General features: G+C 40.5%; 6 protein-coding genes across 41 annotated transcripts; 3 read left to right on the top strand and 3 right to left on the bottom strand.

Annotated features, from left to right (window-relative positions):
• Window positions 1-309: 309 nt before the first annotated feature.
• Window positions 310-34337, bottom strand: TEAD2 (TEA domain transcription factor 2). 8 transcript variants are annotated; one of them, XM_034423289.3, is made up of 13 exons: window positions 33959-34337; window positions 29447-29705; window positions 18713-18911; window positions 17592-17656; window positions 17401-17463; window positions 16157-16285; window positions 14468-14529; window positions 14303-14367; window positions 13610-13746; window positions 11091-11261; window positions 8922-9077; window positions 4076-4231; window positions 310-1151 (listed from the first exon to the last, which is right to left on the bottom strand). In XM_034423289.3, exons 3-13 carry the CDS (start codon window positions 18858-18860, stop codon window positions 1038-1040), a joined length of 1266 nt encoding a protein of 421 aa, XP_034279180.1. In that variant the 5' UTR covers window positions 18861-18911; window positions 29447-29705; window positions 33959-34337; the 3' UTR covers window positions 310-1037. The 8 variants fall into 8 exon arrangements, with proteins under 8 accessions (XP_034279180.1, XP_034279181.1, XP_087748004.1 ...); XM_034423290.3 differs by having other exon boundaries at window positions 18713-18893; XM_087891878.1 differs by having other exon boundaries at window positions 9015-9077; window positions 18713-18893.
• Window positions 34338-41553: 7216 nt separating this feature from the next.
• On the top strand, window positions 41554-46074 carry DKKL1 (dickkopf like acrosomal protein 1). Its single transcript, XM_034423288.3, has 5 exons — window positions 41554-41767; window positions 41977-42151; window positions 42560-42691; window positions 43790-43876; window positions 45572-46074. Exons 2-5 carry the CDS (start codon window positions 42017-42019, stop codon window positions 45899-45901), a joined length of 684 nt encoding a protein of 227 aa, XP_034279179.1. The 5' UTR covers window positions 41554-41767; window positions 41977-42016; the 3' UTR covers window positions 45902-46074.
• Window positions 46075-48329: 2255 nt separating this feature from the next.
• KASH5 (KASH domain containing 5) lies at window positions 48330-80975 on the top strand. Of its 25 annotated transcripts, none has more exons than XM_087891865.1 (19): window positions 48494-48630; window positions 50287-50396; window positions 51153-51268; window positions 52842-52958; window positions 58675-58855; window positions 60329-60490; window positions 60929-61046; window positions 63658-63708; window positions 64993-65070; window positions 65204-65260; window positions 66326-66385; window positions 66750-66814; window positions 67307-67394; window positions 68787-68891; window positions 69617-69771; window positions 70557-70608; window positions 73277-73326; window positions 74204-74314; window positions 75998-76287. In XM_087891865.1, the coding sequence occupies exons 4-19, from the start codon at window positions 52844-52846 to the stop codon at window positions 76200-76202; spliced, it is 1653 nt and encodes a 550-aa protein (XP_087747991.1). In that variant the 5' UTR covers window positions 48494-48630; window positions 50287-50396; window positions 51153-51268; window positions 52842-52843; the 3' UTR covers window positions 76203-76287. The 25 variants fall into 25 exon arrangements, with proteins under 25 accessions (XP_087747998.1, XP_087747995.1, XP_087747985.1 ...); XM_087891863.1 differs by having other exon boundaries at window positions 48495-48630; window positions 65204-65269; window positions 68784-68891; XM_087891873.1 differs by lacking the exon at window positions 75998-76287 and adding an exon at window positions 77234-77818 and having other exon boundaries at window positions 48523-48630; window positions 50287-50393.
• Window positions 80976-82796: 1821 nt separating this feature from the next.
• Window positions 82797-89227, bottom strand: LOC117669116 (GTPase HRas). Of its 2 annotated transcripts, XM_034423275.3 has the most exons (5): window positions 88949-89227; window positions 86811-86943; window positions 85816-85994; window positions 84553-84712; window positions 82797-84106 (listed from the first exon to the last, which is right to left on the bottom strand). In XM_034423275.3, exons 2-5 carry the CDS (start codon window positions 86919-86921, stop codon window positions 83996-83998), a joined length of 561 nt encoding a protein of 186 aa, XP_034279166.1. In that variant the 5' UTR covers window positions 86922-86943; window positions 88949-89227; the 3' UTR covers window positions 82797-83995. The 2 variants fall into 2 exon arrangements, with proteins under 2 accessions (XP_034279166.1, XP_034279167.1); XM_034423276.3 differs by lacking the exon at window positions 84553-84712 and having other exon boundaries at window positions 88949-89109.
• Window positions 89228-95784: 6557 nt separating this feature from the next.
• Window positions 95785-106785, top strand: LOC117669074 (galanin peptides-like). 4 transcript variants are annotated; one of them, XM_034423197.2, is made up of 6 exons: window positions 95785-95819; window positions 96958-97038; window positions 99621-99675; window positions 103431-103520; window positions 103978-104052; window positions 106146-106785. In XM_034423197.2, the coding sequence occupies exons 1-6, from the start codon at window positions 95814-95816 to the stop codon at window positions 106202-106204; spliced, it is 366 nt and encodes a 121-aa protein (XP_034279088.2). In that variant the 5' UTR covers window positions 95785-95813; the 3' UTR covers window positions 106205-106785. The 4 variants fall into 4 exon arrangements, with proteins under 4 accessions (XP_034279088.2, XP_034279086.2, XP_034279085.2 ...); XM_034423195.2 differs by having other exon boundaries at window positions 103428-103520; XM_034423194.2 differs by having other exon boundaries at window positions 103392-103520.
• Window positions 106786-112491: 5706 nt separating this feature from the next.
• On the bottom strand, window positions 112492-117259 carry PTH2 (parathyroid hormone 2). Its single transcript, XM_087894497.1, has 3 exons — window positions 117135-117259; window positions 115903-115909; window positions 112492-113481 (listed from the first exon to the last, which is right to left on the bottom strand). Exons 1-3 carry the CDS (start codon window positions 117245-117247, stop codon window positions 113074-113076), a joined length of 528 nt encoding a protein of 175 aa, XP_087750623.1. The 5' UTR covers window positions 117248-117259; the 3' UTR covers window positions 112492-113073.
• Between the last annotated feature and the right edge of the window lie 4637 nt (window positions 117260-121896).

Genomic DNA, 121896 nt, shown 5'->3' with positions numbered 1-121896 from the left:
TGTCATGGCTGTTAAGTGAATCGTTAAGCGAATCTGTCTTCCCCCATTGACTGCTTGTTAGAAACCAGCTGGGAAGGTCGCAAATGGCAATCATATGACTCCCAAATGCTAAAGCCCTCATAAATATATGCTGGTTGCCAAGCACCCAAATTTGATCACATGATCATGTGGGTGCTGTGAAGTCATAAGTGGTTGTTAAGTCACTTTTGAGTGCTATTGTTAACTTCAAAAGGTCACTAAATGAGTAGTTTTAAGTCGAGGACTGTACTCCACAATGGAGATTAATTCAATACAGGACAAGAATTCAAATTTGATTTAAAACTTGTATTAAACAATATCATTACTGCCACTGTATATAACAATCTTCAACTTGAGTCACATTAAACCCTACCGTTTGTGGTGGGTTCTTAAAAGGATCTTAAAAGTGAATCGAGAGCCATCAGGTTATGCATTCCTGATATAAACCTTTCCCTAGAGTCTGACATGATAGTGTAGGAATGGGTTCACTCTTCAGCAGTTTGTGAGAATTAAGTTATAATGTACATCAAAGTCTGGCTGTCATACAAAACAGGAGTGCTAAGAAATACCGTTTCTTCTTACAATGGAGTGTTAAATCCCAAGAAGCAAAGACATGGGACAATGTTCTCCCAGGAGATTTAGAAAGATACCCATGGAGTTGAGATTAACTATTGTCCTCAACATGCCCGAGATGATTTGACCAAAAGAGTATTCTTCCAGAAGTACACCTGTTCAAAGGACCATCCCACCTGTAAGATGGTCTACTGAGCTATCCCACATTTAAGATGGTCTACTGAGCAATGGGTTCAAGCCTTTCAAAGGTTTAGGTCTAAAGCTTGGTTTTGTGAGAAAAACCAAGGCAGAAAAAAGAGAAAAGTATCTGTTAGTAAACTTAAAAGTTGGTATGAATGGGGTCAGCAGTTTTTCCGCCATCAGTTCTGCCATCTAGTATGATGTGGAGATAAGAGGAAGATGGCTTGCTGGCTGGGGTTGATTTGTAGAATATGGTGAACTATTTCTCAGTCCCGGCCCAGCCGATAGATGTGATGCTGTGATCCCCATTCCTTTGCAGAAACTTCAAACACAAAGGCCACACACAGTAGCAATTCCTGAGTTTCTTGATCCCGCAAAACCTGTTTGGAAATGAGAACAACAGTTTTTAATGGCAGAGTTTCCTACTTGGTTCATGAAACAAACCAACCCATCACACAGAACAGATGCATTTAACCTCTTAATGCACTTGAGGGTAGAACAAGAAGCAATGGGTGGAAACTAATCAAGGAGAGAAGCTCCTTTAGAACTAAGGAGAAATTTCCTGACAGAACAATTAATAAGTGGAACAACTTGCCTGCAGAATGCCCCAAACACTGGAAATTTTTAAGATGTTGGATAACCATTTGTCTGAAGTGGTGTAGGGTTTCCTGCCTGGACCGGGGGTAGGACTAGAAGACCTCCAAGGTCCCCTCCAACTCTATTCTATTCTATGTATTTGAGAGTTGTATTGTCCCGGGATCATGTGATCACCTTTTGTAACCTCCTTAAGATAGCTTCTGACAAGCAAAGTCAATGGGAGAAATCACATTTCCTTAGTGGCTACATGATTCTCTAAACTATGGTAAAACCGGTTGTCACTTACCAGCTGCCTTGCTTAACAACAAAAATGTTAGGCTTAGTTGTAGTTGCAAGTTGAGGACCACCTGTAATGTCAAGGCCTTCAGTGTCTCCCTAGTCAGCTCTTTTATGGTAAGGGAGTAGCCATTGAAACTCTATACTTGATTATGAGGCTGTTCTTGACATTATATTCCCTTATGTAACATGTCTTTCCTCATTGTTTGATGCACTGTAGCATTCCACTATAGGCAGTCCTCAATTTACGACCACAATTGAATCTAAAATTTATGTTGCTACGTGGGACATTTGTTAAGTGAGTATCATACCATTTTGTGACCTTTCTAGCAACAGGAGCTAAGTGAATCATTGCAGTTGTTAAGTTAGTAACACGGTTTTTAAGTGAATCTGGCTTCCCCATTGACTTTGCTTCTCAGAAGGTCACAAAAGGGGATCACATGATCCCAGGATATTGCAACCTTCACAAATATGAACCAGTTGCCAACTGGCCATATTTTGATCACATCACCCACAGGCAGTGGTAAAATGTAAAATTTGTTACTACCAGTTCTGTGGGCGTGGCTTGGTGATGGTGGGGTAACGTGACTGGGTGGGCGTGGCCATTTTTTTTTATGCTTTTAAAAGAAAAAAAAGCCTCTGACAATCAAGCAATTCTGCAATTCTGCTGGGATCGTCAGAGCCTTTTAAAAGCATTTTTTCTACAACCTCTCAAAGAGTTTGTAGAAAAAATGCTTTTAAAAGGCTCTGACGATCCCAGCTGAACCGCGCAATCATCAGAGGCTTTTTTTTTTTATTTTTAAAAGCATTTTTTCTTCTGCCGAAAAAATGCTTTTAAAAATAATTAAAAAAAGCCTCTGATGATTGCGCGGCTCAGCTGGGCATGGGGGTGGGGCAGGGATTTTTGCTACCGGTTCTCCGAACCATCCGTTGCCATCGCTACTGGATCGGGCGATCCGGTCTGAACCGGGAGCATTTCACCCCTGCCCACAGGGATGCTGCAATGGTCTTAAGTGTGAAAAATGGTCATAAGCCACTTTTTTCAATGCTGTTGTAATTTTGAATGGTCACTAAATGAACAGTTGTAAGTTGAGGACTACCTGTAGTACTACGTCGTACAGGACTACCTGTACAAGACAATTGAATCTAAGTGCATTACACATATCTATGACCATTCTAGAGGACAGACTTTGGGATCACGTACTGTCTCCTAGATGCTTTCAAGTAGTTCCTGGCGCACTCAACAACATCAAAATAATATATATTTAAAACGGACAATTTAACATCTCAACGTTTCCAAATCTCACTGAATCTAGGGCGTACAGAAGGTGTATCTTGCATGTTATTGATTTTGTGATTTCAATTTATAAAAGAATAACTATTAATATAAATTAATAGTCCTCCAGGCATCCCTAGGAGCATCATGTTGCTGAATTTATTTATTTATTTATTTTATTTGCAAGTATTTATATGCCGCCCTTCTCCCGAAAGGACTCAAGGTGGCGAACACAGGTAAAAACAAATAAACAGATAAAAACATACAATAAAAACCCAATTAAAACCAGTTAAGATCGAATGATAATAAATAATAACACCCAAGAATCTAAATCATGATGGCTTATGCTGAATGATGGCTTATGCGACAGTTGTCTCAGAAACACTTTCAGTGATGATGGAGAAAGTCATATAAAAAAAGGCTGGAAACCAATATTTTCAATGATGCATGTATGAATCACAGCAGGCTGCACAACCTTTAAAAAGGCACTACCTTCTTAACCCAGGATGGCTCTCTGTCAATAAATGGAACTGATAATTAGCGGTTGTTATATAAGCATATAAAGTATCTTTTTATCTGCTCAATTAAATCGGGGACATATTTAAAACAACAAAACATTTAGTAACTATTCTCACTATTTAATTGATTGAATGTTCCAGACATAGCCTTAATTGCATCTTACTCATTTTGGGATGCTGAGAAAGAAGGGATCAGATAATCTCCATAAAAACTAACAGGAGAAGAGTTCCTGGAACAGGTTTAACTTGCCTGGCATTCCCAGAGAAGCGACTAGCATAACTAACTTTTTGTTAATGAAAAACAAAACCTATCTAGCTCAAATATGCTCTCAAACAGGCAATTTTGTAAAAAAAATTACACTAAGTTGGTGTTTGTCAACCTTGGCAACTTTAAGACATTTGGAATTCAACTCCCAGAATTCCCCAGCCTTCATATGCTACCTAGGGAATTTTGGGAATCGAAGTCCAAATGTCAAAAATTTACGAAGTTTGAGAAACATTGAACTAAGCCCATTGAGAACTAGAAACTAAAGTAAAACTGAGGTTTGGGCAAAATTTTCTGTCTCCCCATTCCTTCCCTGTGGAAGTATAATTTTGACTTGTTTCTCACCCTCCCCATAATTCCTTTCCCAAATACCTGCAGGATGCTGAAATTTTCAAGCACACTATCCATCATTAGTTTTTCTGGTAGTGTTCGTAGTTTGCGAATAAAATTAATGAGATACTCGCAGAGTGGTGAACGTTGCAGACGGAAAACAAAGCGGCCATCTTCCCAGTGAGGAGGCTGGGCTGTCTGCAGAATCAAGGGGATGAAGTGGGACAGATATTAGAAAGTAAGACAGATCAGAGAGAAGCCCCAAACCTACAACCATACATGCATACTTTCAACGATCATTTTTTTAAAAAAATATTTTTTTTATTCCAACATTATTACTTTTATAAGTAATTCAAGCCAGCGAATATATATAATACTCTTTCGTCCTCCTATTTTCTCCACAACAACAACCCTGTGAAGTGCGTTGGGCTGAGAGGGAGTAACTGGTGCAAAGTCACCCAGCTGGTTTTTGGGCCTAAGGCAGGACTAGAACTCACAATCTCCTGGTTTCTAGGTCAACATCTTAACCACTACTTCCAAAATGGGGATACCTTACGAAAGTAACATGAGATTCATTATTCTAACTGAAAAACAAATAAAGTCATTTCATTGACAACAGGGACACCTTAAAAAAAATCCAACACCTCCCCCTGCCCCAATTCTCTTGCCTGTCTCCTTTCGGGTCTTGCTAGCATCCAGATCACTGGTAGGTTTCAATTTTTTTTACTACCGGCATGGCTTGTTTCGTGGGGATGCCTTGGTGGTCATGTGACTGGGTAGGTGTGGTTTGGTGGTCATGTGACTGGGTGGGGCTGCACCTTGCTGTGAGTGACATTGAGTTGGCCACACCCACTCATTCACATGACTGATGCTGAAGAGATAGGGCGATTTCCTAGTACCTCCCCTCCTGCTTGGGCTGACAAAATAAAAGCCTGCCTGCTGAGCAGCCTGGACTGGAAAACACATGGCTGGAACGGAGGAATGTTTAACAAGCTCCAAACTGTTGCTGCAAGCTTTGGTTTTGTTTTGGGGTGGTTTTTTGGTTTTTTGCCAGCAGACCCTCAGAGATGAACAATTTCTGTGCTACCAAATTTTACTGTACCTCGTTGTTGCCACGCTGCTTGTTGCTACTGTGGTCATCGGGGCTGCCCAAGTAAAGAACCGCACCAGCTCAGCTCAGGGCGACTGTGAGGAGCAAGAGGGGAAGCCAAGGCGCTCACCCCACAGTGGCCAACTTCGCGTGCTCTCGCTCCTGTGCGCGCTTTCCTGTTCCGGTTTGGCGCTCCTGGTGTGTGCAAGGAGTGTGAAGGGAGGCAGACACTGCGCTGAGAAGTTGAGAGCAAAAGTAATGGCAGCGAGGGCGACAGGGGCATGTGACGTGTTCCTCCGCGGTCCCCTCCCGAGTGATAGCCAGGGTTTCGTCAACTCTTTTTCTCAGGTGTGATGTCTGCCTCCAAGTCCTTGCAGAGGGAGACACACACACACATGCGCCTGTCGCCTCCGCCCCTGCTACTTTTGCTCTTGCCCCCGCTACTTTTGTTCTCGGCTTCTTGGCGCTCTTGTCGATTTTGAAGAGTGGAAGACGTTTCCTTAGATCGCTGCCAAATTCATCATTGGGAGAGTTGTAGGCCAGCCCTGAATATACGAGAAGTCTTGGGCAAAGGAGTGTGAAGGGAGGCAGACACCGCACCTTTGAAGAAAAGAGGAGGCTCAGAGGCACGTGTCTGCCTCCCTTCACACTCCTTGTGGAGGGGGACACACACACGCCCATCACCCCTGCTGCCGCTACTTTTGCTCTTGGCTTCTTCTCGGCGCTCTTAAAGTCGATCGCCAGAGTTTCCTCTTTTCCTTAAAGGCATGGTGTCAACCTCCCTTCACACTCCTTGCAGAGGGGGCCACACACACACAAGCCCCTGCCAGCCCCGTTGCCGCTTCTTTTGCTCTCGGCTTCTTCTCGGTGTTCTTAAAGTCTATCACCAGTGCTTCCTCTTTTCCTTAGAGGTGGGTGTCCGTCTCCAAGTTCTTGCGGAGGGACACACACCTGTCACCCCTGCTGCCACTACTTTTGCTCTCGGCTTCTTGGCGCTCTTAAAGTCGATCTTGAAGAGCTGGAAGACATTTCCTTAGATTGCTGCCAAACTCATTGTTGGGAGAGTTGTAGGCTAGCCCCTGAATATACGAGAAGTCTTGGGCAAAGCTCTTCCAAAGTTTGGCCAAGTCTTCTCCTCCTTCTCGGCCTTGTATCACAGAGCAAACACACACAGTCGCACACACCTCACGGCACACGCACGTCATGATGTGCGTGTTTGCTCACACACGTTAAGGCCGAGGAGGAGAAGACTCGGCTGAACTTTGGAAGAGCTTTTCCCAAGACTTCTTGTATAGTCAGGGGCTAGCCTACACCTCTCCCAACAATGAGTTTGGCGGCGATCTAAGGAAACGTCTTCCAGCTCTTCAAGATCGACTTTAAGAGCGCCAAGAAGCCGAGAGCAAAAGTAGTGGCAGCAGGGGTGATGGGTGTGTGTCCCTCCGCAAGAACTTGGAGACAGACACCGCACCTCTGAGGAAAAGAGGAGGCGCTGGTGATCGATTTTAAGAGCGCCGAGTAGCCAAGAGCAAAAGTAGCGGCAGTGGGGGCAACGGGCGTGTGTGTTTGTGTCCCTCCACAAGGGACTCAAAGAGGTGGTGTCTGGTGCAGGCCGCCAAAAAGTACTGCTGCCGTCTCCGCCATGTTTTGTGTGCATGTGCATCCATTGGACTTGCAAGGCAATGGGATGCACATGCTCAAAGAACTTGATGGCAACAAATATGGTGGGTGTGGCAAGCGAGCGGCAACTGGGGGACCGGTTTGGGGGCATGACTAGCCGGCTATCACTACCAATTCGGTGACCTTGGCCGAATTTCCGCCAATGGTTCACATGAACCGGTGCAAACTGGCTGAATACCACCTCTGATCCAGATCTTTCCATCACTGTCTTAAATCACTGCAGCTTTATTTCCCCAAGCCTAATTTTATGAATCCCAAACTTTTTGCAAACAAAACTAAACATCTGATTTCCTGTTATTGGGCAACTACCAGATGTGTGGATTTCAACTCCCAGATTCCCCCAGGCAGGAAGGCTGACTAGAGCATTCCGGGAATTGAAGCCCATACATACAAAAGTTGCCAAATTTGAGAAACACTGTAGATAAAATAGCACATCAAGGGGAAAGATTTTAGCCCATCCAGTTCTTGCTATGGCAGTTTTCTGCCAAAAAATAATCTAACATAAAGCCAATTTCAAACTTGTTCTGCATCATACCTTGGAGTTCAATATACCTGCATACATATATGGCCTAAAACTCTTAATAGTTAGTGGTTTTTGAGCTCAGTTTTTTAAAAACAATGCTTTTAATCTGAAAGCCTTTCCTGCCTAAGCCCAAAATGAATCAATTCCTGAGGTTTTGTTTACTTACGATGCAAAAAGAGACTATTATGTAGAAGTCATATTCAGTATGAGGGCTGGTTTAATTATGACACCCCCTGACACGATTGATCTGAGTTCTTAAAGTCAGCAACCAGAACAGATTATAGTCTTGCTGGCTGGGGGATTATGCGAATTCAACTCCAGTACAAGTAAAAAGCACAAGTGTTAGAAAGACTAGACTAGACCAAGACATCCACAGTGTAAAAAGTAGCCATAGTCTAGTTCTCTGTATTGAGAATCCTGAATTTTCTCTTGGAGAAGGACTGAGGAAACCAAAACGAATTACAAGGAGATCCCCCGAGGAATTCCTAGTGACTTTTTTCCTATTGATTATTTCCCTCACCCATTCTTTATCTTTTAAGATCAGCCAAGATGAACTTTGTGGTCCTTCCAGACTACAATTCTTTTGCCAACTCTGGAAGTCAGATTCCAAAACTGAACACAGAGAGAAAACCCACATATCTTTATGTCTATTTATTTTTATTTTATTTATTTGTCAAATGAAAATTACAAATCCAAATGAGCAAACTGAAAAAAAATAAAAATAAAATGTGACAGGGATGATAGGCACATTAGTGCACTTATGCACACCCCCTTAGGAATTAGTATTAGAATAACAGAGTTGGAAAGGACCTTGGAGATCTTCTAGTCCAACCCCCTGCTTAGGCAGGAAACCCTATAGTATTTCAGACAAATGGTTGTCCAATCTCTTCTTAAAAACTTTCAGTGTTTGAGCATCCACAGCTTTTGAAGGCAAGTTTTTCCACTGATTAATTGTTCTAACTATCAGGAATTTTCTGCCAGAAATTAGGTTGCTTCTCTCCTTGATGCTTCTTGTCCTGCCTTCAGGTGATTTGGTGAATAGCTTGACACTCTCTTCTTTGTGGCAACCCCTGAGATATTGGAACACTGCTATCTTGTCTCCCCTAGTCCTTCTCTTCATTAAACTAGACATACCCAGTTCCTGCAACCGTTCTTTATATGTTTTAGCCTCCAGTCCCCGAATCATCTTTGTTATTCTTCTCTGCACTCTTTCTAGTCTCAACAACATTTTTATGGTGACCTCCCTAGAAATTGATTACAATTAAGATGGTGAAAGTTCATAGCTGAGACAACTTAATCAGATAAGATATTCCAGGCTTTGACCAGACTGCCTGTCTCCTTCACTCTTTCTGCTGGAAAATGTCATTTTGCTTCAGCAAGCCAGGCCCAGATAATGCTGTGTGCAGGCCAAATACAGTAAACAGACTTGGAACAAGGCAGCTTTTTAGCATAGTTGCATGCAGCAAGCTTGGCATTCTAAGGCTGGGTTTCTTAGCACATATAAACACTCTGCTCCCCACATCCCACCCTGGCTCGTCCCAGCATGGCCACCCTCATCTCCGCCCTCAGTCTCAGAGCTCCACCCTCACCTCACCCACCTCCAATTTTTCCACCACCTGTTTGCCAAACGAGCAGACTTTGGAGGTGCAACTGAGAGTCAGAGCCCGTGGGCCCTCGTATCGACTGCTCACCCCATAGAAGGCCCCTCCTCTGCCTCCAAGTTCTTCTCCAGGGAGGGAAAAGCTTAGGTCAGCCTAGAGCAAGAGATTGGAAAACAGAATCAGAACTGTTTTTAACAACTGACGCAAGGTGGGACAAAGATTATTGAGTGTTAGTCTTTAAAGCAGCGGTCCCCAACCTTTGTGGCCCAGCTGGGGGGGGGAGGAGAGGGAAAGTGGTCTGTGCAAGCAGTGCACTGGCACATGAGTATGCAGCTTGATTTACACGAGTGGCAGGCTGGCATGTACGTATGCAGCTCAACTTGAGCAGATGCCAGGGCCTGGTAGTGGGCTGTACCCCTGCTCTAGAATAATGCAATGACATCCCCCGTTATTAAAGCGACATATCTATTTATTTCAGAAGCTGGGAGCAAACAGCAGGTAAAAAGGCATTGTTCATCATAACGGCCCAGTTTACCATTTTCTTAGAAAATACAGGTAATCCTCAACTGGGACCAGAATTTCTGCTGTTAAGCAAAGAGGTTATTCAGTGAGACTTGCCCAACTTTGCAATCATTTTAGCCATCTTTGTTAAATGAATCACTGCAGTTAAGTGACTCACACGATGGTTAAGCAAATCCAGCTCCTCCATTGATTTGCTTATTATCCCAGAACAATTGCATAAATGCCAGCTGCCAAGTGTCTGATTTTTGAGATCACATGACCACGGGGATGCTGCAACAATTGTAAGGGTGAAACCAGGTCATAAATAACTTTTTTTAAAGTGCTGTTGCAACTATGAACAGTCACTAAACAAATTGTTGTAAATCAAAGGCTGCCTTTATAGAATTCTGGATTAAGCGCAGCATATCCCCAGAGTCCAAGAAAAGCATAAATAAAAGCAGAAGCAAAAATTATTTCTGATTCGTACGTAGCACAAGGGATAAATATCTTAAATTACATTAATCTGTTGTTGATTTTAAAAATAATGATGTTATTTGATCATGAAGATGTGACTTGGAGCGCTGTATTGTGGAAGAGGGAATATGTGGCTGGGCAAGCAATATAAAGTTTTAATGCATTCAATAGTTCTAATATTTGTTCTTGATATAAAGCTGTCTAAGGTGACTTTTAATTATACCCAGGGTCAGAATCCAAATATCTCAGCAACAGTTTTATTGACAAAGCCTCCCTGTTTCTAATTTACTAACTGTGAGGAAGTAAGACTTGAGGATTGCCACTCTTCATAATCGAAAAGGGATTTGTACTGAGGTCAAACACCAACCAACAAGATGTTGTTTAATTCATTAGCTTAGTTTTAAATTCAGTCTTGAGAATGACTTGATTGCTGCTGTTAACCAACAAGCATATATGTGTTGCAGCAAGTCATTTTGAGGGGTGCGGGATGATTGTTTTCAGTTATATCCTTACAACAGTTCATTTAGTCACCATCAAAACTTACAACAGCACTGAAAAAAAGTGACTTATTACTGTTTTTCACTTACAAACATTCCCATCCTCATGTGATCAAAATTCAGACGCTTGGCAACTGATTCCTATTTATGACAGTTGCAGTGTCCTGAGGTTATGTGACCACATTTTACAAGCCTTCTCACAAGCCAAGTCAACGAGGAAGCTGGATTTACTTAACAACTGTGTTACTAATTTAACTACTGCACTGATTCACTTAACAATTGTGGCAAGAAAGATGGTAAAATGGGGCAAAATTCACTTAACAGTGGTCATGTTTAGCAACATAAATTTTGGGACCAACTGTAGTCATAAATCAAAGACTACCTGTGTAACCTAACTACCAGCTCAGAACGTCTAAAACATGGATAAGCAACATGCAAATGTCTGAACTACACCTCCTACAAGTCCTTGCCACTTGCCATACTAATTAGAGTAGGTAGGGTTCAAAGTCCCAAGCATCTGGAATACATCAGGTTGGTTGCCTTCCTCTGCTCCAAATCTATCTACTGATCCCTGCAATCTGGATACTAATACCAACAAGACACACTGATTCATGTGAGCACTGATCATAAGTCCCAGGGGAACCTGCTTGTATTCCTGATGATTTGGGAATTCAATGAGCAAAAGAGTTCTTACCCAGAATTTGACCAAGAAGAAAGCATGAGGAGGGCCTTGATCATATAGATCTCGCAGTCCACCTCCTTCCTCTGGAAATTTGTCACAGATTTGGCGTATGTCCACCATCTCCAAGGGTGACTCAGACATGGGTGCTAGGTCAATGTAAACAAAACGATGCTGCCGCTTAAACTATGGAGAAGAGAAAGGGAAGTCAGAGCTGTCAGATAAACATAGCTTGCCTTATCTCACAAACTGCTTTCTGGAGCTCAGGAACTTGCTGAGGGGTAGGAGAAGCATACCAGAAAGTGTGTCCCCTTTGAATGCAAAGATGCACCAGAAGGAAAGGATGCTGTTTACTGGGGGCAGCTGAGCATTACACTATTGCAAGGTTGGGACTCATTCAGCAATTTCAAAATTTGCATGCAATGGCATCTCTCTAACATACTGACATTAATAGGCATAGCCTTTCCAACTTGGAACCCCTCAGATATCCTGGATAGAACTTTCAGTGTAATTAAGTGGCCATGAGATAGGTTAAGGTTGTGTCAAACTCATGTTGTCACATCATTGTCACATGACGTGGGCTTCCCCCCACTTCGGTAAACCGGGGGTGGCCGTGGCCAGCGCGTAACGCATCCGGCCCGCGGGCCATGAGTTTGAAACCCCTGAGATAGGTGAAGGTTTTTTTCAGATAAACTTGCTAAACCAGCATAGTTTTCATACATGCAGAAAGGACCTGAGAGATAAGAAATTAACTAAAAAGCAGCATCTGCACATTGTATTTGTATTTGTATGAATCCAGCCTTTTTTGTTTGAAATTCATGCTTTTAGATTTTAATGCAAGGTTACTTAATCTTGGCAGCTTGACGATATGTGGACTTCAACTCCCAGAACTCCCTAGCCAATGTGGAATTCTGGGAGTTGAAATCCACATGTTTCCAAGTTGCCAAAATAGAGAAACATTGCCTTAATGTGTTGAGTGAAACCAATTATTTATGATGTATTCGATAAATCATGGTTAAGCAAATGATACTTAGTGTAACACATAAATACATTTACCTACTATTACTGAGACCTAAGCTAACATTTTCATCTCAAACTTTCTGCCAAAATCAGACGACTAGGTTTTTTACCATACAATTTTTCAGGTTTGACTTCTAGATGGTAAGGGACCTGCTGGCATCTTAAAGCTTAAATTCTATCTTTACTTCATCGGGTTCCTGTACCTTTATTCCCAATTCATTCTAATTCATGAGTCCTCAAACTATGGCCCATGGGCCGCATGCTGAAGCAGTTAATCCAGCCCATGGAGTACCACGAGGTTGCCCCACCCACATCGCCCCGCCCACCCTTCAAGCAGAAAGCAGGACTTGCCTTCGGGAGCCCTGCAAGTTGGAACCGAAAGGTAAGCTCAACAATTTTGGCCTGCAGAATGCTTCTGGAGGTGCGGAGTGGTGGTGGTGAAAGGAGGCCAAAAACTGGGCAAAAACAGCCCGTTTTTGGCCAAAAAACCGAGCCGTTTTTGTCTGGTTTTAGCCTGCAGAATGCTTCTGAAGGTTGGGGGTGAAAGGAGGTCAAAAAATGGGCAAAAATGGCCCATTTTTCACCTTTCCTGTCTTCAGAAGATAGAGAGAGAGACAGAGAGAGAGAGACAGAAAGAGAGGAAGAGAGAGAGAGAAAGAGGGAGAGGCAGAGAGAGAGAAAGAGGGAGGGAGGGAGAGAAGGAAAGGGGGAAAGAGAAAGAAAGAGAGGGAGAGAAAGAGAGAGGAGAGAGACAGAAAGAGAGAGAGAGAGACAAAGAGAGACAGACAGAGAGAAAGAAAGAGAGAGAGAAAAAAGAGAAAGAGAGGTAGAGAGAGAAGGAAAGAGAGAGAGATAAAGAGAGAGAGAAATAAAGAGAGATTTCTCAAGCTCTTTGGGGCTGAGAAGAATTGCTGCAAAACTGAGTTTCCTGAAGTGGACCACTAGACTCCTAAACAACCGAAAAAAACAATCTAGTAAAATAAAAAGGCAACCAAAAGAGCAACATGCAAACAAAAGCAAATAAAACACCCCCAAGAGCAAAACAAATTAAAGTTTAATTTGTGTGCATTGTTCAATGGACTGTTAAATTGGCAATGCCCACCTCGTCACATGACCACTTAGCCATGCCCACCCAGCCGATCCGGCCCCCCAACAGTCTGAGGGATCGTGAATTGGCCCCCTGTTTAAAAAGTTTGAGGACCCCTGTTCTAATTGATCGTGATAACCTATCTTTCCTCCAAGAACTTTATCCTGTTTATCCTGTTTTTCCTGGATGAAGTAAAGAACAGTTTTTCTTATTATTCTCTTAATAACTCTGGAGCATTAGGTACTATCTGTTACTATCCCAAATAGGTTACTGAATTTCACATACCAAGCAAGACTAAGCATCATTTCTCTAGCTTTAATCTTATTATAGTCAGTTTTACCATTCCTCAAATTTTTCAAGCCAAGTTTACTTTAGCAGATGGGAACAGCAAGGGAGCATTGAAGGGGCACATGTGCGCCGGTTTTACCAAATCTCCTTCGTTCTGCCACTCCATAAAAGCAGTAAACTCCACCAATCGAAGTGTTTCTGTACCAATATGACCCCTCGGCCAAGGGGTAGTTGTGTTGGGGAGACAACAGCCCATCCCTGGGGTGGTGGAATAACCTGAGAAGCCAAGAGAAAAAGACTTGTGGCTAATGGAACACATCCCCATGTTTAGTAGTATAGGCAGTCCTCACTTAATGATGGTCATTAATGATAGTAATTGGGACCAGCAACTCTATTGCCAAGCAATACAGTTACAAAGAGTGACATTTTATGACCGCATTGACTTATGATGGCAGTTGTGGCAGTCCCAGTTGCTATTGTTAGACCAATCCTGCATGGTCATAACTTCCCATGTTTATGGGATTGCCATTTGCAATCTCCTGCTGGCTTCCTCACTGACTTTGTTTATTGGAGAGCCAGCAGAGAAGGTCACAGATGGTGACCACATGATCACAGGAAGCTGCAGCGTCGTAATTGCGAGTTGTTTGCCAAGCATCTGAATTACAATCATGTGTCTATGTGGATGCTGCAACGATCACGATGACGAGGACCTGTTGTAAGTCCCCCTGGTTCAGTGCCATCGTAACTTGGAACAGTCGCTGAATGGCTAGTTGTTCTATGAGGACTATCTGTAAAGTAACAAATGGATGATGGAAGTAGGAGTAATGCTTACCTGAGGCAGCAAGTGATGCTGCAATTGGTGTGATGGGATATGGGGCCTGGAGGATGGGCTTGATACTGAAGAAAGGGAGGACACATAAAAGTAGCAATTCAGCAGAAAATGTTCCAGAGATAGACATAAACATGCTGGTTGCAAAAATATCAATCTAAAACTTACTCTGGAGTAGTTTGGCCTTGGTTTACATCCTCAGCCCAGAAATGGAAAAAGTCTGTGGATTGCTGAAACCAGAAAGAACATTTAAAATATTCCTACCATTTTTGTGTTATTTAATATAAACCAAATTTCTTTTGCAAATATGGAAATGTTCTTTAATTGACCCAAATAGTACCCATGATTAAATGTATTGACAATTTGTTTTTAAAGGCATGTAGGTTTTATAGATTGCAAACACCAAGTTAGAAAAAGCATTCTCTTATATTAATAAAGCAGAACACCTGCTATGATAGAGGCATAAATCACCAGAAAGCATGTGCTATTTGCTTAAAAATATTCTGATAAACTTGATGCCAATTTATCAAGTACAGGTAGTTCTCAATTTATGACTACACTTGAGTCTGGAATTACAGTCATAAATCATGCCAGTCGTTAAGTAGGTCATCATGTGACCAACCCAATTTAACAGCTTTTTTGTGGTGATCATTAAATGAAGTCATGTTTGTTAAGCAAATCCATTGTCCTTGCTGGGCATTTTGTGCTGGAAACTGGAAGCAAACACCAATTTCCGACAAAAAAATGTCATAAATCATGGTGATGTGATCACGGGATGCTGCAAACAGCTGTAAATATGGGCTCTCCAAGCTTCCAAAATACGATCACATAACTGCAGTTGGGGGACTGTGCATCAGTGACTCTAGGTCATAAGTATTTATTTTGGGGTCTGTTGTAAGTCAAAGACTACATGCAGAGGCAAATAACTAAAGTCAAGGACTACCTAAGGTAAAGGTAAAGGTTCCCCTCGCATATATGTGCTAGTCATTCCCGACTCTAGGGGGTGGTGCTCATCTGTTTCAAAGCCGAAGAGCCAGCGCTGTCCAAAGACGTCTCCGTGGTCATGTGGCCGGCATGACTAAATGCCAAAGGTGCATGGAACACTGTTACCTTCCCTCCAAAGGTGGTCCCTATTTTTCTACTTGCATTTTTTACATGCTTTCGAACTGCTAGGTTGGCAGAAGCTGGGACAAATAACGGGAGCTCACCCGAATCAGCAAATCAGCGGGATTCGAACTGCTGAACTGCCGACCTTTTGATCGACAAGCTCAGTGTCTTAGTCACTGAGCCACCACGTCCCAGTAAGGACTACCTATAGAGAGCCATCTAACTACCATATTTTTCAGAGTATAAGATGCACCTTATACGCTCTGTTTTGGAGGCTTTCAGAGGCAGAAAAAAAAAGTTTTTTCTGAAACAGAGTTTCAGAAGTTTCAAAGGCAGAAAAAAAAGCAAAAAAAAAAAAAAAAAAAAAGCAAGGCACAGAGCTCACAACCAAGGAACTTGTAGCTAAAATTCACCTCTGAGAACAGCTGATTGGGGGTATTCCAGGAGGTCAATCCACCCGCCAATCAGCTTTTTTCTTATTTTCCTCCCCAAAAACTAAGGTGCATCTTATACTCCGAAAAATATGGTAATCAACAGAGAGTTCTTTCACCAGACAAATGTCCTACCTAAGCAAGTCACTTAACAATGTGGTTTTCCCTCAGACAATGCTTTCAGAAAGAGCATGAGAGCATGAGAGAACTAAGTGTTAAATGCAACAAACTCCAATCTGAAATCTGCAGCATGAGAATTCCCCCAAAAGAGCTCCAGAGAAATCCCAGTTCACAGCCTTTCCCCCCACATAATGCTTACATTGGTGGTGCTGGATGGATAGTAGTGTTCCGACAGGTCTACTTTCTCCTGGAAGAGAGTGGCCGAAACAAGATGAGCAGAAGACATGACTGTCATACTCTGCAGTGCTTTGTCCTTTGCCACCTGATCCTGGGAGGCAGAGTGAGGCAGGAAAGAGAGACACATTCTGTATTTTAGGAGATCATTTCTTTTCCTTTATGAACTCATGTTGCCCTTTCCACATAGATTACTCTACCAAGGAAATCTTGCATGCATTGAAATTGTTGTGGGTTTCCTATGAGGAGTGTCATTCTGGGATATCCGGAATTTTGTCTTCCTTCCTTCCTTCCTTCCTTCCTTCCTTCCTTCCTTCCTTCCTTCCTTCCTTCCTTCCTTCCTTCTTTCCCTTCCCTTCCCTTCCCTCCCTCCCTCCATGTTCCTAGCACTCCTCTATTCATCACCACTTAACGTACATGTACCTGCCAACTTGCCACACTCGCAGGGCCCAGTTCCCTCTCTTTCCCCCCAGGCGGACCGCCAAGCAGCAAAGGTTGAAGACCACTGGTATTGGGTTTCTTGCCTGAATAGAGGGTTGAACTAGAAGACCTCTAAGCACCAAGCATACGCTCAGCGAACTGGTTGTTACACTGCTTGAATCCCACTACTGATGTTGGGAAGGTTTAAGATCACTAGCCTCAACCCCTTCATTAAAGCAAACAGTCAAGAACTGTATCTAGAATCTCTCCAGCCTAGACATTTAAAAAAAACCAAAAAAAACCCCAAAGCCTACACCACTTCATAAAAATTTAAACAAAGTTAAAAGATCCCATGATCTCAAGAAATCTAGGATTCCAGATTTGCAATAAACTTTTTCTCCCAATTACTATGCCTCCCACTAAATTCCATTCCCTGCTAGCTGAGAACTGTAATTGTAATAGCTGAGAATTGTAATTCAAATTTCTAATACTTCATCCTATCCTACCCAGGTTTTATATTTTTACTGGAATGCAATCAAACTCATATACCTGAAACTATCTCTTTTCTTATCTGCTGTGACCCTTTCAACCTGCTCTAGAATGGATGGGTACAGAAGATTAGCAAAAGATGACATTTTGCATACATACCGACTTTAGATACTTTATCAGATGCAGAACCAATAAAATATTAATACACTGTGTGCACCCAGTTGCATGAGTAATTCTTTCAGCAGGATAGGCATATGAGCTTAACATGAATTAGTCAAAAGTGATAGGAAAATCTCTCACTTTGAACTTGGTTTGAATTTCTCGTGTTTTTCGCCGGGCCAACACCTGGATGTGACTGGAGACCTGAGAAAGGATTCAAAGAGAGAAAAAAATATAAAACTGTTTGAAGGAGAAAGAAGCAGATTTCATTCCAGCTCCCTCAAACTTAATTCTTATGGCTTACAGCTCCCTGCCCAAACTTTCTTGTTTACCTGTTTCCTTGTCCGTATTTTCCCAGTCTTCAACTTGATGTAACGGGCAATGAGCTCATTACGACCTGCAAGACAAGAAAAGAATTGGGAAAAGAGAAAATGAGAAAAACATTTGGAAAATAAAAAATATTATGTGCCATTATCAGGTCATGTGGGAAAGAACACTTTTGCAGGTCATTCGGTCTGGACATGCCATTATTGGTAAACCAAATGGCTACATTAGCAGAGGGAAAGCTTGGATATCAGATGTCTCAAATTCCAGATCATTTGGATAAGTAGGTACCCAGATTTTATATTTTACAGATAGCTAGCTAGCTGGCTGGCTGGCTGATGGATGGGTGGATGAGGAGTGAATGGATGGATGGATGGATGAGGGGGTGAATGGATGGATGGATAGCTGGATAGATAGATAGATAGATAGATAGATAGATAGATAGATAGATAGAAAGATAGATCTGTCCATGTCATATAACATAAATCTGTGTGGACACAGAACAATAAAGTCATAAAAAACACAACAAAACCCCCAGCACCCAAAGATAACACATTTCAACACACACCGATTCAAATGTACTGGGCTCTTAACTTCACTCATCACTCTGACTGGAGAATTTTGGGAATTGAAGTCCACATCTTAAGGCTGACAAGATTGAGAAACATCGTTCTAACTCTAAAATGCTGGTGATTCCCTCTGCTTTGTTTTTATGAGAGCCTCGAGAAGATTCACTGTACGCAGCATTCAGGACTATGCCATCTGAACATGATTAACAGCTGACTTTGCATTTATTTTTATGTCTGGAGAGATTAGAACCATGTTCATTGTTTTTAATTTGAACCTAATCCTATGTATTTTTTAAAAATTGTATTCTCTAGTATCCACAATCATTACCATACGGAATCATAGGGTTGGAAGGGATTTTAGAGGTCCCTTCTAGCTTTTTATATTTTTAAATTTAGTTCAATTTATATGCCGCCTTTCTCCGGAGACTCAGGGGGGCTTACAGTGCATTTAAAAAACCATTATAAAAACATTTAAAATAAAAATATTAAAAAGTTCACCCCTACTCAGTGCAAGAATGGAAATTTGGGATAGGGAAGCAGAGGCTCAAATGTCTACCTACCATACATCTTTCCTTCATCTGAAAGAATGATTTTGCGCCTCCCACAGGGTGGGTAAATTGTCAGCGCCTCCTGGAAACACTTCTCGATGTCCAAGCTCCACACTCCTTCTGCATCATTATCCAGACCATTTTCCCCAGCATCCCCCATCTCTCTGGAGGGGCTGGCCTCCTTTGTCCAGCTCTAAAATGCGAGAGATACCTAGGAGCAGAGAAGCAGAAGAAATGTTGAATGTGAGTTAAGGCTTCGCAAAGCCAATTCAACATCAGCAAAAGGGAAACTGATCTATTCAAGGAACTGTTTCTAATCTAATCTTTTCTAGATACAGGTAGTCCTAGACGTACAACCATTCATTTAGTGACCATTTAAAATTATAACAGCACTGAAAAAAAGTGACTTAAGATCATTTTTGCATCCCCATGGTCATGTGATCAAAATTCAGATGTATGACAATTGGTAATTGCAGCATCCTGGGGGTCATGTAATCACCTTTTGTAATCTTCTGATAAGAAAATCAATGGGGAAGCAAGATTCACTTAGCAACTGTGCTACTAACTTAACAACGGCAGCGATTCACCGAATAACTGTGGCAAGAAAGGTTGCAAAATGGGGCAAAATTCACTTAACAACTGTCTTGCTTAGTAACAGAAATTTTGGGCTCAGTTGTGGTTGTAAATCGAGGATTCCAATGGATTACCACTGGATTACAGATCCTATCACTTTTAGCCAGCATAGTCAAAACAGAGGCGTTGAAGTAGAAAAAACTAAAAACCAGCTCTCCACACATCCTCAACTTGGGTCTCCCAGTTTTACTGCTTTGATCATATGTTTGGAGCTGGTTGAGGAGAAAAGAACTGTACTCCACCATCATTTGAGGGCCCAAAGCCAAGAACATCAGAGATAAATGATTTTGTGTGGCAGCTCTGAAAAGACAGAATATTTGCAAAACTGTTATAAGTGAAGAAGGAAAGCACCGGCTTATAGATGGGCTAAGAACCAGACCTTCATAAGAGTTGGCATCATTTATTCTAGACCAGTCAGGCTTGAAAAACAAGGTTCAGTTCTCCTGTTTTAGAAAGACAACAAAGAATTTGGTTGCTGACAACCCACCACGATGCACACTTTGTTTTCGCCATTTTTGTTTAATTAGGAAGATATCTGTTGGTATAAAACAAATTCCCTCCCTCCCTCCCTCCCTCCCTTTCCTTCCTTCCTTCCCTCCCTCCCTCTCTCCCTCCCTCCCTCCTTCCTTCCACTGTATTTACAATCCACCTTAATCCCAAAATACTCAGGGCAGTCCACAAAATCACCCAAGAGAAAACCAGAATCATCGTCATCATAAGTAAACTTGAACATCAACAAAAATAACCAAGAAAAGCAAAGCAAAGTTTAAACTCCAGATAAAAATTAACCTACGCTAAGCTGGGACTGAAGATTGAAACAAAACCATTTTAATCTTTTTTTAAAAAAAATTGTGGTAAAATGGGGATTGCATTTAATTTGTATATATGTGTGGGGGAAGTATACTATAAGAAGGTGTTGGCTGACATATCCTGATGCTGTGGAGTTGTTTTAAAGAATGCCCAAGTTGTTGCATTGAGCATGGAAGCCTAACAGCAAGTGAAAACTAACTTTAATATACATGTTATACTGCCAATAATCTTGCTGCTATATTTTATACTAGCTGCAGTTATAGATTATCTTCAAAGTCAGCTGCAGGTCAAGCCCATTATGATGACTACCTCAGTAGTGATTAAGGCATGAGCAATATATAAATGAACAATAGTTCATTTATATTGAAATGACTAAATAACCAGTTCTAAAATCAGCAACAAAAAAGGATCTTTAGACATATCTTTACATCCATAGAGTTGAAATTAGAGGTAACTATAAATTCAGAGCAGTTAAAGTTTTTTTTACCAGGCAAATTTAAATTCTCATGTGTAATCCAATATAATTATTTGGATTCTGCCCTACATACTGTGTCTCTTAGACAGTCAAACTGCCACGTAAAAAAACCAAACTGAATAATTTCAAAACAACCATGTAAGAGAGGTTAGCTTGCAAGGCTAGCCTTTTTCAGTCTAGCTCAGAAGAAGCCCATAACTACATTGACCTCTACTGTTAGATATTTGTATAATTCTCAGGACATTGTAATAGTTTCTGATATCTAGTTATTCTAAAAAAGAGAAGTTACTGTTGAATATAATAATATTTGTTGGAAAACCAGGGATGGACTTAGTGTCAATGGTGGAACAGTTCAGTGCTGGTTCTGAAAATGTATTCTTATTTTTAATTGCTGATTCAGTTCTACAGAGGAATTGAGTCTGTCATCTGCACCTCCGTAACTGTCTGGTTTGGATCTTCAACCTAACTATACAGACACAGACTTCAGAGGATAATTAGAACTGCAGAAAAAACTCTGGCTACCAACCTGCCTTCCATTGGATTGCATTCTACTGCACGAGTCAAAAAGAGGGCTGTGAAAATATCTACAGACCCCTCACATCCTGGACACAAATTGTTTCAACTTCTACCTTCAAAATGATGCTATAGGGCCCTGATGGCAAACCTATGGCACGTGTGCCACAGGTGGCACGTGGAGCCATATCTTCGGGCACGCGAGCCGTTGCCCTAGCTCAGCTCTAGCACGCATGCGCATGCCAGCCAACTAATTTTCGGCTGGCCCTTCCCATGCCACCCCTCCAGTGATGGGATTCAAGTAATTTAACAACCGGTTTTCTGCTCTAATGATTTCTTCCAACAATCAGTTTGCCAAACTGTTCAGAAAGTTAACAACCGGTTGTCCCAAAGTGGTGCGAACTGGCTGAATCCCACCACTGCACCCCTCCCAGGAGTCTCCACGCGGCCTGTTTTGGATGCCAGGTAAGTACAGGGCTCACACGGAGGCTCTGCGATGGCGTTTTCGGCCTCCGGAGGGCCTCCGAGGGGATGGGGAAGCCCATTTTCGCCCTCCCAGTCTCCAGGAAAGCTTCTGGAACCTGGGGAGGGTGAAAAACAGGCCTACCGGGCCCACTGGAAGTTGGGAAATGGGTCGTTTCTGGCATCTAGAGGGCCTCCAGAGGGGGCGGGGGAGGCTGTTTTCTCTCTTTCCAGCCTCCAGGAAAGCTTCTGGAACTTGGGGAGGGCAAAAAAAGGGCCTACTGGGTACACTGGAAGTTGGGAAATGGGCTGTTTCCAGGCTCCAGAGGGCCTCTGGGGTGTGTGTGGGGAAGGCCGTTTTCGCCCTCTGGAGGCTTCAGGTAGGCCTGCTAAGCCCAAAACAGGGTGTGGGGTGGTTGTGTGCGCATGTGCGGGGTGGTTGCACACGCATGCACGGGGGGCATTGAATTATGGGTGTGGGCACGCACACGCATGACCCTCCCCCCACTCCCCCCGATTTTGACACGTGATGACAAAAAGGTTAGCCATCACTGTAGGGCACTGCACACCAGAACTAGACACAAGGACAGTTTTTTCCTGAATCCTATCACTCTGCTAAACAACTAATTCCCACAACACTGTCAAACTATTTACTAAGACTGTATTACTATTCTTCTCATCCTTCCTATTACCTATCTCCTCCCACTTATAAGTATAACCTTGTTGCTTGTATCTCTATGATTTATATTGTTTGTTTCCTAATATGATTGATTGCTTATTTAGTAACCTATGACTATCACTAAGTGTTGTATCTTATGATTCTTGATGAATGTATTTTTTTTCTTTTTATGTACACTGAGAGCATATGCACCAAAGACAAATTCCTTGTGTGTCCAATCACACTTGGCCAGAATTCTATTCTGTCCTGTCTTATCCTGTCCTATTCTATTCTGCCAAACATAGGCTTGGAGGCTTAACATTATTCCAAGTATGTGAGCATTACTCAAATCATTAGCTACAGTTGGTAGATTCTTGACTCAGAAAAGCCAAGAAACATATAAACAAGCCTTACAAGCCTGAGGTTTTGCACTAGGGTAGTCTGGAATTACACTTATTACAAAGATGTTTTGTAGGAAATAAGGCCTCTAACGCAGTGTTTCTCAACCTTGGCCACTTGATGATGTGTGGACTTCCTTAGCCAGAATTGGTTGAAGCTCATACATCTTCATGGGGCCTAGATTGAGAAATACTGCTCTAATGGATGAGTAGGGTGATTGGATTGGAAACCCAAATAAATTTGTCCATTTGGTTTCTCTGTCACTTTCCCATTTTCTCAGGTCAGGTTTCCCGTTGCGAACCAGTAGTAAAGGTAAGTAGAACCCACCCCTGGAGTCAGCATATTACCCCCTCAATTTTGGGTCCTCATTTTACCCACCACGAAAGGCTGAAAAGCTGAGTCAACCTTCAGCCTGATGAGATTTGTACTGCCAAATTGCAGGCAGCCAATACCGCACTCTAACCACTGCACCACGTAAATCTTTTTAAAACATAAACATTAAAAACCTGGCACCAAAGTAAGCCTTCTAACATACTGGTTAAATCCTCTCATCTGCCTCAACTTATTTATTTATTTATTTATTTATTAAATTTATATACCGCCCTATTCCTAAGGGACTCAGGGCGGTGAACAGCGAACGATAAAAATACATGTAATACAAACGTTAATAAAAAACTAATTAAAATATGCTAAACACTCTGGACCTAGATAATTCAAGACATCCCAGTTTAAAATAAAATCAAAAAGCAATATAAAGGGAAAGTTAGGCCAGGCCGGCCTGCTGAAACAGGAATGTTTTGAGGGCACGGCGGAAATTGCGCAGATCCGGAATCTTCTGTATCTCTGGGGGGAGCTCGTTCCAGATGGTGGGTGCCCTCACAGAAAAGGCTCTCCCCCTGGGGGCCGCCAGTCGACACTGTTTGGCTGACGGCACCCTGAGAAGCCCCTCTCTATGGGAGCGTACTGGGCGGTGAGAGGCAATTGGTGGCAGAAGGCAGTCTCGTAAGTACTTATGAAAGCACTTGGAGGAAAAGCCAAGTTTTAAATGCTATTCAGAAGGCTGGAGGGGGCGGGGTGGGTTTGAAGCTTCCTGAACCTCAAGGGGAAGGGGGTTCCATAGGGCAGGGACTGCCATGGAAATGGCATGTTTCCTTAACCCCATAAGAAGGTAATGTTGAAGGGAAGAGACTAGGAGTGTTCCCATCTATCTGACCTTGTAGGAAGGGTAGACATCCTTAGGGAGAGGTTGTCCTGTAGATCAGGGGTCACCAACCTTTCGGACCCTGGGGACCACTAAATTCATAATTTTAAATCCTGCGGACCACTAATATGATCTACCTAATGAATAGCTGGGTGGGCGTGCAAGATGGTCATGTGACTAGGTGGGCATCGCCAACTCAATGTTACTCACATTGAGGGGCACCTTGCCAGCCTCTACTCGCCACTCCATGCCTGCCCATCTGGGCTCCTTAGGGCCCCAACAGGAAGCAGTTGCTGGAGCTAAGCAGCCACCATGAGAAAGAGTTGGCAAACAGCTGACTCAGTTCAAATTGGACGTGACCAAGAAGGAGGCTCAGCAGAAGCACCTCACTGAGGACTACAAGCATAGGCTTTCCAAGCAGAGGAAAGACCTGCGGGAGTACAAGGCCAGGTACAGGTGCCTGGAGGCTCAGCGGGCTGAGATGGTCAGCCAGTTCCAGGCCATGATACAGTCCCACTGGAACAAGCCCCTCCAGCTCTTCACCACCAGCGGCACTTCCCTCCAGCCTTCGCCCAAAGCCTGCACTAGGAGGCCGAAGCAGACCCCAAGTCAGAATTTCTGCCCCCTCCAACCCACACAAAAAGACCCAGAAAGGGGAGACTCTCTGCAGCAACACAAATATTCATTGTATGTATCCATCCCAGGGGCCATAGTTTGAGGACCCCTGATTTAGTGCAATATAAAAAATGCAAATAATTTTTCTACCAACCACCAAAATTTTCTCACAGACCACCAGTGGTCCACGGACCACCTGTTGGTGACCACTGTTCTAGACCAATCCCCTGCTGAAGCAGGAAACTCTGTACCATTTCAGACAAATGGTTGTCCAATTTGTTCTTAAAAACCTCCAATAATGGAGCACCCACATAAAGCCCTCCAATTTACAGATACTGCTTGGAGTGATCCATTGTGCCAAGAGTTTTGCTTACCTAGGAATTAAGCATTGATTTGTGTTTATGAACCACAGCTAATGGCTTAACATTACATAAACCCAACCAATTGTGGTTTATTCAATAAATAATGGTCAAACCTAACTCAGATTACTACAAGGAAGTAAGCTGTAACTAGCTTTCAGTGCCTCTTTGATAATCCCTGAGACTGGCACTCAGAAAGTATCCCCCCTCTTTCCATCTCTCCCCTCTTGGAACACGCCCTTCTCGAACTTGCGCCCTCTTTTGGCTTCACCTCTCCGACACAAATAGCTCGCTCATTCCACCTGAGCCCTTCCCCTACTTGTGTGGAGAACTAATATCATCTGAACATGAGCTGGTATATGATTCCATCCCACCAGCTGAGAGGACCAGCCAAGAGCCTAACCACCGTGAGAGGGTGGCTTGGGCTCTGGGCCCCACGGGCTGAGCTGGGATGGCATTAGCTATTTTGCACTTTGCACTTTGTACCTGCTGGCAGGGGAATGACCATCGGACAAACCGCCGTGAGAGGGCGGATTGGGGATTTATATCCTGGGTGCTGCACTGTTTCTGTTGTATCATCATTCAGCACCTGCACTTTATACTTTGCTGGCAGAGGGACGGATCATCAAATCCGCCGTGAGAGGGCAGATTTTGGACCTATATTATGGGTGCCGAGTGCGCAAGTTGGACCATTACTTCCATCTCACCAGTAGAGGGGGCAGACCATCGGGCCAAGCCGCTGTGAGAGGGCGGTATGACTTATCCCTCCCCCCCTTGGACTGTGGAGATGGACTTGGCCTCTGTTGTGAGAGAACAGCGGACTGGGTCTTGAATCTTTTTGTGGCTCCTGTCTTCTTATGTTCTCCCTCAGACTTTTCTGTATGGACCCTTTAGGGGACGGTCAACCCATCCCTGCGGCAAGATGTACGCAGCAGCGGAGCTTCTTGGTCTGCGAGATTCCCCCCTCTCGCAGGCTTGGCCCTCCACGTTATCGAGGGCCTACCTCGATGACAGATTTTGGAATCCCGAGAGGTGGCATGCCACAAAGAGGGGGCTGAGGGGTTTTTTAAAATTGTCTTTGTGTAAATTTTTAAGGGGTTTGGGGAGGGAGGGTGATAGGTCAGGCTTGGCACAGGGGCACGAACTGGGAGGTGTGTAGCCGGGTGTGGAGGGGCTTAGTGTAAGTATGGAAGAGGGCGATTCCATCAGGATCATGGTTGGGAGGGGCAGATACGGCGGGAGCAGGGGACCATATTGTGTTAGGGGGGCACGCACCCGCTGTCTTCAAGCGGTGGCATGCCTCAGCCCCCAAGGCTCGTCTCGTTTCCTGGGTTGTCCAGAGCTTCAGAGCCCAGGCCTTAGGCTGATGCTGTGCAACGCCAGGTCCGTGGTTAATAAGGCCCCTCTCATCTGCGAGTTAATTCAGGAGGGGGGAGTGGACCTGGCGGGTATTACAGACATCTGGCTGGACCAAGAGGAGGGGGGTCCCCCTCGTAGAAATTTGCCACCAGGTTTCCGAGCCTTTCATCAGCCAAGGGCCCAGGGCAGGGGTGGGGGGGTGGCGGTTGTCATTAAGGAAAGTCTTGATCCGAGGAAGACCACTGTACTACAGATAGCCGGATGTGAGTCTCTCCTGGTGAAGTGGGGCCATGGGATGCAGGTGGGCCTGTTGATCACGTACCTGGCTCCCTGCCATGTGACAGCGGCCCTGCCCGAGCTTCTCAACGTTATTGCCGGAGTGGTGGTTGATACCCCCAGACTGGTGGTCATGGGGGATTTCAACCTGCCATCGGCCGGTGAGGCGTCTGAGGTGGCCCGGGAGTTCATGGCTTCCATGACGGCCTTGGACCTGACACAACTAATTCATGGCCCCACTCACACGGGAGGACACACTCTGGACTTAGTTTTTGTCTCTGGTCAGTGGTTGAATGGCCAGGTTATAGGGGATATAACTATTTAGCCCCTGTCATGGTCTGACCATTCTCTCCTGAGGCTGGACTTTCTGACTGCTGCACCCCACCGCAGGGAGGTGGAACCGATTAGGTGGTTCCGCCCCAGGCGCCTGATGGATCTGGAGAGATTCCAGAGGGAGCTTGGGCCATTTCCTGAGGCTTTGGCTCACGACTCGACTGAAGATCTGGTGGCTGCCTGGGATAGGACGGTCGCTGGGGCTTTGGATCGTGTCGTGCCTTTGCGGCCTCTGGCCCGGTGTCGCACCTGCCCAGCTCCTTGGTTCACCGAGGAGCTGAGGGGGATGAAACGCCGGAAAAGATGCCTAGAGAGTGGTTGGAGGGCCAGTCGCTCTGAATCCGATTGAACACTAATTAGGTCTCATATTAAGACCTATTTAGTGGCGATAAAAGCGGTAAAGTGTGATTACTTTTCCACTCTTATTGCATCAGCAGATAACCGCCCAGCCGCCTTGTTTAGAGTGACCCTCTCCCTCCTACATCAGGGAGCGCGGGAGGACCCCTTGCAAGGGCAGGCTGAGGATTTTGCACAGTATCTGCACGATAAAATCGCTCAGATTCGGGAAGGCTTGGACTCTGACTGGTAGATTCCGGCAGGGTGGCTGAGGTGGGTCTTGAGAATGTTATCTGGGACGAGTTCGATCCTGTGACTCCTGAGGACGTGGACAGGATTCTGGGGAGGTTAAACGCAACCACATGTTTACTGGACCCGTGTCCCTCCTGGCTGGTACTGGCTACTCAGGAGGTTACGCGAGGCTGGCTCCAGAGGATTATAAATGCTTCTTTGGGGGAGGGTCTCCTGCCGCCTGCTTTGAAAGAGGCGGTGGTGAGGCCCCTCCTTAAGAAGCCTTCTCTGGATCCAGCTGTTATGGCTAACTACCGTCCTGTCTCCAACCTTCGCTTTATTGCGAAGGTTGTTGAGAGTGTGGTTGCGCAACAGCTCCCGCAGTACCTGGATGAAACCATCTATCTAAACCCGTGCCAGTCTAGCTTCAGGCCTGGGTACAGCACAGAAACAGCACTGGTTGCGTTGGTTGATGATCTCTGGAGGGCTCGGGACAGGGGTTGCTCCTCTGTTCTGATCCTATTAAATCTCTTAGCGGCTTTTGATACCATCGACCATGGTATCATGCTGCACCGGCTGGAGGGTGGGAGGCACCGTGTTGCGTGGTTCTCCTCCTATCTCTCTGACCGGTCGCAGTCTTTGTTGGCAGGGGGGCAGAGGTTGACCTCGAGGTGCCTTGTTTGTGGGGTGCCACAAGGATTGGTCCTCTTGCCACTCCTGTTCAACATTTATGTGAAGCCGCTGGGTGAGATCATCCGTTGATTTGGGGTGTGATGCCATCTGTACGCTGATGACACTCAGCTGTACATCTCCACCCCAAACCACCCCAACGATGCCCTTGAAGTGACGTCCCAGTGTCTGGAGGCCGTGCGGATTTGGATGGGGAGGAACAGGCTTCAACTCAACCCTTCCAAGACCGAGTGGCTGTGGATGCCGGCATCCCGATATAGCTAGCTGGCACCATCACTGGCTTATTGGGGGCGAGTCATTGACCCCCACAGAGGGGGCTTGCAACTTGGGCGTCCTCCTGGACACACAGCTGTCTTTAGAAGAGCATATGATGGCCGTGGCCAGGGGGGCTTTTCATCAGGTTCGCCTGATACGCCAGTTGTGCCCCTTTCTGAGTCGGGATTCCTTATGCACAGTCACTCATGCTCTCGTCACTTCTCGCCTGGACTACGCTAACACTCTCTACATGGGGCTCCCCTTGAGGAGCACCTGGAGGCTCCAACTGGTCCAGAATGCGGCCGCGCGGGTGATCACGGGAGCGACATGGCGCTCCCATATAACAACTCTCCTGTGCGAGCTGCACTGGCTCCTGGTGGTCTTCCGGGTGCGCTTCAAGGTGTTGGTTCTCATCTTTAAAGCGCTCCATGGCTTAGGGCCAGGGTATTTACGAGACCGCCTGCTGCTACCGATAATCTCCCACCGGCCAATACGCTCTCACAGAGAGGGCCTCCTCAGGGTGCCGTCGGTCAAGCAATGTCGGCTGGCGGCCCCCAGAGGGAGAGCCTTCTCTGTGGGAGCACCTGCCCTCTGGAACGAGCTACCTCCCGGAATACGGCTGATTCCGGATCTCCGCACTTTCCGTAAGGCCCTGAAGACATTTTTATTTCAGCAAGCCGGCCTGGCCTGAATAGGTTTTAGGGGTTTTTAAATTGTATTGCTAGTGGTTTTAAATTGGGGCGGCCGTTTAATTTAATTTATTTTTAATTATTTTAACTTTTATATTGTATGTTATTTTAATTCTCGGCTGTTCACCGCCCTGAGTCCCTTCAGGGAGAAGGGCGGGATATAAATTTAATAAATAATAATAATAATAATGTTGGGAAAAGACACAGATCTGAAATGCAATTTTCTAAAAGGCAGACCAACACCCCCCCCCACTCCTTTTCCCTAGTGGAAGTCCAACATATACTAATTAAGCTTTCTCCAGAGAAGCTATATCCAAGAAAGAAAGAAAGAAAGAAAGAAAGAAAGAAAGAAAGAAAGAAAGAAAGAAAGAAAGAAAGAAAGAAAGAAAGAAAGAAAGAAAGAAAGAAAGAAAGAAAGAAAGAAAGAAAGAAAGAAAGAAAGAACAACCCACCTTCTCTTTGTCCCCCTCCCAATCTTTGCTGTTTCTTGTCAAGTTGAAACCCAGTTCTCTGCTTGGTTACTCCAGTTCAGATGACCTCTGGAGCACAGTTCATCACAAGACAAAGAAGCCTCCAGCCTGGATTACATCTTGCATTAAAGACAGGAAGGGGGTTAATTCTTTCATCTCCAATCAGATTTTTCCTCTTCTTTTTACACACAGCATTCGGGCCTCTGTTTCCTTTGCTTCATCAGCTTCAAGACTCCAACAGCTACAGACAAATAATTTTCTTTTTACAGTATTATGACTATTTTACAAAATCATTTCCCTGGTGTAAGATTAATCACAGCCCCCAGCTTTCTGAAAGCTGGGCCAAGGACATGGGTTTGTAGAACTTAAAACAACTGGTTTGTTTTGACTTTGCTCTGAAGTTTTCCCCCTGCTTTTGAGAATTAATTTCCAAGTACGGTTAGGGAGGAAAGCTGTTATTTTGACGAACATCCCTTCAACAAAACTGTACTTCACACTTCCTGGGAGTGTTTCCCACTCAATTGGATTTCCTGTTGCAACCTCGAAACCACTAATATATAAGTGATTTTCAGAAAGAGGCCTAGTTCTGAAGCAGTGAGCCATAGAAAGATCTAGATCAAAGGTAATTTTGTGTCCCTCACAGAAAAAAAAAGCGAGTCCAAAAAAAGGATGCCTGGCAAACACTTAGCTTACCAAAGAGAAAGAACAATGATTTGCTTCTTTATGGATAAATATTTTCAAAGCAACAGTATCAAAACAAACAGGGGAAGAAAATAGATGCTGAATTGGGCTTTGTAAGTGCTATCACAACACATATCTAAAGCAGTAATTGCCAAAGAAGATGAGTGTACAGAATAGCTGTGACAGTACAAAGCTGAAAGGTTTTACTATAGAAATGAGTCAACCATTCTAAGACGATGCCAATTGCCACCCTAATTCTATATTCTTGCTACAGCAAGTCTACATAAAGATAAAACAAAGAACAGGAAAATGTATGCGTGAAGGGGTGAGATCACTCCAGGTAATTGTAATGCAGAATTGCGCCACTAGCAGTGTTTTGATTTACTTTATGGAGGTGTTGAAAGAATGGCTATCTGGGTTCAGTTCCAAGTGGGGAGAAAGACACTGGAAACATGAAGACTGCTTGAAAAGATGGTTTAATGGTGGACAGGACCACGTGGTTTGGAGGTCCTGGGCAAAAAAGCACATAGGGGTGTGTGTGAGAGAAAGAGATTTATACTCTCTGTTGGGATTTGAATTTGAGCTTGTATTCTGATTGGTTGTCAGACACCCATGGGGTAACTTTGTAGGTTGTCTTTTGAGTCCTAGGCTTGGTTGAGCCTTGCTGGGTGATGCAAACTCCCCAGGTGCCATGTGGTGAGTTCTATGGTTAGATGGGTAGAAGGCTAATCCTATCTTTGTTGGATCTTGGGTGAGTGCATTTGCTTATGAATAGACCTACCTATCTCTTTATCTCTTAAATATGACATCTGCTGTGGGCTATTGAGAGTGTGGGGGCTATTAAGATTGAGTCTGCTTCCTGTCTAAAAAAATCATGTTTCTCCATTTCTCATCCAGGGAGGTATAATATTCTGCCTTTTTAATATTTCCTAGAATATTTCATTCTTCTAGGAGAGGAGTGGGTGCTAACTTCCTACAGAGGGTTTTTAAAAAATAAATAAAGAAATGGTTTGCAGTTGCACAGGAAGTTAAGAAAAGCAGACAGCTTGTGCCCTCCACACAGCATTAATGGGCCCCAGCTTTATCCAGTAATTTGAGTAACATAAGCACCCATGTGAAAGGTCATGTTTGTTTTTGGAACAAGTCACATCAAGGTCTTGGGCAAATGGAAACTGCTGTAGCCAAATCTCTCTCTGTCTTTCAGAGAGAGAGAGAGAGGGAGGGAAACAGAGGGAGAGAGACAGAGAGAGAGTGGGAGGGAGGGAGGGAGACAGAGGGAAGGAGGGAGGGAGAGAGAGAAAGGGAGAGAGGGAGGGGGAGAGAAAGAGGGAGGGAGGGAGACAGACAGAGAGAGGGAAGGAGGGTGGGAGACAGAGAAAGGGAGAGAGGGAGACAGAGAGAGGGGGACGGAGGGAGGGAGACAGACAGAGAGGGAAGGAGGGAGGGAGGGAGAGACAGAGACAGAGGGAGGGAGACAGAGAGACAGGGAGAGAGGGAGACAGAGAGAGAGGGAGGGAGACAGAGAGAGAGTGGGAGGGAGGGAGACAGAGGGAAGGAGGGAGGGAGAGAGAGAGAAAGGGAGAGAGGGAGGGGGAGAGAAAGAGGGAGGGAGGAAGACAGACAGAGAGAGGGAAGGAGGGTGGGAGACAGAGAAAGGGAGAGAGGGAGACAGAGAGAGGGGGGGAGGGAGACAGACAGGGAAGGAGGGAGGGAGGGAGAGACAGAGACAGAGGGAGGGAGACAGAGAAAGGGAGAGAGGGAGACAGAGAGAGGGGGAGGGAGGGAGGGAGACAGAGAGGGAAGGAGGGAGGGAGAGACAGAGACAGAGGGAGGGAGACAGAGAGACAGGGAGAGAGGGAGACAGAGAGAGGGAGAGAGAGAGGGAGGGAGGGAGACAGAGACAGAGAGAGGAAAGGAGGGAGGGAGACAGAGGGAGGGAGGGAGACAGAGAGAGGGAGAGAGAGAGGGAGGGAGGGAGACAGAGACAGAGAGAGGAAAGGAGGGAGGGAGACAGAGGGAGGGAGGGAGACAGAGAGACAGCGAGAGGGAGGGAGGGAGACAAAGACAGAGAGAGAGAGAGGCCTTCTCGCCTTTGAAAACATTAGTAATCATCATATGAAACATCACATATGAAACATGACAACCTAACCACAATTCTATGTTCATCTCTGCAAGAAAGAGAGAAAACTTTGGAGAGTACCATAGTGATGTTGCTGATGCTACCCATATTCTGAAATAAATCGACTTTGGGAAACATTTTTTTCTCTTTTTTTCAATCCCTGCTATCAACTCAAGGTGCATCATAAAAAAACAGTCCTCCTAGAGGCTGTTCTAAAATCTTTTCCTAATTCTGATAAAGGCATCTGTCAGAACAGCATGGGGGAAATTGAACTGACAAAGATACAAAACTGGAAGATCAGGATCTACCAGTAGGATGATTTATTCTATATTGTCAATGTTTCCTGACCCCTGAGGTTTTAACATGACAGCAATAGAAAGGCTATTGACCTATATCTGCACATTTACAGGAGCCTCAGTATTCCTGTCTATAAAATGGGGTTTTGTCTATGCTGGCAAGCAATTTTGTTTCTCAGAATTGCAAGTAAAAATGAACAGGCAGAAAATAGGTACACGATTAGATCTCCTGAACCATGCACAAAAATCACTAGGAATGGAAATAAAGTTTACTTATCGATAAATCCCTGAGTTCTATTAAAAAGCAAAGCTCATCCCCCCCCCTTTCCCCAGTTGTTTTCTTCTGGCATAGAATACAATCCCTGGAAATTACACACAACAGAAAGTCAAATTTGGGACTTCCTACTGCCACAGAATGCAAGAAATTACTTTTGCTTTAGCCCGCATGGATCCAGGTTACAAGTTCTTCGCTGTTCACTGAATTAATTATTTTTTAAAATAATTAGTCTTATGATTTACAATTGGAAAAGTTTTCAACTTGTTAATATGGTTCTGAATTCTGACATGCCCACTGTTTTAAAGTTATCCTCCATCATCCCACTCAAGTTTATCATTATGTGTACTCACAAATAAATATTATTCTTGCAGCTCTTATTATTTTTATTGGATGCCAGCTATGATTGTGGCTATGCGTCCCTTCCTGAATTACAGCCCAGTTTCCCAAGACTAATAAAATGTAATCAGCAATGGAATTTACACACCCCCAATTGAAACTATCAAAGCAGATCTCATTTGCCCAACCAACACCCCCCCCCATCACCACTGTTGCACACTCAGACTTGGCTTAAAAACAAAACATTATCAGTTCCCTCCCCTTTCTCCAAACAAAGAAAAACGTCCAGGTACACAATCCATGTATACAAATGATTGATCCTTTTCTCCAGTTTTTCTCCAAAGCTTTCTCATGTATAATATACTTTTTTCCTCATGTAAACAGAGCTCTCCCTTTGCTCTTTAAGAACACAGAACGAAAGTAAGACATACTCTGTGTGAACAATCTTTTGAAAACCAGTACTCATATTTAGGTTAACAAAATTAGGTGACAAAGGCTGGTTTTCAGAAATATCCAATCAACTGAGAAATAAAAAACAGCAGTTCTACATAGATACCTCCTTAAAATCCCAGATCATTCCCCCCACATTTAAATTCAAGGGTTAAACGTATTTTCCCCCACCCCACAAATACAGAAAAGTTAATTGCAGTATTACTTTCCTGCTGCGCAGCAGAATCCACATTTTTAATTAGTATCTTTTCTAATAGGATTTATTCCCAACAAGAATCTGACAAATCACTGTTTTCTTTAAAAAGGATGAATTGGAAGGGAAGAGTCTTACTTACTTTCAGAAGACACTCAAGAGCTTGGTTTTGTGTGTGCTAGTGAAGGAGAACAGGGGAAAAAGGAAAGGAAAAACTTTATCTGAACTTTGCTTTATTTAAAAAAAAAAAAGTTGTGAAGGGCAAGGGGAAAAAAAGTGAGAGATAATAAAGAAGCGCTCCACTGGTAGGGTTAATTTTGGCTCCTCCAAGAAGTTACTGCCCACTCATTAGGATTGGAAAGAAAAAAAAAAAAAGAGTTAAGATGTGGTAGTGTACGCAAAGAAGCAACAGGCCTGCGTGGTATTTTGGAAAGGTGACAGTTTTCTTCTGGAATCCTTGGAATGAAGCAGAGGAATTAAATTAGCAGCAGTGAGTCAGTTTCACAGGGGGAGGAAGGGGCGGAGTTGGAAGCAGAAGTGGGCGGGGCCTAGAAGACTGATATCATTCCCCCCCCCCGGGAGGAAAATGTTGGACGGGAAAGGAATTTGGAGGAAGAATGTGTCCTATCTTTATCAATCATGATGAGTCTTGAAAATGCTGGGACAAATAATTGGGTCTGCACTGATAATTTTCAGAAAATTTAGACACTTTAGATGGCATTTAAAAGAAATCTGACAAGCTAATATTCATAGATGAGTGCCAGCTAAAATTCAAGCAGTATTACAGGTAAATACTATTTCGATGGCCTTTCCTGAATGCCAATAGCTGAAAACAAGAATGTGCTGTTACCTACAAATTCTTCCTGAGGCATTTAGTTGGTGGTGGAGTGACCCAGGTATTGAAATAAAAGTCTTATATTGGCCTAGATTTGATTTATATAGAATAGAATAGAATAGAATAGAATAGAATAGAATAGAATAGAATAGAATAGAATAGAATAACAGAGTTGGAAGGGACCTTGGAGGTCTTCTAGTCCAACCCCCTGCTTAAGCAAGAAACCCTACACCACTTCAGACAAATGGTTATTCAACATCTTTTTCTTTCATTTCAAGTCCTTTATTTTTATAAATAACTCAAGGAAATGAACATATCTAATATTTCTCTCTCCTCATATTTTCTTCACAACAACAACCCTGTGAGGTAGGTTGGGAGTGAGAGAAAGTGATTGGCCTGAGGTCACCCAGCTGGCTTTCATGGCTAAGACAGAACTTGAACTCCCCGTCTTCTTCCTTTCAGCCTGGTGCCTAACTACTAAACTAAATTGATCACCTCAGCAATTGTGGGTTGTAAACATGAATTATAAAACAGCTTAGAGGACCAGTGATGAGTTTCCTTATTCAATGCCATTGTAACTTCAAACAGTTGCTGAATGAATGGTTGCTAAGCAAGGTTTGTGTAAACCAAACCAATCATTTATTCAGTAAAATATACCATGCAAATCAGAGCACAGAATCGAGACAATTGGTGAAAACTATCTAGGTTCACACATGCTTTAAGCCATGGTTTGTTTTAATATTGATTTTTTAAAAAATATCACAATTCTTACATTGGACTAAGCCCGTGATGGCGAACCTATGGCATGCGTAAGGACATGAGCTGTTGCCCCCGTTCAGCTCCGCCGCATATGTGCACGTGCCTACTGCCGGCCAGCTGGTTGCCAAGTCTCTGCCGCACATGCAGAGGGTGGGGCCGATGCGAGGGGCCCATGTGTGTGTGTGTGTGTGTGTATGTGTGTGTGTGCGTGTGTGTGCAGGGGGCGCGTGTGCATGCGTAGGGCGCATGCACAGGACCTGCATGTGCATTGCATTTTGGGGGTTCGGCCCATGCGCATTCGCGTGCACATGCGCTTTGGGCACTCAGTCCAGAAAAGGTTAGCCATCACTGGACTAAGCCATAAACATAGCTTGCTGACCACAATGGCTGGATTTACATTCAAAGCCAAAACCAAACAAATCTCTTTATTGTTGTAGCTTGGTGAGTGAACTCAGACTCTGACTGGCAACTGCTTTCCGAGAGTTTAAGATAAGGCTGGGAAAGACTTATCTAAAGTTTCAGATACATGTGATTTTGGATCTTTCAGTTATAAAGTATGTCCCATAGCTATAGCATTTCTATCCCCCAATCACAGACAAGATGATCTAATCAAACAAGACTTATGCTTTACTGTTCCCAGGACTCTTTAGGATGTGTATAAAACAAGAAAAAGATAAGAGAGAAAGGATAAAATACTTTAAAATGTGGGATGAGTGATAAGACTTGGGGGACAGAGTGCAATATGTTCAAATAAAGTATTTGAATTCAGCCACATGTATTCACATATAAATTCCTGGATCAGCAATTCTTACTTAGTCACTCATGCCCTAGTCACTTTCTGTCTTGACTATTGCAAGACTCTCTACATGGGGCTGCCCTTGAAGAGCATCCAGAAGCTCCAGTTGATGCAAAATGCAGCAGCCTGCATGGTTTTGTGCAGCCCCCGGTAAGCACATGTATCACCTCTCCTGTGGGAGCTGCATTGGCTGCTGATTTGCTTCCGGGTGCAATTCAAGGTGCTGGTTGTCACCTTTAAAACCCTTAATGGCTTGTGACCAGGTTATCTGAGGGACCATCTGTTGCCAGTCACATCTACCCAACCCATCAGAGCGGAGAGGCAGGGAATGCTGCGGGTCCCATCCCTGAGGGAAATATACCTGGTAGGACCCAGAAGAAGGGCCTTCTCCATGGTAGCTCCCTCTCTCTGGAACATCATTCCCCCAGAGATTAGAATGGTCCCCACTCTAGCACTCTTCCGGAAGGCGCTGAAAATCTGGTTCTGCCAGTGAGCCTGGGGAATCCAGAGTGGGATGGAGCCCATTAAATGGTTTGAGTGATCTGCTGTTGCCAGGGCGGGGTGAGGTGGGGGGTGATTTTATTATATTATACTATATTAATGTATTTGATTCTTTTTATTAGTTTTACGTTTTAAATGTGGTTTTATATTCTGTAAGCTGCCTTGAGTCACCAGGGGTGAATAGGTGGCAATATTAGATAGATAGATAGATAGATAGATAGATAGATAGATAGATAGATAGATAGATAGAGGATTACCACTTTAGGGTAGTCAGCTCACATATACCTGTTGGGTCTTGGAGCCAATGTCCAGAATTACAGGGCCAGTGGGATGCCTTTTGTGTTATGAATCTGGTTTTTAGGATATTCTTAGAGGTAGTTGTTTAGTTATCCTCACATTAAAAGTACAGATAGCAAAAAAGGACCATATCAACCATAATAATATTTTTTTTCATAGGTAGGGTCATTTAGCTTCCATCTCTATGTGAAAGCAGCCATTGTGGTTTGTATGGTGGGTTATAGCATTATTTATTTAAATTTATTGGCTGTCCAATTACAGTAGACTCTTGTCAATGTACAAAAGTGGAAAAAACATAAAAACTGCTAAAATGTTAAATCAGATAGCCCAGATTAAAATAATCCAATGAATGACAAAACCAATAAAACAAAATGGGCCATTAAACAATAAATTTCAGACTTAGTGTGGTATGTGAACTTAAGCTACCATATAACCGAGGAGTGAAATGCTACTGGTTTGCTCCAGTTTGGGCGAACCAGTAGTGATAAAAACTACCGGTTCAGGCAAACTGGTAGTAAAGAAAAGTTACTGGTTCAGGTGAACCAGTAGTTAGCTACAAGTCTGGTTGAACCGGCAGTTTAAAAATCTACCAGTTCAGGCGAACCAGTAGTTAGCTACCGGTTCAAGTGAACTGGTAGTTAAAAAAAGCTATTGGTTCCTCCAAACCGGTTATTTCCAACAATCAGCTGTACAGCAGGGTTTAGTTTTGCTATTAAGCAGGAAATCCTGCTTTCTAGCAAAGCTAAATCTCGTGCCATAGCTGATCCCCCCCTCACTGTTCTACTTACTTTCCCAAGCCTTTTTTGTGTGTACTGTGCATGCACTCACACAACACACACCAAAAGGAGGCTTGGGAAGGTAAGTAGAATAGCGAGGGGGGGGGTATCAGCTGTGCAGCGCAGTTTAGCTTTGCTGGAAAGCAGGAAATACATGCACACGCAGTGCGTGTTTGGCACGCAGCGCATATGCGTGGCCAGTGAACCGGTAGCAAACCAGTTTGGATTTCACCACTGATATAACCATGTTTAAGTAAATCATGATAGAGTATGATCCATGATCCCAGTCTATGTATTCACAGAGCACAGTCCCCTAATTGAAAGACTTGAGGTTATTTCATAATCTATATATATAGAAGCGAGATACCACTCATGCATCATCACAAAATCTCCAGAAGCCTACAAACCTGAAATTTGCCACATATGTTCCTCTTGGCTTCTAGGTGCTCACTAAGAAAGGATTTTTTGAAATGACCACCAGAACATTAGTATTTCCTATATTATTATTAAAATGCTCTGATGCTAAGGAGTTCTACTCCTCCTCTCCACCTGAAAAGAAATCTGTTCCAAATGCAAAACACAAGCAGAGGAGAGGAGTTTCAGTTTCAGTTTTACTTTCACAGCAGAAAGCAGGGGATAGGAGAGGGCAAGCCTGAGGGAGAGAAAGGGTTAGGATAGGATAGGATAGGCTTCTGTGGGGCAAGGCTGAGGGAGAGAAGGGGATAGGATAGGGGAGGCTTCTGTGGGGCAAGGCTGAGGGAGAGAAGGAGATAGGATAGGAGACTTTTCTGTGGGGCAAGGCTGAGGAGAGAAAGGGAGAGGAGACGCCAATCTTAACTACTCATTAATTTTCAAGCTGTGTCGATTTATCAAACCTGATCACATAGTTTTGTAGTGGAGCATGGGTATTCAGCTGGTATCTTCTATATCGATAGCTGTCCAGATTGCATTTAAAGGAAGAGGGCTATAGAACTGTAGAAAAGTTTGATATTGTTCACAAAGACTTGCATATTGAACAAACAGAAAATATATATCGATGTATACAATGCATAAAAATTGTATGCCATTTTTAAAGCATAAACTGGTGCCCTAGTCTTTTGATGTCAGTTTCAAAATGTGCTGCTTTAAATCTATTTTCTTTTAATTAAAAAGATGAATTAAATTTCCATGATGCACAATATAAAAATCAAACTATGGAGTGGGAAAATAGATTTAAGCCTCCTACTTGCTAGTTGCACAGTCTGTGAGATTTGCTGCGATGAGAAAAAAAAGGTGAAATCACAGGTGCTCTGCAACCAAGACTGATTTTAGTATTTCATCCCACAAAACACAAGTATATATAAAAGTATAGGAAAAATAATGAGTTTTCATGCTGATTTGTTCACAATTAAAAGATGCCAACAAAAAATGTGTATGTTTACACAAATCTTTTATGGTTGTATATTAGTACAGTTTTCTTTTAAATTATGTTTTGATTACATTGTTATTTATCATTCTTGTTGAAGGTTGTCAGTTGGCAAAAAGGCGGATTACAAATCCCAAAAATATATATATACCCAATAGAAAGTGTTGCAATATACATGTTGCAAGTGAATATTCAATATTGTTTGGCCAGTAGTAAAGGAAATATTTACTTATTGTGCATTTGTTCAGTGGCACAAACCTCAAAGTTGTAGAAAGTTGGATACATATTAAGAAACTGACCTAATAAAGAGATTAAAATATTCTGTCCCAGATCAGCTTAAGTATTTCACTCTCAGGTTTGGAATTTACTGTATGAACTCAGGAAGGGAGTTCGGAATGATGTAATCTCTTTTTCCCAGTTATGAATATACTCCCTCACTCAATTTTTCCCTGGGGGGGTGTGTAAAACACATTTCCTGGCATTTTGAATATTCGGTAGTAAAAGATTCTAGGGCCAAGACCTACCAGTTTCATCAAAACTCTAGGCTGCCATCTAATGGTAACACAAGAAAACTGGAATTTTATCAGAACTGAAGAAACTTCTTGGATGAGAAGTGGAACATTTTCAAAGGAAAAAAAAACAACCAAGAATGTCTAGTTGCCTTTTGGAAAAGCACAACCATGATCTGGATGACTGAGAATCTCCACAGAGTTTTATCGAAGTTCTTTGTATTGTGGAACTATCACAAATGAAAGTAAATATACATTTCAGGATAATGTTGCAGAATCCAATCTGGGTTGGTCACCGGGACTAGAGGTTTAGTCTTCTGAACTTTTGGACTGGTGCTGGAGTCCATCCTCAGGGAATTTCTCTGTCACCAGATGTAGATCTATCAACCTAGCTACGAGTTTATGAAATAAAATGGCTGATTTAATTCTTGGATTTCAAAATTTCTTGTCTACAAGATACTGTAGGAAGTTAGCACCCACCCCTGTCCTAAAAAAAATGAAATATTAAAAAGGAAAAATATTATATTTTCCCTAAAGGAGAAACATGTTTCTAAAGACAAACTCAGCTCCTTGCCTTCCCCCAGCAGATATTTTGGGGCCAACCTATCTACAAGACAAAGGCTTGGCCATCTTATCTACAAAACAAAAGACATAGCCCTCAGGACATGATAGGATTAGCCCTCACTTAAGATCCAAATCAGGACAAAGTCATTAAGCCATAATAGGAATTGCCCAAAGCCCCTTCCTTACATAATCACCCAACAAGATTCAACCAGGCCTGGGATTCAAGACAATCTACAAAGTTACCCCTGCATGGCCCCGTGGGAGTTTGACAACCAATCAGGATATCTGCCCTTACACAGGAAGAGGAAGCTCCAAGGCAGAGTCCAAGAGAGGGTATAAATCTCTCTCCCTCTCTGTCTCACACACACCCATGTGCTCTTTTTGACTAGGACCTCAAACCATTTGGTCCTGTCCACCATTAAACAATCTTTCCAAGTAGTTTCCATGTTTCCAGTGTCTTCCTTCCCACTTGGAACTGACCCCAGATGGACATTTCTTCCAACAGTACCTTTCTTACAGTTTTTTTTAAAAGAAATCCTGAAAATATCTGTTTCATTGATGGTCTTTGCGCAACAGACCCAAACACAAGGTAGCCAACTACCTTTGACATGCCAGTTCAGGCAATGGTTAGTGTATGATGCAATGTACTTTGTGATCAAAGAATATTGGGTTAACCAAATAAACTATATTTCTCTTAAGCATGGTGTTGTTTTTGTATATTGTTGGTGTTGAATCATGGGATTGAAGGAGTCATCTGATACTGTACCCTCCTAACTGGAAAAGTTTGAACATTTAAACTGAGAATTCTTTTATCCTGTATCTCATTTTCTTGTTTTATCTGTGCATACAATAGAAATTGTAATTTGTTAGGGGAATAGGCCTTAAATACTTAGCCTTCTCCAGATGTGTTCAATCAATGTTTCTCAATCTCAACAACTTTACAATGTGTGAACTTCAACTACCAGAATTCCCAACCAGCTGAGAATTGAAATCTACAAATCTTTAAAGTTACTGAGGTTGATAAACATCAGCTTATGGCTCCTTTTATCTCCAACTATAAAAGCTGCTTGGTAATTATGGGAATTATATCAAATACTTCTGGAATGGACCCAGAATAGGGAAGGGTGAATTTGAAAATAACAGTCTCCTTCTAATCCAGACCAACAATACAGCAGGGTTGGGCAACTATGGCCCCTTTATGAGCTGTGCCCTTCAACTCCCAGAATTCTTAAACCAGCCATGCTGGCTAAGGAATTCTGGAACTTGAAGTCTACAGGTCATAAAGGTGTCATAGTTACCCACTCCTGATCTATAGAGAAACAATAACCTGACCAATGTTCAGTGATGTCGGCAAGTTCTGGAATTTTTTTAAAAAATCAACTGTTGGCTGAAAGGAACAGATTAGAATTTGGTAGAGACGGTGGAGAGCTAGCAGGCTGATCACTGAATCCAGATGCAAGGAGAATAACTTGAGCTATTGAGAAGCAACTGTAGATGGCAGTACTCTTTGTGAGTAGGATTTGGGGAGGAGACAGAGGGTTGTTTAGGCTCAGTTTCACCAATCGGATACATGAATTATTGTGGGAAAAGAGAAGATGATGGAGGAATATTTGGAGGGGATATATAAACAAGCAAGGGGCTAGAGAATAGCTAGAAGGAGCAGTGTTTGTAAGGTATTTCTTCTCTGATCTTTCCTCCTGTTTCTGCCTTTTACGCAGGTCTAGTTCAGGTAACTGCAGAACAGCTGACTAGGCAAAGATGCTGCTACTGGTAGTTTTGTGCTGGCTATGGGGACTGGCATCTCTGAAGCAGGGGGGTACAGCTTCTGCTACTTTCCTCCCCCCCATGGACACACTGTTCCAGAAGATTAGCAACCTCTTCGAGCAAAGTCGGGTAAGGAGCAAAAGAAGAACGATCCAATTCTTTCTGGACAAGTGATAGAGAAGTTCTAGCGCTGTGCAATTATCAGATATTTTCTAAGAAGCTTTGATGTTTTAAACTAAAGTACTACTCTATGGTATCCTTTTAGAAAAAGGAGACTCCTCACAATAAATGGACAACATACTTGGCAGCTCTGTAGAGAATAATTTACATTCAAGCTGATGTAATAATTGCAAGCAAATTTTTGTCTGATTTATGTTCTGAATTTTACACATTTTAGCAAAATTTTGGCAAGTCCATTCTTGGAAATATTTTTGAGGCATAGGATTGTCTGTGCACTTTTTAATTTTCATTGACTTTAAGTATAACTTCTTTACTTTCTCTACACCATACATAAGGACCATTCTTTGCCATTTGTAGGAAGTGCTGGGGAAAGACCAATTTGATACTCCAGTTGACATCGATAAGCTGCCCCCCAACTACCATCATGAGGAGAATAAGCAGCGGAGAGTGGGAAATTCCACTTTTTTCAGACACTATGAAATCAATAAAGTGAGTAAACTATAGAAAATGGGAAAGAAACATATAGGTTATTTAAACATTAAGAATCTTGGATAGCTATATTCACTTGGAAACATTGATAGATGTATGCTATATAGAGCCCTAACTTATGTTCTGAGAGGTTTGTTTTTCAATGTCTTAAAGTTAATTTTCTCTGTTTTGATGTAGAGTCAGCTATTAAAAGTTTTTATGCATTTAAAATATTTATAACCTGCTGCCTTACTTAAAATAGGAAGCAGATTAAAGTGGTGAGGCAAACTGCACAGAATGATAGAAGTAGGATACACTTTTGCTCTCAATTTTAAAGAAAACTGTCTGTGGATATGAAAAAAGCACATAAGGAGGATAATTCTAATTTGGCTCTCTGCCTGGTAGGTATATTCAGCAAAGTTCAGTAAAGCAAATCCCAAACTCTGCTTACTGAAATGACACAATCGATTCTATTCCTTTGGCATTTTTTAATCTTATTCTGTTACAGGTATAAAGGAAGTCCAATATCAGTCAGCATTTTTTGGTACCGTAGTAGCTATAGTTTCAGTGGCTTGCCAGTGGCCTGCACTCCCCTTACAGTTTTGAGATTGCCCTCATTCTTTGGCAATTAGCTCTGCAATTCATCATTTTCATTTTGGCTATGTCCCAGGGAAAATTGGTATCAAGAGTATTATGGGAAATCATAAATATGGCTTTGAGACCTCTCTACTGCCCAGTGAGTGCCTAGTAGTCTCTTACTCAGCAGTGCTCTAACAGAGAGTTCCAGGAAGACAAACTGCCACAGATTTTGTCTAAACTTGAGGCCAGTCATGGCAGGAACCTGATTTAAATGTTCCGAGTTGTATTGCTTCTTTGCTGTGGCTCTCTATATAATCTGGAGCATATTTGAACATACATTTTCCTCTCCTACTGTCTAGTTCAACACCATCAGACAGGAAATCATATTGATGGAATGGGTATTCCCTGTGCATTGGAGGGGATGCATGGAAATTCTGATCAAAAGATCCCATAGTTATGCAATGCCTTAACCATTAGGGTTTTTGAAAACATATCCTTTCTCTTTGCTAATCCCATTCAACCTTATATTGTTCTTTGTAGATGACTGATAACCATACAGGTGATATGATGTTTTCAGAGAAATCTTTGACCTCTATTGAGCAAAAAGAGGTTTATCCAAAGGAGGAGGTCAGTATGCAAAATATGAGCATATTTGCTTACCTTTTCCTGTCAGATTTAGGCTGTGTACTGTACATGTTTCTGTGTATGAGAGAGGAAAAGAATGTGTTGAAGAGACAGGTGGGGATATATTGGTGGTAAGTAATATGTAGCCCTGGAGTCCTCTCTCTGTGATCTTTGGAGTCCCTTCTGACTATAACCGCTGAAAACAGACACCTTTTTTGTTATTCTAAAGTGAAAAATCCATAAAAAGTGTGGTGTAAATCTTGAAATTGGCATATTTAATTAGAAAAAAAACCCTCTCAAACCTTCATCCAACCCCTTTCCCTGCCATTATGAGTTATGTAATTTTGCTACTTTTTCATGTAATTTTTCATCTGCCTTCTTGCCCCTAAAGTATAGACCTGACCACCTAAAGATCGGATACTTTACTGCAAGATTCTAAAATGGGTGGTGCAAGCAAGTGTGCCAGTCATGACTTTTTATCATGACTGATAAGACTTTTTATCTTTTCTAAATGACCATATTGAATTCCTCATAGTGCCTGCCTGCAAGCTTTAACAAATATGATTGGGAAATTAATGTTATATTGTGAGCTATATCTATTTTTTGCATATTAAGGTTAATGGATTTTTTGGGAGGAGGGGGTGTTTTTATGTAACAATAGCAAACAGGAGCATTCTTTCTCTTCTATAATTTGTCAACTGATTATTACCCTCTAATGGACTCTGCTCTAAAGAACTTGAGGCAAGGCAGTGAAAAAAAAAACTGCCAGAACAATGAAGTGGGCATTGTGATGTCATAATCAAGTTTCACCATTTAATACTTGTGCTTCTGTTGCATGCAAGGATGCCAGGGCCATAACTTACATGTTTATCACTTGTCCACCTTGTCTATTATGGGAATCAAAGAAATTAGTAGTGCTGTCATTTTTAATATCTCAACTACCTCTTTTAATGAAATACAAAAATTTCATTAAAATTGAAGCAGAATCCAAACTTGTTAGATATGAGATAAAAAAGGTATAGGAAACTTGACTGATTATTCCTGATTTGTTCTAGGATTTTGTTAGTCTTCCCTCACTAGGATCCTGACAGCAAGCTACTATATCATTTCCCAATGTGAGAAAATTTGGATTTTTATTCACAGGTCTGACAGCAGGCAATTCAATACCTTTTAAAAACATTTAAGCAAGGACCAAAGGCAATTAATTTCTTTGTTCTCTGACCCTTTCCCAGAATTAGATACTAAAGCACAGTTTACTGAAGATGATTTATTCAATGATTAAAGTTAACAGCATTTGTAAAACCTATAACCATCTGTCCAACCCATTTTCATAACCAGAACTCATGAGTCCCTTCCTTTTACTAATCTTTGATTAGACTCGTATTTCCCTATCTTAGAGTTTAGGATCAAAGAATTTGGATTCCAAAATAACCCCCCCTCTTAACATACATTCTCTGATCATATAGGTTTAACAAATTCACTCAAACCTTCAGGGCTACCCTTCTCTAGGATCTTACAGAGGAGTTGGAGTATATATTCTGGCACTTCTGGGCAACGTAATTATTGTGTATCCTTATAGAGGAACAAAATTTTTTGGTGGAATATAGGGTGAGGATGATTAGAAATGTAGACCGCTCAGAAGACAACAATAATACTCCTCTTCCCCATTTTTATTGCTTTTTATCTCCATCTTTCTAGGACAATAAATCAATGTCTAATGAAGAAGAAAACAGTGCTGAGCCAGAGAGAACAACTGCTGGGCTTAAGATCTTCAAGCTAGGTTTTCCTCAGCTTCGGCCAAAGCTAACTTTTTTTATTTTTCGCTTGCCCCAGCATCAGAGTCAGCAGATGCCTGAAGCCAAACTGGTAAAAGAAGAGCCAATCAGTGATAAGAGGCACAGATTGCTGGCCATTCGGAATGGGCTTTTAGCAGCCCCCCATCCAATTAAGAAGGACCTGCCTGTGACCCCAAACCACAAAGTCACTCCACGAAAGCGTCATTTCTTTTTCTTCTGGAGGAAAATATAAGGCATTAAAAACATATGAGGCATTGGGAAAACATAATACCTAGGCAAGTGAAAAATGTTCTAGCTTCCCAAATATTTCTATTGTCACATCAAAAGTTTAAAATGAGGTTGGCCCTACAAAAGGGGGAAATGTTTCCTTCAAAAATTCAAAATAAAAGTTACCCTTTTGAAAAAGCTCTTCATGAAATAATTATTTTTTTCCTGGAATATTATGATGGTGATGATGATGTTATCCATTCAGTTGTGTCTACCTCTTGGGCAATTCTATTGGCCAGATTTTTCCAATCTTGCACTATTTGAGTTCTTCCATGCTCTGGCAGGCATCAACTTTGATGGTGTCAGGCCACTGTATTCTTTGACGATCTGGTTTCCTTTTATCACTAACTCTTCCAAACGTCATGATGGTAGCTGCATGAATCTCTGGGAGTACATTGTATTCGAAATGGTAGGTATTGCAAACAAGTAGACACACTACTTAGGTTCCATAAGATGACACTGTTTGATGGATAGAATCTGAAACACACCTACAGTATCCTCCTCAATCACATCAAACAGACCATAGAAATATATGATCCCTTAGATAGCCAGGCCCCATGCCATACAGTTCTTTAAAATTGATAATCAGCAACTTTAACTGCACCTAGAAACCATCTGGTAACCAGAGCAGATTGTGAAGCAGTACAGGTAGGGTCACAGATTCATGTGCTGCTCCTATCATTACTTGCGCTGTTGCATTCTAGACCAGTTGTAGCTTCTGGATGGTCTTCAAGAGCAGCTCCATTGCTGTAAAACAATTGTGAAGTGGCCAGGGCATGACTGACTGAATAGCCTTCCAACTCAGAAAAAGGTGCAAATGTATCTGTGCAAACCCTCTTGGTCACAAGTGCCACCTGCTCTTTGAATAGGAATTGAGAGTCCAAAAGATTCGAGAACCTATGGAACACAATCATATGGAAAAGTACCACTCTATTGAGAGTTAAAAACAGAATTGTATTCCTAGAAGTGGTGTGTATGGGGGGATGTACATAGTCTTTTCAATACTGAGTCTGTTCCTCCCATCCAGACCCACATAATCTCCATATACTGGGCTAGGACTTCAACAACATACTTAGCTAGGACTTCAACAACATTGCCTACATGGCATAGGATTAAAATTTAGGACTGGATATAATCATCTTACTGATGATATTGGAACTCAAAAATGGATGACCTCATCTGAAAATTTCTTGTAGATGTTAAACAAAAGGTGAAAAAAGCATTGCATTCTGCAGTACTGCTGAAGGGGCGGGCTGCAGGCTCTGTCTCTCTGCCCACCAACACTGATTAGAACTGGCAACAAAGAACCACTATAAAACTTCAACCCTCAAAGCCAATCCAATAGGATACCATGATCAATGGTACTGAAAGTCACAGAGAGCACAAGGAGCACAAGATGAAATGCAGTACCTCTTCCTGTCACCATGGATTATCCACTAGCACGACCAATGCAGATACTTTTATTTTCCTTCACGTTTTGGTAGTTGAAATAGTTAAGTAGTACTATTACTACTTTAGGATATGAATTAAATATCATCTTGAAATAATACTCTATAATATTGCAGTGCAGAAAAGCATTAGGTGACAGCAAAATCTGCTAGTTGACACATTAACCCCATTTCTGGATCTAAAAAAGTTGTCAGAAAATCCTCATGATTCCTAGCAATAAAGGGAGTGCTGCCATTTACAAACCACAATTTTACTACAGTACTAGTACTATTTATTGCTGAAGGAAATAGCAACTATGACTTAGAGGCACATTCTTTCTACAATTCAAGTTTAATATATAAAGTAACTGATAATCCATATTTTTATCCCACGATGTTGATCAACACAAGAGTGGAGGATGGCTATGATAAGAACAGGTCCTTAATATACAGGTAGTCCTCAACTTATGACAATTGAGCCCAAAATTTATGCTACTGAGTGAAACATTTGCTAAGTGAGTTTTGCCCCATTTTATGATTCTCGCCACATTTGTGAAGTGAATCACTGCAATTCTTAAATTAGTAACACGATTGTTAAATGAATTCGGTTTCCCCATTGACTTTGCTTGTCAGAAGGTTGCAAAAGGACATTTCATGACTCCAGGACACTGCAACCGTCATAAAGGTGAGTCGTCAAGCATCTGAATGTAAATCACGTGATTATGGGGATGCTGCAACTGTCATAAATGTGAAAAACAGTCATAAGTCACTTTTTTTCAGCGCCGTTGTAATTTTGAATGGCCACTAAATGAACTGTTGTTAAATTGAGGGCTAAGTGTATTGAAAAAAAGAGATGGCTAATCCCAATGAACCATTTTTTCAAACAAGTAGACCTTAAAATAGGGCATTATTTGCTCCTGGCTTATCCTATCACCAAGTGAACTATCGGTTCCCCGGGGCAAATTAGGGACTCGCATTTGCCAGGCGCTGAGGGATCAGCACCTGCCATTAACTTCCCTTTGAGGTTTTCCCGCCTTCCCCCCCCCGCCCCCCACAAGCGCCTGGAAGAAGGCGCGCGCCCCAACCGCCAAGCCCCTCCTCCATCTTGGCTCGCGCCTTGGAAGAGGAATTGTGCTCCCCTTCTTCCTCCTCCCCCACCACTAATTTCCTTTGTTGTCTGAGGGAAGACGCTCCTTTCCGTCGCCATCGCTCTTTCTTTTCGCCAAGCGAAGGGACGGCCTTTCTCGGAAGCGCATCCAAGGCTGAGGTGGTCGCCGTGAACTCCTCCCTCTTGCTGTAGTAATCCTTCCACGCCGTGAGCAAAAACGCCTTCTAGGGCAGGGGCCTCCAACCTTGGCAACTTTAAGACTTGTGGACTTCAACTTTAAGACTTGAAGTCCACAAGTCTTAAAATTGCCAAGGTTGGAGACTCCTATTCTAGGGTGTAGCGTTTCAAGGACTGCGGTGCTCGCTAGCTTGGTAGCTGCAGGGTTTCCCTCTTCAGTCGATTTAACGCGTGCAGATTTGTAATAATGCTGCAAATTGGTTGTCGGACAAACCTATCTGCTTTCTTGACTGTTCCAAACCGAATTTTAATAGCATTGCCTAATCTACTAACTAGTACAACATGGGGTTCATAGCTATTAACCCTTACAGTGCCTCGTGAGGTATAATCTCTGTTATAATACCATCCTCATAGATTTGAGGAGTGCTTTAAAATTCCTTCTGTCTTCCTTAATGAACATTATTCTAAAAGAATAATATTGCACGGTTGCTAATATACTACCATTTCCTTTAAAAAAGGGGGTCTCAAATGTCCTAGAATCTGCCATTTATAGTGGGATTGGATGAATTGATCGATCGATTATATGCCACCTATATAATCAAATTTTACCAATCACACGGGTTGGAAATTTCAAATCATTTGGCCAAATGAAATAATGTGTTCATATGGAGAGATTAATTTTTAACTGCATATTATGTATTTAAATAAATCTGAAGTGCCTAGTTTATGCTGGGAACAGTTTATTTCTTTCCTAATCTCTCTGTGTGATGAGAAATAAAGTAATATTTTCATTTCTTGACAGTGTGAAGTCTGGGAAATCTGTTCCAATTACATGAAAACATCACAGTGTCCTATGAAAAGGAGAAAAGTATTATTCCTGATTAGAGAGATTTATTACTACATAGTCTAAATCAGTGATGGTTAACCTTTTCCGGACTAAGTGCCCAAAGCGTGTGCATGCGTGCATGAATGCGCGCATGTCCACCCAACTCCCCCAAATGCAATGTATGTGAGGACCCTCCATGCACACTTTTCACATGTGCATGGACCCCCGCACGCGCCCCTCCCCATGCATGTGCGGACCCTGCACATGCCACGCCTCCGCTCATGCACAGCAGAGACCTGAAAACCAGCTGGCTGGTGGGAACCCTGCGCGCATGCACGGTGGAGTTGAACTAGGGCAATGGCTCGTGTCCCCACAGAGAAGGTGTTGCGTGCCACCTCTGGCATGCGTGCCATAAATTCACCATCACGGGTCTAAATACTTCTCCAGTTCTAACAGTATAAGGCCTAAAACAAAGGCTTTTGTTGCACAAATGTAATATATATACTAACCAAGAATGTTCCAACCACTACCGAGAACAAAAGTAAATTCCAAAATATTAACTGATTTTGTAACATTCATATTTTAAATGTTTATCAGGTTTTTGCATAATGAGTAGATAGGAAGCTTTGATGCCCAATTTATAAATGACTTTTTTTTGTGGACATTCCATTAGATATTTTATTACAACCATAAAGGCTGTTATGTAATTAACTAAAGAGACTTCTTTTTTATAGATTGTAGAACTGTTATGATTTGTTTGTTGCAAGATGATAAAAATGTCATCTTTTTCCTATGAAAAAATTCTACTGTAGGTCAAAGGCTTCAGCGAGGAAGTACTCATTAATGATGATGGACAATGCTTATCACAACACTCTTGAGAATACAACAGTTGTGCAATTAACTGCAGTTTTGTCAGCAGGTAGTAAGTATTAGCTATTCCTGAAATTGCTAATATAGCAGTTTATATTTACCATAGTGACTATCTGCTTTATGAACCATTATCCCTTCCTTTTTAACTCTATTAAAATTAATGTACTGTATATTTTAGTTTGTATTGGCATCCTAAGTATGACAAAGTTTCAGATACAACTGGCTGCTAATTTAATTTAAATGAGAAACATTCAGTAACATATCATTATGGCAATTGGATGAGATATGCATAGGCTGTATTTGGGTTATGGATATGCAATTTTTTAGAGGTCAGCGGCATTGGGTGTGTGTGAACATAGTCCTCTTGTCACTACATAGAGACATTAAGCTGATGCCCTGCTGTACGTTCCCCCACGGCTCTGCCTGTCTGTCCTATAGCACCTAGATAATTAAAGACTTGCATTTTTTCAGCTAAAATTTTATTTTGAATCAAAAGAATGTTTATTTTTAAAGCTATGGATTATTTAAATATAGGAGAATATCTAATTTATGTGTTACCAAAATTGCACAATTCCTGACAATTTGTAATTATAAAAATATAATGCACAAAATTAAATTAAACATTAAAATAAACCATAACAAATTTTAAAATGTGATGGCACCAATCCATGTTAGGGCATATCAATTTTTCAAAACCCTCTAGAACAACTCCATTTGACAGGGTTTTTTAAAGATAATGTGACCTCTAGAAAAAGACTATTCCACAAAATAGAGCCCTTAACAGAGAACTGCTTCACGTCTCTCCTAGATGTCATCTCTTGTAGTCTGGGAACCCACCCTCAACATATACAACCAGCAGAACAAATTGGACAGGAAGAGATGGTTTTGCAAATACTAGGAATCAACCATTTAGGATTTTAAATGGTAAAACCAACACTTTCAGTCTGGAAACCTATTAGAAACCAGTACATCACCCACAATATAGATGGTATGGTTATATGGTTACATTCTGCACCAATTCTAATTTTCAGGTAGTTCTCAAAGCACATTGTAGTAGTCTATTCTAGTGGTAATGAGGGCATGAATGAAAATATCATTGCCAAGTATTTTCACTCAGGGTCTCTGTGTATACTAGATGACACTAAATTAAGGCCTCCTTGATATCCTAGCAATGACTTGGAGTCCTGAAGTGTCACAGACCCGTTCTTTCAGGAAGAGTGCTATGCCATCCAGAGTAACTGCTGGAACAGACAGGAGCTGCCTTATTAGAGTTCAGTCTCACTTGTGTTTATCCTGTCTAGATCCTCACAGCTTCCATGTACTGAATCAAGATAGTCATGACATCTGTAAAGGTATTCTTGGAATCTCGAAACAGAAAGCAAAATATGGAAAATGAGGGATATTTCAACCTTAAGAAATCAGCAATGCCTCAATCTAGGAATTTATGGAGGTGGGATGGGGGACAAAGAACACACCTTAATGTACTTATTTCTACAATTGACAACTATGGGTTTTTTTTAAATTTAGTTTTCAAAATAAGGAAGTTACTCATTTCTTCCTGAAATTAAACTGATTTTGTATGAATCTTGTTTCTTTGGATATTGACATTGGGGATTGACAATATCTGGCTCAGCCCAGGGTACAATATATTACTGAGTCTAATCAGCATTCTGATGATATCAATCTTTGAACTAATGGGTGATTAAACAGAAGAGGTAAAAGGAAATCCTCTGTGGGATCATCAAGTGAGTGCCCAAGGGAATCACCCACTTAGGTAGGAGTGGAACTACAATAAAAAGTTCCTCCAGTTTTCAATCCTGGATATGATCAAATGATTATAATTTTTGACCATTGACCATATTATGATACATATGATCATAATGTGATCAGTGGTATTCAATGCAGCCTGGAGATCACAAAGGACCAGGAGCAGTTCGTTGACATGTGTTGAAGTTCAAGCAATTAAAGCCATTCCTGCCCCATGTCTATGTTTGAACTCTAAACTGAAAACATTTCATTGCCTCTAAAAGACTTTACAGCTGGAGTCAAAGCATCTTTGTAACACTTTCCCTAAAAAGATGTTGGAAACAGTAATGATGTAGTAATTAGCAATGGTTCAGATACTTTTCTTTCTTTAGAGTAGATACAAGGATTTGACATATAGAGGCTATAGATATGTAACCATATATATGTATAGCTCGGAGCAAGTATCATTGAATTCAGTTTGATTTATTCCCAAAAGCAAGTTGTAAGATCCTAAGATTTCCTATATATGTTCCAAAAGAAAAAGTTAGCAGTCAATTTATACAACTAAAAGATATAGATTTCAGAATCAGTTATACATATGAAAAAGTTCAGAATCACTGACCATAGAGAATCAGTTAAGATTTTTCTTCTTTGATTTTTTTTTAAAAGAGAAGAAAGGTCAAGAATAGACTGAGCAAATCTTAAGAAAAACATCCAATTTTTTATTAAATGTAACTTCTTAATTCCTTAGCAATGACACGGGACAGCATTGGTATCAGCAATAAGAATATCATTTTGAATGCAGGCCAGTACTCAGAAGAACATGTTCTAAAATGCACATTCAGAGCATGTGACCCACAAGAAACAGGTAAAAAACATTTTAATATCATTTGGAAGCACTTAGCATTTAATCAAAGAATTGCTCTTTATTTTGCTAAGAGTTTTTGAGAATATAATATTATTTTACCAATATACTCCAACAGAAAATCTCAGTTAATGGAGTTTGATTTAATGGTAGTCCTTGCTTAACAAGTGGCCTTCTTAGCAATTGTGTGAAGTTACGATGACACTGAAAAAGTAATTTTACCACTGGCCTTCACATTTAGCATCCCCATGGATACATGATCATCATTTATGTGCTTCACAGCCAGCTGGCAGTGAAATCTCAAGTCACGGTCATGTGACATCTCACTTAATGATCATGTTGCTTAGTGACAGATTATCAGTCTCAATTGTTAAGGGACAGAAAGTCCCAGTTCTTAAGTAAAGACTACCTGTATTTTTTAGTCTTAGATCTTGCTAGCCATTATCCAAGTATATCTTCATTCTATGAGGAATATAAGCTTGAAAAAACAAATGAAACCTAAAATGATGAAGAAACTAACATATAATTTTTTATGCTTGTGTAATATAGAAGCATATACAACAGTCCAGGCTTGCAATGACTTTGTTTATATACAGGTTCTCCTCATTCCAACTAGTGAATTCTGTAGTAAAATATTTTTGTAAGAGGGTAGGTAAAGGGCATTCAAGGACTTAAATCATTTTGTCACTAGACTTAAAGCATTTTTATATCACCACTCAGCAGTTGCTGAAGTGATGTAGGGTCTTTCTGATAGCTCAGTAAAAATGTTATCCACCAGTCCTTGAGCTGACAGAAAAGTATGCTAACATAAATATCCCATTGCAATCCTTATTCTGCCACAGTAAGAAGGTTTGTGAATGGGTCATCTTTATTTATTGTGAGTCAAGTTTAGTCTTTATTTATTGTGAGTCAAGACTCCCAGAGGGAGGGCCTTCTCTGTGAGGGCTCCAACCCTTTGGAATGAACTGCCGCCTGAGATACGAAATATCCCTGATCTCCGTGCTTTCTGCCATGCCCTCAAGATCCTGATGTTCCAACAGGCGGGGCTAAACATGAACATGTGAATGATTTTAAAATGTTATCTAATTTTAGGTTCTATTTAATTGGGCCAAACTATGTTATAATAATAATTTTAATTAGCAATTTTATGATGTTTGTGTATCTATATTTTTTCTTGACTGTACACCGCCTTGAGTCCTACGGGAGAAAGGCGGTATAGAAATATAATTAATTAATTAATTAATTAATTAATTAATTGGATTTTCTGGTTTCATTTTCATTCCCATCAAATTTTTACCTGCTAGCAGAAGAAATATTTACCAGTCACTTTTCTTATGTGTGATGAGGAGAGTTTAAAAGGGTACTTAGAATCCTCTCTCTAGTCCTTTTGCCATCCCTCTTCTGCACCTGTGACCTGTCACATTATTTCTTAACAAGTTTTAGTGTTATTCTGAAAGACTGCTAAGCCTGGGTTCAAAAATAGCCCAGTTGAGAGGTAAAATACAGAAGAGGGATGCAGAGTGAAGAGGGAAGGAGTGATGATAACAAGCAAACCCAGTCTTCAACTAATGCTACAAGGGAATAGTCAGGCCTGCAAAAGGGACTAAGCTTAGGAGTCAATTCTGAATTTATCTGTTGCCAGTTGCACCCACCCAATAACTGGATTAACCTGCATGTACTAATCACACTCAATACCATAGCACCAAAAGACTTAGTAGTTAAAAATAATTAAATTGGAAAAAATATGGCCACCACACAAAACTTCAGTACCTAAAAAAACCATTGGAGTCCTGGGCTGCATCAACAGAAGGATAGCCTCAAAATAATGATAAATGATAATACTGCTTTATTCCACACTAATGAGGCTGCACTTGGAATATTGTGTACAGTTCTGCTCACTATGATATAAAAAAAGATGCTGGGACCCTAGAAAACGTGCAGAGAAAAGCAACAAAGATGATGAAGGGTCTGGAAGCTAAATTGTATGATGAACAGTTGAGGGAGCCCAGTATGTCTAGGCCAGTGTTGGCAAACCTGTAGCACGCATGCCAGAGGTGGCACTCTGAGCCCTCTCTCTGGGCACTTGCACCATCACCCCAGTCCAGTTTCATCGCGTTTCTCCAACCGACCGACTGACTGTAGGGGAGACTGCGGGGTTAGTATGGCCAGGCAAATTACACACACACACACACACACACACACACACACACACACACACACACTATCAAAGTGGATCCTGGGGGCTGTACTGCAATGTAGAAATAGGAAATGGAGCAGCCAGCACAAGGGAAGGAGGAGGAGCAGGGAGAAAAGAGGGCCGCTCCATTGCCCGTTTCGGCATTGTAGCACCGTGCTGTGGAGCTTGCTTTACCCACCACTGCCCAGGACCCACCCACCACCTCCCAGGCCCTCGCTTTCCCTAAGCATTTCTTTGCCTACCTGATTTTCAGCTCTTTCGCATTTCTGTCCCATTTCTCACCATCTTGTGCAGGGAAACAAAAGTTTGTGGGATTAAAAATAGTTCATTCAATCAACTCCAACTTCTTGTGAAAAAAAAATATCTCATAAAGTTGGAATTGATTAAGTGAACTTTTTTTTAAAACTGAGACACATGAAACCCCCACCCAGCCATCCCTACCTAGATTTTGTGACTCCCAGTTTTTTCTGTGGAAAATGAGTCTGTATCTCTCTTCCTCTCTCTCTCCCTCCCTCCCTCTCATTTCTATTCTCTCTCTCTCTCTTTCTTTCTTTCTTTCTTTCTTTCTTTCTTTCTTTCTTTCTTTTTCTTTCTTTCTTTCTTTCTTTCTTTCTTTCTTTCTCTCTCCCCTTCTCTCTCTCATTTGTTTCCCTCTCTTTTCCCCTCTTTCATTCTCTCCCTCCAGCTCTCTCTCATTTCTCTCTCCTTCTCCCTCTCCCTTCTCTCTCTCTCTTTTGTTTCTCTCTCTTTTTCCTCTCATTCATTCTCTCCATCCATTTTTTCATTTCTTTCTTTCTCCCCTTTTCTCTTTCATTTCTCTCTCTTTCTCCCTCTCATTTCTGTTTTTCTCTTTCCTATTTTCCTTCCTTCCTTCCTTCCTTCCTTCCTTCCTTCCTTCCTTCCTTATCTCCTCCTTCTCTCTCTCATTTGTTTCCCTCTCTTTTCCTCTCTCTCATTCTCTCCCTCCAGCTCTTTCTCATTTCTCTCTCCCTCTCCCCCTTCTCTCTCTCTCATTCGTTTCTCTCTTTTTCTTCTCATTATCTCCCTCCATTTTCTTCTTTCTCTCTCTCTCTTTCTCATTTCTCTCACACGTGTGCGTGCAAGGATACCCTCTCTCTTGCACGAATGGGGACACCCTTCGCAAACGAGTGGCCAGGCTCAGTCAAAGCGCAGCGAAGGCCCGTGGAGCAGGAAAAGAGGGCTGGCTCTGCCGAACATTGCATGTCCACCCCATGGATCCAGCTTGGAGAAAGCCAGAGCACCCTTGCCAAAGATGCTCGCCCGTCAGCCGATCAATCCGCCTGCTCCACACACCTTCACTGTGCTTTGGCCAAGCCTGGCCACTCGCTTGAGGAGGGTATCTCCACTTGTGCATGCGCTCCTGGCCCCGCAACAGCCGGCCAGGGAGTCGCGTGAGAAGGAGGAGGAGGGTCGTCTTCAGAGAAGCTGCCACTGCGGCTTGTGCTCCTCAGCTGCAGGCCTGTCCCCCTTTCCATCATACCCTCCTCCCAGATCCCTTCCCACCCTGTCAGCCCTCGTGTTAGTGAGGTTGGTGTTGGCCACAGCCGGGTTGGGCCAGTGTCTCGGGGCGGAGAGCAGGTCGCGCGACCGGGTCAGCAAGCAGCTGCAGGAGAGGTGTCAAAGAACTGCATACAGCTCTGGAGGTGCAGGTTGCCGACACCCGGTGTAGGCTATTGGAAGAGAAAGATTATGGAGGATGTGATAATTGACTTCCAGTACTTGAGTGGTTGTCACAGAGAAGAGCGGATTGACTTATTCTCCAAAGCACCAGAGAGCAGGAGAAAAAGTAATGGGTGGAAGTTTGTTAAAGAGAGAACCAATCTGGAAGTAAGGAGAAATTTTCTGACAGTAAGAACAATTAATCAATGGAATAGGTTGTCTCCTGGATTTGTGGGTGCTCCATCACTGAGGTTTTCAAAAATAGACGGGACAGTCATTTGACCAGGAAGGTATAAGGCCTCCTACCTTGAGCAGTAAGTTGGACTAGAAGACCTCTAAGATCCCTTCCAGCCCTATCACTACATCTTGAACAACAAAAGATTTGTAATGTATTCAGTGTTGATAGAACTAGCAAAAAACATACAGTAGAACCTGTCTGCTTCCCAGTTTAAATCAATCTGTGTAGCACAGTGCTCCTACTTTTTCAAAAGAGAACTAAATCTATGATCAATATGTAAGATCTGACAAATGCTATTGAAAGCCCTGGCTAGGTATTACATGGGCAGATCACTCTGGAAGTATCCAGTGTCTCACCCGATTATAAAAAAGTCATGGAAGGCAGTACTTAGGAGAGAAGGTGCTATGCCCACAATAGCCTAAAATAACCCAGAAATCCTGGGCAGAAATGCTGACCACGTCAACAATGAAAGTACTTTGAGCATATCATATCAAATCCATGGGGAAAATGTTATTGAGATAACTACGGAATGCTGGAAACATTGATGAATCAGCTAGGAATGCCAACCTCATGAAAATATAGTAGAAAAAGTAAATTGCGTGTTTATGCCATCATGGGGGCAAGTGAAAAAGACTCATAACTGCCCCATAACTAACATTTTGTTCAACAGTGACTGTATAAAATGCTGAGAAAATTAGCATAGCTGAAAAATGAACATATTTTTATCTTTTTTTAAAGGTTTTTTTATTAAATGGCATGTATAAAGTTAATGTAGAAAAATAATAAAATATAATTAACAGGGAAATATAAAATATAATTAAAAAGGGATGCGGTAGCTAAGATGTTGAGCTTGTTGATCGAAAGGTCGGCAGTTCAGTGGTTCAAATCCCTAGTGCTGCGTTAACAGGGGTGAGCTGTTCCTTGTCCCAGCTTCTGCCAACCTAGCAGTTTGAAAGCACATAAAAAATGCAAGTAGAAAAATAGGGATCACCTTTGGTAGGAAGGTAACAACGTTCTGTGCACCTTTGGCATTGAGTCATGCCAGCCGCATGACCATTGTGTCATGTGGACAGCGTTGGCTTTTGGCTTTGAAACGGAGATGAGCACCGCCCCCTAGAATGACTAGCACATAAGTGCGAGGGGAACCTTTATCTTAAAATAGGGAAATCATGTACTAAGCTGAAAATGTTTTAAAATTTAGTGAAAATGTTTAGAGTATTTTAGACCTTTCCCTGCTTCTATACTGAGGTTTCAGAATAATGTTTTGCTGCAACTGATTTTCTGTGTTCATAAGAAACTCATTTTAAAAAATGAAACAAAAATTACTCTACATTAAGCATTTCAAACAAAATTTTCTTCTGTGAGTTTTCTAAGACTTTATTGATTTACAGAACAGCTAGTTCATATAGTTTATTGTAGTGGTTAAAGCACCAGGCTAGAAACATGAGACTGGAGTTTTAATCTTGCCTTTGACACAAAGCCAACTGGTGACCCTGGGCCAGTCATTCTCTCTCAGCCCTAGGAAGGAGGCAATGGCAAACTACCTTTGAAATCTTGCCTGGATTTTGTACTCACATTCATAATCCACTTTATTTTGATTATAGGACAGGTTTCTGTTTTCCGCATCATTGAATACTTACAAGAAATGACAGGGCAAAGCTGTGAAGACTGGAGGCTTCAATCTCTCTACAAAAGATTGGACCCTGAAGAACAAGGGCTTACTGTTGATTTTTTTACCTTCTATACTGTTATGAAAGATTGGATTGCAGACTGTCAACAGGAAGGGTGAGTATTGACAGTATTCAGAAATTGACTTACAGTTTTGTTTTGTTTTTAATTTGATTTATATGCCGCCCTTCTCCGAAGACTCAGGGCGGCTTACAATGTGCTCAGCAATAGCCTTCATCCTTTTGTATATTTATACAAAGTCAGCTTATTGCCCCCACAAACTGGGTCCTCATTTCACCTACCTTAGAAAGGATGGAAGGCTGAGTCAACCTTGAGCCTTGGCGAGATTCGAACCCTGCAGTAATTGCAGGCAGCTGGTCTTAATAACCAGCTTAATAACAGGGTGCCTTAAACCCCTGTACTACCAATGGGGCGGGGGAGAAGAGAGACGCATGTAGAGAGATGTGGCTCCACTTGCCGTCTCTTCTCCTCCCCCCTCGCCGGGCATGACAGGGCTCTGCCCCTCGCTTAGCCACTCACTCCCTTTAGGTATGCAGTTTGGGGTGGTAGATGGGGCGGGCAAGAAGCGGGACGCAGGTCTTACCTTTCAAGCTCAGTCCCTTTCCTCACTGTTGTGTCCAGGGAAACATGCTGTAAAAGAAAACCTTTTTGCAAGTTCAATCAAACTTCTCGAACTTCTTTAATTGAAGCACACAGCATGAGTACTAGCTGTTGTTTGACTGCAACAATCTAAGTTTGCAGAAATGTGGTATGCCAATAATAAAGAAAGTAAACTAAAGGTGGAACTCCAATAAATTTATCTCACATAGAATCAATTTTGAGAAGCATATGTTAATTATAAATAAAGATTGATAAAGAGTAGTTTTATATTTTTGTTTAGTTTTCTCAGTAATGCGTTATTAACATGACTAACTAAATGCCATCAGAAATAATAATATATACTAGTTTGAGTACAATCTCTTCAACACAATATAGAAAAAATATGATATACACTAATGCTATTCCAAGATGTATCTTCTGTGAATTCTTACAGTCAATCCTTAATCTCTTGCTAAAATAGTTTTAAAAGGAATTATATGCAACAACATGTTGTGTAATCAGGATAAAAAAAGTTTTTTTAAAAAAAATTGCTTACTTTGTATACACACACACACACACACACACACACACACACACACACGGTATACATATGATCTGGCTATCTGATTTACTATTTGTCAGCCACTATGAGAACTTTTTGAATAAGAAGTGAGGTGAATAATGTTTTAAATGTAAAATAATACTTGTTATAATAGATGACAGTGAAAAGTTACTTGCATTGAACCTGTAGTTTATATCAGCAGAAGAGTGAATTATTGGCAATAGGAACTATTTGTCTATAAGTATTTTGGACCCCATAGTTGTAATGAACTATTTGTTGCTTAAGATAAAATATTTGATCCATATGGTATGTTACAAACCATATATAGAATTTGTAATGGTGAGTGTGGTATAATTAGCATTATAATGGAATATAATGACAAAAATCACTTTCCAATTTATTGGCTTTTTCTGTTTTTTCCAAAAAAGGGAAGAAGCTATTGACTTGACAAATAATATCAAGGACTTACAGCATGACAACAAACTGTTAGCAGTGCAGAATGTTAAACTACAGAGAACTATTGAGGCTGCAGAAGAGCTCAATTCAAGACTCTCTGAAGAGATTTCTCAATTGAAAGGGAAGCTGAGAGGGTAAATGACAGAACTGTCTTACATGGGGCCATTGATAAGGATTAATCTCAAAATGCAACTAATACATTAAAATGTGGGGAAGCACTTAGGAAAAGGAAAAAATAATATGAATGTGTTTATGCAACATTATGCATATATTGCTGAAAGTTAAACAGATAACTCAATGACAGATCAGTACAGATCTTTGAAATATTCTCACTCCACGGAACATGTCTTATGCCTCTATATTTTTCTCTGTCAACATCTTTTTATACTGTTTTTGACTTTTTTCTACAGTACCAGTTTCCCAATATAAGTTTGTGCCTAGGTTACCTTCTTTCTTAATTTTGAGCTTAATATCTAATTATTTCTTCTTTTCATTTTCAACTTTGTTGTCAGTTCATCACAAAGGCAGAGTTCAGGCCATTATGACTGAACACAATTTTTGTTATATTACAGTAACCAGCAAACACTGGAACAAGCTAAAGTCTCAGCAAATGAATTGGAAGATCTGAAAATTTTTTCAAAAAATATGGAGGAGGAAAATAATAGATTACACACACAAGCACGGCAGTTGGTACGTCTCTCTGTACATTTAATTGTATCTTGTAATCTATCAATATTTTTTCTCCTTTAGGAAATCAAAGTATGCATATTTCTTTTAGCTTATATTTATTATTTGTTTGTTTTTGTTTTTTATTGGAAGATTTAAGACTTTTGCAAAATTAATTCTGAAACTATTAGAGGCTTTTCATTTGCACATTGCGGTTGGGCAGCAGAACTGATTAATTTCTTAGCAGTTGCAAGGGAGGTATCACTGCAAACAATTGGTACCTGAAACACTTGAAAGCATTTATTTTCCATTGGTACATGCTCTTGTCTCACTCAAGCACCTTGAATCTCCTGCTTCAGACTGGATTTAAGTCACAATTCAGGGCACCTTTTAAATAGGAAAGTTAAGAACTCAGAATTCATGTCCTTATGGAGTGATTATAAGCATATCTCCATGTATCTTGGGTTGATGCATGTTGGTGGGCATACTTTCAATCTTATGTTTTTTTCCTTGAGCTGTTATTGAAAGATCTGGGGATGGGGAGAATTTCTATCCCATTGCCATGATCAAATCGTGCACTGGTGTAGGAATAAAGGCATTAGGTTAGAAATGGGGACACTGAGTTCTAGTTCTACCTTAGGCACAAAACCAGCTGGATGATCTTAGGCCATTCTCTTTCAGGCCTAGAAAGGAGGTGGGGGCAAATTGCTTCTGAAAAAGCCTTACCAAAAAAACTGCAGGACCACAGTTTAGACCTCAACTCATGACTACAATTGAAATTGGAATTTCAGTTGTTAAGCAATGCAGTTGTGATATCATGTGACAGAATTTCTCAGCAATATCAATCCTGGCACTCCCTGTTCCTGTCATTAACTGAAATCTATTGGTTGTTAGCTGAATATCCATTCCAATCCAAGCCATTCTGTGCTTGGCCTCTCCTGACCTCAAGCCTCAACAAAATAAAGAACTGTTTCCTTTTCAGGTCTTCCCACCTGCATATCTCTTCTCCGTCTGTGCCCTTTTGGCTGCCTTGCATCCTGCCATATGCAGTGGCAAACAGCCCTAGGGACTGTTCAGCTCTGGAACCTCTTGCCACATGGTAAATGTACCTGCAACAGCTGTAAATTTGGAGACTGCTTGTAAGCCCTTTTGTTCAGCACCGCAATAACTACCACAAAGAAGAGGGAATCAAGCTATTCTCCAAAGCACCCGAGGACAGGCCAAGAAGCAACGGGTGGAAACTAATCAAGGAGAGAAGCAATTTAGAACTAAGGAGAAATTTCCTGACAATTAGAACAATTAATCAATGGAACAACTTGCCTTCAAAAGCTGTAGATGCTCAAACACTGGAAGTTTTTAAGAAGATGTTGGAAAACCATTTGTTTGAAGTGGTTTAGGGTTTTCTGCTTAAGCAGGAGTTGGACTAAAAGACCTCCAAGGTCCCTTCCAACTCTATTATTCTATTCTATAACTTTAAATAGCTGCTGAACTAATAGTCATAGGTCAAAGACTACCTATAGTCCAGGCCGTCCCCAGGAGTCAGAAATTGAATCAAAGGCCCACATAAACAAACAAAAGACCCACAATCTAGATGCCTGTTGGTTTAATTGATTTTCAGAAGGCATTCAGGGATTTCCCAGTTCTGATGAGTTGTTTTTTGCAGAATCTTGTAAGCAGCTACCATCAGGCAGCAAACCAGGCATTAAATGTTATTGCTCCCTTGAATCCAATAAAGCATGGATACATGCCTTTATTCAGGCCTACATGATGGTGATGAGCAAGGTGAGGTGTGTCTACTTCTCCTCCCTTACTGCATCAGATAGCTGCTATCCTGTGGTCTTGTATAGGATTATTAACTCCCTACTGGGGGAAGAAACATTTTTGTGATCTTACACGGTGCATGCGCACGCATGCGCAGCAGAGCTGAACAGGGGGACGGCCTGCGTGCCATCAGAGAGAGCACTGCATGCAATCTCTGGCATGTGTGCCATAGGTTCACCATCATGGTATAGTGTAATATTAATGCAGTATCGGGTTTTCAATTCAATTGTGTAGAATGTGAAAGATGTGTGTTTGTGTTTTATTTTTTTATAGTTTTCTTATGTATGATATACACTGAAGAAGGCACTTAATTTTGTTGAACAAGGTGCAGTGACAATAAAGTAAACTTAAACTTTATGTTACACATGCATGGTTTTTATTCTTACTGCATTAGCAGTTTTTATTCTCTACTGTGGATGTTTCAATTTGTATCTTTTATGCAGTGAAAGTTGCCAAGAGTTTCCTTGGATTGTGCCACTATGTTCAATAAATAAGTAAACAAATAAGTGGTTCTTTCAAGTGATAACATGACTCCAAACTGCCTGGTCATTTTAAAAAATTATTGTTAAACAGATGCTGTGTAATGGGGTACTGTCTGTCAGTTTTGGCATTGAGCATTGTATAACTGTTGCAAGAATGGGAGCAGTGAACACAGGCAAGCTCTTTGAATTACTTTATGAAGATTTGAGAAATAAAAAGGGGAGCTTTGTTTAAGTGCAGTCATTAGCTTATGTTGAAACGTAGTGTTGATGCAACTTTTTTCAAAATTCTTGTAACAGCCATTCAGTCAATATTTTTCTTCTATATTCTTTAGGAAAAAGAGCAGCAGCTTCTCTCTGTTAAGATGGATAACCTTCAGGATGAGGTGAGGTAAAGAGGAGAGGGTTCAGAAAATGAAGTTATAGTAGTTATGCCTGAAATAATTGCAGGGCTCACTAATCACTTTAATTTAACAGAATTTCAAAGGCAGCAGAAAATTGTACCAGCTTGAAATTTTCTATCCTCATTGCTGATCCCTATCTAACCCAGGGGCGAAATCTAAATATTTTTGCTACCGGTTCTGTGGGCGGGGCTTGGTGGTGACTGGGTGGGCGTGACCAAGTCAATGTCACTTCTTTGCCCTTTCTTAACCTACAAAACACAACACAACACAACACCCACAATGTAAAAGCAGCTGGGCTAGACTCAAAATGGCCCTGCAACAAGCAGGAACCTCACACAGCCACAAAAAGCCCAAAAAAACAACTTTCACACTTTACACACACACAACACAACACAACACAACTGGCTCACCCACAATGTAAAAGCAGCTGTGCTAGACCCAAAATGGCCCCTGCAAAAAGCAGGAACTTCACACAGCCACAAAAAGCCCAAAAAACCAACTTTCACACTTTACACACACAAAATTCCACATACAGCTTTGTGAGATTTTGTGTGTTTGTGTAGTTAGAGTGAAATACTACAGAAACACACTAAATCTCAGAAAGCTGCACAAATATTATTTCATTTTAATTTATTTTTATTTTTATATAAAAGCAGCTAAATTTAAAACTTCCTAAACTTTAAATGGCTAGGTCTAAAAAAAGAACAACTAAAAAAAACCCAATTAACTTTTTTTTTTTAAAGCTCCCAAAGGGGAAAAAAGCTTACCTAATAGAACAGGGGTCTCTAACCTTGGCAACTTTAAGACTTGTGGACTTCAACTCCCAGAATTCCTCAGCCAGCTTTGCTGGGAGTTGAAGTCCACAAGTCTAAGCAGGAAGGCAAGCAGGCAGAAAGAGCTGCTCACCGATGAGCCTTTTACCCCTGATCTAACCTCTGTTCCAAGTCACTACTATTGCCTGACCTCCCTTTTAGATATTAGATAACAAAGTCTAACCAACATTCTATACCTTAAGGCTGCCTTTGGATAGTGTCAGAATAAAGGTGAGATATTCTTTAACAACTGCACAGCTAATTTTTTATTTCAAAAAGAATCACTGCATGAAATTGCAGTGCAAAGTGTAATTGTGTATATTATCTACTTGTACATTGGATTGTAACATCTTCCTCACTCAGCTGGAAAAGAAACTAATTGAAACACCATCATCACATACTGCCTTGACACAGAGGTAAGAAACATTCATAATCTGTTGAATTTGTCTTCCAGAACAAAAAATTGCTTCTAGAAAAAGAAAGCTCAGAGGGTAAAATCAAAGAGCTATTTACAAAGAAAGCCAAAATGAAGGTATGAATGAGCTGAGTTGTATACATAGCTTATTGAAAATGTCAGTGTACAACTAGTTGGGTAGTTAACTGCAGTACTTATAATTTGGCTATATGATTGCAACTACCATATTTGTATTTTTATTTCCTTGTAGTCACAACTCTCTGAGTATGAAAATCATATCTCTTGCAAAGAGGCTGCCCTTAATAAGGTGAGTAAGGTAAGCTAAATTGAAAATGTAGTTACCTTATTTTTCAGAATATAAGACGCACTTCCCCCCCACAAAGGGTGAAAATTTGGGTGTGTATTATACATCGAATGTAGTTCCCACCCCCACCCTTTAGCTTCTGCCTCCCAGCAATTTACCTCCGTGCAGCAAACAGCCCATTTCAGCTTCAGCACTACCTGATTAGCACAAGCAGCTGATTGTCGGTTGGATCGGCCTCCTGACCCTCAGCTGTTTCAGGTTGCAGGGATTGCCATTGTCTATGGGCCTCTGCTATTTGCTGCAAGGAGGCAAATTGTTGGGAGGCAGATTTTTTTTCTTGTGCTAATCAGGCTGTGATGAAAATGAAACTAAAGCAGGCTGTTTGCTGTTTGCTGCAAGGAGGCAAATTGCTGGGAGGCAGAGGCAGATTTTTTTTTCTTGTTTTCCTCCCCAAACAAGGTAGGTGCATCTTATAGTCTAGAGCGTCATATACTCCGAAAAATGTCACAGTGGGGGTGGGGGTGTAAGATGATTGTGGGTCTTATATTTTGTGCTATTATGGATGATTATAACAGTTGAAACAACTATTGTTTTAAGGTGATGAAGAGTTTTTGCTATCATAGTTACTATAATAAATGCAGGTACCATTTTAAAACTCATCACCACTAATTTATTAAAACTGCTTCACTTTTTCACACTTTTCCTGTGAACCTGAAAAATAGATGCTGCAGAGCTATACATTTTATAGTAATTTGCAATGATTCTTCAGATATTAAAATAATAGATAACCTCAGCCTAACTTGTTTTGTCTCTGCATTTAGGAATCCCTAGATGTCACTACAACTTCAATATTAAATTTAATTTGATTATGAAAAAGAATGATTCCTAGGTTCAGATCATCTTCTTGTTGTGCCATATCCGTCATCGGACGTTGGTGATCATGTTGGTGATCCTATTTTTACCAACTAGGTTCAGATAGCTATTTTCAAAATCTTTACTAGAACACAGTTTGCTTTGTGATACTGAGTTACTTTCTTTAATGGATTTTATTAATGTTTATATTTATAGAAAATAAAACAAATCGAAGAGCTTACAATAACTCTGGACGAATATCGAATGATGGTACAGGTAATGTACATTTTAATTGTGACAAGAAGGAATCTGTCCAGAGTGTCATTAAGCAATCCAGGCACAAGCTTGCTTGGAATGTCCACAGATTATTATCCTAAGTTTCCCATTCCAGTTACATAATTGCAAAAGTATTGGTAACTCCAACTAGGAAGGTGAAGGTTTACAGATTTTTCGACTCCTTCTTCAGTTTGTGGCAAGTGTTCTACATCAGGCAAATTACTGAAATGTTAATGAAATTGAACATTTCTGTAAAGTAACTCTATGCAGATTTGTAGATATTCCTGTTTAGCTACTGCCTTGCTTCTTTCCTCTGCACTATAGCAATTGTTGTAAATATTCTTATATTGTACTGTCCATATAGGAATTGAAACTAGAAGTTAGTAGGCTTCAAGAACACTTATGTCAATCCTACCAAGACTTAAAAATGTAAGTGCTATCAGCATTGGATATTTTTATTGTGAGAGTTTTAAGATGTACTGTAAAGCCTATTGAATGCTAATACTATAATATTTGTTACAAACTGTATTTTTAAAGAAAGATTAAAAAGTGATATTAAATAAATACCATATATAACTGCTATTCCAACAAATCTTGAGGCTAATTTGTAATTACATTATTCCTTTTCACTCTGAATCATGGTCAATCTCGTATTTATTCACAAGAAATTATATAACCCATATGTAATGTTAAGGCTTTTTATATTATATTAACTTAACTATATCTTAATTTTGGGAAGACATATTGAACAACTTATTTATTTCAACTTATTGAAATAAATGATAATATCATATTTTCTAATGTATTCAGTTTTATTATATATATATTTAAACCATTTTTCGTACCAGATGTATAGCTGCAGAAATGTAATAGAAATGGAAAATTTTCTACAACTCAGCAGTAGTTATTTTCTTGATGCAGGCCGCCAACAAACTCTCTACAAAACATGAATAGTCCCATACAGGCATCCGCACAGTCACTCTACAAAGAGATTGAAGAATCACATAGAGTAAGAAGCATTTCTGTTTATAGAATTATGCCGTTGCTTTAGATGAACTGATAATAATCTTGGGTATTTTGAAAATAAATTGGGAATGTATTAAAGAATAGACGACCAGAAATTTATCACAAACTTTTTCCATCTAACTGTACCTTACCCATAGAATGAAATGAATAGAGAATTGCTGCTTGCATTCTTTGAAGTATAAACAGAGCCAAGCAAGCCCTAGCCAACAAAACCAACTCTGTTAGAGTTCTGGAAGATTTGTAAGACCTGGCTGTTTTCCCAGGTCCAATGTTGGAACCCTTCTTGTGGTTTTGTTTGTTTGTTTGACTATTAAGGCTGTTATGTTTTGTTGCTATGCTTTTAATTATTTGAAATTGTAAATTTGCTCAGGATCTTTAAGAATGGGACAATTATATTAAACCTAAAAAAACAGTAAACAATAAGTTTATTAAAATTAAGAAGAAATTTATGAAATAATAGATTAATCTTTGGAAAGAGGGTAAAGATTGGGATTGTTTGGATTTCAGGGCCAAAGAAAGCACTTTTAAAGTACCTGCTTGCAATTCTTTAAAGCTGTCAGAGTTTCACCCAGGATTTGACAAGTTCTGAAAACTCAAATCTGCACCCTAGAGCAATATGAAGAGACAAAGACATGACTCAGATAAATAAGTTACTTTTACTGCAGATAGAAGCCCAGATAATTAAAATCAACTCCTCTGTGATCAAGCCCTCTAAACAATTCATGGTTTAAATATTATAACTCCTCTGCCTGTTTTTATATAGTAATGGACAATCCCACTCATTTCTCAGCCCTGAATGTGCAGGTACCTATGCATATTTTGGTAATAGTACTGTTTGATCTCACATTCTTTGCTTCTGACTTTAGTCTGTCCACACAAAAATAACTGCCTCTTTTTGTGGAATTGCATAATTCTGTTCATATATCTGTGAAATTGAATGTAAGGAATTGAAATTATGTTACTTATATCCATGCTCCAAAATACATCTTCCTTTTCAGATGTAAAGCTTTGCATAATACCTGTAGTGCATATGTTAATATTAAATTATAATTAAAGTTGGATGGTCACACCAATGCTGCCTTATAGCGAATTAGTAGTCATTATCAACTCAATCAGCATGGAAATGGAGTTGTCACACTACAGTCCAGTGCTAGAATGAAGTTACCACATTACAGGCCAATCCTAGATTGTTACAGTTATAATGCATATAACACATGTAGTAGAAACTGATGGGAATAACATTGTGCCAAGAATAAATATTTTATTCTGAGTGTTGGAAAAAACTCTGTGTCATGAAATGCTATATTAATAAGTATTAAATTGTATGCAACATGCCTCAAACTATGACTTGATATACCTCTGTTGTATGTAGCAGGAGATTGGTAAGGAGTGTGGCTTGCCTAGTCCTTTGTGTGGGATGTTGAATTCTTTGGTGATACATCCAGCGGGTGAAGGAAGCATTGATTATTTGACAGAACAGGTAAATATAGAATCACAAGTACATTGGGTTCCCCCCTTTTTTCTGAAAACCTGAATTATAATGACACATACTGTAGATTTCATAGCAGTGAGCACTTAAAGTTTGATTCCTGCTTTAATAATGGCAAATTATTCCAAAAGTTGATTTGGACACATTTTTTTGGTATCCCCTACTTCTGTTTTTAGGTTTTTTTTTAAAAAAAAACAAATTAATTCCAAGTGATATCTGCAGCTAATTCAACATTGCATGTCCAGCTTTTAGCAGATACTGTTCAAGATTTCAGTAGACTTGTGAATATCCCTTCAAGTCTACTTGGACGTATTCCCATCAGCAGAAGGTGACTGATCAGCCAACAATGACTGATTTTCAGTCCTTTTGCTTTTGGAAATCTGCCATAATGAATTAAAACAATCCAAGTTTATCACCAAGATAAACTTCTTATTATTAATTTAGAACTATTTGGATGAACAATGTAGCATTACAATTAATATATACTTAATTAGAATTCAAAGCATCATCTTTAATCCTTCATATAAAAGATAGCATCTCAAATTTTCTATCTGAGCAATAATTGTCTGGATATTTGTAGCTTATATATAATAGCACTACTTTCATAACCTTTTTAAGTAAGTTAAAAAGTCCTGCTCTCAGTTTTGTTAAGAACTGATAAAGGACCTAATGTGAGATTTATTGTTCTGGCAACTATTCTTTTTCTCTTTCTCTAGGAACATAGCAAGAAAGGGTCAGATGATACCAAAGCATTACTTCCAGTTTTACATAGCTTGTCTCAGTTAAACATTTCGACTGATAGTAAACTAATATTGAAGAATCAAGAACATAAACAAAATCAAAATAATCTTCTAACAGAGAAAGGGGAAAGGTAGGAAAGATGGTGACATTGTTGAATAAATGAGAATGTTTTAAGTCTCAAAGATATTCTTCGATCAAGAGTTTAGCTATAAGTTGGGCAAGTGATTGAGAATACTCAGATCTCTTTGGAAATAAATTTTTCTTTTTAATACTTGAATGTTTCTAAGAGATGGATGTAAATAGGAACAATAACAAACAAATATTGGAAAATAAGAGCAACAGATGCTACCCCAGCGAGATTCTATGGACTCCCTAAGATACACAAAATAGCAGTCCCTCTCAGATCTATTGTAGTGCCACGAGATACCTCTACCTACAACTGGACTAAATGGCCGCACAACATTTAAGCTTCCTGATCCCACCCCTGAAGTCATCCACACAACTTTTGATAAAACTACAAGACTTAAATGTGGCTCCTAATGAGATCATGGTCTCCTTTGATGTAATACCCCTATTTACATCCATCCCTCCTCACTTAGCATACGAAGTAATAGATTAAAAAAACTAGAAGAGTACAACAGAGATCACAACAACTTAACCAGGACACAAATCATGAAGCTACCAACATGTAAGTAGTGCCAACATGCCTTCTTCACATTCAAAATGTAAATGTATGAGCAACTAAAAAAGACATATCAGGTATCATTGCAGAAACTGCCCTGCATGAACTAGAACAACATGAATTTCAAAATGACACTCCTAAATTTTGATGCCACTATGTGGATGACACATTTGTCATCATCAACAGAAATGCACTGAAAGACTTTCATACCCTACTGAACTTCATTTACACAGATGTACAATTCACAATGAAGGAAGAAGCGGCATTACCGAACCGGTAGTGAAGGTAAGTGCATTTCACTCTTGAATTGACTCTAGAGAATATGGATGTGTGGGCCTACTCATCTAATGTAGAGTCTCAGGTACTTTCTTGTATTTGCAAAGAGAGATAATGACATAGAGATTTCTAATCTGGAAGGGGGATATTTTTAGATAGAATGATTGGCAGCCTTTATGCGCTGAATCAACTACAAGAATATCTAAATTGTACTTGCTGTATGCATGTTTAAATCTGTGAACAACCATGTTTGCATTCACTTCTCCAGAAAAATACATAGTTTGTTTTTGTAATATGTATCTGTTATATCAGCATCTCCTCATTTAGGTATTTATTGAAACAAAGAATTTAACTAGGGATACCAGACTTTTCCATGAATTGCATGTGACCTCCTTTCAGATATTTGAATACCTACTGTTTTATACTCCTTAGGCATTTTCTTTTATGTTTGAACATATCCATATTTTTTCAATCTCTCTTCATAAGGCTTAGTTTTTTGTGTTAGTATTACATATACTTTAATATTCTATGTTTTGGAGTTATTTTTCCCCAGTGTGACTTTTGTGGTATGAGTCCACTTATGGAATATGATCTTTGATTTATTGCTTATCTGCTGTAAAGTGAGTGAATTTTGGCTTTGTTAATTATGGTTTATCAAAATATGGTTAAGTAAATCAGAGTTTAGCACAGTATATAAGTAGGCCTGAGATAATGTCCAAGACATATTTAGTTAAAGCTAAACATAATAACCATTATTTGCACAATTACTTTCTTCTGTTGCTGTCTGTTGTTTCTTATTCATACCATATTCCTGTATGACTTTGAACCTAAGCCAGGGTATAATCTACAGTTGATTCTCCAATGAAGGCTTTGGAGTGACCACAAAACAAGACTGCTTCTGTTTTCTTTGTCTGTTAGCCCTGTCTGTCTTCTCAAACTCTGAAAAAGAAACAAACAAACGGAAACAAAGATATTGGTGGGAATAGGAACTGAGGTTTTTTCAGTCTGTCTACTATAGTTGTGTCTAAGAAATCTACAGTAGTTTTTTACAGTACTTTTTCAATTTAAACTCCTATCCATTGTTAGAATTAATTCTCACACAGCCATAGAATGGTATCATAACAATAAGGAGGCTTTTTACAACCATTTCCTATTTTATGTAATTGCCTTTTCCTAGGTAAAAGAGTTATCTTTGATTTATATAGTTGCAAGTATCTTGTGGAAAGCTAATAGATTTTCTCTTAGGAAAATATAACATAAAGGGGCTTATTTTTGCTTAATATTATTTAGGCTGTAATAGGAATGATGAAATATTAAATATGGTATACAGGACTATTTCCTGTTTTTGTAGGGTACCACTTGTTTATCTTCTCTATATTTATTTGATTTTACTGAGTTAATATTTTTTTAGAAATAGCTTCAATTTGACTGAATAAAAGAATGTATGTAAGTAAATTTGGGCAGGTAATAGAGTCCCTGGTCTTTCCCATCTTGCCTCTAGCCATTGCATAAACATGCCTTAGTAACATCTGTTTTCTTCTATATATTGTTGATACTGCTTTCGTGTCATTTCTGGCCCATGAGTCAGAGAGATTTAAGTTATCCTAAGCTGTACTGGAATTAAAGGCTCATCCTCATGTACTCCTCCCTGCAACATGAACATGTCCCAATAACAATTTTTTTTTTAATTCCATATCCTCATGACATTGCCTTTGTCTCATTCCTATTCCACAGCTGAACTAGCTTAAAGCCATATTTATCTGTTCCCATTTTAAAGCAATGCCCTCTTCTATGTTTTTGCCGTGGATATGCTACAGCGTACTTCATCCATAATTTAGTTGTTAAAACAGTCAAGGAGAGAAACTACCCTATTCATATTTGAAACCTTAGACTGCAAGGGGGACATTTAATACAAGAGATGATGGATGGTGTTATGTTGCCTACATCATTTCAGGTTTATGGCAATCTATGGGTTATTTCTTGGTGCTGCCATCGCCCCAAACAGAAGTGAATTTGCTACAATTTCATTATTTTCATTATTCAAGAACAGAGTTCACTTGCCATGGATTGTTCTCTCCAGTTTCACTCTCACTCATCCTCACAACTCAGCCTGGGCATTTTGAGGCTTGAGTTTAATGTTCTTTCAGAAAAGCACTAGACACAGTTCACAGATGTGAAACACACCCTACACTGATAACTGTAAGCCAGATACTTCAACAACTGGCTAAACATATTCTCCGCACTTGCCTATTCTTTTCCAATCTCATCCCACTGCAAGTTATGGACAGTAAATGGCAATTGTTTCCTTGCTGGTAGGAAACAATTTTGGGGAAGGGAAACAAATCAAGGGAATCAAGTAATCTCTTCTTAGTTTTGTATTCATTAAAATGGTAAGCACAATACAGATTACTGTGACACAATACGTATTGTTAAGGATAGTACATTTCATGCTGGTATGGTATTTAGATATTATGATAAGTACCTTGAGGACTCATTTGCATAACATTATTTTGAAATAACAGTTTGTGGGACAAAAGAAATACTAAAATTTTAAAATCTGTTTTTCTAGTGGGTTTTGTCCAGATCGGGAGATAAAAATGCTTAAACAATTGAAAAACATATTTTCATTAATAAGCATTAATCAGCATTAATATGTTATTCATCATTTCCCCTCAAGATGGTGCATTTTAACTTTCAAGAAATCATGGTTTTCAGCTCAGCAGAATTGTAAGTGCACATGTTGAGTCCATTATGCAGAACAAGGTGTTGGTCTACTGTTCGTAACAGAATTTGTGCTTTCAATGAAGAACAACAAATATATATTTTGAAGAAGCAATTGTACTTGCAGACGGGGTATTCATGCTGCTTCTTGTTTGGTACAGCACCCGTGAACTCTTTTTAGCAGCTGAGCCAGTTTACTGAAAAAGAAATTTTTCTTTAGCTATTATCTATCAAGAGTTGTGGGTTATTTATCCATTAGAGGAGAACTTTTGCTTCATTCCTTTCTTAGCTTCTGAGCTTAAACTGTCCTGCCAAGTCCTGTAAAAGGAACATTAACAGCTTAGTATATCTACCTCAAATACTTTGCAAAATAAAAAAATAATGGGGTTGAAAGGGACTGCAGAGATTATCCAGTCTAATCCCTTGCATCCCGATAGGGATCACTATACCATCCTCAATATATATATGGTGATTTGATAAGTTTTTGTTTTACTATTTGTTTCTACAGGAGATAGTTACATGCCAAATGCAAGTTCTTGCCTTCGTTTTGTGGGGATGATGGGATTTTTTGTTGCTGCACATTTTAGGGCAGGACAATTATTTTTACTTTTTATTCTCAGCATTCCTGAATCAGCAGGAGTGAGAATAATCACGGTCAACTTGAAGTTGATATATATTCACAGTTGCTTTTTCCACTTTAAAGTAGAAGAAAAATATATCAGAATCTGGATGGGATAGATTATTCCAGAAATTTCCAATGATTTTGTCTTACTCAAGTCATAGCAGACACAACAAATCCCAGAGGCAATGACATAGATGTATATTGTCTCAAATGAAGTATGCTAGCACATAAGTCCTATAATATGTGGGGCTTTTGTTCCAGAAGTTCTGAAGAAACCTTGCAGAAACACCCTTTTGTCCCAAAAGATGGTGAGCTAATCCCAAATATTTGGAAAAAAACTAATGGCCACTCATGTGAAATTCTACTGCAGAGGTAAGGAACGGCTGTATTTGTCACATACTGTTGCCAATAATATTTATTCTTTCATGTAGCATTACTACAAATAGTCCTTGACTTACAACAGTTCATTTAGTGACTATTCGAAGTTACAGCAGCACTGAAAAAAGTGACATGACAATTTTTTACATTTACCACTGTTGCAGCATCCCCATAGTCATGTGATCAAAATTCAGAGACTTGACAACTGACTCGTATTTATGACAGTTGCAATATCCCAGGGTCATGTGATCACCTTTTGTGACCTGACAAAGTCAATGTGGGAGCTATATTCATATAACAACCCTGTTATTAAATTAACAACTAAAGTGATTCACCGAACAAATGTGGCAAGAAAGGTTTTAAAATGGGGAAAAATTCACTTAACAAATGTCTCACTTAGCAATATAAATTTTGGGCTTAATTGTGGTCATAAATTGAGGATTCTATTACAATTTTTACATACTTTTTTGTGCCTTCAAATCAGTCTTTACTCATAGTGCCTGTCTTGAAGTCTTGCAGTTTTTTGGCAAGATTTTGGAAGTGGTTTGCCATTGCCTGCTTCCTAGGGCTGAGTGGGAGTGACTAGCCCAAAGTCACTTTGTTGGTGTTATGCCTCTAGTGGGATTAGAACTCAGTTTCCTAGTTTTTAGCCTGATGCCTTAGCCACAACAGCAAATTGTGCCTTTTTAAATAGGAATTATATGCAATTTCTTTGCTTCCCATATACCTATATATAATCATGGCTAGTAAATTCATTACAGATACTATTCACATAGAAATGGCCCTAGAAGTAAATCTAGGCTAAATGGTCACTATAGGACTAGACCAGTGTATGCTAAAACAGGTGATCAATTTTAAAGCCAAGGAAAATGTTGCATTTCATTATTAAGATTCATATATTGGAAATCATAGTTAAAGGACAGATGGGTAGCTTCTCAGGAAGCTAATTAGTGTTTCAGTAATAAAGACTACAAGGGATATAAAATATTCAACTAGACTTTTGATTCTCAATTTCAAAATATAACAAACGGTTTTGGAGTAATTAAATATTTCCCCAATTTTCTTGTATCCACACTATAATGATATAAACAGACTAATGATATATGTGCAATTAACATTGGATCTTGAAATGTTTGAAAGTGGAACACAATAGAAAAAATAATTAAAGAATTAAAAATGTAGCCTTAAAACATGTAGCCTGTAAAATGTGCTGATTTCTCAACATATTGTTTTAGGCTTGATTAAGGAAGAGCTTTATAAGGAGTGCAGGAATGCGTTTGTTTCTTAATATTTAAATGCTTAATGTTTAAATGCTGTTTAAACATTGAAGTAAAAAATGGACCCAATTAATAAGCCACATTCTTTTCCTGTGAAAAGAGTTACAATCCATCTGTTTGAATTATTTATATACAGTATTTTAAAAGAAGAAAGCCACAATATCATTTGTGTTGTTTTCTGATGATTTTTAAATATTTTATATCTGCACCATAGTAAACAGAAATGATGAATTTCATATTGTTAATTCTAATTTAAAAGGATCCTGCTAATCTTCATTCAGTAAAAATTCATTATAACTCCTATGTTTCCAGATTCTGTATCTACCTTAAATTTTGCGGGTGCCTTTTTTCTCTTAGTATTTGTTTCCTTTCTCTTTTCCTCCCTCTTCTTTCCATACAGATTTTTTGATATCCCGTTAGGCTATCTAATCCTGCACATCCTCCAGGAACTGTTATGCCTTGGGCTGCTGCTTTGTGTGTGTTTTTCCTTGCTAGCAGTTTTCTGTTTAATTATATTCTACAACCAATTTTCAATGTGGATTGAGCCAAAGGGAAAATTTTGGCATTTCTTGTCATTGCAGTATCAACATTTACCACCTGTCTGACCATTATCCCATCCCTAAATCCATACAAAAAAAAGGAGATGTCTTGGAAGATCCAACATGTAAATAAATGTTCTAGAAGAATAAATTAAATAGAGCATTTTTTCAATCATTAGTTGGATGTAAGATGGGATGTGCTACGTTTCCTGACTTCTTTCATTAACAGGAAAGCAAATTACCATATTTTTCAGACTATAAAACGCACCTAGCTTTTGGGGAGGAAAACAAGAAAAAAAATCTGCCTCTGCCTCCCAGCAATTTGCCTCCTTATAGCAAACAGCCTGGTCAGCTTCAGCACAGCCTGATTTAGCACAAGCAGCTGATTGGTAGTTGGATATACCTCCCGGAATACCGCCTATCAGCTGTTCCAAGCTGCGGGGATCGCTACCACCCATCACCACTGTCACCACCCATCACCACTGCCACCTATCACCACCTCTGCGCACACCATTTTCAACCCATTCCAGGCAGCAGGGATAGGTGATGGTGGCGGCAACGGTGATGGCGATATGGTATCTAGTTTTTCAAGGGAAGAGAACAATTCCAATGAAGAATTATAACAATATTCCGCTGATAAACATGATTCCAGTTTCTCTTTAGATATTTCCTAACAAAGGATAGTTAAAGATGAAATTAGTTTTTGAAATGTTATATATAATATATTATATATATATATCTGTTTCCAGACTAATTTGAATGTGAGACAAGGGCCATTGTCAGCCATCAAGTGTATGTATGGGTGGGAAATGTTATTGGGTATTCTGAAAGTTGTGTGGTAACAGGTGAAAAAAAGGTGCATGTATCATGGCTGAGAAAAATCAATTTAGGAAGATTTCACTTTTGATCATTAGTTCCTTATCCAATTTTATATTGCCTGCCTCAAAGGAGAAGTTTGTTAAAGAAACCCTCTTGAAATTGTTCTATTTTTAATAACAATAGACGTATTTCATGTTTACCATTCTTAGTAAAGGTGATGAAAAGTGATGGCCACATGCTTTTAGATGAAACTGACTTTCTGATCTATTTCAATCCAGTTTCAGGCTTGGGCACAGCACAGAAACAGACTAGCCACCCTGATGGATGAAGAATATATACGGGGAGTGGTTATCAGGATGTGTGGGTACATATTATTTATACAATGCTCACATTTCTATTATCAGAGGTGTCATGGCCATACTATTTGAGCCAGATTATATACTGGATCAGATGGAACAGGTGAAAGTTAAGCCCAGACAAATGAGAGGGCCTAATGATTTGGGTAGATTAAAAATGTTGGAGTGCTTACTTATACTAAACAGGGTCATACTCCCTGTGAAGAAATACTTATGCAGCTTGATTTGTTCTTTCTGTAGTTTTCTGGATCAGGTTTTGTTAATATATAAATCCCTTAATAGTTTGTGTCCACCTAGCTAAAGTAATGGATTCTCCTCTATGTTGTGAAGCTGGAAGTTCTGTAAGAGCTTATTGGTAGAATCAATAAGGAGTAAGCCTTTTTTGGTGCAAGCATCAGTTTTATGGAAAGACTCATTCTAGAATTCAGATTGTTCCCTCTCCGCCTTGTTTTAAAAAGATTAATAACTTCGTTTTAAAAATGTTAATAAAGTGGCCATAGTATCCTATATGTTCTACATGTTTCATTTGGTTACATTACCTCAGATTCATAAAAATACTGAAGAACAAAATTTCTAATCCCCCCAAAGTTCAGTAACAAAACAAAGAGATCTTTCAGAGATCTACCAGTTAATGAGATTATCTTTAATTTTGAAGAACAGATGATACCCACCACAAAGTGGGTGAAGGAGGTAAAAGATCCATAGTTTTAAGTAAGCTATTTGTCTGGTTCTTGACATTTCTAATATTTACCTGGTAATCCTACGCTAAATGCCATGTGCTTTTGTAAATATACTTGCACAGATATTTTCATTAGGTCTAAGCATGAGAGAACATACACCAAAAGTGGCGACTTAGAAGTGAATTATCTGTATGAGGCAAAAGAAACTGACAAATTCCAAAGTTGTAAAAATGAAAATTGTAAGTGTGCATGTGAAGTAGAATGCAAAGATGTACAAAAGGTCACAATACTCTTTGTCTCGCACGTACTCCTTTTTTGGAAGTATGCCTATTCTGCAGTAAATTCATCCTCTTGGAAACTGATCCTGACTCAAAACTCATACCTCAGAGAAATCCAGACCAAAATTTCCCTCCTACAAGGATACATGACATCTATTAGCTGGTGGTTCCTCTCCTTCAGTGTCTTATCTGGCCATGATTTTGCTTAATTAAATAGTGGCTACTGTGGTATCTGTACACGTTTATTCTGTTTTCTTTGAGGTGTTGATAACAGAGCCAGTGCCATTTGGACCTATCAGTATTAACTATAGTTACATTAACTCCAAGCAACAACTTCAACATAACAGTAACAAGAAGTTGAAATCAAAGCAAAATTACAGTAGTCAACTTACAACCACAATTGAGCCCAAAATTTATGTTAAGTGAGAAATTTGTTAAATGAGTTTTACTCCATTTTACTACTTTTCCCACCACATTTGTTAAGTGAATCACTGGGGTTCTTAAATTAGTAATATGGTTGTTAAGTGAATCTAGTTTCCCCATTGACTTTGCTTGACAGAAGGTTGCAAAAGGGGATCACATGACTCTAGGACACTGTAACCGTCATAAATGTGAGTCAGTTATCAAGCATCCAGATGAAAATCACGTAGCCATGGGGATGTTGCAACAGTCATAAATGTGAAAAATGGTCATAAGTCATTTTTTTCAGTGCCATTGTAACTTTGAATGATCACTAAATGGATTGTCATAAATGGAGGACTACTTGTCTTGATTTCCATGTTAAATTTTTGAAGAAGAAAAGTGTGCTTCTTTTTGGCCGTTCTCACACTGGGCACAAACTTAAGGTGCAAATGAGTTTCGCCAGGCCTACCTCAGCTACATTTTCTCTTATTGCTAATTCTTAATTAATAGGTAAACCTTTTCTTCATATCCCGATTGCGCCAGGCCTACCTCAGCTACATTTTCTCTTATTGCTAATTCTTAATTAATAGGTAAACCTTTTCTTCATATCCCGATTGGAAAGAAATCTGGCAGGTCTCTCCCCATTATCTGCTCACTCTCTAGAAGTCAAGACATCTTAGTACTGATTATGAAACACTGGATTGGCTGACTGTAGAGGAACTCTGGAATTGTTCTAGCCATCGATTCTTCTAATTACTTTTCCTCTGCCATATCACTCTCTTAAGTATAATTTTTCTAGGTTGCATCTAGCTACTGGTACTTGGATGATCAATTTGACAAACAATTCAGCTAGATTTCTGCAATATCATTGATGTCTTCCAAATACTGCATATAAACTAGCAAGAAAGATGTGTGTTTCAACTTTTTTTTAACCTAACCACTGATTGTATCATTGATGCTTACAATACTAATACTTCTTATGTCAATCCAGCATGGATAATATTCTTGTAGATGCTCAGCAGACCCAGGTGGCAAATCAGGAACTGCTAGTTCATCGTGTTTCATTAGTTCTTTGCCCTCAATAGGCTTATTTGATTCTTGGAAAAATGCCCAGTCTTAGTTTTCCAACATAATCTGTCCCCTGGGTCGTAACCTGCCCTCTCTTAAGAATATTTTTCCCCCCATTGAATAGATCAGAGGTTCAGTTCATCAGCTGTTTCATGAATTTGATCGTTCATTGAACCTGAATGTTTATTATATGAAAATAATTGAATACTTTATAGCATTTATTAAATTTAATAGAATTTTAATAGTTCTATGAACAATAACAACAGTATAGACAATTCAAGGCCACTGTCTCGGGTGGCTGGTCATCCAACCCTGGGTAATGTGTCATGTGGCTAGCCACTTTATTCAGGACTAGGCACTGGCATGGAGCTCTATAGAAACCCCCAAAAATTGACCCCAATTGGGTCTCCATTTATCCATCACTTATTGACTCACAACTATTTACTGATCCGTAACTTTTTATCCACTCCTTAGATAATCCCATTGATTTTTGAGGATCAGTATTGACTACTTCGGGAAAACCTGGAATAGAGATCCTTCCCATGCCTTCCACCATTCCGTTTTAAAGTAAATCAGTATCTACAATGCTAAGAGAATCATGCTTCTCCTCTCCCTTTGGCTGTTGAAGGAAACCTATATTGGTTCTTCTTGCAGGGCCCTCAGAGGCTTCATCCTGAACTGAAACTGCTGGGGTCGACAGCACTTTTCTCATCCTTATTTAAAGATGTGTTTAAAGTAGCATGAAAGCTTTCCTCCCAAGTTGTGCAAGAAAACTGCATTTATTGAATCCGGATGGCTTGATGTATCCCATATGTTTTACTACTGGTTTTTCAATTCCTTTTGTCTCTAGTCTCACAGAAGCGTAACAAGATTCATAAAAGCATACATTCTATACTACTTCCTTTAGTTCAGATACACCTCTTCTGTTACAGTATGTTATCCCATCTGATTAATGTATAAACCTTTGAAGTTTTAACCAATTATGTTCAGTTCTTCTTTTTTAAGGCTGCATTTCTGATAGGCATTACTTCTAGAGGCAATCATTTCTGTACATTGAGCAATCTTTTCTTAGTTTCAATTTTGTATGGGTAAAATATCCCTTCAAACAGATACATTTCTCCAAAGTTTCATTTGAATAACCTTTGGTTTGCCATTGTTCTTTCTGAATCCATTCTTGGATGTAGATATGCTTTAGTTTTTCCATGGATTAAACTGAAGCTTTGTACAAATCTGAAAGGCCTTTTTTGTATTATTTTTTGTTCGCAGAATGGCTTACAATTTTTTTTTTAAACTTTTGCTAGATGACTTTTTTTTTTTTTTAATTTGATTTATATGCCGCCCTTCTCTGAAGACTCAGGGCGGCTTACAATGTGCTCAGCAAATGGACTTGACAGACCATATGACTTTATCTTGCAATGTCTGCAACTTCCAAGAGGGGCTGCTTGGTTTCTTCTACATCACTATTTTGCAGTGTTTCTGTATCAGTTCTTTGCATGACAGCCATTCAGTCTCATTGATCTATGTGCATTAAGCATGTAACCTTTTTTTCATGATTGGTACTTGTCCCAACTCCTACAGATAGGTTTCCCAGGTAAATTATCAGAAATGTCAAGGAGCAGACAAATATCTTACTCATAACTATGGATCTTTGAGAAGTCAAGCACATAACCCACTCACCTTTGAAAACTGTACTGAGAATGTGTTTATCAATGGTGGTTCATGAAACTAGTGAAAGGTATTAAATTATGGTCTGACATAAGTCTCAACTGGACTCAACATTTTTGTTAATAACTTGGATGAGGAAGTAGAAGGAATTCTTCTCAAACTGCAGATAACTCAAAACTGGGTAAAATAGGGAAGCTTATTCTTTTCATTGCATCATAATGGAACACAACCCCCTGTTGTATCTCCACTCTAACCATTCAAATCATTTTAATAGGAGCTGGGTTGCAGGAATCTTAAGTGCCTCAAATTTCAGTGTTCACTGCTGGATTTCACATTACTCACCTAAAAATAAATTTTCCAGTTATCATTTTCTTTCACTAAATTAATGGTCAACAAATGTTCCTGTACTTGCTGACTTTATAGTTGCTATTCTTGTTAGTTTTCCTCTAGTCTACATGATTACGAATTTCCCTTCAATTTTTCAAGAATTGGGATTTGGGAGAAAATCTATAAATCAGAAAGTTTTGACTGGAGTTCCACTGAAAGCAGTAACAATCATGTCCATAGCAACTTAAATACCGTGTTTCCCTGAAAATAAGATCCTGTCTTATATTTTTTTGAACCCTGAAATAAGCGCTTGGCCTTATTGCCATGTGCTCAAAAGCCCGATTGGGTTTATTATCAGGGGATGTCTTTTTTTGGGGGAAACATGGTAAAATACAGATCACTTCATTTTTAAGAACATGCTTGAAAAGGTAGCACCACTAAACCAACCCTCCAATCCATTTTCCTTTAGGAGCCATCTTCAGTTATACTTACCTTAAATCAAAACGAAAAATCACCAGGCCCAAATCTAAGACTAAGTAGCACATACAGATATGTAATACCTAAATGAATCAAAATGAGTGGATGGGGCCATACAGCATAAGCGCACAATGTGTTGTTGTGTTACAGAAAGCTATTGAGTCTTGAAAATGACAATTGGAACAGAGTAAAACATTTCAAGAGACAGTAGACATACTTCTGCAACTTGTAAACATCTGAATCATCTTTTACAAAAAGAAAGAATGCTTAAAAACTTCACAGGGTTTTTGTTTTTTAAGAATTCATAGGTTTAAAATGTTTTTAAAAGTTGACAATTCAAAATAAAGTGAAATTTGATGTAAGATTCTCCAGACTAAATAGTAGCATGTGTCAAGGACTTTTTGAACTGACAATCAACAATCAGTTCCTTAAAAGCCTCCAGGTTCCACAACTATCCCACCTCCACTCTTCCAAAAAAATTGTTTTAGGAAACACTATAACTAAGATAACTAACAATAGCAAACTTGAGAAGGATTATACTCTTCTGAATTTGATATTCTCTTTAAGAAAAAAACATTGGATCTCATATCAGGTAGCTTATTCACAGGTTTATTCCAAGTGGTGGCATGTATTGTACAGTTCCTTAGGAACAGGTAGCAAAGGATTTTGAATTGGAGGAGGGGAAAGAAAAAGTTAAATATACAAAAGGACAATAACTGATATCTTTAAACACTAACAGAATGATAATTCATATTTCTGTTTTCTCACTGCCAATCTTTAAGTACCTATACTTCCTACTCCCAGGGATTAGAGAAAATACTTCGATGATTAAAAGGGAAAAAGTGGATAAAAGATCTTTTGATCATATTCCTTTTTTTCTGTTTTCTAAGATGTGTAAACATTGCAATATTCCCCGAAACATGAATACCTATTAAGCAAGGGGAACAACAGTGATAGATTATATTTAGGATGTTTCACAGTGCCATCATTCAACCATCTTCAGAGTCATTCTTCAAACAACAATCATATGTCATTACATTTGGAAAGTTTCTTATATTACCCAAATAGTCCTACTTCTCTTTCACATTGTTAATATATCATCATTTCTGGTTCACTTTAGAGAGCACAGAAAATTTTGCCCAGAAATTACACAAAATAAATCAAATGAAAATTAGGAAGAGACAGTAAATATTGCATTTAACCATCCAGAAAAGCTGAGCACCATCTATTTTAATACGGAGGGCTAAAACAACTACAATGGGTTTGGCTTTCTGCATTTTTGCAGTTGGTATTTCTTGTCACCTTCAAACTGTCTTATCTGTTCTCCAGGTAGCAAAAAAGGTGACATCACATCTATTTGACTTTTTCTTTCATATTGCAAAGAACCAAAGTAAAGAAAATTCCACAAACAATGAGAAAGCCCATTAGGTAATACTCTGAATGAAACACTGCCTTCCTGCTGTTCCTTCAATTTAGTTTCTGGGATCACATTACACCAGATAATTTTATGGAGTCAAATTATCCTAAGGAGCTCTTTTTTTTTTTACTGCAGAGAAGCAACAAGACTATCAAATGTGGTTATTAATATTGGTTGTGTTGTCCAAGTTTTAAAAATAGCAAAAAAAAAAAAAAAAAAAAAAAGACATTTAAAGAACACCACCACCTTTGCCTTCCAGCTGAAAAGGATGAGGGGACAAGGCCATCAGAATTTAACTTGCAGGCTCGGAAAATACCCAAACTCAACGGTTTTTTTCCACACTAACCAATAGTGCAACAATGTCTCTCTTTTAGAGGATAATACACTTTCTTTTAGAAGATTTCTTCTTGCGTCCATTGCTGATCTTTTCTTTGTGCTTTCGAATTTCCCGCACCAGGGTATAGAAGGCATCTTCCACTCCCTTTAGATGAATACAAATACAAAAAGTGGAGAAAGATATAACTAAAGCTTTATTAGTTCTTTTAAAAATATATTAGATATATATCTATATGAATATAGATATATATCAGGTGATTTAATTTTTACAAAGTGGGATTTCAAAACCCACATTTAGGCAACAAAAAGGATCAATTCAAACATCCCTAAGTACCAAATACCTGTGTTCTAGCTAACTTTTCTTAGGCTGTTACCAATAGGCAGAAATATTTGGACTGGGGGGGAAATTATTTTTATGTACTGTAATCTTGTTTATTCTTTCCCCCCATACTGGCTCATAGTGTGAATCCCACTGCTTCAGTTATTATAAAGCAAAGCATCTGACATTTGGTCCACATGGTGATTAACATAAATAATGAGGTGAAATCGGATTGAAATATAGCACTTTGTCCTACTTGCACAATGCCACACCTGTCTGGTTTTGGCTGAAGTCTCTACAAAGGGGATTCCATAGCTTCTTGCAAGCTCTTGAGCTTGTTTAGTATCCACTGTCCGAGAAGGCAGATCACACTTATTGCCCACAAGGACCATAGGAACATCATCAGAGTCCTTCACACGATTGATCTGTTCCCTGGAGTTACATAAGAGGAAAATGTGAACAAGTTGCTTCTAACCAAATCAACAGTTCCTAAATTCAATCCTGAGTTTTCTACATGTGGATGAAATATATTCCAGTACTTCACTTTGCCCTGGATATTGTTTTATGTTTAAAGCAAATGGACTGAAATCCAGATTATGTGCAATATGCATTAGAAATACAATTTCCTTTCCCTCAGTTTTTGTACTTCAGTATTCAAAACCATGAGTCTGAATGGAGGAATGATAGCATGGAGTGGGGCTGAATCCTTTTTCTTTTAACCCCTTTGCTGCTTTAAATCCCATCCCACAAAAAAACAAAAATCTACCCCAATTCAGATAAGTTATTTTGAGCAAAAAATACCTAGGTCAGATCACACAACAGTTCTTACCAATAAGGTGTTTATATATGCAATTATAAGTGCAAGTAGTCTGGCTGTAAATAGGAGGCTAAGACTTTCAAAATTGGAATAAAAAATATGAAGTAACCATATTTTCCTTATATATAAAATATTTGGCCAATGAACTGAATTGTTCTGTTCTATTCTACTCCTACTTCTCTTCTCCTCCTACTTCTATTCTACTCACATTCTCTTTCTCTCTCCTCCCGCCCCCCATTTGAATTTGGAGTTAGCTGGCTGCTCTTTAGTTTTTGGGAGAAATGCTGTGTTATTTATTTTTTTGGAAAAGACACTACATGGATGTTTGTACCACATACTAAATGAAATCATTTTCATATGATTTTTATTAAAGGTTTTCATAGAAATAAAAAAACATGAAATGATATAAAGTAAGATTAAGAAAAAAATGTGAATAGTACAAATAGAAAGAAAAGCTAGATGAAGAAACAACTTGTTATCTTTATGGCAATTACAAACATATTATCTCTCTTCCCTCTTTAAAATTACATCATAATACAATTTCCCTTATTCATTCTTTTTTAATCGGCAACTCTATTAAGTCACCAATAATTTTTCCCCATTTTATTTTTAGTATTAGAGACATTTTGGGTACTTTTGCTATAATTGCTATCGGACTGAAGCTAACAAAGAAAAGAATAGATGCTGACTAACCACAGAACTTTAGTCATCCTCTTACCTATAATGATGAACATCTTCAAAAGACTTTGTATTGTTGATAGCAAAGACACACAGGAAGCCTTCTCCTGTCCTCATGTACTGATCACGCATGGCACTGTACTCCTCTTGCCCAGCTGTGTCCAGGATATCTAAAAGGCATGTCTCCCCATCAATAACCACCTGCTTCCGATAGGAATCCTGAATTCAGAAGCACACCCACAGAGAAAAATGTAACACAGGAGAAACATAGGAGAAGGAAAAAAGAAAAGGCAGGAACAAGATGATACTTTGTCACAACTTTACTGAACAAAAGGGATGGGGAAGAAGCAGTCCTGAAGAAGAAAAAATAATTACAAGAGTTTTTATGAAGTGATGAGCATCCTTTTTCTAGTCAGAATTTACACCTAACTACTAGAGTGATGTGGTAGACAGAACGGTGACACAAATGGAAGAAGATGCTCTCTTACACTCATGACATTAACAAGATTTTTTACTTTTCTCTGAGCGTTTAGTTTTTTGGGGGAAGGGGGTTAAACTGTTAAGCCAATTGAACATGTTAATTCTAACTTCAGAGTATATGTCTTTCCCAAAAGAGCTGAGGAAATGAGCAATTGTAGTGGGGAGGAGGGCAATGGTTCCCTCCCCCCCAAAAAAGGTTTTATTTATTGCTCAAATTTAGATACCACCCATTTCATTCTCTCTTTCTCTCTCCCTCTCTCTCTCTCTCTCTCTCACACACACACACAATATCAAAAGCAGCCAGATAAAGCACCCAGAAACTTTGACTGTGCAATCTTGTCTTGAAATATATGTAGCTCATTAACAAATGATGCAGCAGATGTCAGACATTCAGAACCAGAAAATATGTATTTTGTTATTTTAAGAAACCTAGGAAGGTCAGTGGAATAGAATGACAGAATCAAAGAGCAATGAACTCTTTGAACAAGACAAAATAAGAGAATGAGGACCTTGAGTAATTCAAACGTCAGTGCCAGTGCTGCACTGATTATATACCTCTATAGTGGGATCATATTCATCCACAAAATGATTCTGGATTAACTGTATGGTTAATGCACTCTTTCCAACGCCACCAGCCCCCACCACTACCAGCTTGTATTCCGTCATTTCTGCTGGGCTCCAGGGCAAACTAAAGAAAACAAAAGAAAATTAAAATCAACAGAAGACATTGTAGTGAATTTAATTCTTTTTCAATATTCATGTGATTTTAAAAGTCACCCTTGGACAACTATTTCTCAATATTTGCTGTTATTTCTTTCTGAGAAACAATGACCTGTAATAAGGTAAACAGATAGAATTTGATGTTGTTTGAATCAGACAACAGCAGTACAAGATCAGAAGATGTGGAGATACCTGGTCCATAGAATTGCCAAGAGTTGGATACAACTGGATAACATCACCATCATCATCAAGAGGTTTCTTGTCATTTAATTTAGAAAAACTCAAGACACAAGGATTTCTACCAATCTTTTATGGGAATAGAAGTCTCTTTCAAAATTGGAAATTGATTGATTCCAATTGATTGGAAAGAAGGAAGCCTAACATTCCACTAACAATTCTGTTATCTTCAAAATTCTTATTCTAGGTGGATTTCTGTCACTTTCTGGTTGGTATAATTACCTGTGCCATTCCCTTTGTCTCTTGGTTTTTCTGTGAGGGTGTGACCATTTCTTTGGTGTCCCTTTTTTGACATAATTTCTATAATTTCTGTCTCTTCTATCTCTATTCCTTTATCATGCTTACAATAATTTTTGTCTGTACCTGCTATTGACTGGTCCTGTACACTTACCCATCTGTATCTTGCTGACTATAATATGTGTTTTTTGACACATGCTCACTTTCCTATTTGTGTCTGAATTAAACAGAAACACTTTAAAACAATTTTGGGAGTGGATATAGATGCATCATACATATATACTACATTTGCCCACAGGTATTAAAAAGTATAATTATCTGGGGTATAGTTCCATGGGTTCTTACTATTTCTTTATACTGTACCTTTAAGGGTATGTTTACAGTAAGTTTAATAGATTGATTAGCATGGAAGTTCCTTTCAAGGCTTAAGAGAGAGAAGGGAAATGAAATAGGGGGAGACAGTTATGTTTGAACCATCACCATTATCATCATCTTTGTCTATCCACTGTAGGATGAAGACCTCTTACATATGTTTCCAACCAATATGGTCCTGAGCTTTCTTTTGCCAATTAGGCCTGCAATACTTTCTGATGTTGTCGATTCATCTTGTTTTAGGTCTCTTTTGTGGATGCTTTTTATCAAGTAGGATCCACTTTATGACTGCCTTTATCCACCTGCCATCAATTCTTCTTGCTATGTGACCAACCCACTTCCATGTTTTTATGTTCGGGAATGGCACAGAAACTAAAGGAGTTACCAAAGGCTTCTAAAGGCTTGCCTTTCATGGAAAAATTGAGGATGGGGTTGGGGATGGAATGTTATGGAATAGAATAACAGATTTGGAAGGGACTTTGGAGGACTTCTAGTCCAACCCCCTGCTCAGGTAGGAAACCCTATACCATTGCACACAAATGATTGTGCAATCTCTTTTTAAAAACTTCCAGCGCTGGAGCATTCACAACTTATGGACAGAGACAAAAGTTAATGGAATCCAGAGCCGCTGATTTTCAGAGGTCTCCTTCCATCTCTTGTGCAAAAAGTAGCTTCCTTGACAAGTTAGCAAGTCTAGACCTGCTGAATCAGCGCACCTGTAAAACGCAAGGCGTGCAGTCGCCGCTTCCCATAAGGAAGGCGAGGGGCTTATTAACAGTGAGCTTATTCACAGCTTTCCGAATTGCAAACTTCTTCCCTGCGGGGCGGGGGGGGGGGAAGGCCAAGCAAAGCCAGCGTATGGCCCGTAAACTGGTACTTGCAAGAGCCTCCCACTCCGCCGCCCCATATATCTCCATTGCCAGGATTCCCACACAAGGGCCCCACCCTGGTGCAGCCCTACAATGGCTGCACACTCTTTAAGGACTTGGGCAAACTCGCCCACCGGCTCCTCCAGCAGGAATCCTCAGCCTCCCTTTTCCCTTCGTTCCCGACCAACCCCAGCGCTCCGCTCTTCGTGCAATTAAATCAATGCTCCCGCCCCCACCCCCAGCTCCGTACGCACTCACCCAACCCGTAGAAAGGGGGAGGAAAACCGCACTCAGGCACCCCCCATGGGGACAGAGCGCTCTCGGCGTCGGGCGACCTCCCTTCTCCAAGGCCAGGGCCTAAGGCCGGCAACGAAAGACCCCTCCCTCTGTAGCCTGACAGCTCCCCCCCTTCAGCGCCCCGCCAAGCAGGACCGCCCAGCCAATGGGCGGAAGGTACCGCCCCAGAACGACCAATCGGAGACGCCGACACCATAGAGATGCGTTAAATGGCTCAGGATAGAGGAGCTGCGGGACGGCAAGGGCGGGGACCTGTGAAAAGAAAGCAAGAGCGTCAGCAGGAACTGGAGCGAATGCGGCGGCGGGGGAAGAATCTAAAAAAGAACAGCCTGTTCTCCCCACCGACCCCCCCCCCCGTACTAGAAAAGTAAAAGCGACGAATGCGATATCGGTAGCTGATATCGGAACTTCTGTGTGGAGAATAGTCTACCTGTAATAATACGGGGAAATTATGGTCACTCCCAGTTTATATCTTCTAAAAGTCTGGGCGGTATCGGGACTCTGATGGCCCAATAAAGCAGCTGTTCTACCCGAAGAAAAACAAGTTCAAAGAAAAATAAAGTCCAGTTGCCTCTTAAAAAAGCACTTTTGGGACAGCAGTTCTCTTGTTTGCCCTTAGCCTGTATTTGATCAACTGCGGAATTTATTTCACTGGAGGGTATTCCAGTGTTTTGTTTTATCTATTCTAAGGAGCCTTTGCCCACGTGGAAATTAATTTTAGAAACTCCTTTGAGAAGACACTGCTTCCCCATCCATAAAGGGGGAGAGGCTATGTTATATTGTGTGTTGTGTTCTGGGGGTGATGGGGTTTTCTTATCTTGGATTTTTTAATGGTTTTTTTTTTTAAGCTGCTCTGAAACTGAAAGTATTCAGTGGGATGAACATTTAATAAAAAAATCTGTCTCAGAACAGACTTTGGGTATAAATGTGTTTAGGCAATAGCGTAATTCCATCATTCTTTAATCATGACTGGTATCTGAAAATTATCAAATTGAAGAAAGATCTCCTAAAGGTGAGCAGAGGGGTAGGAGCTTTGGGCAACATAATCCTATTTCCAGGGAACTGGGATCCAAACTTGCATGTATGCTGGAACACTTAGTATGCCCAACAAAATGTTATCTGTCCCCTCATACAAAATAGATTTGCACTCAGCACCTACAAATTACATCCAATTTCAAAGTATTTTGGCCTTCTTGTGGAGTTGGTTTACTCTACCTGACGGAACTGACCTCAGTCCTGCAAGTTTCCTTGTAATTGTGTCTTCTCCTTATTCTCGGTGAATTTGGAAAGTATCTGCCTGAACCATTTGCAGTCTTTTGGAAAATCATGGAACATTACAATATGTAATGAATAGATGTGCAAATATGCTTTTTGCACCTTGCAAGAGGCCTTTGAGGGCTTATTTCAACCCTTGAGAGCTTATTAATATCCAACAAAGTGGTTCTGACCTATTTGGTACCTTTCCCATAGCATCCTGAATTCTTAAGTTCAACCTGACTCTTTCCCGAAAGCTCTTCACAGGGTTGAAAAACATGGAGGGGAGGAAAAGATAATTCTGTGATAGGTGACATAGGAGCTCTAATTGAGCTATTACAAAAGAGGACCCACTTGTTTTCATAACAACCCAGGTTAAGATGAAAGTCTCTGCTAAAGCCAACAACTGAAGAGATGTAACAAAATGCTGTGAAAAGCAGTCTGAGAAGAAATCAATGGTCAGAACAGTTTCTTCAACACAGTACCTTCCGGATGTACCGGGCCTAGGATTTTCAGTGCTCCAAGCAGGGTGGTCACTGTGTGTGGTAGCACAGTGTTTTATAGCACAAAACATTCCAGGGAGTCAATGGAGTCTATAGCATTTCAGGCAAAGATTGTCCAATCTCTTCTTAAAAACTTCCAGTGTTGAAGCTTTTACAACTTTTGGAGGCAAGTTGTTCCACAGATTAATTGTTCTCACTGTCAGGAAATTTCTCCTTAGTTCTAGGTTGCTTCTCTCTTTGACTAGTTTCCATCCATCCTGCCTTCAGGTGCTTTGGAGAATAGCTTGACTCCCTCTTCTTTGTGGCAGCCCCTGAGATATTGGAACACTGCTATCATGTCTCCCCTAGTCCTTCTCTTCATTAAACTAGACGTATCCAATTCCTGCAACTGTTCTTCATATGTTTTAGCCTCCAGTCCCCTAAGTCATCTTTGTTGGTTTTCTCTGCACTCTTTCTAGAGCCATGATGGCGAACCTATGGCATGTGTGCCACAAGTGGCACGCTGAGCCATATTTGTGGGCACGTGAATGTTGCCCTAGCTGAGCTCCAGTGTGCATGCGCATGCTGGCCAGCTGATTTTTGGGCCTTCTGGTCCCACCGGAAGTTGGGAAATGGGCCGTTTCCGGCCTCCAGGGGGCTTCTGGGTGGGTGGGTGAGGCCATTTTCGCCCTCTCCAGGCTCCTAGAAAGGCTCTGGAGCCTAGGGAGGACGAAAAACAGGCCTACTGGGCCCACCGGTAACCTTTTTGCCATCACGTGCCAAAAGTGGGAACATGGGGATCCACGCGCGCATGTGTGGGGGGTGGGGCATGGGAACATTGAATTATGGGTGTGGGCACAGGCATGCGTGACCCCCTCACGTTCCCCGCACTTTTGGCATGCGACAGCAAAAAGGTTAGCTATCACTGGTCTATACAGACTCCATGGAAAAGATTTCTTTTTAGGAAGAATCGTGGAACATGAAAATAGGGCCCTACTTGGGGCAACATGGGGATGGTCTGTTTATTTTCAAATGTAGGGTTTTTTTAAAAAAAAGTATAGGTAGTCCTTGTTTAGTGACTGTAATTATTTCTGGCAACTTGCTTATTAAGTGAAGTGATCCCTAAGTGAAAATCACATGACTGTGCCTACAGCTTTCCTTTGCTTAACAGTTTCAAAGAGATACAGCCCCAAAGAGCCAGCTAAGACCACATGGAGGGGAAGGTTTCTGGAGCTGAACTAATGAAGAAGATAGATAAAAGGGCAAATGATAGCCCTTTTCTCCCAAATTTCCCACTTTTTGGAATGCTCCCCTTAGTTCAGGGATAAATAGCAAGAAAAGAATTGATGTTGGCGTGTACATCCATTGGAAAAGATTACAAGAGAGTAAGCAGGCACATAACAAGGAATACACATCCAATGGAGCAAGCAGTTTAGGAGGCAAACAAAAGGGTGAAACTGATTAAGATCGATTTCAGGCATCAGCTGAACCTGTAGGATTCTACAGTAATCAACTATAATAGTGTTGGAAGAAATGTCCATTTGGGTTCAGTTCCAAGTGGGGAGAAAGACACTGGAAACATGGAGACTGCTTGAAAAGATGGTTTAATGGTGGACAGGACCACATGGTTTTGAGGTCCTGAGCAAAAAAGCACATGGGTGTGAGAGAGAGATTTATATCCTCTATTGGGCTTTGAATTTGAGCTTGTATTCTGATTGGTTGTCAGATATGCATGGAGCCATGCAGGGGTAACTTTGTAGGTTGTCTTTTGAGTTTGGCTTGGTTGAGTCTTGCTGGGTGATGCAAACTCCCCAGGTGCCATGTGAGTTCTGTTGCTAGATGGGTAGAGGGCTAATCCTATCTTTGTTGGATCTTGGGTGAGGGCATTTGCTTATGAATAGACCTAGCTATCTCTTTATCTTTTAGGTGCTGACATCTGCTGTGGGCTATTGAGAGTGTGGGGGCTATTAAGTCTGCTTCTTGCCTAAAAAACCATATTTCTCCATTTCTCATCCAGGGAGGTAAAATATTCTGCCTTTTTAATATTTCCTAGAATATTTCATTCTTCTAGGAGAGGGATGGGTGCTAACTTCCTACAATAGTATTTCCCAACCTGGGAAACTTAACATGTGTGAACTTCAACTTCCAGAATTCCATGATGGTTCCAAGAATCACTGAACCATAGTAATAAAAGTCATAGAGCTAAGTTTAACTTGCCTTTAGCATTTCGGTGGTATTGCACTGCAGAGAAAATCGCTTAGGAAGAGATAGTTTAGGCAATCTGCAAGGAGAAGGGCATGATGCACAGAACAATGTATACTAACTCTCTCTAATATGCAAACACATAATAGAGATGCTGCAAAGGTTGTAAATGCAAGCATTGGTCCCAAGTTACTTTTTCATTACTATCCTACAGTGACTGCCCAAAGCAGTTATTAAATGAACACTGCCTGTAAGAACTTTGTATGTTAGTATGTATTTGGAAATTCTAGTTTCATTTGTCTCATTGTTTGCTTCTTTCTATTTAGTTGATGATTTACTTCATAGGTAGCTGAGATTCCAGCATGATACAGGTAGTCCGTGACTAATTATCAGTTGCTTAGCAACTGTTATGATGGTCCCCCAAAGGCTTAGATTAGATTAGAACCCAGGTTCAAACTTCGGATGGTTGTCCATTAGCTTCTTTTCATTATAGTATAAGCAAATTCAGCAGAAAGCTGCCGTATAAAAGAGCCAATCACAGCCTCACATTTATTTCCAAAATCTCTCTGGGTCCTAGTAGTATTAGATTAGGAATGAGGAGATCCAGGTTTAAATCCACTTTCATTCATAGAAGCTCACAGATGATTTTGGGCCTTGAATTATAACCATTCATTTAATGATCATTTGTAGCTACAATGCCACTGAAAAAAGTGACTTATGACCCTTTTCACACTTATGACCATTGCAGCATACCTGTGGCTCAAAATTTGGACACTTTGGACACATTGCAGTGTCCTGGGGTCATGTGATCGTCATTTGTAACCTTCTCATAAGCAAAATCAATGGGAAGCCAGATTCACTTAACAACCATGTTACTTATTTAATAAGTGCAGTGATTCCTTTAACAACTGTGATAAGAAAGGTCATAAAATGGGGCAAAACTCACTTAACAACGATCTTGCTTAGCAACAGAAATTTGGGACTTAGTTGAGGTCGTAAGTCGAGGACTACCTGTACTGCATGTTTCTGCTCATCATAAAATCTCCTCCCTGATTTTATGCATTTGTAAAAATCACATTCCCATTTTACAGAACGAGTAGAATACATAAAATATACCATATTTTTCGGAGTATAAGACACATCGGAGTCTAAGACGCACCTTAATTTTGGAGAAAATAAGAAAAAAGCTGATATCCCCAATTAGCTGTTCCCAGAGGTGAATTTTAGCAACAGGTTCCTTGGTTGTGAATTCTGTGCCTTGCTTTTTTTTGCTTTTTTTTCTGACTCTCAAACTTCTGAAACTCTGTTTCAGAAAAAACTTTTTTTCCTGCCTCTGAAAGCTTTCAAAACAGAGCTTCAGAAAAAAAGCCTCTGAAGCTCTGTTTGGGAGCTTCTTTTCTGAAGCTTTGTTTCTGATGCTTTTTTCAGCTCTGAAACCTCTGTTTGAGAAGCTGCACCCAGATTTTCACTCTTTTTTTGGGGGGGAAAGGTGCATCTTATACTCCGAAAAATATGGTACATTTGTAAAAAGCTCAGATACTTTGGCCATCAGATGAAAAGAGTGGAATTCCTTGGAAAAGACCCTGATGCTGGGAAAGACGGAAGGCAAAAGGAGAAAGGGACGGCAGAGGATGAGATGATTAGATAGTGTCAGTGACACAGTGGGCATGAATTTGAGCAATCTTCGTGGAGACAGTGGAGGACAGAAGGAAGGCCTGGCTTTCTGTGGTCCATGGGTTCGTGAAGACTTGGACACGACTTAATAATTGAATAACAAAAAATGTACAAAGTAAGTAAAATATAAATAAAATCTCATTTGGATTTCTGGGACATTATGGCTTCTTAAACACACAATCCTTCTCCCTGACCTACGAAATCAAAGGTGTATGTGAATACAGGTAGTCAACTTATGACCACTACTGAGCCAACATTTCTGTTGCTAAATGAGACATTTGTGAAGTGAATTTTGCCCCATTGTACAACCTCGCTTGCCACATTTGTTAAGTGAATTCCTGCAAGTTGTTACGTTAGAAACACAGTTGTTAAATGAATTTTCTCCATTGACTTTGTTTGTCAGAAGGTCACAAAAGAGGATCACATGATCCTGGGACATTGCAACAGTCATAAACATGAGTCAGTTGCTAAGCATCTGAATTTTGATCATGTGACCATGGGGATGCTGCAACGATTGTGTGTAAGTTGAGGACTACCTGTATTTTCAGCTCTTTCCAAGTGCCTTGTAGACCTGATAATATCAATGGAATGGAAGCGAGTAAAAGTTTTGGCCTGTTTAGGAGGATTAGTATTAATCAGTAATAATCAGTTTTCCTGATTATTATTAGAAGAAAAATGTCGCTTTTCAGAGTAAGATGAGTGCCATAAAATAAAATAAATAAATACATTGTGCAAAAAGTTGCATTTGGCCTTCCAGTGATCCATTAAAAATGTAAATGTCAAAAAACTGGCCGGATAAATTATGGTGCTGAGGATGGGTAATATACGAAGCAGCTCTAAGGTTGATGCTCTCTCAGATAAGGTTGGCAGAAGAAGAGCCAACCAAAGTTGTTTTTTTTCTACTTTACAAACAGCATGGAATGTGTCTTCTACTTGTAGCGGCTCTTCTCCAATTAATTGACTAGTCAAGTAGGGCTAATTACCCCAATTTTCTATCCATTTTCTGACATGGGATGTGAATAAACACTAAAAGGAATCAACAACTCCCCTCCCCACCCTTTGCAAGTAGGTCTCATGGGACCATTATTGTCAATTATACTGACATAAGCTTTGTCTGCAGAGTAATGACGCACCCAAATCCACGTTTCTCCCCTCTATAAAACTTGGGTTCCTTCCTGTCTGGGGAATCAGAGCTCCAGCAATTCAACAAAGACATGAAGGTATGATTCCTCTGATCTATAATTTCAGGAGTCAGGAGGTCTTGGTTGGTTGGTTGGTGGGTGAGGGTAATTCTGGCAGCAGCATTTATGTGGCAGATGGAAGGTTTGCTAACTGTTTTTTAAGGTGGGCATTTGACAGAAAAGAGTACTGAAAAAAGTCTTTAGCTATAGAGTTTCTACCTGTTGTACTGCTGTTCGGTGACTCAAGAATCCTATTAGCTAAATGTCTTGTATGCTTGTATCTACCAAGCATACATACCATGTACCTTCAGGTATGTAAACAGTCTCAAAGCATTTTGATGAAATATTCTAAAACTGTAGAACATTTTCAAGATTGTGGAGTGAAGGCAAATCTGAACTACAGTTAATTATCATGCAGGATAGAAATTTGATGGGTTTTTTTATGCAGAGCAATTTTCCAAGTTGTTTTACCCAGATTTTTGACTGCTTATTCACATTGTATAAGGTCAGTGTAAAAATAGCAATTTTCTTGAGGAAGTATTAACCATGTTTTTAGAACTAAAATAATCCATTCTGAACTGCAAAAAACTGAATAATCGCTAGATAGCAACATAGAGACAGAAAATATGCTTTGAAGATACAAAGCATATTTTCTGTCTCTATGTTGCTATCTAGAGATTATCCAGTTTTTTGGGGTTTTTGGCAACTTGATAAGGTGGCCTTAACGGAAATGCAATTCCCATGTTTTCTAGCATCTGATGTGATTGTAGGTTATAAGAATTATAATTCAGAATACTTGTAGAGCTATGATAAAAGACTGGGAGCGGCATAGAAAAAGAGATATTCTTTTATAGAGTTCACACAGCACCCTAAGCCAAACTTTGCTTAATCATGGTTTACTGAATAAAATAGACCATAACTGAATTCAGATTTTGGTTCGCTTTGGTTGGCATGTGTCTATTATCAACCATAGTGACAATATAATTTCAGATAAATTGTTGTGTGTTTATCAAAATTTTAAAAAAACCTGCTAACTTTTAAATATCAGAGGTAGTAGTAAAACCGAAGAAAATATTATAATCCTATTTTCCTACAAAGGAAAAATTTATTAGCAAAGAAATATCATGTGATTGGAAATTAGCCTCTTTTCTTTGGTTCTCTTCTTTCCTCTATCCAGATGAAGACTTCTTGGCATATCGTTTGCTTTTCTTTGCTCTTCTGTGCACTGCTTGGGGACTGTTTTGGAATTGCGTTTGTGGTGAGTTGGATCAGATCTTCCAAATCTATCTTGTCAATTTACTGGGGGAGAATTAGAGTACCAACATCTGACTCTCACCGTCAGAAGGAACAAGATGGTAAAGGCAGTGGTTATACCATGGACAACGGAATTTCAGATTGTGGATTTCAGGTCTGAATGCTCCATGGTGTTGGGTGTTTTTCTAAGAGTATGTATGATATGTATGTTTTTTTAAACCTAAGTATGATTAACTGCACCAAGAATATCTGTACTACTGCGGCATTTCCATCCAATCGGTGAAGGGGAAAATGGAGTCTGATTTATTGTGATCCACACAAGTGTTAGTCAATCGGAAAAGTAGGTTGGTAGCAGCCCACAAGGAACTTTCTGTCTCAGTACTTTTCTAGCTGCTAGAGTATGAGAAGATTTTCACACCATCCCTAATTTCATGACCTTTTTGAGAGGTTCTTCCTCAGAACAAATCATAGGTGTGTTTGATAGCTACCTAGCGCACAAGACAATATATCACTCTGAGAAAATACCATTCAGAATATGTGAACACCATTTTACCATTAAAATCTGAGAAAGGACAGAAGAATACAGAATAATAGAGTTGGAAGGGATCTTGGAGGTCTTCTAGACCAACCCCTTGCTCAAGCAGGAGACCCTATACCAGCGATGGCAAACCTTTTACTCATTGAGTGTCGAACAGGTACACACTTCAGTGTGTGCGTGCTATCCGCACTAACACACATTTCCATCTGCGCATGTGCACAGGTTTTGCACAGGCCTCCCCTGTGTGTTGCGTGTGCAACCACACCATTTGCACATGCGACAACTTTCGTGCGGCTCCCCACTGGGTTGCGTGTGCAATCACACCATCTGTGCATGCGCATGGTTTTTGCGTGCACAATGCATGCAAATGCCATCTACGCATTAGCGCGCTGTGCGCAAGTGTTCACACATGTGCAGGAGAGCTCCGAAGACCAGCTGGGTCCCCTGAATTGCACACATGCACACTGGAGGTCTGAACACCAGTACGTGCGTGTGCGCATGCGCTGCTGCAGGTGAGTTGGGAGACAGCTCGCGTGCCCAGAAAGATGGCTTTGTGTGCCACCTCGGGCACGCGTGCCATAGGTTTGCCATCATGGCCCTATACTGGGGTGAAATGCTCCTGGTTCAGACCGGTTCGGCTGAGCTAGCAGCGATGACGGCCGGTGGTTCGGAGAACCGGTAGTGATGGTGTCTCAAGGCTCCGTGCACCCACCCAGTCATTGTTACTTCCTGGTTTTAACCAGGAAATATCCTGTTTTTTACCCTCTGCACATGCGTAGAAGGGTCTGCACATGCGCAGAGGGTCAGCGCATACACATGCACTTCCGAACCGGTAGGGAAGGTTAGTAGATTTCACCCCTGCCCTATACCATTTCAAACAAGTCACTGTCCACTCTCTTCTTAAAATCATCTCCAGTGATGAAGCACCCACAACTTCTGATGGCAAGCTGTTTCTCTGGTTAATTGTTTTCATTGTTAGGAAATTTCTCCTTGGTTCTTGGTTGTTTCTCTCCTTGATTAGTTTCAACCCATTGCTTCTTGTCCTGCCTTCAGGCATTTTGGAGAACAGGTTGACCCTCTCTTCTTTCTGACAGCCACTCAAATATCGGAACACTGCTATCATGTCACCACTATTTCTTCTTTTTACTAGATTGGACATACCCAAATCCTGCAACCGTTCTTTATAGGTTTTAGCCTCCAGCCTTCTAATAATTTTTGTTGCTCTTCTCTGTACTTCCAAAGTACAGAGACTTTAAGACTTCCAAAGTCTTAAAATCGTTTTTGTTTATAATGAGGTGACTAAAACTGTATGCAGCATTCTTGGTGTTGTCTTACTAAAGTTTTATAAAGCAGCATTTTTCTTGGTTCAGATGATAGGACTTCTAGATATTTTCTTGGCATGTTCTACTTTTCTCTCAGATCTAGAAGGTATTGAACAAAAAGAAACAGAACAGTGCAAATTTTCTCCCTTCTGTGAATGAATTTCTCTTTTTCATTCCTTTGAAGTGAAATTTTGCAGATCCTTTTTTTATTATTTTGAAGAGGAAAAGTTGCTCTCCAAATCATGGATTTTTTCCTCTTAAACTTCTTCTCCTTTCTCCTAGTCTAAAAATTGATGCAGGATATAATCATTGAGCGGATTAAATATCCAGCCAATTGGTTTCTCATGCCACTTAACATTTCATCTGAACTTCCTTCCAGGAAGTCACTAAAAACATTATTTTTAAAAAAAATTCCCATAAATTAAATTTTGTTATTCATGAGAATTTACGTTCCTGTTATAGATTAGGACGGTGTTTCTCAACCTCGACAAATTTCAACTGTCTGGACTTCAACTCCCCAGCCAGTTTTGATGAAAAGAATTCTGGGAATTGAAGTCCACACAGCTTAAAATTGCTGAGGTTGAGAAACACTGGACTAGGGACTGTCTTAAATTTTGTAAAACTTGCTCTGCTATTAATTTGACTTTTTGGGGAGGAGGGGCAGATTATAATCCAGATGAGGCGGATGCAAGTTTAACATCAGGTTTCCTACTGTTCCTTCTGTAGCCCAAGGACAAACGTGGGTGGACCCTGAACAGTGCTGGATACCTGCTGGGACCCCGTAAGTTGATTCATGATTTCACAGATAGGAGAAAACAGGGATAAAGTGAAAGTTGCATTAAGGTCACAGGGGAAGAAATTCTACTGAACCAAATGATATTTCCTTCTAAGGCAGCGTTTATCAACCTCAATACCATTAGGATGTTTATTTTATTTATTTATTTAATTTATTTAGTTTCTCAAGCATGTATGAGTAAACAAGTATAAGTATGAACATAGCATATAAACATACTAGTTGGATGCCCGTGCTTCGCTATGAAATTATGTGCTCGGGCTTGATAAATTGACACTTACAGCCTGAAACTTAATATGGAATGTGTAACTCCATAGCATCAGAGTGTGTTAATATAATGCAACTGGCAGTGGGAACAGAGAGGGAGGGGGAGTCCCTGCCCGGTATTCATCTGGCAGGCATCCTGTCATCTGAGAGAGTTGAGGGGTGTTTGGAAACTCAAACAGTATTTGCTGTGTGAGCAAGGAGACAGGAAGGAGGCTGGGCGTGGCTTAGCTCAACTGTTCTGTAGTAAAGCTGCTTGTGCCGTGAAAGTAAAACTAAAAGTGAAACTCCTCTCCTCTGCTTGTGTTTTAAATTTGGAACAGATTTCTTTTGAGGTGGGGAGGGGAAGTAGGACTCCTTAGCATCAGAAGGCTGTTTGGAAAGAGAAACAATGTTTGCTGTGTGAGCAAGAAGGAGACAGGAAGGAGCCTGGCCACGGCTTAGCTCAAGTGTTCTGTATTAAAACTGCTTCCTGCTGAGAAAGTAAAACTGAAAGTGAAACTCCTTTCCTCTGCTTGTGTTTTGCATTTGGAACAGATTTCTGTTCAGGTGGGGAGGGGGAGTAGGACTCCTTAGCATCAGAGCATGTTAATAATAATATAGGAAATACTAATGCTCTGATGGTCATTTTGAAAAATCCTTTCTTATTAAGCACCTAGAAGCCAAGAGGAACATACGTGGCAAATTTCAAGTTTGTAGGCTTTACAGTTCCGGAGATTTCATGATTACAGCATGAGTGGTTTTCGCTTTATATAGATAAATATAAACAGGTATAAGTATATATATATTAAATGAGTATGAATAAATGGGAACAGTAGGACAAGGATGGTAGGCATGCTGATGTCCTTATGCACGCCCCTTACAGACCTCTTAGGAATGGAGTGAAGTCCACGGTAGACAGTTTAAGGTTAAATTTTTGGGGGTTTGAGGATGTAACAACAGAGTCAGGAAGTGAGTTCCAGGGATTGACCACTCTGTGGCTGAAGTCATATTTTCTGCAATCAAGTTTTGAGCAGTTTACTTTGAGTTTGTATCTATTGTTTGCCAGTGTATTATTGCAGTTGAAGCTGAAGTAGTCATTGACAGGTAGGACGTATGCATACGTATGTTTGGACTTCAGTTCCCAGAATTCCCCCATCCAGCACAGAATCAGAATCATAAGGCTGGAAGGGACTGAGAGGGACCGAGACTTCTACTCTAACCCCTTGTCCAAAGCAGGTGGGGGTGTCCTCATACCATCTTCTTGGACAAACGGTTTTCCACTCTTCTTGATGGAACACCTACAACTCCAGGAGGCAAGCTGTCCCATTGCTTAATTACTCTCATTAATGGTGTTATGGCTGAGAAACACTGTTCTAAGGAAATATGTATAGCATCGTATTATCAGCAGTGAGGGATGGGCCCCTTGATAACTCCCTAAAAAGCAGCAGGTGATCAGCGTTACTATTTCTGGTAACCCTTAGTGGACCTTTGCTCACCAAGACTGAATGATGAAGTTTTAAGGATCTGTTTGTAGATAAGAGTGAAAAATGGGAAGGAAAGATACTTTAAGAGAAGAAGGTGATAAGTTGTTTAAACTTTATACTTGTGATTAAGGGGGAAGTAATGTCTATATATACTACTTCTTCATCATATTATTATTCTCTTTCTTTCTTATATGTTCTTTCTATTTTTCTGTAATTTCTATTTCTTCTTTTTATCCTTTTTTGAAGTTTGTAGTAGTTTTTAATCTGTTTAATTGTAATAATATAATAATTAATAACACAATCTGGCTGTTATAATTGGTTCCCAGACTGATTAGATTCAGCATAGGTAATCCTTGACTTAGGACCACAACTGAGCTCAAAATTTCTGTTGTTAAATCACATGACCATGGGAATACTGCAATGGACATAAGTCCGAAAAATGGTCATAAATCACTTTTTTCAGTGCTGTTGTAACTTTGAATGGTCACTAAGCGAACTGTTGTAAGTCTAGGACTACCTGTAGCTCAATAAATCTTGTTAAAGAGAAGTCTGATGAGAATCAGGCTTGAAAAATAATAGCTTTTAGACAGTTAAAATACTATGTTTAAAGTTACAATGGAACTGAAAAAAGTGTCTTATGACTGGTCCTTGCATTATGACTATCTCAGCATCCCCATGGTCACAAATATCAAAATTTGGACACTTGGCAACCAACCTGTATTTACAACAATTACAGCATCCTGGGGTTAGGTCATCATCATTTATGATTTTCCAGCTGGCTTCCAGCAAGGAAAGTCAATGGGGAAACTGGATTCACTTAAGGACTGTGTGATCTGCTTAACTGCAGTGATTTGCTTAACAACCATGACAAAATGATTCTAAAATTGGTTAACAAGTGACTTGCTGAGCAACGGAAATTCTGATCTCAACTGTGGTTGTAAATCAGAGACTACTTATATTATTTTGCTTGTGGCTCCTTCGTGGGAAAAAAAAAACTATGAGGAGATGCAGTGGTGATGATGATGATGATGATGATTATGATGATATCTTCCTCCTAAGAAATACAGTGCTTCCAGATGAAAGCTTCCTGGCATTACTAATGCTACGTACTAATGCTAGTACTGAAATATGAGATGGAAGACATCTCTGTCACATTCATTGTGTGAATGAAAGAAAATTGCATGATACAGGTCATCCTAGACCAGTGTTTCTCAACCTTGGAAGCTTGAAGATGGGTGGACTTCAACTCCCAGAATCCCCCAGCCAGCGTTGCTGGCTGGGGGATTCTGGGAGTTGAAGTCCACCCATCTTCAAGCTTCCAAGGTTGAGAAACACTGTCCTAGACTTACAACAGTTCATTTAGTGACCATTCAAAGTTACAATGGCACTGAAAAAAATGATTTATTATTATTTCTTACATTTACAACCATTGTAGCATCTCAGAGCATGGTTTTCTGTGATCCAGATTCCAACACTTGGCAACTGACTCAGATTTATCAAGGGGGTCATGGGATCCCCATGGCAGCCAATCTCATTGTACACACGTTGTGCATTGACAATAAAAGGTTTGAATTGAATTGAATCCCCTTTTGCGACTTTCTGACAAGCAAACTCAATGGGGAAGCCAGATTCACTTCAGAACTGTGCTACTAAGTTAACAATTGCATCGATTCATTTAACAACCGTGGCCAAGAAAGGTCGTAAAAATTAATTAAAAAAAATTTTTTTTTGAGTAAAATAAAATTTACTCAGCAAATGTTTCACTTAGCAACAGAAATGTTGGGCTCGATTGAGGACTCGTAAGTCGAGGTGTAAAAGCTTCATCTGGAAGTCTCCCAATTCGCTTCCTTTTCACCAAATTCTTTGTTTGCTGGCTGCTGGCAGTGGGGTGATTATAAAACGCCACCAGGCAGTCCCTCTTGATTTCATAAGCCCGGTGCAAACCATCTCTTTTTTTTTTCATGTAACCTGCAGCACTTCTTCCCTCCCCCCACTCTCCTCTCCCCAAAGCAGATGCCCACCAGACGTTGCCTGATAAGGGAGCTGTGGCTGGGAAAAGAGATGCTGTGGAGGATCTGTATTCTTTGGGGCAGGATTCTATTGGTGAATATCCATTAGCCGGTTTTTCTGAGCTTTCCCTGAATTTCCCATTATTTAACTCAGGGGTGTCAAACTCAAGGCCTGGGAGGCCGGATCCAGACCGCGGGGTGTTTAGATCTGGCCCATGAAGCCACCTTGGAAACAGCAAAGGACCAGCCTGCGGTGCCTCAGCCAGTGAAATCGGAGCTTGGGAGGGATGCATGCGATCCTCCCGGGCTTTGTTTTCACTGGCAGAGGATTGCAGGAGGCCGTCGCAGCCAAAAATGGAGCTCAGGAGCCTGTTTTCACTGGAAGAGCACTTGGGCCACCCCCAACACGAGTGACGTTGAGCTGGCCACCCCCATCCTGGCCATGCCCACCCCAGCTCCCCAAGGTCAAATACAACCCTGATGTGGCCCTCAATGAAATCGAGTTTGACACCCCTGATTTAGCCCTTAATGCCGTTTCCTCCCTTTTTCAGCACCTGTTCTGCAACTTCCTGATTATGGCATCTTCCAGACATTGATGGATTTTCTCTCCTACCTGAATCTCCGAGGTGAGAACACATAAGAGGGTCTTTGAGAACGAAGGAGAGGGTATAACGCACTGAGCAGCGGCCTTGCTTAGCAATGGACATTCTGGTCCCACTTGTGGTTGTAAGACGAGGAGTACGTGCCACAGCTGTTTTGACTTGCAGAAGAGAGTGGGAATGCTCCTCCACAGAGCATCTGCCTCTATAACATTTGACTGGTGTTTTCTAAAAGACTTCCTATATACATTGCTCTTATGGAAGAGTGTTACTTCTGGTTTTTATACATAAGGGATTTTATTTGGGCCCATTTCTTACTGTTTTTATTACTTGGGGATGTTGTCTGCAGGTAGTCCTCAACTTACAACAATTTGTTTAGTGATCATTCGAAATTACAACAGCACTGAAAATAGTGACTTATGACCATTTTTCACACTTTCAATCGTTGCAGCATCCCCATGATCATATGATCAAAATTCAGATGCTTGGCAACTGACTCCTATTTATGGGCTCAAGGGATCAGCTTTTGCAAACTTCTAACAAGCAAAGTCAGTGGGGAAAGCAAAGTCATTTAATAGCTGTACTACTAATTTAACAATTGCATTGATTCACTGAACAACCGTGGCAAGAAAAGTCATAAAATGGGGTAATATTCACTTAACAACTGTCTTGCTTAACAACAGAAATTTTGGGCTCAATTGTAGTCGAGGATTATATACTTCTGGATGCTGCTTATCACAATCTCTCAGGGTTAGCACTGACATTTCCTTGCACTGGAAGACAAAGCTTGCTTATTATTGATTTCTTCCTTCATCCGATGCCCTGTTTTCTCTGTTAGCCTGACTGATAGCAATGGCAATAGCACTTATTTATTTATTTATTGGTTCGATTTATATGCAGTCCTTTTCTGGAGACTCAAGGCGGCTTACAATGCGTTAAGCAATAGCCTTCATACTTTTGTATATACCTGCTTAGTAGGGCTTTCGGCCCCCCCTAAGCGGTGTTCTTTTTTATACAAAGTCAGCTTATTGCCCCCACAATCTGGCTTCTCATTTTACCTACCTCGAAAGGATGGAAGGCTGAGTCAACCTTGAGCCTGGTGAGATTTGAACTTGCAGTAATTGCAAGCAGCTGGTGCTACTTAATAGCACTTTAGTCTGCTGCGCCACCAAGGCTCTTAGACTTATATACAGCTTCACAGTGCTTTACAGCCCTCTCTAAGTGGTTTACAGAGTCAGCATATTTCCCCCAGCAATCTAGATCCTCACTTTACTGACCTCGGAAGGATGGAAGGCTGAATCAACCTTGAGCCAGTCAGGATCAAACTCCTGGCAGTGAGCAGAATTAGCCTGCAATACTGCATTCTACCCACTGCACCACTATGGCTCAAGTCACAAGCATGAAGGAAGAATATGGGGTGAGCAGGAAGGAGCATTCTGGAGGCTTTTATAACATATATCCTCCACACTTACTATTTGACTACTAGACCAGCAATCAAGTGAACAATCATCCGGTCAAGGAACTACCAATGCAGACAAATTAATAGTAAACAGCCTATGCAGGGAATTACCAAGAACACTCCCATCGATACCGACAGGGCAAGCGACTATTATATAAAAATAAGAGCAAACTCAATTTCCTTCTAGCACTGATGATGTTACTTAGTGCGGTAATGAAATGTCTGCAAGAAAACTACCAAGCTCAGAGAGCACCAAGCACCCCACGGTTCAACCCTCAAGTTACAAATATTCTCTTTTGGTGGACCTGAAGACAAGTTCAGTTCTCTTAGGAAAGAGCATTAAACCCATGTCTACAAACCTGTGTTTATCATAAAGGCAGGATAATAAAAACAAATGAATGTTCTTCTATTAATGTACTTCTTAAAAGTACAGGGAAAGGATGCATTGGTATGTACTGTATCATTGTATGTATTACATAATAGAGTTTTATAATAATTTCACAATATGTTTAATTATTTTACATATAGACATGGATTCCAAACAGGGGGAAACTATGTTAGATTTATTCTTATAGCATGGGATATTAAGAGTCAAAGACAATTGGGCGTTACATGGGCAGGACTGAGACAAAACCTCAAGATATGCTTTTTCTTTTTTTAGATCAAACAGTGATTGGACGCCTACCCCTCCCAGTGTCAGAAGAATCGGTGCAACAGTAGTATTCTTCAGCCTGTCTCTTGTAGAGCTGCTTGTAGCATTGCAGTTCCTTCCCCGTTTCACACATGCAGGTGTTGGTCAGATCCTTTGTTGTGTTTTGCCCTCTGCTCATCTAATTCAGCAATTTGCTCAAAAGAATTCACTTCTAATCTAGTTAATCTTCCTGGTCACCCTTTATCTAATGTTGCCATTTATTCTGTAGTTCCTTGTCTTGCACGCCCTCTGTAACCCTCTTTCTTGGGGACATTATTATTCTTTTCCCCAATGCAAACAATTACAGGATATGCAACTATAATGTACTTTCATTTCCTCGTATCCTGATAGCTTCATGTTTTTAACAGACGTTGGCACACTTCTTTGGGATCTGTGTTTTTGTACCTTCATGAGAAGGTCACAAATTGGGGTCTAGAGCATGCAGAAGGTGCCTGTAGAAGAATATTTCCCAACCTTAGCAACTTTAAGATGTGTGGACTTCAACTCCCAAAATTCCCCAGCCAGCATGGGCAACATTTGTGTATCACGATTCACATAAGGAAAAGATTGTATAAACTGTCTATTGAATAAATTCTCTCTTCTAACCTAACTTGCTTCCAGTACGGGTCTGTTTGGCCAGTGGTGTTGCAGTGTGAGTGGACTCATATTAAATCTGAGTTGGTTCAGCGATAACACTAGCAGAAATGATTTGCAGGTGCTCTCTCTCCCCTCCATGAGAAAATTGGCAAGTGGATTGCATTAGTTTTAGTTTACTTTATTGTCATTGCACCTCGTACAATGAAATTAAATGCCATCTTCAGTGTACATTATGCATAAAAAACAAAAACATATCCTTCACATTCTATACAATTGACTTGAAAACCCCTGATATTGCATTAATATTGCACTATACAGTAGAATTCAATATAGTTACTGACCTGGGATAGAAGCTGTTTTTCAGCCTATTTGTCCTTGTTTTTATTGTCCTGTACCGATGGTAATAGTTCAAAAAAAGGGTGCTCAGGATGAGATGGATCTTTAAGAACGTTCTGAACTTTCTTAAGGCAGCGGGAGCTATAAAGAGGGGAGAGGGCAGCCAGTGATCCTCTGGGCAATGAAGTTAACCCTCTGGAGTGCTGTCCTATCTGCCACTGTGCAATTGGCAAACCATACACAGGTGCAGTAAGTTAAAATACTCTCTATGGTGCAGCGGAAGAAGGTCACCAGCAGTTTTTCATTCAGTTGTTGTTTCCTGATTGATGCTGTAGACAGTGTTTCTCAACTTTGGGAACTTTAAGATGTGTGGACTCCAACTCCTAGAATTCCCCAGCCAGAATTCCCAAGGTTAAAAAAACGTTGCTGTAAACTACAGAGTATCAAGGAGAGAGATAACTGATTGATTCTAAAAAGACAGTCTACACCAGGGTCTGCAACCTTAAATACTCAAAGAGCCATTTGGACCCGTTTCCCACAGAAAGGAAAACACCGGGAGCCACAAAACCTGGGTGGGCGTGGCCAACTCGATGTCACTAACTTCCACCAGTCACATGATACCCCCCCCCCAGCCAAGCCTACCTAGCTGGTCATTAGGGCGGAGACCCAGTTGTTAAAAAACACCGGGAACCACAAAATCCTTTTGACATATCTCTAAAGTCTTTGTCCGAGGGAGACCACTGTTCCTCAGATAGCCGGATGTGAGTCCCTCTGTGTAAAGTGGGGCCGTGGGGTGCAGATGGGTTTGCTGACTGCGTACCTGGCTCCCTGCCACGTGGCAGCGACCCTGCCCGAGCTACTCGACGTGATTGCCGGGGTGGCGGTTGATACCCCCAGACTTATCGTCATGGGGGATTTCAACCTTCCATCCGCGGGTGAGGCGTCAGAGGCGGCTCGGGAGTTCATGGCTTCCATGACGGCCATGGACCTGACCCAGTTAGTTCAAGGCCCCACTCACATAGGGGGACACACTCTGGACCTGATTTTTGTCTCTGGTCAGTGGTTGAATGATCTTGGTAGAGGGGACCTAGACATTAAACCCTTGTCATGGACAGATCATTCGCTCCTCCAACTAGACTTTCCTACCGCCGCCCCCCGCCGCAGGGAGACGGAGCCAATTAGATGGTTCCGTCCCAGGCGCCTGATGGAACCCGAAAGGTTCCTGACGGAGCTTGGGCCGTGCCCTGAGACCCTAACACACGACTCGACTGAAGAGCTGGTGGCCGCCTGGGAAAGGGCGGCCGCTGGAGCTTTGGACCGCGTCGTGCCTTTGCGGCCTCTGACCCGATGCCGATCTCAACTGGCTCCTTGGTTTTCTGAGGAGCTGAGAGAGATGAAGCGTCGGAAAAGACGCCTAGAGAGCATTTGGAGGACTAGCCAATCCGACTCCGACCGGACACAGGTGAGGTCTTATATCAAGACCTACCTAGTGGCGATAAAAGCGGCAAAGTCTAACCACTTTTCCGCTCTTATCGCATCTGCAGAGAACCGCCCAGCCGCCTTGTTTAGGGTGACCCACTCCCTCCTCCGGGGGGGAGTGCGGGAAGATCCCTTGCAGGGTCGCGCTGAGGATTTTGTGCAATTCCTGCACGATAAAGTCGCTCGGATTCGGGATGGCTTGGACTCCGACTGGATGAGTCCACGGGAGGAGACGAGGGCAGGTCTTGAGAATGTTACCTGGGAGGAGTTTGATCCTGTGACTCCCGAGGATGTGGACAGGGTTCTGGGTAAGATTAGTGCCGCCACGTGTTTATTGGACCCGTGTCCCTCCTGGTTGGTGCTGGCCTCCCGGGAGGTTACACGAGGCTGGCTCCAGGGGATTATAAGTGCTTCTCTGAGTGAGGGTGCCTTTCCTGCCGCCTTGAAAGAGGCGGTAGTGAGGCCCCTCCTCAAGAAGCCTTCCCTGGACCCGGCTGAATTAGCCAACTATCGTCCAGTCTCCAACCTTCGTTTTGTGGCGAAGGTTGTTGAGAGCGTGGTGGCACGACAACTTCCCCGGCACCTGGATGAAGCTATCTATCTAGACCCGTACCAGTCGGGCTTCAGGCAGGGGTACAGCACTGAAACGGCATTGGTCGCGTTGGTGGATGATCTCTGGAGGGCTCGGGACAGGGGTTGCTCCTCTGTCCTAGTCCTATTAGACCTCTCGGCGGCTTTTGATACCATTGACCATGGTATCATGCTGCAGCGGTTGAGGGGGTTAGGAATAGGGGGCACCGTTTTGCGGTGGTTCTCCTCCTTCCTCTCCGACCGCTCGCAGTTTGTGTTGGCAGGGGGACAGAGGTCGACCTCGAGGCATCTCGCATGGGGAGTGCCGCAAGGGTCGGTCCTCTCGCCTCTCCTGTTCAACATTTATGTGAAGCCGCTGGGTGAGATCATCCGTGGTTTTGGGGTGAAGTGTCATCTGTACGCTGATGATACTCAGCTGTACATCTCCACCCCAGACCACCCCAACGATGCCCTTGATGTGATGTCCCGCTGCCTGGAGGCCGTGCGGGCCTGGATGGGGAGGAACAGGCTCAGACTCAACCCCTCCAAGACCGAGTGGCTGTGGCTTCCGGCGCCCCGATATAGTCAGCAGGTGCCATCGCTGACTATTGGGGGTGAATCTTTGCCCCCCACAGAGAGGGCTCGCAATCTGGGTGTCCTCCTGGACGCACGGCTGTCTTTAGAAGAGCACATGACGGCCGTGGCCAGGGGGGCCTTTTATCAGGTTCGCCTGATTCGCCAGTTGCAGCCCTTTCTGGATCGGGACGCCTTGCGCACGGTCACTCACGCCCTTGTCACCTCCCGGTTGGACTATTGTAATGCTCTCTACATGGAGCTCCCCTTGAAGAGCACTCGGAGGCTCCAACTGGTCCAGAATGCGGCCGCGCGGGTGGTTATGGGTGCAACCCGTTGCGCCCACGTGACACCCCTCCTGCGCGAGCTGCACTGGCTCCCAGTGGTCTTCCGGGTGCGATTCAAGGTGTTGGTTACCACCTTTAAAGCGCTCCATGGCATAGGACCCGGGTACCTTCGAGACCGTCTTCTGCCACCAATAGCCTCCCACCGACCAGTCCGCTCCCACAGAGAGGGTCTCCTCCGGGTGCCATCAGCCAAGTTATGTCGGCTGGCGACACCCAGGGGGAGGGCCTTCTCTGTGGGAGCTCCAGCCCTGTGGAATGAACTGCCCCCCGAAATACGAAAGATTTCCGACCTCCGGGTGTTTCGCTGCGCTCTGAAGACCCTGTTGTTCCGCCAGGCAGGGTTACTAACATAACGTTTTAAATTGGGGTATTTTAAATTTCTGGGATTTTAATTGGAGCCTAATTATTTAATGATTTTAAATTTTAAATTGTTGTCGTGTTTTTTGTGTTTTTAAATAGGCTGTACACCGCCCTGAGTCCTTCGGGAGAAGGGCGGTATAGAAATAAAATTATTATTATTATTATTATTATTATTATTATTATTATTATTATTATTATTATTATTATCTCCCCCCGCCCCTCCCTCTATCTCTCTGTTTCTGCCCTGGCCGCTTCTCCATTCCCCGCCGTCGCCCTTACCTTCTCAGGCCAGGCAAGGATGACTGGGAGGGGAGAGGAGAGCAGCCAGTGGTGGGATCACCTGACAGGGAGCCACAGCAGAGGGCCCAAAGAGCTGCATGTGGCTCCGGAGCCTCAGGTTGTTGAACCCTGGCCTACACTGAAGTGTTTGGGTAAAAATCCCTCTTGTCACTGGTGAAATCCAAATTTTTTTACTACTGGTTCTGTGGGCGTGGTTTGGTGGGTATGGCATGGGAAGGATACTGCAAACTCTCCATTCCTACCCCACTCCAGGGGAAGGATATTGCAAAATCTCCATTCCCACCCCCCTCTGGGGCCAGCCAGAGCTGGTCAAAATTTCTGCTACTGGTTCTCCAGAACCTGTCAGAACCTTATTTATTTATTTATTTATTTATTTATTTATTTATTTATTTATTTATTTATTTATTTATTTATTTATTTATTTATTTATTTATTTATTTGATTTATTTGATTTATATGCCGCCCTTCTCTGGAGACTCAGGGCGGCTTACAATGCGTTAAGCAATAGCCTTCATACTTTTGTATATACCTGCTTAGTAGGGCTTTCGGCCCCCCCAAGCAGTGTTCTTTTTTATACAAAGTCAGTTTATTGCCCCCACAATCCGGCTCCTCATTTTATCTACCTCGAAAGGATGGAAGGCTGAGTCAACCTGGAGGCTGGTGAGATTTGAACTCGCAGTAATTGCAGCAGCTGGCAGCTAAGTGCTATTTAACAGCGCTTTAGTCCACTGCTCTACCAGGCTCCTGCTGGATTTCACTCCTGCCTCTTGTCATTAACAGAAATCATAGTTCAGAAATTGTGTGTGTGGAAGGGTGAGCATAAAACTAATACAAGGAATTAATAGTAAACAGAGTTTGAAAGATAGCAGGGCAGCGTTCAGATATGACATTATGACACTAATTGTGAATAAACAGTATTTGGTCTATAAAAAAAGCTAATGAAACCAGATAGCTCAGCCCTACAGTTTATTCAGTATTAAGAGTCTATTGGAAATTATGGCTTGTTTTTAATAAATCAGTGTCATAAGCCACAAACAAACCTTGGGGAAAAGCTGGACTCCAGGATTCCTGTTTGCATATAATGCTAAACAAACTATGCTGAGCCTGTTCAGGTTTGTGCCACAGTTTTTGCTGCCAGAGAAGCCAGGCAGGAGTGATAAAGTAGCTCATCTGAGCTCTTTCACTGCACCTAACATTAAAAATGGTGCGTTTGTAAGCAGGTAGCAAATTACTACAGATAGACCTCGACTTATGACCACAATTGAACTCAAAATTTCCATTGCTAAGTGAGATGTTTGTTAAATGAGTTTTGACCCATTTTATGTTCTTTCCTGCCACCGTTGTTAAAGTGAACGACCCACCGTTGTTCAGGTAGTCACAAGGTTGTTAAGTGAATCTGGCTTCTCCATTGAATTTACTTGTCAGAAGGTCACAAAAGGTGATCCCAGGACACTGCAACCATCATAAATACGAATCAGCTGCCGAGTGTCTGAATTTTGATCACAGCAACGGTCACAAGTGTGAAAAACGGTCATAAGTCACTTTTTCAAGGGCCATTGTAACTTTGAACGGTCACTAAACGAACTGTTGCAAGTTGAGGACTACCTGTATTTAAATATTGACAGTGTTGTGAGAACCACGACCTTCTCCAGACTTTCTCTGTAAATCGTTGCTGTTCTGTTCATATTTTCCACAAATGTTCCCACTGAAAAAAGTACAAAGCAAACAAATCTCATATTTTATTAGAACAGGTATTGAAAGTATCAAGCCAATAATGCAATTTACAAGCACACCAGTGACACATATGATATGATCTGTAATTCATGAAGGGCATAATTTGAATTAAGCCTCTGCCAGAGTCCCTCTTGCTAATTGAAGACTAGTTTCCTAGACCAACTCCTGGTTCATTTAACCATGCTTTACTGAATAAACCACTATTGGCTAAATTCATGCCTTATGCTAATGTATAAATAGCAGTTGATAAATCTCAGTGGCTGGATTATAAATCAGGCTAAACCAAAACAAAGCAACCCATATTATGGCTCTATGGAGTAGGACACCTTATGTGGCTCTGATTTTGGGAGAAAGCAGTGAAGCCGTATGAAAGAGAGCATGCTTTGAATTACTAAGATCCCCAGGGACCAGGATCTGCCTTTCAGATCCCATGGAAAGCCTGTAGAACAGGAGCAAATTCAGCTTCTAAGCCTCTACAGGTCTTTCCGTTCTGTCATGCTAGAATTGGTCCTGGATAGGGGTCTGTGAATGTGACAATACATAGTTTGACCCTCGTTATGTATGATTTTATTCCCCTTCCCCCATGTGCTGCTACTTCATTCTTAATCCGAGTTTATCACCAAAAACTTTTGCATGTAAGAGTTGAGCCACTTCTGCCTCTCCATCGCGGTTAACATCTTACTTTTCTCTCGGAAAGCTGCGTCATCTGCTACCACAATACTCCGCTTCCTGCGCCACCCTGGCACCCATCCTGTTGTATCTACTGCCCCCTTTTGGTTCCCAGCTGGTACAGCTTCTTTTCTCGCTAAACCCCATAGGTGGTTTTTTTTGTTCTGTCTTTCATCACGATTGCCATCATCTTGTGAGGCTGTGACATCTGAAGACATCCATTTGAGACTCCAGTCCTGCAGGGTGATGGATGGTTTATAGATGCCCCATGGAATGAGGTCAGCCTTGAGGTCAATGTTGCTCTTTAATCCAGGATACTGAGAGACTTCACGCTTCCCAAACTTCCTGGGAGACAAAAGACATATGAGGTGTTTTTTCTTTTAAGGGAGAAAGATTGAAGATTGCTAAATGTTCTTTTGCGAGAAAAATGTAGCTCGTGTTTTTTTTTAGACTTTATTCCAATGTATGTTTCTAAAAACTGCACATTGTAGAACAGAATTACACAGTGACCTAGTTTACATTGTACAATGTACAGGTAGTCCTTAACTTACGACCACAATTGAGCCCAAAATTTCTGTTGTTAAGTGAGACATTTGTTAAGTGAGTTTTGCCCAATTTTATAACCTTTGTTGCCACAAGTGAATCTGACTTTCCCATTGACTTGCTTATCAAAAGTTTGCAAAAGGAGATCATATAATCCCAGGATCCTGTGGCCATCATAAATATGAATCAGTTGCCAACAGTCTGAATTTTGATCACATGACAATAGGGATGCCGCATAAGTGTGAAAAACACTCATAAATCACTTTTTTCAATGCCATTGTAACTTCGAACGGTCACTAAATGAACTGTTGTAAGTCGAGGACTACCTGTATTTTCTTTAGCTGATGGCTTAATGAGTGCTGTGAAACAAGTCAGTTGTGGCTTCTTGCACAGATAACCAAACTATGATTTGGTAAATGTGCAAATTCAGTCAACATTGATTTACCTTTTTTTCTCTCAAATAAAGCAAAATGATTTCTTTTTACTAGAGAGTGAAATCACAAAGTAGCTGATAGAAATAACAGGTGGATAAATAATTTGACCACCCAGAAAAAAATTGATTGAAACCCATTTGGAAAGTCAACTTCACCTCTTTTTAATTCTCAGGTGTCTTGAACATAACATTCAGTTCTGATTCTTCACAGGTAGTTTGAAATTCATCTAAAAGGCTTTTGAAACATGTGTTCAGATGTCAAGCTGTTTTGACTGAAATCCCAAAATATATTTTGGAAAATGTGTCTGGAGAAAGTTAAAATTAAAAAAACAGGAGTCGGGGAGTTATGATAGAGGAATCCTGAATACTGGATGAATCCTGATCATAATGGAGACTGTGCAAACTGTGCTGCCAAGACAACAAGAGTTAAAATATTTTCTAAGTCCACAGCATCCAGATAACATTTGGAAACAGCTCAGACAGACACCTCCCTAACCCACTGGAATATAAAAAGTGGGAGGAGGTACACACACATTAAATTTGCAAGATTCTGTTATTATAATCAATCTCAATAAAATTAATTTTAGCTTTCCCGTGGACTTGATTTCTTGATATTCTTAATTAGTGAAGCTGATATTTGAGAAAACCTTGGACAAAATTCAAATCACTCCAGTGGCATCCTTACTGTGGATGATAAGGAAGATGACATTAATAGAGTTATGGAAGATCTACCACCCTGGGCCTCTATCTAGGCCCTCTTCCTTACTCTCTACATTTAATTTGCACACATCTATTCTTTTTCCACCATTTATGGGAACACAGTTTAGATTTTGCTGTAGCTCAGCCTTTGCCTTCCACCATCCTACTTGTACAGTATCCATCATAAGCAACAGAACAAGACTGTTCCTTATCATGAATTCCAGTGAAGATAAGCATCTTTCCATCTACATATAGAAATTTCACTTCCAACTGGCATAACTTCCAACTGGTGTAACCACTGATGGACCTGTCTCTCAAATATTTGTTTCATCTATGTGAACTTCAGCATCTCTGATGATAAGGAACACAGTGGCATCATCACGGAATCCCATCAATTAATAATACAATGACAGATATTTCCTATGTGCAAACAAACTGCATATATAAACATTCACCACTAGGTGGGCACAAGAAAAACACCACTCAGATCTCAAAGACTCCCTGGAAAAGCCTAGTGTTAACAGCTGTGCAGAAGGCCAAGAGAGTCAATGACTGATGTGAGGTTGATGCTCCTCCAGGAAAGAGGGTAAGCAGGCATGGCATCCCCATAGACGATGTTCCTTAAGGAATGGGATCTGGATGAAGTTCTCTCTTCCAAAACTTAATGAAAAGAAAGAAGCTCCTGGGAGCAGGTGGCCATGTAGATGCTCAGATCTGAACAATGGACTTCAAAAGTGACAACTGCCATTGTACTCAATAACCTGTATGGGTCTCAGTGGATAACTAGTGCCCATAACTATTTAGGTGCCGTATTTCAGACCATGTAAAACTTCCAAGTGGTGTTCAAGGGTAGCTTCATGTGAGTGGATTGCAATAATCCAAATGGGAGATGACCAAGACATGAGTGATTATGAACAAACTTTCCTGATGTGGAAATGCTAGAACTGCTCTTGATAGAACCACAATTGCCATCTGCTCATCCAGGAGCATGAATCCAGAAGGATCCACAGATTACAGATTGAATGGGAAGTGTGAACCAGTGTAGAGTTAAGGATGTCATATTTCTGGAATCAGACAGCCTTCACACCCAAAGCCTCTCTGTTTTGTTGGCAAAGAGCCTCTGCCTGTACCTTCCCATCTAGATCCTAAAACCTTCCAGATATCAAGACAAAATTTCAACCACATCTCCTGTTTATCCAGTTATCATGCTGCTGATAGCTGATTAGATGCCAGTAGATAATCTCCAGTAGCTTCATGTAGGTGGTAAATAGAAGGGCTGAGAGTTTCAACCCTGTGGCATCTGTCTGTGGTAGCCTGCCTGCCTGTCTCTCTCTCTCTCTCACACACACACACACATACACACAGATGGATTGTTTGCATTCCTGCACAGAATGCTGCCTACTCCCAATAATTGCAATGTCCAGAAGGACATTGATCAAAGGTATGAAAGCCAATGAGAATTCAAAGGTATCATAAGCTGATGAGAATTCAAAGAAGAGAAGGAGGGTGGTACTTTCCTTATTCTGGTCCTATTACAAGTTGTCTACAAGAGCAATCAAGGTGCTTTTGGTTTCATACTCAAGTCTAGTTAAAAAAAATCTAGATCACCCACTCCTCCAGAGGTCTCCACACATGGAGCCCTACCAACTTCTCAACAACCTTCCTACAAAAGAGAACATTGGAGATCAGCTTTTGAGAAGTCCATAAGCCAGGCATGACGATAATAACATTATTCATTTTTTTTAAAGGCTTACTGTCTCTGGATATTTGGCCTTCAGATCTTTCTGTACACGTATAGCTATTATCATCCTTATCTTCCATTAAATTCACAATTTCTTTTCAAATTATTTGAAAGTAGTGGTCATCCCCACATATTGTGTCTGGAAGTTCCATATGAATGGAATTTTGTCACTCCAGTTCAACCTTTGAATGAATAGATATTGGAAACTTACTTTAGGTCTACTGAAATCATAATCTCCCTCTTCTAAGGGTGAGTTTCTTTTTACAGTCTTCTTTTGAAAGCACAAGTAACACCCAGAAGATGAGAAAATGGAAGTGTGTCTAAAGGATATGAGCAGTCAAGAACATATATTTGTATACAAAGCTGGCTTAACTTTGTTATCTCAGAGGCTTATATGCAGAAGAGCTTCGTCCCTACCTTTGCTCGATATCCTTCTCTGTCACCTACTCCTGTGCAAGACCCCGTCTGTGTTCCTTTATTTGCACATTTCTCTCTCGCTCTCTCCTTGCTAATACAGAGCTGATCTAAAATGACTTGGCGAAGAACAAAATGGCAATGAAGCAAAAGTTGCAGCTTACCTGCCTAAAGAATGCCATCTTGGCAAGAAGGTTCCTGATGTAAGCAGCCCGCATGAACTAAGAAGGACTACGATGGACAAGATCCCTTTGTGTGCACCAGTTACAGGATCCATCGCTTTGCTGCTAGAAAGAAAAATAGAGAAGAGATCAAAACCAATATGGACCAATGTCATGCCCTGATGGTATAATTACTTACACTCTCTCCTTTTGAGACAGACTCTGGATCTTTACCCTCCTCTGACTTCTCCTAGTCCACTTCTCTGTCCTCCCACACATCAGCAGCCTCTTTCAGGGACATTTATACCCTTCCATCTCTGCTTGTGACGTGCTCAGCAAGACCAGTGCAAGAGGCTGATGAAGCATGAGGGTCTAGATCAATAGAAACCAAGTCAACATTTTGAAGGAGGAAAAGATGGAACGGATCCGGTTGGAATGGATTGCCCCGTGTCATTCCGATCAAGAAAATAATGAGGTAGCATAAGCATGGAGTCATGACATGGCTTGTTTTAAGTGGAGAAAAATGTAACGGAGATTGTTAGAGGAAGTTTCCTCAAGTAGGAGAAAGACAATAGCGAGAAATGGTAATAAACATAATAATAGGCTGCAGGGAGGTTGGCCAGTTAGATAGGTATATTTAAGACATGTATAAAATGGAATGAAAGATAAAGGCAGAAGAGTGGAACTAAGAGATATTTCTGTACCATTAAAATTTTACTCTACTTTTCACTTCATACATTCAGGTGATTTTTTTTCCCCCTAAAAAAAGAACTCAAAGCAAAATATGAAAAATAAGACCAGTATTGTATATAAAAAGTCACAAAGGACTTTTGATGCTCAAAAGTCACAGCCAGTTTGATGTAATGATTAAAATGGGAGACAGTGAGTTCTAGTCCTGTTTTAGGTACAAAAACAAGAACTGGGTGACCTTGGACCAGTCACTCTCTCTCAGCCATAGGAATAAGGAAATGGTAAACCACATCTGAAAAACCTTACCAAAAACCTGCAGGGACTTGTTTGAGAATTGGACATGATTGAACAAAAGAAGAAAAAGTAGCCATAAATCAATGCTAGGCCACAGATGTTTATCCCCATTAGCGTTTTTAACTTCAAAAGGCCTATTAAATAATTTTGCTATAGCAGATCAACATAGAAGTCATTCCAAAATATGTTCCAAATATAGTGAAAAAATAGTACAGAACCTAGGACAATTTGCATATCTGTATCATTGTGCTAAGGCAGTGTTTCTCAATCTTGGCAACTTTAAGATGTATGGACTTCAACTCCCAGAATCCTCCAACCACCGTCCAACCAGCATGGCTGGCTAGGGAATTCTGGGAGTTGAAGTCCACACATCTTAAAAGTTGCCAAACTTGAGAAACACTGTGCTAAGGAATACCAGATTAGACACAAATAGTGGTGTCCTCTTATAAGGGGTGAAAAAGAGCCAAAATGGTAGTCACAACCCATATTTTTTTAAAAAAATGGTGGGGCTTTGATTGTCTGGTATTCCCAAAACATAAGAAAGTACATCTTCTGGTCATAAGTTGAATAATTTTTCCTTGAAGCAGAGAATTCAAAGCAGAGACATCAAGGTTTGTGTGTGTGTGTGTGTATGTGTAAAAAAAAAAGTGCAATCCCAAAACATCTGGAGCACCACTTAAACACCACTGGCCCTGACAAAATCACGAACTGTCAGTTGCAAAAGGTAGTTTTACTTGCAATGGCTTACATTTTGCAATGGTACCTTTAGTACCATCAAACAACAACATCTGCCTATTCCAGTTGTTGGGAAAGACTCAATAAAGTGGATAAAAATGCCAAGTTCAGGCTATACATTTAGTTGACTGTGAGACAAGCCATAATAAAGTAAATAATAAAATATGCATCTGCCTATATTTTTAGACACTACCTTAATAATTCTTACAGCGTTGGTTAGGATTTGAATTATTAAGTTTCCATCAGCTTTAGACTGTGAATCTAATTGTAAATTACCCACACATAACCATAAATATCTAGGGCACCATTTGAATAACACCAGCACTGACAAAAATCACTGGCAACTTCACTTGGATCAGCTGACATTTTATTTATTTATTTATTTATTGGTTCAATTTATATGCTGCCCTTTTCCGGAGACTCAGGGCGGCTTACAATGCGTTAAGCAATAGCCTTCATACTTTTGTATATACCTGCTTAGTAGGGCTTTCACCCCCACCCCAAGCAGTGTTCTTTTTTATACAAAGTCATCTTATTGCCCCCACAAACCGGGCCCTCATATTACCTACCTCGAAAGGATGGAAGGCTGAGTCAACCTTGAGCCTGGTGAGAGTTGAACTTGCAGTAATTGCAGGTAGCTGGTGTTACCAAGGCTGCTGCGCTACTAAGGCTCTTGTGACTATACTTTTAACATCATCAAATGACACTATCCCAGGTCCTTGTGAAGGACTCAATAGGTAGATAAAAATGCCAAATGCTGCTTAAACATCTGGATGACTGTGCAACTAGCCATCACAAGAATAATTCATTAAACTTTAAAAGACAGATCATAATATTAAGGAACATGAAACAAAATTCAGAACACACACTATAAAGAGAGTAAGACAGATGGGAAAGCAGAAAGGTTGGGGTCATGCATTAAATAAAGCCATAAAATAATTAAACATTAATGTTTTATGTCAAGCCAACTATTATGGTTTATAAGTAAATTGCCATTTATGGCTTAATAATATTTCCTTGCTTGGTTAAACCTGCCATGGCATAGTAGCATATTTTCTGAACTTGGTCACAAGCGGACAGGAATTTAAGTGTGAAAGTCAGACATAATAACTAGCAGATTTTTTTTAAAGTGGGGCTGTATGAGGGAAGGAGATAAAATGAACGTTAACAAGGCAGGGGATTTAGATAGCTCCCTTACTTCATTCTCAAATAGTTATTGAACTATTTGTATTGGATTGACCCTGCTTGAAAGGTCTTGTCAACATCGCACTAATGAAAACCTCTTTCATACTATAAGGTGACTCACTGCTGGCCTGTCAATGGAAAGTGGATGGCTGTATGATCCTACTTCTATTGCAGCCTCATTAATATTGACTTCATTAGCACAGACACACTAATAAGTCGCAGCAGATATTGCTGTGGGCAGAGTAAGATGGTGAAGCTTGTGGAAAAAGGACATATTATATCGCACAAAGTCCTGAGGGGATAGACTCATCTAGCTGGAGAACAATCGAACGGTCCCAAAGTATTTTGTGTTCTGCCTATTTCGGGGAGGGGGGAAGCAGCATTTTAAGTCAGACGAAGCTCCCTAGGAATCTGGCGCAAACCACAATGATATCACAAACATTATGGTGTCATCAAATAAATGTCTCATTTAGGCAATGATGTCATAACACAGGGTGTCATTTGTCCCCACAGGACCTCCCGAGGGATTCTTCTTTTTTTAAAAAAAAATTTTTTATTGAAATTGTTCATTCACATAGTAAAAACTAATGTAAACTAGGCAGTTGGTTTGAGCTCCGAGCTTGGCAATTTGGTTGCAAATGTTTCATCACCATTCAAGAAGACATCGTCAGTGCATTTTGAATTGTGCTCTACTGTCAGAACGCAGGTCTTTAAATTCCTTTTTGTGAATTGCAAATTACTCTAAATGTTGTTTGTTCAGATATTTCTGAGTCACATACTAACTTTTCATCCTTTTTAAAAATTACAATTAAAAAAAAACTCTTCTTCCCATAACCTAACTTTTATCTAGATGCAATCTAGAAATCACCAACCAAAAATCCATTAACCAGAAGTATCAAATGAATTATTAATCCCTGATCAATGTTATATTCCTTCTTTTTTCTTCTGCACAATCTTGACCTTTAAATCACTCCTGTGGCATTGCAGGATTTGATCATTCATTACTTTTTGGTATTTAAAAGGAGTCGTCAAAACTTTCACCAAGGTGCTTTATAAATCCTATAAAGAGGCATCGTCAGAATTTCTTGTCATAATTGTTCCATCTCCAGATTGTTTTCTTGAATTGTCTTTTGTATTCCCATGTTGGTAATCTCAATGTTGTTGTCTTCCATGCTTTCAAACTCGATAATATCTACGTCAGGTAAAAATATTTTGAAGTTTTTCTCATCATGTTCTAAAAGTGGGCCCATTGAAATCTGTACTCTTTCTGAGAATTAATTAATATTATTAATTAAAATCTCATCCATGATTCAAAAACATGTTTTTTTGAAGAATTCTTTTTTGAGATAAGGCACTTTAACCCTTTTCTGCCTCATCTTTTAGTTTCCTCTAGTGCCAATTGCAAACATCTTCGTGCTTCAGTTCCTAAGATGGGTTTACAATAGTTGGATTTCAGCCATTTCCCCACTAGTACAGGTAATCCTTGATTTATGACCACAATTGACCCCACAATTTCTGTTGTTAAGTGAGATATTTGTTAAATCAATTTTGCCCCATTTTACAACCTTTCTTGCCACAGTTATTAAGTGAATTACTGCAGTTGATAAGTTAATAACACAGATGTTAAGTGAATCTGATTTCCCATTGATTTTGCTTGTCAAAAGGTTGCAAAAGGTGATCACATGACCCTGGGACACTTCGACCATCATAAATATGAACCATTTGCCAAGCATCTGAATTTTGATCACATGATCATGGGGATGCTACAAAAGTTGTAAGCATGTAAGTGAAAAATGGACATAAATTACTTTTTTTAGTGCTGAAGTAACTTTGAACAGTCACTAAATGAATTGCTATAAAT

This window comes from Pantherophis guttatus, chromosome 4 (genome assembly GCF_059756535.1).
Source record: "Pantherophis guttatus breed Tessera chromosome 4, ASM5975653v1, whole genome shotgun sequence".
Classification (NCBI taxonomy): domain Eukaryota; kingdom Metazoa; phylum Chordata; class Lepidosauria; order Squamata; family Colubridae; genus Pantherophis; species Pantherophis guttatus.
This window is presented reverse-complemented; position numbering and strand designations above follow the sequence as displayed.

What these genes read in the sequence shown, in the direction of transcription:
- LOC117669074 (XM_034423194.2), top strand. An exon ending in GTTTTGGAATTGCGTTTGTG is followed by an intron (nt 97,039 to 99,620) that starts GTGAGTTGGATC and finishes TTCCTTCTGTAG; the next exon opens with CCCAAGGACAAACGTGGGTG. An exon ending in TGGATACCTGCTGGGACCCC is followed by an intron (nt 99,676 to 103,391) that starts GTAAGTTGATTC and finishes TGTAACCTGCAG; the next exon opens with CACTTCTTCCCTCCCCCCAC.
- LOC117669116 (XM_034423275.3), bottom strand. Translation starts at nt 86,921, where the DNA reads ATGACGGAATACAAGCTGGTAGTGGTGGGGGCTGGTGGCGTTGGAAAG. An exon ending in GAAGATGTTCATCATTATAG is followed by an intron (nt 84,713 to 85,815) that starts GTAAGAGGATGA and finishes ATGTAACTCCAG; the next exon opens with GGAACAGATCAATCGTGTGA. An exon ending in CTTCAGCCAAAACCAGACAG is followed by an intron (nt 84,107 to 84,552) that starts GTGTGGCATTGT and finishes ATTCATCTAAAG; the next exon opens with GGAGTGGAAGATGCCTTCTA.
- KASH5 (XM_034423277.3), top strand. Translation starts at nt 50,318, where the DNA reads ATGATGATGGACAATGCTTATCACAACACTCTTGAGAATACAACAGTT. An exon ending in TGCAGTTTTGTCAGCAGGTA is followed by an intron (nt 50,397 to 52,841) that starts GTAAGTATTAGC and finishes TTAATTCCTTAG; the next exon opens with CAATGACACGGGACAGCATT. An exon ending in TCCTACCAAGACTTAAAAAT is followed by an intron (nt 66,815 to 67,306) that starts GTAAGTGCTATC and finishes TTCTTGATGCAG; the next exon opens with GCCGCCAACAAACTCTCTAC.
- TEAD2 (XM_034423289.3), bottom strand. Translation starts at nt 18,860, where the DNA reads ATGGGGGATGCTGGGGAAAATGGTCTGGATAATGATGCAGAAGGAGTG. An exon ending in ATCCATCCAGCACCACCAAT is followed by an intron (nt 14,530 to 16,156) that starts GTAAGCATTATG and finishes TTCTGGTTTCAG; the next exon opens with CAATCCACAGACTTTTTCCA. An exon ending in AGGTGGTGGAAAAATTGGAG is followed by an intron (nt 4,232 to 8,921) that starts GTGGGTGAGGTG and finishes TTGATTCTGCAG; the next exon opens with ACAGCCCAGCCTCCTCACTG.
- PTH2 (XM_087894497.1), bottom strand. Translation starts at nt 117,247, where the DNA reads ATGGATCCTGTAACTGGTGCACACAAAGGGATCTTGTCCATCGTAGTC.
- DKKL1 (XM_034423288.3), top strand. Translation starts at nt 42,017, where the DNA reads ATGCTGCTACTGGTAGTTTTGTGCTGGCTATGGGGACTGGCATCTCTG. An exon ending in ACCTCTTCGAGCAAAGTCGG is followed by an intron (nt 42,152 to 42,559) that starts GTAAGGAGCAAA and finishes TGCCATTTGTAG; the next exon opens with GAAGTGCTGGGGAAAGACCA. An exon ending in GACACTATGAAATCAATAAA is followed by an intron (nt 42,692 to 43,789) that starts GTGAGTAAACTA and finishes TGTTCTTTGTAG; the next exon opens with ATGACTGATAACCATACAGG.